This window comes from Oryx dammah, unplaced genomic scaffold (genome assembly GCF_014754425.2).
Source record: "Oryx dammah isolate SB20612 unplaced genomic scaffold, SCBI_Odam_1.1 HiC_scaffold_23, whole genome shotgun sequence".
NCBI lineage: Eukaryota > Metazoa > Chordata > Mammalia > Artiodactyla > Bovidae > Oryx > Oryx dammah.
This window is the reverse complement of record NW_024070207.1, coordinates 66,838,737-66,968,070: the sequence shown is the minus strand read 5'-3', so window position 1 is coordinate 66,968,070 and position 129,334 is coordinate 66,838,737. Positions and strand designations below refer to the sequence as shown.

At 38.7% G+C, this 129,334-nt stretch overlaps 1 protein-coding gene across 1 annotated transcript; it reads right to left on the bottom strand.

The window, feature by feature from the left end:
- Positions 1-29,293: 29,293 nt before the first annotated feature.
- On the bottom strand, positions 29,294-101,438 carry CYSLTR1 (cysteinyl leukotriene receptor 1). The gene is made up of 3 exons (XM_040265654.1): positions 100,997-101,438; positions 36,385-36,467; positions 29,294-31,466 (listed from the first exon to the last, which is right to left on the bottom strand). The coding sequence occupies exon 3, from the start codon at positions 31,437-31,439 to the stop codon at positions 30,417-30,419; it is 1,023 nt and encodes a 340-aa protein (XP_040121588.1). The 5' UTR covers positions 31,440-31,466; positions 36,385-36,467; positions 100,997-101,438; the 3' UTR covers positions 29,294-30,416.
- Between the last annotated feature and the right edge of the window lie 27,896 nt (positions 101,439-129,334).

The window sequence follows — 129,334 nt, the reverse complement described above, 5'->3', positions numbered from 1 at the left end:
ACAGTTTTTTGCGATCCACACAGTCAAAGGCTTTGGCTTAAGCAATAAAGCAGAAATAGATGTTTTTCTGGAACTCTCTTGCTTTTTCAATGATCCAGCGGATGTTGGCAATTTGACCTCTGGTTCCTCTGCCTTTTCTAAAACCAACTTGAACATCTGGAAGTTCATGGTTCACATATTGCTGAAGCCTGGCTTGGAGAATTTTGAGCATTACTTTACTAGTGTGTGAGAGGAGTGCAATTGTGTGGTAGTTTGAGCATTCTTTGGCATTGTCTTTCTTTGGGATTGGAATGAATACTGACCTTTTCCAGTCCTATGGCCACTGCTGAGTTTTCCAAATTTGTTGGCATATTAAGTGCAGCACTTTCACAGCATCATCTTTTAAGATTTGAAATAGCTCAACTGGAATTCCATCACGTTCACTAGCTTTGTTTGCAGTGATACTTTCTAAGGCCCACTTGACTTCACATTCTACTATGGCAAATTGACAAACATAGAGCAGGAGGAAAAGGAAGCTCCTGGTAAATTCCTAGATAAACTGAGAGAAGCCCTTCGCAGATTCCCTGAATTTGATCCCGAAAGTGAAGAGAAAAAAGTGATCTTAAAAGATAGATTTCTCACTTAGTCTGCTCCAGATATCCACTGTAAGCTATTAAAACAGGCGTGTGGACCAAATCAGCCTTTAGATACTCTGTTACAACTGGCTCAGACAGTCTCTTATGGTAGGGGATATGAAAAAAAGAAAAAACGACAAAAAAAAAAAAAAGAAAAAAAAAGAAAAAGAAACAGGTGGAAGCCTTCACAATGGCTGTGAAAACCGTTCTTAAACAGCCTGAAAAAAAATGCCCAGTGGGACCCAGGTAAAAAGAGATGGGCTTGCTATTACTGTAGAAAGCAGGGGACACCTCAAGTGGGATTGTCCTCAGGCATCCAAGCCGCCCCTGGCTTTATGTCTGGTGTACAAGGGACCACACTGAAGGAGAGACTGCCCCCAGACACGTAGGTTTCAGGGGTCAGAATCTCAAGACAATCAGGAATGAAGGTGCCTGGGGGTCCCCACACAAGCTCCCATCCTAATTACACCTGAAGAACCCCGGGTATTAATAACTGTGAGGAGCCAATCCTTCGATTTCTTTTTAGATACTGGGACAACTTACTCTGTGCTTACTGAAGCCCCTGGCCCACTTTCTTCCTGATCTGCTTCTGTAATGAGACTGTCTAGGTGAGCCAAAAGATATTATTTCAGTTATTCTTTAATTTGTAACTGAGATTCTGTGCTATTTTCACACGAGTTTCTGATTGTGCTAGAGTCTCCCTCATCCCTTTTGGGGAGGGATATACTGAACAAGGTCCATGCCTCTGTTTTCATGAATATGGGGCCCTCCCTTTCTCTCCCTTTAATTGAACAAAATGTAAATCCTAGGGTGTGGGCTGATCAAAAATCTGTGGGTCAAACACAAAATGCTATTCCTGTAGTTGTCAAGCTCAAAGACTCACACTTATTTCCACATAAGAAACAATACCCACTAAAACCTGAGATTAAAAAAGAGTTAAAACCCATCATCAAAAATTTAAAGGAACAGAGACTATTAATTTCCTTTAACAGTCCATGCAACACTCCTATTTTAGATATAAAAAAATCAAATGATAAAGAGACTAGTTCAAGATTTACAAATAATAAATGAGGCTGTACTTCCTTTACACCTGGTCTAATCCTTATACTCTATTGTCTAAAATTCCTGAACGAGTCAAATATTTCTCAGTTATTGATTTGAAAGATGTTTTTTATTCAGTGCCTTTGGCTGAAAAAAGTCAATTTCTATTTGCCTTTAAAGACCCTAAACAGCCAGCTTCTCAGTTAACCTGGACAGTTTTGCCCCAGAGATTTCATGACAGTCCTCATTTATTTGGACAAAGTTTGTCATGAGATCTACAAAACTTTAATAATTGTGAAATAGTAGTGTTACAATATGTAGATGATATTCTGCACTCTGCTGAGACAGAAAAAAGCTTGTTCACGAGCCTCAAAAGATTTCTTAAACTTTCTGACGGGCTGCAGTTACAAGACATCAAGAGAAAAGGCTTAGCTTTGTCAACAATCTGTTAGATATTTGGGCCTAATCATATCAAAAGAGACTAGGGCCATAGGCTCTGAGAAAATTAAACCTAAACTAAATCACTCCCTACTTATAACTTTGGCTTCCCTGGTGGCTCAGATGGTAAAAGCGTCTGCCTGCAATGTGGGAGACCTGGGTTCGATTCCTGGGTCGGGAAGATCCCCTGGAGAAGGAAATGGCAATCCACTCCAGCACTCTTGCCTGGAGAATCCCATGGACAGAGGTGCCTGATAGGCTACCGTCCATGGGGTCGCAAAGAGTCGGACACGACTGAGAGACTTCACTTCACTTCACTTATAACATTAAGACAACTGAGAAGATTTTTGGAAATCAGACTGCTGTCACATTTGGATTCCGGGTTATGGGGAACTTGCCCAGCCTTTGTATAAACTTATAGCTGAGACTCTGCAGACCCAAACCAACAAACTGGTTTGGTCTCCAGATACTCAAAAGGCTTTTAAGGTTCTTCAGACTGTTCTCCTATAAGCTCCCACTTTGAGCTTGCCCACAGGGTCAAAATTTAATTTGTCACTGAAAGGAAAGGTATGGCCTTGGGAGTTTTGACACAACCCTGAGGGCCTCACCATCAACCTATTGCTTATCTAAGCAAAAAATTAAATGTAATTTCACATGGGTGGCCCCACTGCCTAAGAGTAATTGGGGCAGTGGCTTTATTAGCACCTGAAGCATTAAAAATAATTAATGGATGAAACCTCACTGTACTGACTTCTCATGATGTGAGTAGAATCTTAAATTCTAAGGTTAATATTTGGATGACAGACAGTAGGCTTCTTATATCAGTCATTGTTGTTAGAAAGACCAATAACTAATCTTAAAGTTTGTGGAAATTTAAATCCTGCCACTTTCCTTCCTGAGAAAGGAAAATGAAACATCCAATCACGATTGTTCCCAATTTCTAACTTTAAACTATGCAGCTTGGGAAGATCTAATGGATACCCCACTAGACAATCCTGACATGGAAATATTTACAGATGGCAGTTCTTTTGTTCGGGATGGAAAGCGTAAAGCAGTTTACACCGTGGTGACTGCTGAACAGGTTTTAGAAGCAAAATCTCTCCCCCAGGGAACCAGTGCTCTCAGTTAGCGGAGCCTGTGGCTCTGACCCGAGCTCTAGAGTTAAGCAAAGGGCAGCGAGTAAATATCTACACTGATTCTAAGTATGATTATTTGACTTCACATGCTCATGCTGCAATATGGAAAGAAAGATAGTTTAAAACAGCAACAGGAGAACCTATTAAGCATTTCAGAGAGATGAGAGACTTTTAACTGCTATATATTGTCCCAAAGAAATAGCTGTTATGCATTGCAAAGGACACAGCAGGGATAGGAGTAGAGTAGCCAAAGGTAATCAGTTGGCTGACTGTCAAGCCAGAAAAGCGGCACTTTATGAAACCCCTTCACTACAGATGCCTTTGATTTGGACAGGTCCTGTGTAACAGGAAAAACCACAATATACTGAGGAAGAATTAGAAAGATATGAGAAAAGAAGAGCAAAGATTACTGATAAAGGATGGTTACAGTCCAAGGATGGACAATTAATAATTCCTGAAAATTCTCAGTGGAAAATTCTTAAGGGTTTACATCAGAGTTTTCATTTGGGTGCAGAGAGTACTTATCAGATGGCTTCTCATTTGTTTGAAGGTAAAAATGTAATAAATACTTTAAAGAACATTATCAAAAGGTGTGAGGTTTGTTAGAAAAATAACCCAAAGACAAAAGCTAGCAAAATCTGGATTACAACGAAGTGGGAAGTATCCTGGAAAGGACTGGGAAATTGATTTTACTCATATGCCAAAAGCTAATGGATATTCTTGCTTACATGTTTGGGTAGATACTTTTACTGGATGGGTTGAGGCTTTTCCTTATCGTAGTCAACAGGCTAAGGAGGTTATAAAGATTTTAATCCATGAAATTATCCCCAGGTTTGGGCTTCCACAGAGCCTTCAGTGTGACAATGGCTCCACCATTAAAGCTGATGTAACTCAGGGTGTGTCTAAAGCTCTAGGAATAGAATACCACTTACACTGTTCTTGGGGACCCCAATCCTCAGGGAAGGTTGAAAAAGCTAGTGACATTTTCAAAAGACATCTGCACCAATTAACTCAAGAGATGCAGGACAATTGGATTAAAGTCTTACCCGAGCTCTGACCCGAGCTTTAATGAGGGCTCGAACTGCACCCCCAAAAGGAGGGACTGTCCCCCTTTGAATGTATTTATGGAAGGCCTTTCTTATGCACAGACATTGTTAGAGACCCTGAAGCCTTGAAATTAATTAGTTATGTAACTCAGCTCTCAGCTTTTCAACAGGCATTAACAGAACTCTGGGAGACGACTCCTGACCCAGCCTGAGTAAAGCAAGCCTCTATTAGAGCCAGGAACCAAGGTCCTCATAAAAACCTTGGGGTCTGGGGGCCCATCCCTCGAGCCCCTCTGGGAAGGCCCTTACCAGGTTATTCTTTCTTCTCCCACAGTTGTCAAAGTGCCAGGAATTGATTTGTGGGTACATCACACTCGAGTTAAGAGGTGGCACCCTGACCAGAACTAAGTGACGTCATTTATGTCTTTACTTTCTCTGCTTTGATTTTGTACTTTTCAGATGGGCCTGATAATCTATGTGAGCCTACTTCTGCTGACTCCAAAATTCTGAATCTACCGTTTGATCCTCAAGACAATGCCTTCCTGTCCTGGGCTCACTCCTACGCTACATTCCACAATCAGTCTAACTGCTGGGTCTGCGGAACACTCCCCTCTTCATCAGTGGAAGGCTTCCCATGGTGGACATCTCCACTTCAAGGAAAAGACTTTCTCCAAGTCTGCGAATACCTTTGACAACAATCATATGTGATGCCTCTTCTTCATCTGATGACATCTAACCACCCTAAAATGGACTGGTGCAACACTTTGTACTTTAACGATGGACATAATGTGACTTTTAATTTTGATAATACATTGTCTTGGTTTAATGACTGTTTTGCTACACATACGGCAAATATGTCTAGGTTTAATGGCTTTTTACCTGACGTTTATCAAATATGGGATGAGGTTATATGGCTAACTCCTGAAAAAGGACGTCTAATATCTACTGCCCCTATATGCTGGGAACAGAGCCATCCCCAAAAGTTAGCCAACAACTTAATTACAATGATTGGAAACAATTGGGATTTTTGCCTCAGGAAATATGCAACATAATCATTCCCCTATTTTCCAACCCCAGTTCAGGTCCTCCTTTTGTCTGGCCAGGCACTAATTGGGACTGGATATCTCAGTCACACTGGCTCGGTCCAAAAGGGACTTATTGGATATGTGGCTCTTACCTATGAACATGGCTTCTCCCTGGTTGGATAGGGAGATGCACCCTGGGTCTAGCCTTTACTCATGGCTTTATATTTTCAGAGCTTCCAGAAAAGCCTGCTAATTTACCCCACCTTAAAATACAGTGGGCAAGGTCGGTATTTCACTGGTATGATTATTTGGCTGCAGTGTTTGTTCCCTCTTTGGGAACTACAGATGTTATGCTATGAGTGGATGCTTTGACTAATTTTACTCAACAGGCATTACATGATTTTCAAAAAGCTATTTCAGCTCTAATGCTGAACAAGCACAAATTAGAAAGGTGGTTTTACAAAACAGATTGGATTTAGATATTCTGACAGCTGCACAAGGAGGAACTTGTGCCATTATTCATACCCGATGCTGTACATATATACCTGATATGAGCACTAATGTTACTCATTTTACTAAAAACATGAACAAAATGATTGGGGCTATGGATACTTTTAAAGCCTCATTTGCCTCACTTTGAGAGACATTAACTAGTTACCCATGGTGGAAAACCATCTTAATAACAATAATTCTGACTGTTTTGTTTTTGCTGTTTGCTCCGTGCATCTGTAACTGTGTAACTGATTTGTTTCTAGTCACACTAAAGCTTTTAAGTTACAAATGGTTGCTCAGACTCCTGCTACTGCTACAGCTTCTTCCAACTACTACTTGGGGCCCCTGGATCAGTAATCCTCGGTATCCTCAGTATGAGGGTTAGGAGAAGATGTTGCCTCACCAATTTAGGGACAATGCCCCTTGTCAGCTCGGAAATAGTTATGGAACGAGAACAATGCCCCTTTTCCCTAGGCAATAATTTCTCCTAAAAGAAAAGGGGGGAATGAGAGGGTAATAGGCAGGAAGGCCAGGGGTCTCCAAACAGAGGAAATAGGCTGCAAGTGTCAGACATTTTTCTCTCTCTTAAATTTAAAAGGAGGTTTCTCTTAAAATACTATGTTGCCATAATGACACCTGATTCTATCTGAAGTTAACTATTCTCAAACCTTGAGTTAACCAATGAATTTTTCTTATGGAAATGTTTGTCTTAAGCTATGTTAATGTACTGTGTATTTACCCCAGACTCTGTCTTCAAGTCAGTTCTGCCTAATGGCTCAGAACCTACTTGAAAAACCATTATGTTATACTCAGACATTGTTCTCCTAATCTATGTAAACGAAACTAGTTGTATGTTAATCTGCCCTTCTACAAGATTCAAGTCAATCATTTTATGGCCCGGGATGACTTGTCTGGTGCCAAGATTATCTTCAAATACATCTTATGGATGAAGGGCCTGGTGCCATTCTGAGTTTTAAGACATTCCTTTCTTTCATTAACAAACTGCTAGTGACTATATAACATCCAGCTGAAGACTAGCAGGGGAGTACTCTTTCTGTCCCCTTCTGATACCTATGTCAGAAGCTTTCTCCATCTCCTTTATACTTTAATAAAACTTTATTACACAAAAGCTCTGAGCGATCAAGCCTCGTCTCTGGCCCCAGATTGAATTCCTCTCCTCCAGAGGCCAAGAATCCCAGCGTCTTTTCATGGTTCAACAACAACCTTTCAATATGAAGGGCCAACTCTTTGGAAAAGACATTAATACTGGGAAAGATTGAAGACAGGAAGAGATGGGGTTGATAGAGGATGCAATGGTTAGATGGCATCACTGACTCAATGGACATGAATTTGAGCAAATTCCAGGAGATAGTGAAGGATAGGGAAGCCTGGCATGCTGCAGTCCATGGGACCACATAGAGTCAGACATGGCTGAGCAACTGAAAAACTACAGCCTTTTAAAAGTTCAATTCCAAAGTCACAAATATTTTTAAAACTGGAAATAAGTTATTAAAAGTCTTCTACAATATACTCTTGCCAAGAGCTGCTTTTTAAAATTAACTTCTACCTTGATAAGGGTATATTCTTTATTCCTTTGAAATAAATATTAATTGGGTAAACCACCAATAAGGCAAACTGAATATTTTAGTTTTCTAAATAATGTAAAATTACATTGTTTCATAGCAATAAGTCTGAGTCTAAGGAACTGAGGTCAAAGTCCTGCTTAACCCCTGATTATGCAAGTCTTCCTGTTTTTGTGTTCTGCATTGGTGAGCATATAGTAGGCACTTTAGAAATGTTAGATGGGGTGATGCCACTAACATGGCAGACTTAGAGTTTTTTTACTATCCTTCCCCTGCCCCTGGTGGTTCAGAAGGTAAAGCATCTGCCTGCAATGTGGGAGACCTGGGTTTGATTCCTGGGTTGGGAAGATCCCCTGGAGAAGGAAATGGCAAAACACTACAGTACTCTGGCCTGGAAAATTCCATGGATGGAGAAGCCTGGTAGGCTATAGTCCATGGGGTTGCAGAGTCAGACACGACTGAGACACTTCACTATTTCACTTCCCCTGACCCAAAGAGCACCCATTTTGACAATCACTCACAGTCAAGTGTGCCATTATGGAAGTCTGTGAGGCATCACTTCACACTTGTTAGCATGGTTATTATTGAAAAGACGAGATTTAAAAAGTTTTGGATGACACTGAAAAAAAAGTTTTGGTGAGGATATGGAGAAAAGGGAACATACACACATACACACAGAATGGAATATTATTTAGCCATAAAAACAAAAGAAATTCTGTCATTCATGGCAACATGGATGGATCTTGAGGTCATTATGCTATGTCAAATAAGCCAGAAAGAGAAAGACAAAAATTTATGATCTCACTTACATGGAATCTAAAAAAAGTCAAATTAATAGAAACAAGGAGTAAATTGGTGGCAAGAAACTGGGGAAATATTGATCAAAGGTTACAACCTTCCAGCTATAAAATGCGTGAATTCTGGGAATCTAATGAACTGCATGGTCACTACAGTTAACAATACTGTATTATATACAGAAAAGTTTCTATGAGATTAACTCTTAAATGTTCTTACCACTAAAAAAAGGTAATTATGTGAGGCGATGAATATGTTAATTAGCCTTATTGTGGTAATCATTTCTCAATATATACATGTATCAATTATGTTGTACACTTTAAACTGGATCTTTCTGAGCCAGGGATCAAACCCAGGTCTCCCGCATTGCAGGCAGACACTTTACCTTCTGAGCCACCAGGGATAGGGAAAAGATAGTAAAAAACTCTAAGTCCACCATGTTGGTGTCACAATGTATGTGACAGTTATATCTCAGTAAACCTGGAAAGAATAAATTTTGAATAAATGACAAACATTTTACCTGAAAACATCACACTCCAGTAGGCAATCATTAAATAATATTCCTACTTACAAACTATTCAAAATCCAATATTCAATTTTCAAGGAAGGGAGAACACTAAAAATAAAAATACCTTACTATCTAAAGGAGTCATTGTTTCTAAAATACCCAATTTATTGGTGTCTAAGATTAATGGATGTGTGTTTTTCTAAGCTAAGAATGAAATATTATAATTTTGGAGCTGAGTAGTTGTATAAAAACCATCCAGTGTATTTAATGTGCATTTTAAAATTGATAAATGGCTTATTTCAGATAAATCTATTTTATTTAAATGAAAACATTAAAAAGTAAAGTTGTCTACTATTGTCTACTAGAGGCACACTCCAGGTAAAATTTTTCATGAGTAAATGATTGGATTGGGGTCATAGAAATGGGTTGTGAGAGATGCAACCATGCAACCAAAGTTTTTCAATCTTCCTTGCTTTTCACTAAATAAGAGGGCACAGAGAGGTCAGTCAACCTTAGACAATGTAGTCTGAACTTACCTCTATGCTTCTTTCAGCCCAATTTCAGTCCCTCTTTCAAAACACCAGTTTAATTCTGAGGTCAAGGCTGGAGTCTACTCCTATTGTACGGTAACTTCTAATGGGATTGGCCAGCCAAATTTCATCATCTTTGTAACTCTCAGGGATGTGTGTAAGAGGTTGAATGAAAGAAAGTTAATAATAGTAGTTACTAATAGTAAAGACAGTAGTAAACACACGTTGTTTTACCATGTGCCAGGCACTCTTCTAAGCATTATACATGCATTAACTCTTTTAATCGCCATAATACGGATATGAAATAATGTTACTGCATGTTTATCATCTGTTATGTATTGGCTGGTATATTCTTTTGTGTGGAACACAAAAGAAAGACACTATATGCTTCCTGACCTCAAGGTAAGTTCTCCTTTTGTGGAAGGGTGTTCAGAAATAAAACAGACAATTCAGTGTAGTCATTTTCTGAGTCCTGTCTGTCTCCTGGACTGCCCACACCCCTTCAACCTAACTCGGGCCTGATCATAATCTGGTAGCCAAAATAGATAACTGACCTAAGATCATTTTCCTTGCACTTTAACACTGACTAATGTCTATAGCCTATAGTTTCCCTACTTAGTTAATTCTACTACAGACAATATTTTCCTCACATGTCTTATTTCCTTGGTCTTTTAACTCTTGCACAATTCCCACAGAAAATTCCTCTGTAATTTGTGAGCCTAAGGAGGAAAAAAAGCTTTTCACAGTCCATCAATAAAGAATAGAGCTGGTAATAAATCTAAAGCAAAGTGTTAAGTTTAAAAGTGAAATTATATATGACCAACAAATACAATCCACTTGCTTGCCCAGAAGTTTCTTAAGAATTCCCATATCTTTACCTATTATGTTTTCACAGTCTTTTAATTTAGTCTCTTTCCTTCCTCAAGTACGAGTATTAAATTTTCAAAGAGAAAGGATTTTTTAAAATTTAAGTTTATTTATTTTAATTGGAGGCTAATTACTTTACAATATTGTATTGGTTTTGCCATACATCAACTTGAATCTGCCACGGGGGTACACATGTTCCCCATCTTGAACACGCCTCCTACCTCCCTCCCGATACCACCCCTCTGTGTCATCCCAGTGCACCAGCCCTGAGCATCCTGTATCATGCATCAAACCTAGACTGGCGATTCATTTCATATATTATATTACACATGTTTCAATGCCATTCTCCCAAATCATCCCACGCTCGCCCTCTCCCACAGAGTCCATAAGACTGTTCTATACATCTGTGTTGCTTTTGCTGTCTTGCATACAGGGTTATCATTACCATCTTTCTAAATTCCATATATATGCCTTAGTATACTGTATTGGAGGAGAAGGCAATGGCACCCCACTCCAGTACTCTTGCCTGGAAAATCCCATGGACGGAGGAGCCTGGTGTGCTGCAGTCCATGGGGTCGCTGAGAGTTGGACACGACTCAGTGACTTCACTTTCACTTTTCGCTTTCATGCATGGAGAAGGAAATGGCAACCCACTCCAGTGTTCTTGCCTGGAGAATCCCAGGGACGGCGGAGCCTGGTGGGCTGCCATCTATCGGGTGACACAGAGTCGGACACGACTGAAGCAACTTAGCAGCAGCATACTGTATTGGTGTATTTCTTTCTGGCTTACTTCACTCTGTAAAACAGGCTCCAGTTTCATCCACCTCATTAGAACTGATTCAAATGTATCCTTTTTAATGGCTGAGTAATACTCCATTGTGTATATGTACCACAGCTTTCTTATCCATTCATCTGCTGATGGACATCCAGGTGGCTTCCATGTCCTGGCTATTATAAACAGTGCTGCGATAAATATTGGGGTACATGTGTCTCTTTCAATTTTGGTTTCCTCAGTGTGTATGCCCAGCAGTGGGATTGCTGGGTCATAAGGCAGTTGCATTTCCAGTTTTTTAAGGAATCTCCACACTGTTCTCCATAGTGGCTATTCAGTTCAGTTCAGTTCAGTTCAGTCGTTCAGTCATGTCCAACTCTTTGCGACCCCATGAATCGCAGCACGCCAGGCCTCTCTGTCCATCACCATCTCCCGGAGTTCACAAAGATTCACGTCCAACGAGTCAGTGATGCCATGCAGCCATCTCATCCTCGGTCGTCCCCTTCGCCTCCTGCCCCCAATCCCTCCCAGCATCAAACCCCTTTCCAGTGAGTCAACTCTTCGCATGAGGTGGCCAAAGTACTGGAGCTTCAGCTTCAGCATCATTCCTTCCAAAGAAATCCCAGGGTTGATCTCCTTCAGAATGGACTGGTTGGATCTCCTTGCAGTCCAAGGGACTCTCAAGAGTCTTCTCCAACACCACAGTTCAAAAGCATCAATTCTTTGGCGCTCAGCCTTCTTCACAGTCCAACCCTCACATCCATAGTGACTACTGGAAAAACCATAGCCTTGACTAGACGGACCTTAGTCAGCAAAGTAATGTCTCTGCTTTTGAATATACTATCTAGGCTGGTCATAACTCTTCTTCCAAGGAGTAAGCGTCTTTTAATTTCATGGCTGCAGTCACCATCTGCAGTGATTTTGGAGCCCCCCAAAATAAAGTCTGACACTGTTTCCACTGTTTCCCCATCTATTTCCCATGAAGTGATGGGATTGGATGCCATGATCTTCGTTTTCTGAATGTTGAGCTTTAAGCCAACTTTTTCACTGTCCTCTTTCACATTCATCAAGAGGCTTTTTAGTTCCTCTTCACTTTCTGCCATAAGGGTGGTGTCATCTGCATATCTGAGGTTACTGATATTTCTCCCGGCAATCTTGATTCCAGCTTGTGTTTCTTCCAGTCCAGCGTTTCTCATGATGTACTCTGCATATAAGTTAAATAAGCAGGGTGACAATATACAGCCTTGACGTACTCCTTTTCCTATTTGGAACCAGTCTGTTGTTCCATGTCCAGTTCTAACTGTTGCTTCCTGACCTGCATACAGATTTCTCAAGAGGCAGGTCAGGTGGTCTGGTATTCCCATCTCTTTCAGAATTTTCCAGTTGATTGTGATCCACACAGTCAAAGGCTTTGGCATAGTCAATAAAGCAGAAATAGATGTTTTTCTGGAACTCTCTTGCTTTTTCCATGATCCAGCGGATGTTGGCAATTTGATCTCTGGTTCTTCTGGCTTTTCTAAAACCAGCTTGAACATCAGGGAGTTCACCGTTCACGTATTGCTGAAGCTTAGCTTGGAGAATTTTGAGCATTACTTTACTAGCATGTGAGATGAGTGCAATTGTGTGGTAGTTTGAGCATTCTTTGGCATTGCCTTTCTTTGGAATTGGAATGAAAACTGACCTTTTCCAGTCCTGTGGCTGAATATAAAATTATATATAGTATGCATCCAACTATGACTAAGCTTATTACATATATACATATATGCATAAAGGGATGAGATGGTTAGATAGTATCAAACTCCGAGAGAGATTGAAGGAAGGGAGCCTAGTGTATTTCAGTCCATGGCTTGCAAAGATTTGGACACGACGTAGTGACTGAAGAAGAAGATTACATATATGCATAAATGATAGACTGGATGGAAATATACTAGGATTTTACCTGTGGCTGTCTCTGATTGGGTGGGATTACAAAGTGACTTGTAGTTTTAAAGGTAACTTTTCTCTATTTTGAAATTTTTTCTGAAATTACTGTATTAATCTTTGAAATAAAGCACATTATTTCATAAAAAGAGGAAATGAGAGGGGAAGTCTAGGACAAATTGGCATCTGTAAAGAAATACTGGAATACCAGAATCAAGATCCTCCTTTTGCCCACATGATGGCCAAATAAATGGTTTAAAGACAAAGAAACCTACAGGAAATATCCACAAGTAGTCCTATTAGTCAAGATAATATATACAATTTGTGATAGAGAATGTGAATATATAGTCTATAAATAGATTTGAGAAGGAACTATAGAAAATTTCAAGATGATCAATTAATACTGGGTTATTAATGAAAGCTAAGGCCTAATATCCATTCTTCTGAGGATGATGTCACTTTATCAAGTGTCTTGGTATCACCACAAATCATGGAATACAAGAATGCATGGTCATCAGCTGAAGTAGTATGGCATTTCTAACCCAAAAGTATATTCATAAAGAAATACTTATGTAAAAAGGTTTTTTTTTTTAAATTAAGGACTCAAGAAAAGTTATTACTACAATTATCATAGTTTAAAAATTACGTTTAGTTCTCAAAAAAGCCTATGGTTTCTCTTTGGATGTTGTGGCTTTTTACTTTTTGTTGAACTCAATAATACATTTTGGGGAAATAGTCTTTTTCTTTTTTTTTTACTTTACAATATTGTATTGGTTTTGCCATACATTGACATGAATCTGCCATGGATGTACATGTGTTCCCCTTCCTGAAACCCCCTCGCACCTCCCTCCCCATCCTATCACTCTGGGACATCCCAGTGCACCAGCCCCAAGTACCCTGTATCATGTATTGAACCTGGACTGGTGATTCACTTCATATGTGGTAATTTACATGTTTCAGTATCATTCTCCCATATCATCCTTCCCTTGCCCTCTTCCACAGTGTCCAAAAGACTGTTCTATACATCGTTTCTCTTTTGCTGTCTTGCATACAGGGTTATCATTACCATCTTTCTAAATTCCATATATATGTGTTAGTATACTGTATTTCTGTTTTTCTTTCTGGCTTACTTCACTCTGTATAATAGGCTCCAGTTTCATCCACTTCATTAGAACTGTTTCAAATGTATTCTTTTGAATGGCTGAGTAATACTCCATTGTGTATATGTACCACAGCTTTCTTATCCATTCGTCTGCTGATGGACATCTAGGTTGCTTCCATGTCCTGGCTATTATAAACAGTGTTGCGCTGAAGATTGGGGTGCATGTGTCTCTTTCAATTCTGGTTTCCTCGGTGTGTATGCCCAGCAGTGGGATTGCTGGGTCCTATGGCAGTTCTATTTCCAGTTTTTAAAGGAATCTCCACACTGTTCTCCATAGTGGCTGTACTAGTTTACATTCCCACCAACAGTGTAAGAGGTTTATTTTTCTGGGCTCCAACATCACTGCAGATGGTGATTGCAGCCATGAAATTAAAAGACGCTTCCTCCTTGGAAGGAAAGTTATGACCAACCTCGATAGCATATTCAAAAGCAGAGACATTACTTTGCCAACAAAGGTCCGTCTAGTCAAGGCTATGGTTTTTCCAGTAGTCATGTATGGATGTGAGAGTTGGACTGTGAAGAAAGCTGAACACCAAAGAACTGATGCTTTTGAACTGTGGTGTTGGAGAAGCCTCTTGAGAGTCCCTTGGACTGCAAGGAGATCCAACCAGTCCATTCTAAAGGAGATCAGCCCTGGGTGTTCTTTGGAAGGAATGATGCTGAAGCTGAAACTCCAGTACTTTGGCCACCTCATGCGAAGAGTTGATTCATTGGAAAAGACTCTGTTGTTGGGAGGAATTGGGGGCAGGAGGAGAAGGGGACGACAGAGGATGAGATGGCTGGATGGCATCACCGACTCGATGGACATGAGTTTGAGTGAACTCCGGGAGCTGGTGATTGACAGGGAGGCCTGGTGTGCTGTGATTCATGGGGTCGCAAACAGTCGGACACGACTGAGCAACTGAACTTAACTGAACTGAACTGATGATCCCATTGTCATTTACTTTATTGTTTTGGGTTTGACTTTGTATACTCTTTTTGTGTTTCCTGTCTAGAGAAGATCCTTTAGCATTTGTTGGAGAGCTGGTTCGGTGGTGCTGAATTGTTTGAGCTTTTTCTTGTCTGTAAATCTTTTGATTTCTTCTTTATATTTGAATGAGATCCTTGTTGGGTACAGTAATCTGGGTTGTAGGTTTTTCTCTTTCATCACTTTAAGTATGCCTTGCCATTCCCTTCTGACTTGAAGAGTTTCTATGGAAAGATCAGCTGTTATCCTTATGGGAATCTTCTTTGTGCTATTTCTCGTTTTTCCCTTGCTGCTTTTAATATTTGTTCTTTGTGTTTGATTTTTGTTAATTTTATTAATATGTGTCTCGGGGTGTTTCACCTTGGGTTTATCCTGTTTGGGACTCTCTGGGTTTCTTGGACTTGGGTGCATATTTCCTCCCCCATATTAGGGAAGTTTTCAACTATTATATCCTCAAGTATTTTCTCATGGCGTTTCACTTTGTCTTCTTCTTCTGGGACTCTTATGATTCGAAAGTTGGGGTGTTTCACATTGTTTGAGAGGTCTCTGAAGTTGTCCTCATTTCTTTTATTTTTTTTTTTCGTTTTTCCTCTCTGCTTCATTTGTTTCCACCATTCTATCTTCCACTTCACTTATCCTATTCTGCCTCAGTTATTCTACTGTTGTTTCCCTGCAGAATGTTTTTGATCTCAGTTATTGCATTATTCATTATTGATTGACTCTTTTTTATTCTTGTAGGTCCTGGTTAAACCTTTCTTGCATCTTCTCAGTCCTTGTCTCCAGACTGTTTATCTGTAACTGCATTTTGTTTTCAAGATTTTGGATCATTTTTACTATCAGTATTCTGAATTGTTTTTCAGATAGACTCCCTATGTCCTCTTTTGTTTGGTTTGGTGGGCATTTATCATGTTCCTTTACCTGCTGAGTATTTCTCTGTCTTTAATATTGTTTAGATTGCTGTGTTTGGGGTAGCCTTTCTGTATGCTGGAAATTTGTGGTTCCTCTTTATTTTGGAGGTTCCTCCTTGTGGATGGTGTTGAATGAGTGGCTTGTCAAGGTTTCCTGGTTAGGGAGGCTTGAGTCGGTGTTCTGGTTAGTGGAGCTGGGTCTCTTCTCTCTGGAGTGCAATGAAGTGTCCAGTAGTGAGTTTTGAGGCATCTGTGGGTTCAGTGTGACTTTGGACAACCTGTATATTAATGCTGAGGGATATGTTCCTGTGTTGTTGGAGAATTAGCGTGGTATGTCTTGCTCTGGAACTTGTTGGCTCTTGGCTGGAGGTTGGTTTCAGTGTAGGTATGGAGGCCTTTGGATGAGCTCTTGTCAATTAATGTTCCCTGGAGTTAGGAGTTCTCTGGTCTTCTCAAGTTTTGGATTTTAGCCTCTTGCCTTTGGCTTTCAGTCTTTTTCTTACAGTAGCCTCAAGACTTCTCCATCCATATAGCACTGATGATAAAACATCTAGGTTGATGGTGTAAAGGTTTTCCACAGTGAGGGACACCCAGAGAGGTTCACAGAGTTACATGGAGAAGAGAAGAGGTAGGAGGGAGATAGAGGTGACCAGGAAGAGAAGAGGGGAAATCAAAAGGGGGGGAGAGCAATCTAGCCAGTAATCAATTACCTATTGGCTCTCCACAGCATGGAACACACATAGAGTTCAGAGTTTCAGAGAACAGAAGAGGGAGGAAGGAGATAGAGGTGACCAAGAAGAGAAGAGGGAAGTCAAAAGGAGAGAGACAGATCTAGCCAATAATCAGTTGCCTAAGTGTTCTTCACAGCCCGGAATACCAAAAGAGATTCACAGAGCTGGGTAGAGAAGAGAAGGGGGATGGAGGAGATAGAGGTGACCTGAGGGAGAAAACGGAGAGCCAAAAAGGGTGGGAGGCAATCAAGCCATTAATCACACTCTTAAGTAAAAATGGGTACTGAAGATTGGATTCTTATAGGTACAAAATTGGTAATGAATATCAAAAGGCTAAGATTGAGAATCTGTAGTAGAGGTTAGACTATCAAAAATACAATATTAAAAAAACTAAACAAAAATCACAAAAATTATAAGAAATATATATGAAATTTGCTTTGAAAATAGGATTTTTTGCAATGTAGGTTATAAAAATGAAAATTAAAGGGGGTAATAAATGACAAAATAAAAAAATTAAAAATTAGAGAAATGATAATAGTAAAATATATCTAGGAATTTCTCTGGAGTTGTTGAGGGCAGTGTGGGGTCAGTTCAATTTCAGATAATTCCTTGATCCAGCTTATAGTTCTTCTCGAGGTCTATAGGCCCCTTCCAATGTAGTCGGTGTTAACTACAGGGTTTATTCTGTTGCACCTGTCACTTCCAAAGTAGTTCCCTCTGTTTATTTTGGCTTCTTCTGTTTACAAGTCTCTTCAGTGTCTAGTTTCTGCCCTGACACAAGGGGGCCAAGGTGGTCACTTATTTACGCTCACTTGTTCAGTTGTGCTGTGGGGAGAGAGAAACATTTCAGACAAATATCACTGGCACATATGGGGAGTGCTCTCAGTGTCTGGGCCACACTGGGTTTGCCCCTGCTCACAGTGTGTGTACTTTCCCGGTCTACTCTGTTTAGGCTCCAGGTTGCTCTGCAGGGAAACTGTCTAAAGTGGGCCCTGGGTTGCGTGCAATTTCCAGGTCTAAACCATTCAAGTTCAGGGTCTTGGGTAGTCCACAAAGGCACATACTCCGTTGGGTCTGCATTTTGTGCCCTTCCCAGGTCCAAGCAACTCAGGTGACCAGGTGCTTGGTAAGTGCACTCACCCCAGGTAGGCCATGCGTCTTATCCCCTCCCCAGTCCCAGCTGCTCGGTTTCCTGGGCGTGCAGTGGGAGCACTGTCTCACGTGTGCCGTGTGCCTCTCTGAGGAGCTGGTCTCTGGCTGTGACCTTCCTGGTGGATGTCAACTGTCTAGGATCCCAGGAAGACTTCATTAGCAACTGGGAGGCTGCTCATGGTGGAGGATGGTTTGGTGGAGGATGCCATCTCTGTTGTTGAGATTGCCCCTCACCTTCCAGTTCTGGCCTTTGCCTGCCTGCCTCTCTGCCTCAGGCAGGGAGTGGGTAGCTGGCTTCCTCTCCTCTGGTATTCGCTCAGTCCTTTGTTCTCTGAGTGGGCTGGCAGTGCCTTAGGTTAGAGCTTTTCACGGGAAAGTTCTCTCTCTCTCTCTCTCTCTTTCCTTCTCTCTCTCTCTCTGGCTATCCCACAGTTTGGGTTGCTATCTCATGTTAGCTCCCTCAGATTGCCCTCAGGGCATTCAGGCCCAGTCCTTACCCTAAGCAATACAGCCCGCACTTCCCTGTTCAGCCCCCACTTGCTGGTGGTGAATGCGAGTGTCTGGGCTACTTCTCTGCTGGGAGTTGCCGTTAGGTGTGTAATCTGTGGGTGTTATTTATTTTTTCCTCCCGGTTATGTTGCCCTCTGAGATTCCAAAACTCCCCAAAGACCCGCGGGTGAGAGGGTTTTCTGGTGTTTAGAAACTTCTCCTGTTTCATGACTCCCTCCCCAGGATGGGTCTCTGCCCCTAACTCTTGTGTCTCCCTTTTTATCTTTTATAATTTGTCCCACCTTTTGAAGACAATGGGCTGCCTTTCGAAGACAATGGGTGTCCTCTGCCAGTATTCAGAAGTTGTTCTGTGGAATTTTTTGAGTTCGAATGATCTTTCAACGAGTTTATGGGGGAGAAAGTGTTCTCCCTGGCGTATTCCTCTCCCATCTTAAGACCTCCCCCTTTTCTTGGCTATTGTAAATAGTTTCGCAGTGAACATTGGGGTGCATGTATCTTTTTGAATTATGGTTTTCTCTGGTTACATGCCCCGGAGAAGGCAATGGCACCCCACTCCAGTACTCTTGCCTGGTAAATCCCATGGATGGAGGAGCCTGGTGGGCTGCAGTCCATGGAGTCGCTAAGAGTCAAACACGACTGAGCGACTTCACTTTCACTTTTCACTTTCATGCATTGGAGAAGGAAATGGCAACCCACTCCAGTGTTCTTGCCTGGAGAATCCCAGGGATGGGGCAGCCTGGTGGGCTGCCATCTATGGGGTCGCACAGAGTCGGACACGACTGAAGCGACTTAGCAGCAGCAGCACCAGCAGCTGGTTATATGCCCAGGAGTGGGATTGTTGGATCATATGGTATTCCTTATTTATTTTTATTTTATTTTTTATTGAAGGATAATTGCTTTACGAAATTTTGTTATTTTTCTGTCAAACCTCAACATGAATCAGCCATAGGTATACATATATTCCCTCCTTTCTGAAACTCCCTCCCATCTCCCACCCCATCCCATCCCTCTAGATTGATACAGAGCTCTTGTTTTAGTTTCCTGAGCCACAGAGCAAATTCCCATTGGCTATTTATTTACATATGGTAATGTGAGTTTCCATGTTACTCTTTTCATATATATCACCCTCTCCTCCCATCTCCCATGTCCATAAGTCTATTCTCTATGTCTGTTTCTCCATTGCTGTCCTGTAAATAAATTCTTCAGTACCATTTTTCTAGATTCTGTATATATGCATTAGAATACAATATTTATCTTTCTCTTTCTGATTTGCTTTACTCTGTATTATAGATTCTAGGTTCATCCACCTCATCAGAACTAACTCAAATGCATTCATTTTTATGTCCGAGTAACATTCCATTCGGAGAAGGCAATGGAAACCCACTCCAGTACTCTTGCCTGGAAAATCCCATGGACCGAGGAGCCTGGTAGGCTGCAGTCCATGGGGTCGCTAAGAGTCGGACACGACTGAGCGACTTCACTTTCACTTTTTACTTTCATGCATTGGAGAAGGAAATGGCAACCCACTCCAGTATTCTTGTCTGGAGAATCCCAGGGAAAGAAGAGCATAGTGAGTTGCCATCTATGGGGTCACACAGAGTCAGACACGACTGAAGTGACTTAGCAGCAGCAGCAGCAGCAGCAGCAGCAGCAGCAGCAGCATTCCACTGTGCACATGTACCACAACTTCTTTATCCATTCATCTGTCGATGGACATTTAGGTTGCTTTCATGTTCTAGCTATTGTAAACAGGGCAGCAATGATCAATGGGATACATGTGTCTCTTTCAATTTTGGCTTCCTCAGGGTATATGCCTAGGAGTGGGATTGCTGGGTCATAAGGTGGTTTTATTCCCAGTTATTTTAAGGAATTTCCATACCATCTTCCATAGTGGCTGTATCAATTTACATCCCCACCAACAGTGCAAGTTCAGTTCAGTTCAGTCGTGTCTGACTCTTTGTGACCCCGTGAACTGCAGCACGCCAGGCCTCCCTGTCCATCACCAACTCTGGAGTCCACCCAAACCCATGTCCATTGAGTTGGTGATGCCATCCAACCATCTCATCCTCTGTCATCCCCTTCTCCTCCTGCCCTCAATCTTTCCCAGTATCAGGGTCTTTTCCAAAGAGTCAGCTCTTCACATCAGGTGGCCAAAGTATTGGAGTTTCGGCTTCAACATCAGTCCTTCCAATGAACACCCATGATGATCTCCTTTAGGATGGACTGGTTGGATTTCCTCGCAGTCCAAGGGATGCTCAAGAGTCTTAGTCTTCTCCAACACCACAGTTCAAAAGCATCAAATCTTTGGCATTCAGCTTCCTTCACAGTCCAACTCTCACATCCATACGTGACTACTGGAAAAACAATAGCCTTGACTAGACGGACCTTTGTTGGCAAAGTAATGTCTCTGCTTTTGAATATACTATCTAGGTTGGTCATAACTTTCCTTCCAAGGAGTAAGCTACTTTTAATTTCATGGCTGCAGTCACCATCTGCAGTGATTTTGGAACCCCCAAAATAAAGTCAGCCACTTCTTCCACTATTTCCCCATCTATTTGCCATGAAATGATGGGACTGGATGCCATGATCTTAGTTTTCTGAATACTAAACTTAAGCGAACTTTTTCACTCTCCTCTTTCACTTTCATCAAGAGGCTCTTCAGTTCTTCTTCACTTTCTGCCATAAGGGTGGTGTCATCCACATATCTTAGGTTATTGATATTTCTCCCCACAATCTTGATTCCAGCTTGTGCTTCCTCCAGCCCAGTATTTCTCATGATGTACTCTGCATATACGTTAAATAAGCAGGGTGACAATATACAGCGTTGATGTACTTCTTTTCCTCTTTGGAACCAGTTTGTTGTCCCATGTCCAGTTCTAACTGTTGCTTCCTGACCTGCATATAGATTTCTCAAGAGGTAGGTAACATGGTCTGGTGTTTCCATCTCTTTCAGAATTTTCCACAGTTTGTTGTGATTCACACAGCCAAAGGGTTTGGCATAGTCAATAAAGCAGAAATAGATGTTTTTCTGGAACTCTCTTGCTTTTTCCATGATCCAGCAGATGCTGGCAATTTGATCTCTGGTTCCTCTGCCTTTTCTAAAACCAGCTTGAACGTCTGGAAGTTCGTGGTTCATGCATTGCTGAAGCCTGGCTTGGAGAATTTTAAGCATTACTAGCATGTGAGATGAATGCAATTGTATGGTAATTTGAGCATTTTTGGCATTGTCTTTCTTTGGGATTAGAATGAAAACTGACCTTTTCCAGTCCTGTGGCCACTGCTGAGTTTTCCAAATTTGTTGGCATATTGAGTGGAGCACTTTCACAGCATCATGTTTCAGGATTTGCAATCGCTCAACTGGAATTTCATCACCTCCACTAGCTTTGTTCGTAGTGATGCTTCCTAAGGCCCACTTGACTTCACATTCCAGGATGTCTGGCTCTAGGTGAGTGATCACCCATTGTGATTATCTAGGTCGTGAAGATCTTTCTTGTACATTTCTTCTGTTTATTCTGGTCACTTCTTAATATCTTCTGCTTCTGTCAGGTCCTTACCATTTCTGTCCTTTATTGAACTCATCTTTGCCTAAAATGTTTCCTTGGTATCTCTCATTTTCTTGAAGAGATTTCTAGTCTTTCCCATTCTATTGTTTTCCTCTATTTCTTTGCATTGATTGCTGAGGAAGGCTTTCTTATCTCTCCTTGCTATTTTTTGGAACACTGAATTCAAATGGGTGTATCTTTCCTTTTCTTCTTTGCTTTTCACTTCCCTTCTTTTCACAGCTATTCGTAAGGCCTCCTCAGACAGCCATTTTGATTTTTTGCATTTCTTTTTCTTGGGGGTTGTCTTGATTCCTGTCTCCTGTACAATGCCATGATCCTTCACCCATAGTTCATCAGGCACTCTGTCTATTAGATCTAGCCGCTTAAATCTATTTCTCACTTCCACTGTATAGTCATAAGGGATTTGATTTAGGTCATACCTGAATGGCCAAGCTGGTTTTAGAAAAGGCAGAGGAACCAGAGATCAAATTGCCAACATCTGCTGGAACATCGAAAACGCAAAAGAGTTCCAGAAAAATATCTATTTCTGCTTCTCATGAGGTGGCCAAAGTACTGGAGTTTCAGCTTTAGCATCACTCCCTCCAAAGAAATCCCATGGCTGATCTTCTTCAGAATGGACTGGTTGGATCTTCTTGCCGTCCAAGGGACTCTCAAGAGTCTTCTCCAACACCACAGTTCAAAAGCATCCATTCTTTGATGCTCAACCTTCTTTATTGTCCAGCTCTCACATCCATATGTGGCTAATGGAAAAACCATAGCTTTGACTATACAGACCTTTGTAGGCAAAGAAATGTCTCTGCTTTTTAATATGCTGTCTAGGTTTGTCACCGCTTTTCTTCCAAGGAGCAAGCATCTTTTAATTTCATGGCTGCAGTCACCATCTGCAGTGATTTTGGAGTCCAAGAAAACAAAGTCTGTTACTGTTTCCATATTTTCTCTCTCTGTTTGTCATGAAGTGATGGGACTGAATGCCATGATCTTCATTTGTTGAATGTTGAGTTTTAAGCCAGCTTTTTCACTCTCTTCTTTCACCTTCATCAAGAGGCTCTTTAGTTCCTCTTTGCTTTCTGCCATACGAGTGGTGTCATCGGCATTTTTGAGGTTATTGATATTCTGCTGCAATCTTGATTCCAGCTTGTGCTTCATCCAGCCCAGTATTTCGCATGATGTAATCTGCATATAATTTAAATAAACAGGGTGAAAATATACAGCCTTGACGTACTGCTTTCCCAATTTGGAAGCAGTCCATTGTTTCATGCCCGGTTCTAATTGTTGCTTCTTGACCTGCATACAGGTTTCACAGGAGGCAGGTAAGGTGGTCTGGTATTCTCATATGTTTAAGAATTTTCCATAGTTTGTTATGATTCACACAATCAAAGAATTTAGCATATGAAGTCAATGGAGCAGAAGCAAATGTTTTTCTGGAATTCTCTTGCTTTTTCTATGATCCAGCAGATATTGGCAATTTGATCTCTGTTTCCTCTGCTTTTACTAAACCCAGCCTGTACATCTGGAAGTTCAAGTTTCATGTACTATTGAAGCTTAGCTTGAAGGATTTTGAGAATTACCTTGCTAGCATGTGAAACGAGTGCAATTGTGTGGTAGTTTGAATATTCTCTACATTGTCCTTCTTTAGGATTGAAATAAAAAGTGACCTTTTCCAGTCCTGTGGCCACTGCTGTGTTTTCCAGATTTCTTGAATATTAATCTATTTGCATGGATTACCTTTTTTCATCCCCTTCACTTTCAGTTTGTATGTGTCCATAGATCTGGAGTTTTTAAAAATCTATTCAGCCAGTCTGTCTTTTGGTTTGAACATTTAATCCATTTACATTTAAGGTAACTATTGATATGTATGTTCTTATTGTCATTTTAAAAATTTGTGTTGAATTTGTTTTCTGGGTCTCTTTTGTTGTTTTCTCTTGTGATTTGATTACTAACTTTAGTGTTGTGTTTGGTTTCCCTTTTTGTGTCTGTATCTATTGTAGATTTTTGGATTGCAGTTACCATGAAGATTTAATATAACAGTTTATACATAAACAAGATTATTTCAAGTTGCTGGTTTTTCATTTTAAATGCATTTCCAATATCCTGCATTTGTACTCTCCTCATAATTGCTGTTTTTGATATTATAAATGTGTGCAGGTGATTTTCTACCTTTACTGTGTGTTTGTCTTTACTGGTGAGCTTTTCCAATAGAAATTTTCTTGTTTCTGGTTTTGGTCTTTTCTTTCCTGTCTAGGAAAGTTCCTTTAGCATTTGTTGCAAAGCTAGTCTATTGGTGGTAATTCTCTCAGCTCTTTTTTTCTGTAAAACTTTTGAATCTGAAAGAGAGTCTTGCTGGGTAGAATAGTCTTGGTTTTAGGTTCTTCTCTTTCATTGCTCTAAATATGTCATGCCACTCTCCTCTGACCTGCAGAGTTTCTGCTGAGAGATCTGATAAACTTATGGGCTTTTGTTTGTTTTTTTGTCTCTTTTCCTTTGATGTTACATATACTGTTTCTTTGTCTTTAACTTATGTCATTTTGATTACTATGTGTCTTGGCATGTTCCTCCTTGGGTTTATCCTGCCTGGGACTCTCTGCACTTTCTGGACTTGGGTGACTGTCTACTTTCCCATGTTAAGGAAGTCTTCATCTAATTATCTATTCCAACATTTTCTCAGGTACTTTCTCTCTCTCTTCTCCTTCCAGACCCCTAGGGTGTTGCTGCATTTGACATTGTCCCTGAAGTCTCTCGTTGTTCAGCCACTGCTGCAGCATGCCAGGCTTTCCTGTACTTCACTGACTCCGAGAGTTTGCTTTTCTGGTGTAACGAACTTGAAAGTTGACAAGCCCATCACCACAATTGAAAAGAAAAAAAAAACTGAACAAACTAAAAATCAACAATGCTTCTTAGATCCCTCAGAGAATAGAGGTCACAGGGCAAGCTGCTATGCCCAAAATTTGAGAGACAAATGAATACAGAGAATCACAGATTTTAAGGCTGTTAGTTCAAATATTGAAAAATTTATTTGTAGACACAGTCAAGGTGATTATAATAGGTTTCTGCTTCCAAAGTGCCACTTGTAGCTTTGAGGAATAGCTTGATAAGCAAGACTTTGTGGTTATAGTTTTTCCCTTTTCCAGAGTTGGGACTTCCAAAACTTTAGATCTAGAAACATCCATCATTGTTCAACTTATTTTGTTCAAAGCTGAGTTGAGGTTGAGAGGAGAGGGTATGGAGATAAGACCCCAGGAAAGCTGGCTCATATTGCCAAAACTCACCAGAAAAGAATTTTTGCTAGAAAGTCAATTGAATACTTTACAGTGTAACTAGAATAGCCAAACAGATGGATATTCTTATTGGCCAGTCAATACCTTTTTATTTGACGAGTAAGCCAGGAAACATATGAGTACCTTAAGATGGATTGATGAAGAATACAGCTGACTAAGGAGGAGACTGCACAAGCTATCCAGAATCTCCTGTCATACATCTGAAGCCTCCCTTTAGTGTTCCTGGGTACATGCTGTCCCAGTATCACCTCCAGGTGCTTTTCTCAAGCATTCCAAGTTGCTTCTTGAGGTGTTCTAATGATATGAATACCCACTTTAAATGTCCCAAATTATTTCACCCCCGAGGAAAGCCCATTTTTTTTCTGTTGATAAGCTAGTTTCTAATTTTGTTGAATCAAAGAGTTTCAGGCTTCTTCCAATATTCTGGCAAAATTTGAATATATATTGTTGATAGGTTCCTTCTAAGCCAGAGGAAGAAAGCTTAGATTGTCAAGATCTTAGTTATGTGAGTACTTATTGTGGCATAGTGGGAATAGAGACAGAAATTAAGTCCCACAGAGCTATAGGATCTGCTTTGGAATGCTCTTATAATTAGATTTAAATATATTATATTTACTAGTTATGCTTTCCTGGGATTTCTTTGGAAGGAATGATGCTAAAGCTGAAACTCCAGTACTTTGGCCACCTCATGTGAAGAGTTGACTCATTGGAAAAGACTCTGATGCTGGGAGGGATTGGGGGCAAGAGGAAAAGGGGACAGCAGAGGATGAGATGGCTGGATGGCATCACTGACTGGATGGACGTGAGTCTGAGTGAACTCTGGGAGTTGGTGATGGACAGGGAGGCCTGGTGTGCTGCGATTCATGGGGTCGCAAAGAGTCGGACACGACTGAGCCACTGAACTAAACTGAACTGAAGTGAAATAAAAATGGTATACACGAAAAGTTGTTATGTTAAGTTTAAGCAATTAATTTTTTTCTTATGGATGGATAAAAGAACCAAATCTTATGGTATTCATCATCTAGTAAAAATGAAAACCATGTGGAAGAGTGAAAGGGAATAAACTTTCTTGGTTTTCTTTGTCAGTTGTTTGATTATTTTTTTTAAAGGAGACTAATAAAAGGTAGTAATTTGAATTACTCTTTGCTAAAGGTATGGAAAGAAGAACCTGATTTTTATAAGCAGGTAGACATTATCTTTAAAATTTTAATTTTCATGTGTCTCTGTGTCTTCAAGTGACCATTAATCTTTTAAGTTAGCAAGGTCATAGAAAACCACCACACCAAAATAAAGTAGTTATGAGTCTTTAGTAAGAACGAAAATGGTCATTTTTGTCTACTTAGACTGCATAAAAACTTTTATTTTTGGTCATAGAAACTTTTGTTTTTCCCTTTGATTAATATAACTTTCTTTGCCAAAAAGGTAATTTCCTATAAGGCTTGCTGCCGCTGCTAAGTCGCTTCAGTCGTGTCCGACTCTGTGCGACCCCATAGACAGCAGCCTACCAGGCTCCGCCGTCCCTGGGATTCTCCAGGCAAGAACACTGGAGTGGGTTGCCATTTCCTTCTCCAATGCATGAAAGTGAAAAGTGAAAGTGAAGTCGCTCAGTCGTGTCCGACTCTTCTTGACCCCATGGACTGCAGCCCACCAGGCTCCTCCATCCATGGAATTTTCCAGGCAAGAGTACTGGAGTGGGTTGCCATTGCCTTCTCCCCTATAAGGCTTATTTGAAGTGAAGTCGCTCAGTCGTGTCTGACTCTTTGTGACCGCATGGACTGTAGCATACCAGGCTCCTCCCTCCATGGGATTCTCCAGGCAAGAATACTGGAGTGGGTTGCCATTTTCTTCTCCAGGGGATCTTCCCAACCCAGGGATCGAACCCAGGTCTCCCACATTCCAGGCAGACGCTTTAACCTCTGAGCCACCAGGGAAGAGTTCTTGTGACATAGAAAATGTTTCCTAAATCAAATGACTAGCTATCAAGACAAACTGTAAAGCTCAGGTGCTTGAGGATAAAAATTTAAATGTCAATTGAGCAGGTGTTCTATAAAAAACTGTTTGATATAATTTAAGCTATGTTTTTGTAATTTAGGATAGAAATATATTCTTGTGATTTTTGTAGAATTATTACAGAGGGAATTATATAAAGGGATTCTATACAGTTCAAAGAAAAATGAAGCAATGAACAAATGAATGAGGAGTTAGAATTTGTCTTGTGTTTTATCTAGGATAACAGAGATCTAGGATGGGTCAAAGAAAATGTTCTGGATTTGGCCTCTCAGAAATATTGTGCTATTTTAGAGTTAAGGAAATACAATCTAACCTAGCTTGTGCACATAAAGTAGAATAGAAAAAGTGAGTTTTTTTTCCCACCTCCAATGTAATGTTGCTACTGGAAAGGGTCTACAAATTTACATTGCTTTGAGATCTAATCTCAACTTTCAAGCTTCTGAGTGGTTGGAATCACTAAAGTGTTAATAGGAGGTAGCTATTGAGAAATATATTTAATTATCTCAGAAGGCCTTTATTTGTTTATTTAATTATTTTGTGAGTCAGGAATTAATTTTTTAAATTGGAGAATAATTGCTTTACAATATTGTGTTGGTTTCTGCTATACAAAAACAGGAATCAACCATATATATACATACCTTCCTTCTTGAGCCTTCCTCCCATCCTCCCATCCCACTAGGTCTAGGGGCACCCCTCTAGGTCATCACAGGGCACCAGGCTAGATTTGAACTCTGATTCTGATGCTTACAAGCTATCTGACGTTAGATAAATTACTTAACCTCTTTGTGCCTCTGTTTTTAAATCAGTAAAACAAGGATAATAATGGTACCCACCTCACAGGGCAGCTGTAAACATTAAATGAACTGATACAGATAAAGTAATTAAAACAGAGCAAATGCTCATTAAATATTAGGCACCATGATTTAAAGGCATAATTTTCAAGGAACTGATAATTACACAAAGCAATTATTTCACTTTGGGAGAAAATACTAATATATTTGGAAAAATTAGCAAAAACATTGAGTGCAAAACAGTGTGGTGCAGGTTATAATACGTACAGCATTAGAGAAGAATAAATCCATGGTGAGTTTGTAGGTGATTGAAGCATGGTATGTTTCTGAGTGGGAGGAAGTGGGACTGTGGCTGGAAATGAGAACACAAGCAAAAACCTGGAGGTAGGAAAAAATAAGATTATTTTATGTGTAATACATTTTAACTATGGCCATATTTTGTTCTAATTCTTTCAGAATTGAGAATCTCTGTATTGGGTTGGCCAAAAAGTTCATTTGGATTTTGCATATGTGGTTGCAGGAAACCTGAATGAACTTTTTGGCTAACCCAATAGTAAATATGATTCAGTATGCTTAAGTAACAAAATCATCTCTAAATACCTTATATTTAGTGTGATAAATTGTACCACACTGTATGTTTTAAGATAAAATTTTAACATATGTGTGTCAAAATATGTTTGTATACTATGATTACATTTGAGTTTCAAATGTGCCTTGTAAGAAAGGCAGGACAAGTATTATTATTCCCACTTTACAAGTGAGGAAGCTAAGAATCAGAGTTTATGTTACTTGCTTCAAGTTTCACTGCTAGTAAGTGATAGAGATCAGATTAGCATCCAGGTCTTCTGGCTTTCAATGTAGTGTTGTTCTACTACAATATACTCATTGAATAACAAAAAGCTTAGTGAATGAGAAATAAGGACTGATTTTATGACACATATTACATTTGATCTTTGTCAAGCAAGAAAAAAAATATGGGGTAAAAGTGCAGGTACTTTTACTTGTACAAACCTCAGGTGTGTTAAAAATAAATGGGCATCAGTTATTACTATATCTTTGAGATCCTATGGGCTTCCCATGTGGTGCTAGTGGTAAAGAGCCTGCCTGCCAATGCAGGAGACATGTGAGATGCAGGTTCGATTCATGGGTCGGGAAGATCCCCTGGAGGAGGGCATTGCAATCCACTCCAGTATTCTTGCCTGGAGAATTCCATGGACAGATATAGTCCATAGGGTTGTAAAGAGTTGGACATGACTGAAGAGAATTATGCATGCATAAATCTTTCAGGTTTTCAAAGGGATTGCAACATTAGAAGTGAAATAGAAATTACATGCATGTGGCAGATTCAGATAGAACTTGTATCCTAGCTTTTCTTTTTTTCAACATTTTCATTTCTTCTGAGATAATGCACTTTTTGAAACACAGAATTAAGGAACAGACTACACTTTGACAAAAACTTGCTCATGAATATTATATTTCAGCCATAATCAAACTGTTGCTATTTTAAGAAGAAAGCTTCCACTATAACATAAAAACCACTGTAAGTATATCTTTGGTATTCCTGTCAACATGCTAATAAAAGTAAAAAGCACAAAATATAACAAAGCTTATAACAAACTTCCACTCATAAATGCATACATCAAAATTTCTTACATATAGTTTATACAATATGCATAACTGTAAGTACTTCTTAAAATTTGCAATATCAACATTCAAATTTTTATTCAGAGACTCATTGCAGTTCATTGTGGTTCCAATAATAAGTGTGTAGAAAAGTAGATTCCCTTTCCTCTTCTTTAGATAAATTTTAAAATATTTCTGTTATTATATGGTAGTGCCAGTCATCTGCTTTATTAAGGAAGGATTGCATCTTGTTTAGGGAGAGAGTACCCTAAAAGAATCTCAATGAGCAACAAAAACCCTACTATTCTCTTTTGGGAGCCTAAGGCAGAAGCAGAAGAAAATTGGAGACAAACTAGCTTTTGATCAGGTTTACCTTCCTCAGTTTCCAGATTGTACATTGAATGGAGACTTTAGGGCCATTTGGCTGAAGACTAGGCTGTTCTAACACATGATCATTTTCTTGAGGGAAAGAAATGGCCATACTTTCCTAGCCAATCAGTGCTACAAAGAAAGAGGGTGATAGTACATTTTATGTGGCTCCTGGCTCACTCCAGTTCTCATCTGTTGGCATGCATGCATGCAAAGAAATATGTTAGGATCACTGAGAACTATTAGCTAAATTTATATCTTAAAAAGCTAGTTCTTACCCTTGGTAAAGCTTTTATTTGAGAGGGAAAACTTTAATCTCAGACCTATTTTTTACAGTGCCAAGATACAAATTTTGTCCATCTTTAAGTGAAAGCTCAGAAAACCATTTATAATTTAGTTCATAGACTTGAACTGAATTTTAACACTAAAAATGTCCTTAGGACCTCTAATAATGTGAATTCATAAATGAGATAGATTTATAGGTACAGATTAAGTCAAATAAGTGCAAATTATTAATGGAAGTTCTTATTTTTATTGTGAATGATTTGAGAAAATAGTGATTTGAGAATCATCAAAAATAGGCTTAAACTATTCATTATATATTTCTTCTCCTTTTTCTGGCAAGGAGGTCTTCTTCTTGGGTACATAAGTCATGCTGGACAAAGAATGCTTTCTAAATGTAGACAGCCTTCTCCTAAAGTTCCCCCCTGAAAAGAAATATAGTAGAGGGTCAAAGCAACAATTTGATGCAGCCAGAGACAAGGTTATGACCACTGACTTTTGCATTCTAAGGACAGAATCACAGGGTTTTGTTTCATTGTGTAAAAAATGAAGGTGAATGGTACGTTGAATATGATATGGCATGAAGCTGATCAAAAAGGCAGCTGTCACAACTATGATCATTCCTATAGCTTTTTTACGACTTGATAGATTTTTCTTCATTGAATTTTTTAGTAAGGTCAAAATGATCATTGTGTAACAGACAATTATAATAATGAAAGGAATGATAAATCCAAAAAATAATGACACATAATGCAAGACCAAGATATAATATTTAGCTTGATTGTCCTGTGGAGGCTCAAAGCACTTGGTATTGTTTTTCTCATCTTTGTAAGATTTGGACATTAAAAATGGAGAACTAGTCAAAATCACAAAAATCCAAATACCAACACACACAAACCTGGCTTTTTTCTGTGTAACCAAATTAATATTTTGGACTGGGAAAACAATTGCAATGCACCGGAAAAAGCTCATGGCTGTCATAAAGAAGATGCTACAATAGAGGTTGACATACAAGGCATAGGTGCTGAGGCGACACAAAAAGTCACCAAAGAGCCAAATGCCTTTGTGAACATAATAGACCACACGGAGAGGTAGTGTGCACACACACAGTAGATCAGCTACTGCTAAATTAATCATGTATACTTGGTAGGCTGACTTCTCATGATATGTTTTTATGAGGATATAGAGCACAAAGCCATTGCCAAAGAAGCCCACAACGGAGATCATAGAGTACAAGGTGGAATACACTTGATTTCGGAAATCATCAATAGTATCATTGCATGCATTACTACTGGAAGAAGATACTGTCAGATTTCCAACTCCATCCATGTTTCTCTAGGAGAGTCTTCTCGGTGCCTGCAATATATATAAAAAATCTTGTCAATTTTTGCTCTTCCATAAATTATAGGGCGTACTAACGTTTCATTTTATAGTGTTGCTATGTATATATTTTTTGAAAACAGCAGGAAGCAAGAGTGGTGGGTGAATAAAAAGATATTCTTCTAGACTTTGCCCCCAGGAGAAGGGTTTGTGTCCTATACGCACCCAGAGAACTCTTTCCCCCCATTTCCTATGCATGTTTGCCTGATGGACTTCTTAATCTTTAAGACCTAGCTAAAAGAGCTATGCCTTATTTTAGGCCTTATTACTCCAGTACTATCCTATAAATCTTCCTTTTAAATGGGTTTGTTTTTAGAGAAAAGTTTTAAAGATAGTAGTTTCATGAGTATCTATCTTCTTTTTTTTCTTTAATTCATTTTTATTATTATTTATTTATTTTTTACTTTACAATATTATATTGGCTTCTATCTATCTATCTATCTATCTATCTATCTATCTATCTATCTATCATCTCTTTCTCTATTAGAAGAGCTCTTTCTGAGAATAAAATCTGGAGGAAAATGCTTAGTTCCCCCACAAAGAAGTCTTCCTAAGTAACAGCTGCTGGGTGATGCTTGTACCTAAGGAAAATAATTAAATTTATTATCAGTGGAACTCACTCCTTGGAGGAGAATCTTAATCTAGAACATGGTGGACTCTATTTAGAACCACAGAACACCAAGGCTGGGGAAACTTTAGAAGCTATCTAGTTATTTTAATGAGGAAAAAGGGTGAAATACATTTCCAAAATCTGCACCTAAGTTAAGGCTCTGAGGAGAACTGCAGCATATACTTCCTTGGTGGCTCAGACGGTAAAGCGTCTGCCTATGATGCAGGAGACCCTGGTTTGATTCCTAGGTGGGGAAGATCTTCTGGAGAAGGAAATGGCAACCTACTCCAGTACTCTTGCCTGGAAAATACCATGGTTGGAGGAGCCTGGTGGGCTACAGTCCATAGGGTTGCAGAGTCGGACACAACTGAGCGACTTCCCTTTCCCTTTCTGGGTGAGGAAATTGTTGTACTTGCTCATCCTTGTTCTATTCCCAGAATCACATTCAAAGTCTTACTGTTCAACAACACATGGTCATGTCTCTTATAGCAAGAGATTGTTGCTTGGTCTGGCCTATCTTTATCAGGGCAGCTTTATCTGCCCAGCTTTATCAGGGCAATAAATAAGCTCTAATCAGAAAGATATAGAGATGAGAGAGTGCAGAAGTAGTGATTTCCTATGTTCCTCCACATTTTTCTCTTTTATTCTTTAAGGAGGTGGAAACAACTCATCAATTTATAATATGGTAGATAATCTTTGGTTGAAATATGATTTGTTGGTCTGTTACACAGCTCTTTCTCCCTGGTAAGAGAGGGGTTAGGGTTTGTAAAGTGGGAAGATTGCTTCAGCATGCAAGAACTGCCGGCAATGAAAGAGACTGAATTAGTCTCTGTGTCAAGGATACATATTCAGGGAGCTATGGTTGTGGTTGTAGATGGGATATAACTTTCCAGGTTTACTACTGCTAACAATTATATTTGCTGTGAGGGTATGTCATCTATTCATTTGTCCATCTATTTTTTCCTTTCATTAAAAATGTCATTTTTGGGAGTTCCCTGGTGGCCTAGTGGTTAGTATTCCAGGCTTTCACTGAGGTGGCCTGGGTCCAATCCCTGGATGGAGAACTGACATCCCACAAGCTTTGCAGTGTGGCCAAAAAAAGTCATTATTTTCCACCAAGCAATGTTGATATACAGTAAAAAATTTGAAGGTGAATCATTCTGAGGGTATATAACTAAGATCACAGAGAAAAATTAGTTCATTATTCTCAACCTATGCATTATTTCTCAGTTTGCTTTCCACTTAACCTGCCTCTTTCACCATCACTTTTCTGAATTCAGGTGCAATTGTGGAAGAAACAGAATCTCTGTAAACGTATTCTAGCTAGCCCTGTATTGGGTTTTCTCCAAATCAGGCAGTGTTAGCCTGTGAGGCACTAGGTGGTGCTGTTGAGATTTTTGATATAGCCTTTTATTTTTTATTAATTTAATTTTATTTTTTTCATTATTTATTTATTTATATTTTACTTTACAGTACTGTATTGGTTTTGCCATACATTGACATGAATCCGCCACGGGTGTACATGAGTTCCCAATCCTGAACCCCCTCGCACCTCTCTCCCCATATCATCTCTCTGGGTCATCCCAGTGCACCAGCCCCCAAGCATCCTGTATCCTATATCGAACCTAGACTGGCGATTCGTTTCTTACATGATAGTATACATGTTTCAATGCCATTCTCCCAAATCATCTCACCCTCTTCCTCTCCCACAGAGTCCAAAAGTCTGTTCTATACATCTGTGTCTCTTTTGCTGTCTCTCATACAGGATTATGATTACCATGTTTCTGAATTCCATATATATGTGTTAGTATACTATATTGGTGTTTTTCTTTCTGGCTTACTTCACTCTGTATAATAGGCTCCAGTTTCATCCACCTCATTAGAACTGATTCAAATGTATACTTTTTAATGGCTGAGTAATACTCCATTGTGTATATGTACCACAGCTTTCTTATCCATTCATCTGCTGATGGACATCTAGGTTGCTTCCATGTCCTGGCTATTATAAACAGTGCTGCAATGAACATTGGGGTACATGTGTCTCTTTCAATTCTGGTTTCCTTGGTATGTATGCCCAGCAGTGGGATTGCTGTGTCATAAGACAGTTCTATTTCCAGTTTTTTAAAGAATCTACACACTGTTCTCCATAGTGGCTGTACTAGTTTGCATTCCCACCAACAGTGTAAGAGGGTTCCCTTTTCTCCACACCCTCTCCAGCATTTATTGCTTGTAGACTTTTGGATCACAGCCATTCTGAAATGTGTGAAATGGTACCTCATTGTGGTTTTGATTTACATTTCTCTGATAATGAGTGATGTTGAGCATCTTTTCATGTGTTTGTTAGCCATCTGTATGTCTTCTTTGGAGAAATGCCTTTTTAAAAAATAACCACATTTGAAAGCTATCAAATAATTACCATCTGTCCTTTCTACCACCACCAACACTCACTATATTCTGCTACAAACTCTTTCCAAAATAATTCTCTATACATTATAGCTTCCAATTATCTCACATTACTTCTCTAAAAATCTTCAGTGGTCCTTTAGTGTCTTCAAAATAAAATCCAGACTTCTTGGCCTGATATTTAAGCCTCTTGGAAGAGCCCTTGGAGGAGGGCATGGCAGTCCACTCCAGTATTCTTGCCTGTAGAATCTGACAGACTGAGGAGCCTGGCAGGCTACAGTCCATAGGGTTGCAGAGTCAGATACGACTGAAGTGACTTAGTGCACACACACACACACACACACACACACACACACAGAGTCTGGTTGCAACTGAACTTTCCTAGCCTCTCTCTCACTTCTCCCTTTTTGTACACCCTATATTTCAATAAACAACTACTTTACTATATCAGGGACATGAGCTATATGTTTTCCCACCTATCTGTCTATTTTCATGGTATTTCTTCTTCATGAAATGACATTTTCTCCATCTATGTGTGTGCAAAAGCTACACATCTTTCAGCTCTTCTTGACACTTTCTTGACAAAGCCTTCCCTTAGCCTCCTTCCAAGGTAATTTCTATCTTTCCCCTTCTAGGGAACTTTAAATCTGTCTTTCAGATCAGTGGTGTGTATGTGTTTGTTATCTTCCCTCATAGTCTTTCTGATTGATATATAAAGGGCTCACACAGGGCCAACACATATGTATTTTGCTCATAAATGCTCATAAATATTAATAGAATGAATGAGTAAATAAACGACAGAGCAAGTTTATCATTTGAAAGTATTGTTTATCATTCTAAACCACTGAAAGTTATCTTTTCACTCCAATATTATTTAAAACTTTCCCAACCTCAGAACCTAAAGTGGATCTGTTAAGTTGCTTCCTAAAGTACTAAGAAAGGCACTAAATCATAAGGTTAATTATAATATTAAAACAGTTATATCTTGACAGAGATTAATTGTTTGTTTTACTTGTCTGTTAAATATTATAAATAACTTTGAAATTCTCAGGTGTTTGAATGAAAGATGCCAAATAAAATGGATAAATTAATTTAAAAAGAAATAGGTTTCTTTAGTACCATTAATAAATTTATTGGTCGTTACTAAAAAAGCTTTCCTTGTACTTTTGATATTTAGATTTGACTGCTTATTTATAACTAAGTCAAGCAATTGACTTATATTAGGTCAAAAAAAAGAAAAATTTAAAACTTTCAAACAAGTAATGAATACTAGAAGTTTAGAGATCATTTAGTTCAAGCTACTCATTTTGCAGATGATATCTTAAACAGCATTTAATTCATTTTTATAGAATTTACTGTGATCTCCTAATAATGATATCTACACTATATGGAAACAGAGATGCTTAAGGACGCATCTCTGCCTTTAAACAGCTCATAGAATGGTGGGGGAGAGGAGTGATAGCTCAGAAGTATGAAGAAGTTATAGTACAGTATGGTAAGAACTATCCTAGTGCAAAATGAATTGGCTATTAGTTGATTCATATATACAAACAATAGGGACTTCCCAAGTGCTCAGTGATAAAGAATCTGCCTGCCAATACCAGAGATGTAGGTTTGATCCCTGGATTGGGATGATCTCCTAGAGGAGAAAATGGTAACCCACTCTAGTATTCTTGCCTGGAAAATCCATGGACAGAGGAGCCTGGTAGGCTACAGTTCATGGGGTTGCAAAGAGTCAGACATGACTGAGCATGTATGCAAACATATACAGGCAATAAACATAAATGAAATTAAGATTTAGTGCAGATGATGAAGGAAGTTACTTTGTTAAGATAACTAGTGAGTTGAAAAACAAGATTTATTTAGAAAATAGAGCCATACCTCTTTCTGGCACTGCAGTACCCGTCACGAATATTCTTGGTTAGTGGTCAGCACTTATGATGTAATATCAGATGAAGCCTAAGCTGAAATCATAAGATTGAAAAGGAAGTTAATGACTTTAGAAGCAGTCCAGAGGGTCATGGGAGTTTAGCAGCCTTAAGCACAGATCCAGGGTGTGTGATGGGACATCATAGCTTTACTGACAGATTTAGAGCTAGTTACTGGATTCCATGTATCCTTGTTTCCACTCCACTCATTTTTACATCCTCAGGGGAAAATTTAAAATAAAGACCATGGCTGATTACACATGTCTGCTGCTCTATTAATAGTTTCTGTATCTAGAGATGAACATAGTATTATAAAAATTCTTTTATGAAGCCATGATATTTTCCCTATTTTCTCTTCTAAATAGCTCTTTATAAAGTTCAAAGGAGAAATAACTTGGAACTTCATATCCAAGGATCTAGTTTGCTAGGAAGAGGAATTAGGACTTGAAAAATATCAAGTATATCTGCCTGTGATGGTTTAGGGACAGTTTTCCTGGGACGAATGATGATTTAGAAGACTTTGGGCTCTTTTCCCTAAAATTTCATAATAATAGTTATGGACTTAATCATCAATTTGGCATATATTGTATACCTTTGGATATCAACTGTTTTATAGTTTGTATAGTTAACTTTTCATGAGTGTATGTATCTTCAACTAAACTATCAGAAAATCTAAGAAAGTATAAAAAATCTCCAAGAAATGAACAAAGAAGGGCTTTCTTAAAACAGTAGCTCTCTGAATACTTGTTTCCTAAATTTGTGTTGCCTTATGGCAACTTTCATCCTTATATGCAAGGACCCCAGAGACCGGCCATTTTTCTTCTATTTGTGGTCTAAGTGTCAACAAAATAAACATGTTTCTCCAATTTATCCTTCAGTTCAGTTCAGTTGCTCAGTCGTGTCTGACTCTCTGCGACCCCATGAACTGCAGCATGCCAGGCCTCCCTGTCCATCACCAACTCCTGGAGCCTACTGAAACTCATGTCCATCATGTTGGTGATGCCATCCAACTATCTCATTCTCTGTCATCTCCTTCTCCTCCCGCCTTCAATCTTTCCCAGCGTCAGGGTCTTTTCCAGTGAGTCAGTTCTTTGCATCAGGTGGCCAAAGTACTGGCTACAGCATCAGTCCTTCCAATGAATATTCAAGACTGATTCCCGTTAGAATTTACTGGTTGGATCTCCTTACAGTCCGAAGGACTCTCAAGAGTCACAGTTCAAAAGTATCAATTCTTTGGCTCTCAGCTTTCTTTATAGTCCAACTCTCCCATTCATACGTGACTACTGGAAACACCACAGCTTTGACTAGATGGACCTTAGCAAGTTTAAAATAGTTTGGAACTTTTCAAAGGAACTCTACTGAAAAAAAGGAAAAATCAAAATGAAAATAAAGAAAATGCGAAAATATGAAACAGCTTAAAAAGTAGGAATCTGAACCCACAGCTATGATATTGATGTTTGAGTCCACCACATATTCAGATAATCATTTTTCAAATATTCTCCAATTTCTTCTCTCTCTATCAGAATTTTCCATTCATTCCCAGGCAAGGAGTTGACATAAGTAAGCTTCTACTAGCAGTCTGGAGGAAGTAAGCATTGCAGGTGGGAAATTACTCAAACAGAGTTGGCTTTTATATTTTGTTACTCAGGCATTAAAACTTCTTTGGGGATTTAGCTTCTCCTGGGGCTCTTTAATCAATAAAGATATATTGACTGAATATTTAATAAAAATAACCTTTCTAAGCCAGGAATTATATGATTCCAGTCATTTTCTCTAGGTGAAAATTAACTTTGGCTCTGTCACAGTTTTATGTTTAGACAAAGTTTATATTTCTCCCCAGTGTGGAAAGAGAAAGTTTATGAATTTCTAAGACCCATCTATGAGAAGTGTAGTTTTACCAGGCGAATGCACTAATTGTCCAAATTTATGGTAGCTGTACAACTACAATTTAGCTTTCTCTCTGTACATGCACAAGTGAGTAAAAGTCACATTGCCTGGGCAACAATGTAATGTTTCCCCAAGTTTGGGATTTTGAAGTGTCTTCCATGGTTCCTTTAGAAATTTCCTTTACAAATTCTGAGTTTGCATATGGTAGGCGTTCAATACTCTTACTTTTTTCCCTTCTTTTCTTTTTTGTTTACTTGAGAACTCTTGTCTCTGACATCAGCTTCTGCCATAATTGGATTCTACCATTCTTGTCTGGGTGGTTGAGTGAGGGAAGATGAGGCAATAAAGTAAATGTGTGGATATATAACTTTTGGGTTTAATTATTTATTTCAGGAGGTACTTAAATTTTTATTTGGCTCATCTAGTCCATGTATATCTATCTATCTATCAGTCTATCTATTATCTATCTATCTTCATTATCATCATCATCTATCTACTCTCTTTGCATCAGCCCTTAGCCTCCATTGATCTGTAGCCTGGTCAAGCTTCAGTGAACAAGTAAGTAGGAGTTCCCAAAGATAACCTGAGAATATAAGGTCCCAATTCATATATGAAACCTTTCATTTTTGCTGCAAAAAAACTATCTATGAATGAGGATGACTTATATACTGTTGTGCCTTCTAAGTGTGGCCCAGGTAGAGCTAGTGATCCATAGCATCTTCAGGTAGTCCCCAGGCTAGTATCTTCTATTAAATGAGCATAGTAACTGTGCCTCTTTTTCGCTTATATTCAAACAAAAAGCCATTCATGATCCAATTTAATATTTCTTTCCTTTGAAGTCCTACATTATTTTGTTTGTACTTTCCTTGTAATTTTCACTGATTGTTTCATGTCATACTCATCTCTGTGGTTATTCAATTTAAACTTCACTGTTCTTCCTATTGGGCAGTCCCACCAGACTTAAAGAGCAAAACCCAAGTATTCTTTATTTTTCATCTTAGAAAAAAAGAGCAAATAAGTTAAGAGATTTACAGTTTCAATAAAGAGGAACCAGACAGAAGTTGTTTGTGAACTTGATTTAAGACTTCTAGATGTTCCTAGAGTTTCTCTTAGGCGAACATCTGAGAGAAAGTATCATTTCATTCCTCTTTGAATGTATCAGCTGTGCTCAGGATACAGGTTTTTTCAGGCCCTCTAAAGGTAGCACAACAGTTTTAACTTTGACAGTGGTTTCTAAACTAGGTGCTAATCTTGCAGTGTAAAGTTACTGGACTTTCTAGGGCTCAAAGGTCTTCCCCTCCCCCCCACGCCTTGGCCTTACCCTCTTTGTTTTACAACAAATAACAACATATCTGATTCTGGCAGTATGGTCACCATTCTTCATAACCTGCAAGGGAGAAACTGCTTAAGTCTTCTTTGTTGGTCCCTTTTATTTTATTTATTTTTTAAAATATAAATTTATTTATTTTAATTGGAGGCTAATTACTTTACAATATTGTATTGCTTTTGCCATACATCAACATGAATCCACCACAGGTGTACATGTGTTCCCCATCCTGAACCTCCCTCCCACCTCCCTCCACATACCATCCCTCTGGGTCATCCCAGTGCACCAGCCCCGAGCATCCTGTATCATGCATCGAACCTGGACTGGCGATTCATTCCACATATGATACTATACATGTTTCAATGCCATTCTCCCAAATAATCTCACCCTCTCCCTGTCCCACAGAGTCCAAAAGACTGTTCTATACATCTGTGTCTCTTTTACTGTCTTGAACAGGGTTATTGTTACCATCTTTCTAAATTCCATATATATGCATTAGTATGCTGTATTGGTGTTTTTCTTTCTGGCTTACTTCACTCTGTATAGTAGGTTCCAGTTTCATCCACTTCATTAGAACAGAATCAAATGTATTCTTTTTAATGGCTGAGTGTATATGTACCATTGTGTATATGTACCACCGCTTTTTTATCTATTCATCTGCTGATGGACATCTAGGTTTCTTCCATGCCCTGGCTATTATAAACAGTGCTGCAATGAACATTGGGGTACACGTGTCTCTCTCTCTCTTTTTTTTTTTTTACTTTACTTTACTTTACAATACTGTATTGATTTTGCCATACATCTACTTGAATCCCCCACAGGTGTACATGAGTTTTCAATCCTGAACCCCCCTCCCACCTCCCTCCCCATACCAGTGCACCAGCATGAAACATCCTGTATCCTGCATTGAACCTAGACTGGTGATTCGTTTCTTACATGATATTATACATGTTTCAATGCCATTCTCCCAAATCATCCCACCCTCGCCCTCTCCCAGAGTCCAAAAGTCTGTTCTATACATCTGTGTCTCTTTTGCTGTCTCGCATACAGGGTTATCATTATCATCTTTCTAAATTCCATATATATGCATTAGTATACTATATTGGTGTTTTTCTTTTGGCTTACTTCACTCTGTATAGTAGGCTCCAGTTTCATCCACCTCATTAGAACTGATTCAAATGTATTCTTTTTAATGGCTGAGTAATACTCCATTGTGTATATGTACCACAGCTTTCTTATCCATTCATCTGCTGATGGACATCTAGGTTGCTTCCATGTCCTGGCTATTATAAACAGTACTGTGATGAACATTGGGGTACATGTGTCTCTTTCAATTCTGGTTTCCTCGGTGTGTATGCCCAGCAGTGGGATTGCTGTGTCATAAGGCAATTCTATTTCCAGTTTTTTTAAGGAATCTCCACACTGTTCTCCATAGTGGCTGTACTAGTTTGCATTCCCACCAACAGTGTAAGAGGGTTCCCTTTTGTCCACACCCTCTCCAGCATTTATTGCTTGGGATTGCTGGGTCATAAGGCAGTTCTCTTTTCAGTTTTTTAAGGAATCTCCACACTGTTCTCCATAGTGGCTGTACGAGTTTGCATTCCCACCAACAGTGTAAGAGGGTTCCCTTTTCTCCACACCCTCTCCAGCATTTACTGCTTGTAGACTTTTGGATCACAGCCATTCTGACTGATGTGAAATGCTATCTCATTGTGGTCTTGATTTGCATTTCTCTGATAATGAGTGATGTTGAGCATCTTTTCATGTGTTTGTTAGCCATCTATAGGTCTTCTTTGGAGAAATGTCTATTTAGTTCTTTGGCCCATTTAATGATTGGGTCGATTATTTTTCTGGAATTGAGCTGCATGAGTTGCTTGTATATTTTTGAGATTAGTTGTTTGTCAGTTGCTTCATTTGCTATTATTTTCTCCCATTCTGAAGGCTGTCTTTTCGCCTTGCTTATAGTTTCCATTGTTGTGCAGAACCTTTTAAGTTTAATTAGATCCAATTTGTTCATTTTTGGTTTTATTTCCAGTATTATGGAAGGTGGGTCTAGAGGATCCTGCTATGATTTATGTCCGAGAGTGTTTTGCCTATGTTCTCCTCTAGGAGTTTTATAGTTTCTGGTCTTTTGTTTAGATCTTTAATCCATTTTGAGTTTATTTTTGTGTATGGTGTTAGAAAGTGTTCTAGTTTTATTTTTTTACAAGTGGTTGACCAGTTTTCCCAGCACCACTTGTTAAAGAGATTGTCTTTCCACCATTGTATATTCTTGCCTCCTTTGTTGAAGATAAGGTGTTCATATGTGTGTGGATTTATCTCTGGGCTTTCTATTTTTTTCCATTGATCTATATTTCTGTCTTTGTGCCAGTACCATACTGTCTTGATGACTGTGGCTTTGTAGTATAGCCTGAGGTCAGGCAGGTTTATTCCGCCAGTTCTATTCTTCTTTCTCGAGACTGCTTTTGCTATTCGAGGTTTTTTGTATTTCCATACAAATTGTGAAATTATTTGTTCTAGCTCTGTGAAAAATACCGCTGATAGCTTGATAGGGATTGCATTGAATCTGTAGTTTTTTGGGTAGTATACTCATTTTCACTATATTGAGTCTTCCGATCCATGAACATGGTATATTTCTCCATCTATTTGTGTCCTCTTTGATTTCTTTCACCAGTGTTTTATAGTTTTCTATCAGTTCAGTTCAGTTCAGTCACTCAATCGTGTCTGACTCTTTGCGACCTCATGAATTGCAGCATGCCAGGCCTCCCTGTCCATCACCATCTCCCGGAGTTCACCCAGACTCACGTCCATTGAGTCTGTGATGCCATCCAGCCATCTCATCCTTGGTTGTCCCCTTCTCCTCCTGCCCCCAATCCCTCCCAGCATCAAAGTCTTTTCCAATGAGTCAATTTTTCACATGAGGTGGCCAAAGTACTGGAGCTTCAGCTTTAGCATCATTCCTTCCAAAGAAATCCCAGGGTTGATCTCCTTCAGAATGGACTGCTTGGATCTCCTTGCAGTCCAAGGGACTCTCGAGTCTTCTCCAACACCACAGTTCAAAAGCATCATTTCTTCGGCGCTCAGCCTTCTTCACAGTCCAACTCTCACATCCATACATGACCACAGGAAAAACCATAGCCTTGACTAGACGGACCTTAGTCGGCAAAGTAATGTCTCAGCTTTTGAATATACTATCTAGATTGGTCATAACTTTTCTTCCAAGGAGTAAGAGTGTTTTAATTTCATGGCTGCAGTCACCATCTGCAGTGATTTTGGAGCCCCCCAAAATAAAGTCTGACACTGTTTCTACTGTTTCCCCATCTACTTCCCAAGAAGTGATGGGACCAGAGGCCATGATCTTCGTTTTCTGAATGTTGAGCTTTAAGCCAACTTTTTCACTCTCCTCTTTCACTTTCATCAAGAGGATTTTTAGCTCCTCTTCACTTTCTGCCAAAAGGGTGGTGTCATCTGCATATCTGAGGTGATTGATATTTCTCCCAGCAATCAAGATTCCAGCTTGTGTTTCTTCCAACCCACATTTCTCATGATGTGCTCTGCATATAAGTTAAATAAGCAAGGTGACAATATACAGCCTTGACGTACTCCTTTTCCTATTTGGAACCAGTCTGTTGTTCCATGTCCAGTTCTAACTGTTGCTTCCTGACCTGCATACAGATTTCTCAAGAGGCAGGTCAGGTGGTCTGGTATTCCCATCTCTTTCAGAATTTTCCAGTTGATTGTGATCCACACAGTCAAAGGCTTTGGCATAGTCAATAAAGCAGAAATAGATGTTTTTCTAGAACTGTCTTGCTTTTTCCATGATCCAGTGGATGTTGGCAATTTGATCTCTGGTTCTTCTGCCTTTTCTGAAACCAGCTTGAACATCAGGGAGTTCTTGGTTCACGTATTGCTGAAGACTGGCTTGGAGAATTTTGAGCATTACTTTACTAGCATGTGAGATGAGTGCAATTGTGCGGTAGTTTGAGCATTCTTTTGCATTGCCTTTCTTTGGGATTGGAATGAAAACTGACCTTTTCCAGTCCTGTGGCCACTGCTGAGTTTTCCAAATTTAAGCACAGGCAGCTGTGAGCCAGCTCACTAAGCGCAGGCGGCTGCAAGCCGGCTCACTAAGCGCGACCGAGAGGAGCTTCCCCACATCCGAGGTCAATGGCAGCCGGGAGGAGACATCCCATGTCCTAGGTCAGGGGCGGCTGGGAGAAGTCACCTCATGCCCGAGGCCAGGGGCGGTGACCTTGAGGAGCCATCCCGAGCCCGAGGCCAGGGCCGGCGGCTGGGAAGAGCAACCCAAGGAGTGGTGGCTGCGCAGGCACAGGAGAGCCTAGAGGAGCTATTCCACCTTGAGGGTCAGGAACGGTGGTGGTAAGGAGATACCCCTCGTCCAAGGTAAGGAGCATCAGCTGTGCTTTGCTGGAGCAGCCGTGAAGAGTTACCTCACGCTCAAGGTAAGAGAAACCCAAGTAAGGTGGTAGGTGTTGCAAGAGGGTATCAGAAGGCAAATACACTGAAACCATACTCACAGAAAACTAGTCAATCTAATCACACTAGGACCACAGCCTTCTCTAACTCAATAAAACTAAGTCATGCCTGCGGGGCAACCCAAGATGGGCGGGTCATGGTGGAGAGGTCTGACAGAATGTGGTCCACTGGAGAAGGGAATGGCAATCCACTTCAGTATTCTTGCCTTGTGAACCCCATGAACAGTATGAAAAGGCAAAATGATAGGATACTGAAAGAGGAACTCCCCAGGTCAGTAGGTGCCAAATATGTTACTGGAGATCAGTGGAGAAATAACTCCAGAAAGAATGAAGGGATGGAGCCAAAGCAAAAACAATACCCAGCTGTGGATGTGACTGGTGAGAGAAGCAGGATCTGATGCTGTAAAGAGCAATATTGCATAGGAACCTGGAATGTCAGGTCCATGAATCAAGGCAAATTGGAAGTGGTCAAACAGGAGATGCCAAGGGTGAACGTTGACATTCTAGGAATCAGTGAACTAAAATGGACTGGAAAGGGTGAATTTAACTCAGATGACCATTATATCTACTACTGCGGGCAGGAATCCCTCAGAAGAAATGGAGTAGCCATCATGGTCAACAAAAGAGTCCGAAAAACGACAGAATGATCTCTGTTCATCTCCAAGGCAAACCGTTCAGTATCACAGTTATCCAAGTCTATGCCCCAACCAGTAACGCTGAAGAAACTGAAGTTGAACGGTTTTATGAAGACCTACATGATCTTTTAGAAGTAACACCCCCAAAAGATATCCTTTTCATTGTAGGGGACTGGAATGCAAAAGTAGGAAGTCAAGAAACACATGGAGTAACAAGCAAATTTGGCCATGGAATGCAGAATGAAGCATGGCAAAGACTAATAGAGTTTTGCCAAGAAAATGCACTGGTCATAGTAAACACCCTCTTCCAACAACACAAGAGAAGACTCTATACATGGACATCACTAGATGGTCAACACCGAAATCAGATTGATTATACTCTTTTCAGCCAAAGATGGAGAAGCTGTATACAGTCAACAAAAACAAGACCAGGAGCTGACTGTGGCTCAGATCATGAACTCCTTATTGCCAAATTCAGACTCAAATTGAAGAAAGTAGGGAAAACCGCTAGACCATTCAGGTATGACCTAAATCAAATCCCTTATGATTATACAGTGGAAGTGAGAAACAGATTTAAGGGCCTAGATCTGATAGATAGAGTGCCTGATGAACTATGGAATGAGGTTCTTGACATTGTACAGGAGACAGCGATCAAGACCATCCCCATGGAAAAGAAATGCAGCAAAATGGCTGTCTGGGGAGGCCGTACAAATAGCTGTGAAAAGAAGAGAAGTGAAAAGCAAAGGAGAAAAGGAAAGATATAAGCATCTGAATGTAGAGTTCCAAAGAATAGCAAGAAGAGATAAGAAAGCCTTCTTCAGCGATCAATGCAAAGAAATAGAGGAAAAGAACAGAATGGGAAAGACTAGATATCTCTTCAAGAAAATGAGACATACCAAGGGAACATTTCATGCAAAGATGGGCTCGATAAAGGACAGAAATGGTATGGACCTAACAGAAGCAGAAGATATTAAGAAGAAGTGGCAAGAATACACAGAAGAATTGTACAAAAAAGATCTTCACGACCAAGATAATCATGATGATGTGATCACTAATCTAGAGCCAGACATTTTGGAATGTGAAGTCAAGTGGGCCTTAGAAAGCATTGCTATGAACAAAGCTAGTGGAGGTGATGGAATTCCAGTTGAGCTGTTTCAAATTTCTCTTTCTAGTTTCTCATTATTAGTGTATAGGAATGCAATGGATTTCTGTGTGTTGATTTTATGTCCTGCCACTTTACTATATTCATTGATTAGCGCTAGTAATTTTCTGGTGGACTCTTCAGGGTTTTCTATGTAGAGGATCATGTCATCTGCAAGCAGTGAGAGTTTTACTTCTTTTCCAATTTGGATTCCTTTTATTTTATTTTATTTTTTCTGCTCTGTTTGCTGTGGCCATAACTTCCAAAACAATGTTGAATAGTAATGGTGAAAGTGGGCACCCTTGTCTTGTTCCTGACTTTAGGGGGAATGCTTTCAATTTTTCACCACTGAGTATCATGTTTGCTGTGGGTTTGTCATATATAGCTTTTATTATGTTGAGCTATGTTCCTTCTATTCCTGATTTCTGGAGAGTTTTCATCATAAATGAATGTTGAATTCTGTCAAAGGCTTTCTCTGCATCTATTGAGATAATCATATGGCTTTTATTTTTCAATTTGTTAATATGGTGAATTACATTGATTGATTTGTGGATATTGAAGAATCCTTGCATCCCTGGGATAAAGCCCACTTGGTCATGGTGTGAGATCTTTTTAATATGTTGTTGAATTCTGCTTCTTAGAATTTTCTTAAGGATTTTTTCATCTATGTACATCAGTGATATTGACCTGTAGTTTTCTTTTTTTGTGGCATCTTTGTCAGGTTTTGTTATTAGGGTGATGGAGGCCTCATAGAATGAGTCTGGAAATTTACCTTCCTCTGAAATTTTCTGGAAGAGTTTGAATAGAATAGGTGTTAGCTCTTCTCTAAATTTTTGGTAGAATTCAGCTGTAAAGCCGTTTGGACCTGGGCTTTTGTTTGCTGGAAGATTTCTGATTACAGTTTCAATTTCTGTGCTTGTGATAGAAAGATTTTCTATTTCTTCCTGGTTCAGTTTTGGAAAATATAACTTTTCAAATAATTTGTCTGCTTCTTCCTCATTGTCCATTTTATTGGCATATAATTGTTGATAGTAGTCTCTTATGATCCTTTGTCTGTTGTCTGTTGTGATCTCTCCATTTTCGTTTATAATTTTATTGATTGATTTTTCTCCCTTTGTTTCTTGATGAGTCTGGCTAATGTTTTCTCAATTTTATTTATCCTTTCAAAGAACCAGCTTTTGGCTTTGTTGATTTTTGCTATGGTGTCTTTTGTTTCTTTTGCATTAATTTCTGCCCTAATTTTTAAGATTTCTTTACTTCTACTAACCCTGGGGTTCTTCATTTCTTCCTTTTCTAGTTGCTTTAGGTGTCGAGTTAGGTTATTTTTTTGACTTTTTTCTTGTTTATTGAGGTATGCCTGTATTGCCATGAAGTTTCCCCTTATCACTGCTTTTACAGTGTCCCACAGGTTTTGGGTTGTTGTGTTTTGATTTTCATTCGTTTCTATGCACATTTTGATTTCATTTTTGATTTCTTCTGTGATTTGTTGGTTATTCAGCAGCGTGTTGTTCAGATTCCATATGTTGGAATTTTAAATAGTTTTTCTCCTGTAATTCAGATCTAATCTTGATGCATTGTGGTCAGAAAAGATGTTTGGAATGATATCAATTGTTCTGAATTTATCAAGGCTAGATTTATGGCCCAGGATGTGATCTATCCTGGAGAAGGTTCTGTGAGAACTTGAGAAAAAGATGATATTCATTGTTTTGGGGTCAAATATCCTGTAGATATCAATTAGGTCTAACTGGTCTATTGTATCATTTAAAGTTTGTGTTTCTTTGTTAATTTTCTGTGTTGTTGATCAATCCATAGGTGTGAGTGAGGTATTAAAGTCTCCCACTATTATTGTGTTATTGTTAATTTCCCCTTTCATACATGTTAGCAGTTTTCTTCCATATTGCAGTGTTCCTATGTAGGGTGCATATATATTTATAATTGTTATATCTTCTTCTTGGATCGATCCTTTGATCATTATGTAGTGTCCATCTTTGTCTCTTTTCACAGCCTTTGTTTTAAAGTCTATTTTATCTGATATGAGTATTGCTACTCCTGCTTTCTTTTGGTCTGTATTTGCGTGGAATATCTTTTTCCAGCCCTTCACTTTCAGTCTGTATGTGTCCCTTGTTTTGAGGTGGGTCTCTTGTAGACAACATATATAGGGATCTTGTTTTTGTATCCATTTAGCCAACCTTTGCCTTTTGGTTGGGGCATTTAACCCATTTACGTTTAAGGTAATTATTGATAAGTATGATCCCCTTGCCATTTACTTTATTGTTTTGGGTTCGAGTTTACACACCCTTTCTGTGTTTCCTGTCTAGAGAAGATTCTTTAGCATTTGTTGGAGAGCTGGTTTGGTGGTGCTGAATTCTCTCAGCTTTTGCTTGTCTGTAAAGCTTTTGATTTTTCCTTCATATTTGAATGAGATCCTTGCTGGGTACAGTAATCTGGGCTGTAGGTTATTTTCTTTCATCACTTTAAGTATGTCCTGCCATTCCCTCCTGGCCTGAAGAGTTTCTATGGAAAGATCAGCTGCTATCCTTAAGGGAATCCCCTTGGGTGTTATTTGTTGTTCTTCCTTTGCTGCTTTTAATATTTGTTCTGTGTGTTTGGTGTTCATTAACTTGATTAATATGTGTCTTTGGGTGTTTTTCCTTGGTTTCATCCTGTTTAGGACTCTCTGGGTTTCTTGGACTTGGGTGATTATTTCCTTCCCCATTTTAGGGAAGTTTTCAACTATTATCTCCTCAAGTATTTTCTCATGGTCTTTCTTTTTGTCTTCTTCTCCTGGGACACCTATGATTTCAATGTTGGGGCATTTAACATTGTCCTGGAGGTATCTGAGATTGTCCTCATTTCTTTTAATTCCTTTCTCTTTTTTCCTCTCTGGTTCATTTATTTCTACCATTCTGTCTTCTACCTCACTAATCCTATCTTCTACCTCCATTATTCCTCTGTTGATTCCCTCCAGAGTGTTTTTGATCTCATTTATTGCATTATTCATTATATATTGACTCTTTTTTTATTTCTTCTAGGTCCTTGTTAAACCTTTCTTCTCAATCCTTGTCTCCAGGCTATTTATCTGTGATTCCATTTTGTTTTCAAGATTTTGGATCATTTTCACGATCTTTATTTGGAATTCTTTATCAAGTAGACTCCCCATCTCTTCCTCTTTTGTTTGGTTTGGCGGGCATTTATCCTGTTCCTTTACCTGCTGGGTATTCCCCTGTCTCTTCATCTTGTTTATATTGGTGTGTTTGGGGTGGCTTTTCTGTATTCTGGCAGTTTGTGGAGTTCTCTTTATTGTGGAGTTTCCTCACTGTGGGTGGGGTTGTACAGGTGGCTTGTCAAGGTTTCTTGGTTAGGGAAGCTTGTGTGGGTGTTCTGGTGAGTGGGGCTGGATTTCTTCTCTGTGGAGTGCAATGAAGTGTCCAGTAATTAGTTATGAGATGTCAATGGGTTTGGAGTAACTTTGGGCAGCTTGTATATTGAAGCTCAGGGCTATGTTCCTGTGTTGCTAGAGAATTTGTGTGGTATGTCTTGCTCTAGAACTTGTTGGCCCTTGGGTGGTGCTTGGTTTTAGTGTAGGTATGGAGGTGTTTGATGACCTCCTGTCGATTAATGTTCCCTGGAGTCCGGAGTTCTGTGATGTTCTCTGGATTTGGACTTAAGCCACCTGACTCTGGTTTTCAGTCTTATTTTTACATTAGCCTCAAGACTTCTCCGTCTTTACAGCACCGATGATAAAACATCTAGGTTAAAGATGAAAAGTTTCTCCACAATGAAGGACACCCAGAGAGGTACACAGAGTTACATGGAGAAGAGAAGAGGGAAGAGGGAGATAGAAGTGACCAGGATGAGGTGAGGTGATATGGGGAGGGAGGAGGGAGGGGGATTCAGGATGGGGAACACGTGTATACCTGTGGCAGATTCATGTTGATGTATGGCAAAACCAATACAATATTGTAAAGTAATTAACCTCCAATTAAAATAAATAAATTTATATTAAAAAAAGAGGAGAGAGCAAGCTAGCCAGTAATCACTTCCCTATGTGCTCTCCACAGTTTGGACTGCTAAGAGATGTTCATGGAGTTATACAGAGAAGAGAAGAGGGAGGAAGGAGACAGGTGGCCAGGAAGATAAAAGTGGGGAATCAAAAGGAGAGAGACAGATACAGTCAGTAATCAGTTCCCTAAGTGTTCTCCACAGTCTGGAACACACAAAGAGATTCACGGAGTTGGGTAGAGAAGAGAAGGGTGAGTAAGGAGATAGAGGTGAGCTGGTGGAGAGAAAGGAGTGTCCAAAGCGGGAGAGAGTAATCAGGCCAATGATCTCGCTCCCAAGTAAAAATGAGTAATGAAGATTGAGTTCTTAAAGGTACAAAATTGATACAAATACGAAAAAGCAAAGGTTAAAAATCTAGAGTAGAGGTTAGATTTTCAAAAATACAATATTAAAGAAAAAAAAGTCATAAGAATTATAAAATATATATATATATATGAAGTTTGCTTTAAAAAATAGGGTCTCTTTTTTTGCAAAGTAATAGTAGGTTATAAAAATGAAAATTAAAGGAGTAATAGAGGACTTAAAATTAAAAAATTAAAGAACGATAGTAAAAATAGCAAAAATATATCTAGGAATTTCTCTGGTGGTGTTGTGGGCAGTGTGGGGTCAGTTCATTTTCAGATAGTTCCTTGATCCAGCTTATATTTCTCAAGATCTATAGGCCCCTTCCTCCGTAGTCGGTACTAACTACAGGGTTTTAATCTATTGCACCTGTCACTTCCAAGTAAGTGCCCTCTGTTTTAGCTTCTTCTGTTTGCTGGTCTCTTCAGTGTCTAATTTCTGCCCTGACACAAGGGGGCGGTGGTGGACACTTTTTTAGGCTCACTTGTTCAGTCTGCTGTGGGGAGGGAGGGACACTGCAAAGGAATAACACTGGTGCATGCTTGCAGTGTTTTGGCCACACAGGGTTTGCCCCCTGCTCAGTGTGTGTGCTTTCCCTGTTTACACTGCTTAGGCTCTAGGTTGCTCTGCCAGGAACTGTCTGAGGCCAGCCCTAGGTTGTATGCACTTCCCAGCTCTAAGCCGCTCAGGTTCAGGTACTCGGGTAGTCCTCAGTGGCACAGACTCAGTTGGGCTTGCGTTTTGTGCCCTTCCCCGGTCCAAGCAGCTCAGGTGACCAGGTGTTTGGCGAGCACAGTTGCTGTGACTTATCACCTCCCCATCCCTGCCACTTGGTTTTCTGGGTGTACAACCGGCGCATCTTCTCAGGCAGATGTTGACCGTCTAGAATCACAAGAAGTCTTGGTTAGCAATGAAGCCTGCTTGCAGTTTGGTAGATAATGCCTCTCTGGGGCTGCGATTGCCCCTTTGCGGCTCTGGCTGCCCTCGCCTGCATGTTACCAGGCAGGGGGATGGGCCGGGCTGGCTCTGCTCAGTTGTTTGTTCTGTGAGCAGTCCTGAAGGTGTCTTAGGTTAGGGCTTTTTGTGTAGCTCTAGTCAGTCCTTTGTTTTGTGAGTGGGCCTGGTGGTGTCTTAGGTTAGGGCTTTTCATGTGGTAGCTCTCCCACAGTCTGGTTTGCTATCCAAGGTAGTTCCCTCAGATTGCCCTTAGGACATTCAGGCCTGGTCCTTACTCTAAGCAATGCACCCCGCGCCTCCCTTCCCAACCCCCACTTGCTAGGGGCGGATGTAGGCATCTGCGCTGCTTCTCTGCTGAGGGATTTACCGTTGGGCATGTAATCTGTGCATTTTAATTATTTATTTTTCCTCCTGGTTTTGTTGCTCTCTGTGGTTCCATGGTTTGCCACAGACTCAGCAGTGAGAGTGTTTCCTGGTGTTTGGAAACTTCTCTCTTTTTAAAAACTCCTTTTCTGGGATGGAGCTCCATCCCTACCTCTGTTGTCTCTCTTTTTATCTTTTATATATTTTCCTACCTCCTTTTGAAGACAATGGGCTGCTTTTCTGGGTGCCTGTGTCCTCTGCTGGCATTCAGAAGTTGTTTTGTGGAATTTACTCAGCATTCAAATGTTCTTTTGATGAATTTGTGGGGGAGAAGGTGGTCTCCCCATCCTATCCCTCCACCATCTTAGGATCTCCTCCTGTTGGTCCCTTTAAAAAAAATCATCTCATATGAGATGCTCACCCAGCTTGATCATATGGCTTTAGAGTTCCAGGACCAACAATTCATCTGTCAATATCTTAGCTGAGGGCCAGAATCTACTCTTCAGAATTCGTCAGATTTCTGTTAAAATGACAAATTTATCAGACCGTGTCATCTAGTTAGATGGTAGGAGTCTGGGAGGGTTTTGCTAAAACTCATGGGGAAAGAGAAAAAGAGAGGAAGGTAATAGAAATCTGAGATCTGATGACACTGAAGTTAAAATTAAATATAGGGAAAACAGCACAGATGTGGGAAGCTGGGGGTGAAGAGAGAAAGGATGTGACTCTTTGCAATTTTGCTCCAGTTCCAGCTAACATTTATACAATCTGACATCACGTCTTGGTCTTTTTCTACTCAATACCTTTTCTTTACTATTGCTGCTTTTTCTATCCTGACTCTCATTAACTCAGATGTAGATGACTTATAATAATCTCCTACCTTTCACATATACCTTGTATTTCAACCATGCTGAACTGTTTGTAATTCCTGGAGATGTCTTTCATGTGTCCTTAATTTCTGGCTCTTTCTTTTCAACATCATCTTATACACCACTGCCAGACCAGTCATTTTTTAAATTGAAATACAGTTGACTTACAATGTTATGCTAATTTCAGATGTATAACACAGTGATTGTTATATATATATACATATATACATATGTATAAAAGTGAATATAATATGTATTTATTTTCAGATTCTTTCCCATTATAGTTATTATAGACAGAGAGTATAATTCCCTGTGCTATACAATAGGTCCTTATTGTTTATCTATTTGTATATAGTAGTGGGTATCTGTTAATCCCAAACTCCTAATTTATTCCTCTCCTCCTTTCCTATTTGATAACCATAAGTTTGTTTTCTACATCTGTGAGTCTATTTCTGTTTTGTAAATAAGTTCACTTGTATCATTTTTTAAAGATCCCACATATAAGTGATAACATATGATATTTGTCTTTCTCTGACTTCACTTAGTATGATAATCTCTATGTCCGTCCATGTTGCTGAAAATGGCATTATTTCAATATTTTTTATGACTGAGTAATATTCCATTGTGTGTCTATGTGTGTGTGTACATGCATACCCCAGATTTTCTTTATCCATCATCTGTTGATGGGCATTTAGGCTGCTTCTGTGCTTCTTGGTTATTGTAAATAGTGCTGCTATGACATTGGGGTGCATATATGTTTTTGAAATTAGTGTTTTTTCTGGATGTATGCTGAGGATTGGGATTTCTAGGTCATACATATGGTAACTCTATTTTTAGTTTTTTAAGGAACCTTCATACTGTTCTCCATAGTGGCTGTATCAATTTAAATTCCCATTAACAGTGTAGGAGTGTTCCCTTTTCTCTACATCCTCTCCAGCATTTATTGTTTATAGATTTTTTGATGATGGCCATTCTGACTGGGGCAAGGTTTTACCTCCTTGTAGTTTTGATTTTCATTTCTGTAATAATGAATGATGTTGAGTATCTTTTCATGTGCCTGTTGGTGATCTGTATTGAACTAGTCATTTTAGACCTTGTTGTTTGATTTCTCAAGAGTCTGTAAGTAACTGTAATCAAAACCCCACCCTAAATTCCAGGCAATCCCATCCACAATCTAGCACTAGCCTCCTATCCAGTGAAACTTCTCTTTCACAGAGAAAGGTAATAATGGCAGAGGCCAAAGAAAGAATCTGGAGAAAGAATAAAGCCACTAGTAAGTACTAAGGAGAGCTTAGGGATCTTAGAAAGAGAGCCTTGAAACAACCTGTGGCATATTTTTGGATATGCAGTTATATCAAACTAAGATATGCTGTAGAATTAAAATGACAGCTTAATTATTGAAAAAGTGACTCTTGGGAAAATTAGGTTCAAAGAAAAGGCTATCTTGATATGCCAGTTTAAAATTCTGATCTTGACAGAAATATCAATTTTGTATATTATAGTGAATCACCAAAATAGGTCAATAACTTGCTAAAATTTAGCTTCTTTTTAGGTTATCCAGTCATCATTTACAAGTATTCATCATTTCCACCAAACCTTTTCCCTGTTGGGCCCACCTCCAGCTGTACTCCACTTGGATAATCTCTTGAGAAATGAAACATTTATTTTGACTTTGTTATTTATCCTATCTGAACAAATCACAAACATTTTTATAAGTAATATCTTGGGGGTAGTCAGGTATACTTAATATTTCTAACAATTTTAATCAAAGGAGATGCCAGGGCCAGCTTTGATCAGCTGGGTGAGAAGTGAGAGTTTGTTTACTTTATGGCATTTGGAACTAAAATCATCTTAGGAGATGAACTTAATTCTGGAATTTGTTTCCCAGAAGAGTGTGAGAACATTTTTGAAGATATACAAAGAAGAGCATCTATGTTAATCTAAATTTGGGGACTTCACATTACTGATAGCATTTTGTTAGAGTAAAGAAATTGCAAATCATTTTAATTGTGAAGAAGAACTCACTTATTTGGGTTGTTAAGGATCCAAGGAATCAAAATAGTCTGCATTAGGGGATAGATATGCTTTCTATAAGGACTAAAGAGATAGGTGGAAATGTATAATGAGTCTATTTTGTTTTCCAAAACATAGGAAGTTAGGACTTGCCAGCAAGATGACAGAGTAGGATGGGAGCTCGCCTTTTCTTATAAAAACACCAAAATGACAACTAACTGCTGAACAACGATTGACAAAAAACTGTTGGTACCTGACAAAAACGATTTCCTATATCCAAGACAAAGAAGAAGCCACAATAAGACAGTAGGAGAGGTGTGATCATGATAAAATAAAATCCCACACCTGCTAGGTGGGTGACTCACAAACTGGAAAATAATAATACCACAGAAGTTCTCCCATAGGAGTGAAAGTCCTGATCTCCATGTCAGGCTTCACAGACTTGGGGCCTGTCAATGGGAGGAGGAGCCCCCAGAGATTCTGATTTTGAAGGCCAGCAGCCACCTCATATGAAGAGTTGACTCATTGGAAAAGACTTTGATGCTGGGAGGGATTGGGGGCAGGAGAAGAAGGGGACGACCGAGGATGAGATGGCTGGATGGCATCACTGACTCGATGAATGTGAGTCTGAGTGAACTCCGGGAGTTGGTGATAGACAGGGAGGCCTGGTGTGCTGTGATTCATGGGGTCGCAAAGAGTCAGACACGACTGAGTTACTGAACTGAACTGAACTGAAGGGTTTGATTGCAGGAATTCCACAGGACTGGAGAAACAAAAACTCCATTCTTGGAGGGCACCCTCAAGGTCTAGTGTGCACCAAGACTCAGGGAAAAAAGCAGTGACCTCATAAGAGACTGGGAAAGACCTACCTGCTAGTACTCGAGGGTCTTCTTTGGAGGTAGGGAGTGGCTGTGACCCACTGCAGGGAAAATGACACTGGCAGCAGCAGCTCTGGTGAGCACTCATTGTCATGAGGCCTCCTGGAGGCCTCCATTCTCCCTCAAGAACTAGCCCTACCCAATAGCCAGTAGGCTTTAGTGCTGGGATGTTTCAGGCCAAACAACCAATAGAACAGGAACACAGCCCCACCCATCAGCAGACAGGCCACTTAAAGTCTTCCTGAGCACAGCTCTGCTCAACAAAGGGACAAGACCCAGCTGCACTCATCATTGGGCAGAAACCAGGTCCTCCCACAGGAAGCCTACACAAGCCTCTTACCAGCTTCATCCAGCAGAGGACAGACAGAAGAAGCAAGAAGAAGTATAACCCTGCATCCTGCAGAAAAGAAACTGCTATCACAGAAAGTTAGATGAGATGGCAGAGAAGTATGTCCTGGAGAGAAGATCAAGGATAAACCTCAGAAGAAAAACTAAATGAAGTGAAGATAAGCAACCTACTGGAAAAGGAATTCAGAGTAATGGTAGTGAAGATGATCCAAGTTCTCAAAAAAATAATAGAGGCACAGACTGAGAAGATACAAGAAATGTTTAACAAAGACTTGCAAGAACTAATGGTTTCCCTGGTGGCTCAGACAATAAAAAAATCAACCTGCAAATGTGGGAGACCCAGGTTCAACCTCTGGATTGGGAACATACCCTGGAGAAGGGAATGTCTACCCACTTCAGTATTCTTCCCTGGGTAATTCAATGGACATAGGAGCCTGGCAGGCTACAGTCTATGGGGTCACAGAGAGTCAGACACGACTGAGCGACTAACACTTTCACTTTTCCAGAAGTGCTAAAGAACAAACAAACAGAAATGAACCGTGTAATAACTGAAATGAAAAATATACTAGAAGGAATCAATAGCAGAATTGCTGAAGCATAAGAATACAGAAGTGAATTGGAAGACAGACTGGTGGAAATCACTGCCATGGAATAGAATAAAGAAAAAAGAAGGAAAAGATATGAGGAAAGAATGAGAGATCTCTGGTACAATGTCAAATGCACCAACATTTACATTATAGAGGTCCCAAAGGAGAATATATAGAGAAAATACCTGAGGAAATAGTGAAAGAATTAATAGTTGAAAACTTCCATAACATGGGAAAGAAAACAATCACCTAAGTCTAGGAAATGCAGAGAGTCCCAGACAGGATAAACCCAAGGAGAAACACTATGAAACACATAGTGATTGAATTGATAAAAATTAAAGACAAAGAAACAATATTGGAAAGAACAAGGGAAAAGCAACAAATAACATACAAAGGAACTACCATAAAATTATCAGCTCATTTCTTATTAGGAGGCAGTGCAAAATATATTTAAAATGATGACAGGAAAGAACCTATAACCAGGAATGCTTCACCCAGTAAAGCTCTCCTTCAGATGTAATGGAGAAACAAAAATGTTATGCACAAGCAAAAGCTAATCACTAGACCAGCTTTGCAATGAATGCTAAAGGAATTTCTCTAAGCAACAAAAAAAGTGAAGTCACTCAGTCGTGTCCGACTCTTTGCGATCCCGTGGACTGTAGCCTACCAGGCTCCTCCATCCATGAGATTCTCCAGGCGAGAATACTGGAGCGGGTTGTCATTTCCTTCTCTAGGGAATCTTCCCAATCCAGGGATTGAACCAGGGTCTCCCGCATTGCAGGCAGACACTTTAACCTCTGAGCCACCAGGGAAGCCCAAGCAACAAAGAAAAGGCCATTATTAGAAACAAGAATATAACAAATTGAAGAGCTCACAGATAAAGGTAAGCATATAGTAAGATTAAGAAATCATCCACACACAAATATGATATGAAAACCAGCAACCATGAGAAGAGGAGAATACAAATGCAGGAAATAAGGATTCCACTTGAAATTAAAACACCAGTAACTTAAAATAGTTTTGCTTATGTATAGACTGCTATATAAAATTATCATGGTAATCATAAACCAAAAATCTACAATTGATACACAAACAAAAGAGAAAAAGGAATGCAAATACTACACTAAAGTTAGTCTTCAGAAGCGGTCCCAAGAGGGTGGAGGAATAGGATGGGGAGACCACTTTCTTCCCCACAAATTCAACAAGAGAGCATTTGAATCCTGAGTAAATTCCACAAAACAACTTCTGAATGCTGGCAGAGGTCATCAGGCACCCAGAAAAGCAGCCCATTGTCTTTGAAAGGAGGTAGGAAAAAATATAAAAGACAAAAAGAGAGACAAAAGAGGCAGGGACAGAGCTCTGTCCCGGGAAGGGAGTATTAAAAAAGAGAGAAGTTTCCAAACACCAGGAAGCAATCTCACTGCCAAGTCTGTGGTGAGCCTTGGAACCACAGAGGGCAACAAAACCGGGAGGAAAAATAAATAAATAATTAAACCCCACAGATTACGTCCCCAACGGTAACTCCCCCAGTGGAGAAGCAGCACAGACACCTGCATCCGCCACTAGCAAGCGGGGGTTGGGCAGGGAGGTGTGGGCTGCATTGCTTAGAGTAAGGACCGAGCCTGAATGCCCCGAGGGCAATCTGAGGGAACTAACTTGGGAGAGCAAACCAGACTGTGGGATAGCTACCACGTGAAAAGCACTAACTTAAGACACCGGCAGGCCCACTCACAGAACAAAGGACTGACTAGAACTATGCGAAAAGCCCTAACCTAAGACACCTTCAGGACCCCTCACAGAACAAAGGACTGAGCAGAGCTAGCTGGGTGCAGACCACCCCACTCCCCCCAATACCCTCCTCCCCCTTGACAGGCAGGCGAGGGCAGCCAGAGCCAGAAGGGGGAAATTGCAGTCCCAGAGAAGCATTATCTATCAAATTGCAAGCAGACTTCATTGCTAACCAAGACTTATTGAAATTCTGGACTGTCAACATCTGCCTGAGAAGGTGCACCAGTTGTACACCCAGAAAACCAAGTGGCAGGGACAGGGGAGGTGATAAGTTGCAGCAACTGTGCTTGCCAAACACCTGGTCACCTGGGCTGCTTGGACCTGGGAAGGGCACAAAACACAGGCCCAACCGAGTCTGCACCACTGAGGACTACCCGAGTACCTGAACCTGAGCGGCTTAGAGCTGGGAAGTGCATACAACCTAGGGCTGGCCTCAGACAGTTCCTGGCAGAGCAACCTAGAGCCTAAGCAGTGTAGACAAGGAAAGCACACACGCCATGTGTGGGGGCAAACCCTGTGTGGCGAGACACTGCAAGCACATGCCAGTGTTATTTGTTTGCAGCATCCCTCCCTCCCCACAGCATGACTGAACAAGTGAGCCTAAAAAAGTGTCCGCCACAACCCCCTTGTGTCAGGGCGGAAATTAGACACTGAAGAGACCAGCAAACAGAAGAAGCTAAACCAGACAGAACCTCCATGGAAATGACGGGAGCAATAGATAAAAACCCTGTCGTTAGTGCCAACTACATAGAAAGGGGCCTATCGATCTTGAGAAATATAAGCCGGATCAAGGAACTATCTGAAAATGAACTGACCCCACACTGCCCACAACACCACCAGAGAAAGTCATAGATATATTTTTACTATATTCACTATCATTCTTTAATTAAAAAAGATTTTTTCCCTTATTTTTAAGTCCTCTATTACTCCTTTAATTTTCATTTTCATAACCAACAATTTTTTTTTGCAAAAAAAAGAGAGACCCTAATTTTTAAAGCAAACTTCATATATATATATAGTATAATTTTTGTGACTTTGTTTTTTTTTAATATTGTATTTTGAAAATCCAACCTCTACTCCAGATATTTAATCTTTGCTTTTTGTTTTGTTTCAGTTCAGTCTCTCACTTGTGTGACTCTTTGTGACCCCATGAATCACAGCATGCCAAGCCTCCCTGTCCATTGCTTTTTTGGTATTTGTTATCAATTTTGTACCTTTAAGAACCCAGTCTTCAGTACCCATTTTTAACTGGGAGCAAGATTACTGGCTTGACTGCTCTCTCCCACTTTGGACTCTCCTTTTTTTCTCCACCAGGTCACCTCTATTGCCTTCCTCCCCCTTCTCTTCTCTACCCAACTCTGTGAATCTCTTTGTGTGTTCCAGATGGTGGAGAACACTTAGGAAACTGATTAGTGGCTGGATCTGTCTCTCTCCTTTTGATTCTCCCCTTTATCCTCCTGGCCACCTCTGTCGCTTTCCTCCCTCTTCTCTTCTCCATGTAACTCCATGAACCTCTTTGGGTGTCCTCACTGTGGAGAAACTTTTCAACTTTAACCTAGATGTTTTGTCAACGGTGCTGTATAGATGGAGAAATCTTGAGTCTGCTGTAAAAATAAGACTGAAAACCAGAAGCAGGAGGCTTAAGTCCAAATCCAGAGAACACCACAGAACTCCTAACTCCAGGGAACATTAATTGACAGGAGGTCATCAATCGCCTCCATACCTACACTAAAACCAAGCACCACCCAAGGGCCAACAAGTTCTAGAGCAAGACATACCACACAAATTCTCTAGCAACACAGGAACATAACCCTGAGCTTCAATATACAAGCTGCCCAAAGTTACTCCAAACCCATTGACATCTCATAATTCATTACTGGACACTTCATTGCACTCCACAGAGAAGAAATCCAGCCCCACTCACCAGAACACCCACACAAGCTTCCCTAACCAAGAACCTTGACAAGCCACCTGTACAACCCCACCCACAGTGAGGAAACTCCACAATAAAGAGAACTCCACAAACTGCCAGAATACAGAAAGGCCACCCCAAACACACCAATATAAACAAGATGAAGAGACAGAGGAATACCCAGCAGGTAAAGGAACAGGATAAATGCCCACCAAACCAAACAAAAGATGAAGAGATAGGGAATCTACTTGATAAAGTATTCCAAATAAAGATCGTGAAAATGATCCAAAATCTTGAAAACAAAATGGAATCACAGATAAATAGCCTGGAGACAAGGATTGAGAAGAAAGGTTTAACAAGGACCTAGAAGAAATAAAAAAAGAGTCAATATATAATGAATAATGCAATAAATGAGATCAAAAACACTCTGGAGGGAACCAACAGTAGAATAATGGAAGTAGAAGATAGGATTAGGGAGGTAGAAGACAGAATGGTAGAAATAAATGAATCAGAGAGGAGAAAAGAAATGAGGACAATTTCAGATACCTCCAGGACAATGTTAAATGCCCCAACATTGAAATCATAGGTGTCCCAGAAGAAGAAGACAAAAAGAAGGCCATGAGAAAATACTTGAGGAGATAATAGTTGATAGCTTCCCTAAAATGGGGAAGGAAATAATCACCCAAGTCCAAGAAACCCAGAGAGTCCCAAACAGGATAAAACCAAGGAAAAACAACCCAAGACACATATTAATCAAGTTATTGAACACCAAATACAAAGAACAAATATTAAAAGCAGCAAGGGAAGAACAACAAATAACACACAGGGGATTCCCATAAGGATAACAGCTGATCTTTCCATAGAAACTCTTCAGGCCGGGAGGGAATGGCAGGACATACTTAAAGTGATGAAAGAAAATAACCTACAGCCCAGATTACTGTACCCAGCAAGGATCTCATTCAAATATGAAGGAGAAATCAAAAGCTTTACAGACAAGCAAAACCTGAGAGAATTCAGCACCATCAAACCAGTTCACCAACAAATGCTAAAGGATCTTCTCTAGTCAAGAAACAACAAAAAAAAGTTGTATAAACTAGAACCCAAAACAATAAAGTAAATGGCAAGGGGATCATACTTATCAATAATTACCTTAAATGTAAATGGATTGAATGCCCCAACCAAAAGGCAAAGACTGGCTGAATGGATAAAAATAAAAAGACCCCTATATATGTTGTCTACAAGAGACCCACCTCAAAACAAGGGACACATACAGACTGAACGTGAAGGGCTGAAAAAAGTTATTCCACACAAATACAGACCAAAAGAAATCAGGAATAGTAATACTCATATCAGATAAAATAGACTTTAAAACAAAGGCTGTGAAAAGAGATGAAGAAGGACACTACATAATGATCAAAGGATCAATCCAAGAAGAAGATATAACAATTATAAATATATATGCACCCAACAGAGGAGCACTGCAATATGTAAGACAAATGTTAACATGTATGAAAGGGGAAATTAACAATAACACAATAATAGTGGGAGACTTTAATTCCCCACTCACACCTATGGATAGATAAACTAAACAGAAAAATAACAAGGAAACACAAACTTTAAATGATACAATAGACCAGTTAGACATAATTGCTATCTATAGGACATTTCACCACATAAGAGTGAATTTCACCTTTTTCTCAAGTGTATACGGAACCATCTCCAGGATAGATCACATCCTGGGCCATAAATCTAACCTTGGTAAATTCAAAAAGATTGAAATCATTCCAAGTATCTTTTCTGACCATAATGCAGTAAGATTACATCTCAATTACTGGAGAAAAACTATTAAAAATTCTGACATATGGAGGCTGAGCAACACGTGGCTGAATAACTAACAAATCATAGAAGAAATAAAAAAGAAATCAAAATATACATAGAAATGAATGAAAATGAAAACACAACAACCCCAAACCTGTGGGACATTGTAAAAGCAGTGCAAAGGGGAAGGTTCGTAGCAATACAGGCATACCTCAAGAAACAAGAAAAAAGTCAAATAAATAACCTAACTCTACACCTAAAGCAACTAGAAAAGGAAGAAATGAAGAACCCCAGGGTTAGTAGAAGGAAAGAAATCTTAAAAATTCGGGCAGAAATAAATGCAAAATAAACAAAAGAGACCATAGCAAAAATCAACGAGGCAAAAATCAACAAAGCCAAAAGCTGGTTCTTTGAAAGGATAAATAAAATTGAGAAAACATTAGCCAGACTCATCAAGAAACAAAGAGAAAAATCATATCAATAAAATTGGAAATGAAAATGGAGAGATCACAACAGACAACACAGAAATACAAAGGATTATAAGAGACTACTATCAGCAATTATATGCCAATAAAATGGACAACATGGAAGAAGCAGACAAATTCTTCGAAAAGTACAACTTTCCAAAACTGAACCAGGAAGAAATAGAAAATCTTAACAGACCCATCACAAGCACAGAAATTTAAACTGTAATCAGAAACCTTCCAGCAAACAAAAGCCCAGGTCCAGACAGCTTCACAGATGAATTCTACCAAAAATTTCGAGAAGAGCTAACACCTATCCTACTCAAACTCTTCCAGAAAATTTCAGAGGAAGGTAAACTTCCAAACTCATTCTATGAGGCCTCTGTCACCCAAATACCAAAACCTGACAAAGATGTCACACACACACACACACAAAACTACAGGCCAATATCACTGATGAACATAGATGTAAAAATCCTTAACAAAATTCTAGGAAACAGAATCCAACAACACATTAAAAAGATCATACATCATGACCAAGTGGGCTTTATCCCAGGAATGCAAGGATTCTTCAATATTGCAAATCAATCAGTGTAATTCACCATATTAACAAATTGAAAAATAAAAGCCATATGATTATCTCAATAGATGCAGAGAAAGCCTTATTACAAAATTTAACATCCATTTATGAAAAACACCCTCCAGAAATCAGGAATATAAGGAACATAGCTCAATATAATAAAAGCTATATATGACAAACCCACAGCAAACATTATCTTCAATGGTGAAAAATTGAAAGCATTTCCCCTAAAGTCAGGAACAAGACAAGGGTCCCCACTTTCACCATTACTATTCAACATAGTTTTGGAAGTTTTGGCCACAGCAATCAGAGCAGAAAAAGAAATAAAACAATCTAAATTGGATTGTAAACAGTAAAACTCTCAGTGTTTGTAGATGACATGATCCTCTACATAGAAAGCCCTAAAGACTCCACCAGAAAATTACTAGAGCTAATCAATGAATATAGTAGAGTGTCAGGATACAAAATCAACACACAGAAATCTCTTGCATTCTTATACACTAATAATGAGAAAGTAGAAACAGAAATTAAGGAAACAATTCCATTCTCCATTGCAAAGAAAAGAATAAAATACTTAGGAATATATCTACCTAAAGAAACAAAAGACCTATATATAAAAAAAAAACTATAAAACACTGGTGAAAGAAATCAAAGAGGACACTAATAGATGGAGAAATATACCATGTTCACGGATTGGAAGAATCAATATAGTGAAAATGAGTATACTACCCAAAGCAATTTATAGACTCAATGCAATCCCTATCAAGGTACCAACGGTACTTTTCAGAGAATTAGAACAAATAATTTCGCAATTTGTATGCAAATACAAAAACCTCAAATAGCCAAAGCATCTTGAAAAAGAAGAATGGAACTGGAGGAATCAATCTGCCTGACTTCAGGCTCTACTACATAGCCACAGTCATCAAGACAGTATGGTACTGGCACAAAGATAGAAATATAAATGAACGGAACAAAATAGAAAGCCCAGAGACAAACTCATGCACCTATGGACACCTTATCTTTGACAAAGGAGGCAAGAATATACAATGGAGAAAAGACAATCTTTTTAACAAGTGGTGCTGTGAAAACTGATCAACTGCTGGGGTCCAGCTTTGGTGGATCCAGGGAATTTGAAGCGGGGATGGAGTCAGCGAGGAGAGACTTATTTATTAGAGATATAAAGAGAGACTAGGAAAGAATAGTGTAGCAGGAAAATTAGTGGAGAAAAGAGGCTGAATAAGTTGGTTTGCGCGGAGAACCAATAAAACTCTGAGACAAGGAGTTTGCACCATCTACGTAGGCCACAGGTGTCTTCCCAGTCTCCCGAAGGAGTGGAGAGACAAAGTGCCCCCCCCGTTCAGATCTTAGAAGCCCAGGCAAAATTAGTAGGCTTGGCAAGCCTCCACGCTCCAGATGGCAATTCAGTCTGAAAAGGGAGAAAAGAACGACATGGGGGAGCCAAGCATCAGTGCAAGACCCACAACTTTATTTTCAAAAGCAACTTATATACCCCAAGTTGTACATAAAGAAATAATGGAATATGCAGAGTTATGCAGGGGCAGCAGTCCTGACCCTTATTGAGACCAGGCTTTCTTTTTGCATACCTTCCCATATACAAAAGGTCTTAGGTGGTTTTACATCATCTTCTGGCCAGGGGGCCTGTTAACATTTTTATGGCTCTTTTCCTAGATAAATGTCTAGCCACCAGAAAACTCTTTTTCCCTTGAAGTGTTTTTTCTTTAATCTGCATCACCCTCAAAGTACTAAATAAAGTTACTTTCCTGTAGAACAAACATGCAGTGGGTTATACCAAAGAAAGTACTTAACTCAAAGATCTAATGTTGCTAATACCAGGGCTACTACCTGTTTTTTCTATATACCAACTATATCTACAAATAAAAGATATGAAAACTTGGCAACAAGTATTGGCTCAACAAATGAAACCCTTAATCAGTCCTATTCTAATGATTTTGACTCCTCGGAAGCTCCTACATTCCTAGGATATTTTAAGCTTCCTGTGCCTCTTGCGGTCGGGACACCACAAAAAATCACATGTGCAGCTGTAAGAGTCTGGCAGGCAGGCTAGAAAGCCATCAGAAGGGTTTTTGGATTGAAACACTTTTATTATGCCCAGGAGACTTATTATCTAAAAGCTCTAAATTAACTTTTTCCAGAAAAAGGTGGTGGGGGGACAGCCCCCTGTTAATGTCAGAAGAGTAGGTGGAAAGCATAACACAGTAAAGCGAGGCAGACTCTGGTTTTGGGGGTAGATGCTCGAGAAAATTCAAGGGGACCCCTGAGGCCTGATCCCACCTTTGTGTTTTGTCAGGCCCCCTTCCACATGACCTTTGCCATGGGCGGGATTCCCCATGATGGCTTCCGGCAGTCAACCACTTGTAAAAGAATGAAACTAGAACACTTTCTAACACCATACACAAAAATAAACTCAAAAAGGATTAAAGATCTAAACTTAAGATCAGAAACTATAAAACTCCTAGGAGAACATAGGCAAAACACTCTTGGACATAAATCACAGCAGGATCCTCTATGACCCACCTCCCAGAATATTGGAAATAAAAGCAAAAATAAGCAAATGGGACATAATTAAAATTAAAAGTTTCTGCACAAGAAAGGAAACTATAAGCAAGGAGAAAAGACAGCCTTCAGAATGAGAGAAAATAATAGCAAATGAAGCAACTGACAAAGAATTAACCCCCAAAATATATAAGCAACTCCTGCAGATCAACTCCAGAAAACTAAATGACCCAATCAAAAAATGGGCCAAAGAACTAAACAGACATTTCTCCAAAGAAGAGATACAGACGACTAACAAACACATGAAAAGATGCTCAACATCACTTATTATCAGGGAAATGTAAATCAAAACCACAATGAGGTACCATTTCACACCAGTCAGAATGGCTGTGATCCAAAAGTCTACAAGCAATAAATGCTAGAGAGGGTGTGGAGAAAAGGGAACCCTCTTACACTGTTGGTGGGAATGCAAACTAGTACAGCCACTATGGAGAACAGTGTGGAGATTCCTTAAAAAACTGAAAAGAGAACTGCCTTATGACCCAGCAATCCCACTGCTGGGCATACACACCAAAGAAACCAGAATTGAAAGAGACACATGTACCCGAATGTTCATTGCAGTACTGTTTATAATAGCCAGGACACGGAAGCAACCTAGATGTCCATCAGCAGACGGATGGATAAGAAACTGTGGTACATATACATTCAGCCATTAAAAATAATACATTTGAATTGGTTCTAATGAGGTGGATGTAACTGGAGCCTATTATACAGAATGAAATAAGCCAGAAAGAGACACCAATACAGAATCAATTCAGTTCAATTCAGCTCAGACGCTCAGTCGTGTCCCCATGAATTGCAGCCCGCCAGGCCTCCCTGTCCATCACCAACTCCCGGAGTTCACTCAAACTCATGTCCATCGAGTCAGTAATGCCATCCAGCCATCTCATTTTCTGTCGTCCCCTTTTCCTCCTGTCCCCAATCCTTCCCAGCATCAGAGTCTTTTCCAATGAGTCAACTCTTCGCATGAGGTGGCCAAAGTATTGGAGTTTCAGTTTTAGCATCATTCCTTCCAAAGAACAGTCTAAAGGACTGATCTCCTTTAGAATGGACTGGTTGGATCTCCTTGCAGTCCAAGGGACTCTCAAAAGTCTTTTCCAACACCACAGTTCAAAAGCATCAATTCTTTGGTGCTCAGCTTTCTTTACAGTCCAACTCTCACATCCATACATGACTACTGGAAAATTCATAACCTTGACTAGATGGACCTTTGTTGGCAAAGTAATGTCTCTGCTTTTGAATATGCTATCTAGGTTGGTCATAACTTTCCTTCCAAGGAGTAAGTGTCTTTTAATTTCATGGCTTCAATCATCATCTGCAGTGATTTTGGAGCCTAAAAATATAAAGTCTGACACTGTTTCTACTGTTTCCCTATCTATTTCCCATGAAGTGATGGGACCAGATACCATGATCATAGTTTTCTGAATGTTGAGCTTTCAGCCAACTTTTTCACTCTCCTCTTTCACTTTCATCAAGAGGCTCTTTAGTTCTTCTTCACTTTCTGCCAAAAGGGTGGTGTCATCTGCATATCTGAGGCTATTGGTATTTCTCCAACCAATCTTGATTCCAGCTTGTGCTTCTTCTAGCCCAGAGTTTCTCATGATGTACTCTGCATATAAGTTAAAGAAGCAGGTGACAATATACAGCCTTGACGTACTCCTTTTCCTATTTGGAACCAGTCTGTTGTTCCATGTCCAGTTCTAACTGTTGCTTCCTTCTAACTGTTGCTTCCTATAAGTGTCTCAAGAGGCAGGTCAGGTGGTCTGGTATTCCCATCTCTTTCAGAATTTTCCACTGTTTACTGTGATCCACACATTCAAAGGCTTTGGCATAGTCAAGAAAGCAGAAATAGATGTTTTTCTGGAACTCTCTTGCTTTTTCCATGATCCAGCAGATGTTGGCCATTTGATCTCTGGTTCCTCTGCCTTTTCTAAGACCAGCTTGAACATCAGGAAGTTCACGGTTCACGTATTGCTGAAGCCTGGCTTGGAGAATTTTAAGCCTTCCTTTACTAGCATGTGAGATAAGTGCAATTGTGCAGTAGTTTGAGCATTCTTTGGCAGTGCCTTTCTTTGGGATTGGAATTAAAACTGACCTTTTCCAGTCCTGTGGCCACTGCTGAGTTTTCCAAATTTGCTGGCATAATGAGTGCAGCCCTTTCACAGCATCGTCTTTCAGGATTTGAAATAGCTCAACTGGAATTCCATCACCTCCTGTAGCTTTGTTCATAGTGATGCTTTCTAAAACAGTATAGTAATGCATATATATGGAATTTAGAAAGATGGTAACAATCACCATGTATGCGAGACAGCAAAAGAGATACAGATCTATAGAACAGTCTTTTGGACTCTGTGGGAGAGGGCTAGGATGGGATGATTTAGGAGAATGGCATTGAAACATGTATAATATCATATGTGAAATCAATCGCCAGTCCAGATTTGATGCATGATACAGGATGCTTGGGGCTGGTGCACTGGGATGACCCAGAGGGATGGTATGGGGAGGAAAGTGGGAGGGGGGTTCAGTATGGGGAACACGTGTACACCCATGGTGGATTCATGTTGATGTATGGCAAAACCAATACAATATTTTAAAGTGGAAAAAAAAGAAACATGTATATTACCTCATGTAAAATGATGCCCAGTACAAGTTCCATGCATGGAGTAGGGCACCCAAAGCCTATAATCTGGGACAACCCAAAGGGATAGGGTGGGGAGGGAGAGGGGAGGTCGGTTCAGGATGGGGGGACACATGTATCCCTATGGCCGATTCATGTTGATGTATGACAAAGACATCACAATATTGCAAAGCAATTATCTTCCAATTAAAATAAATTAATAAAAATGTGGTGACATAAAAAAAAATGTTAGTCTTCAAATCACAAGAGAACAAAAGAAGAAGGGAAGAAAAAAGACCTACAAAAACAAATCCAAAAGAATTAAGAAAATGGCAATAAGAACACACATATTGAGAATTTCCTTAAATGTCAATGGATTAACTGCTCCAACCAAAAGACATATACTGGCTGAATGAATTAAAAAAATAAGACTCACATATATCCTGTCTAATGTAAATCCACTTCAGATCTAGGGGCACATACAGACTGAAAGTGAGGAGATGAAATAGGATGTTTCAATCAAATGGATATCAAAGAGCACTGAAGTAGCAATACTCATATCAGACAAAATAAACTTTAAGATAAAGACTGTTACAAGGGAGAAGGAAGGACACTATATAAAGATTAAAGGGATTGATCCAAGAGGAATATATAACAATTGGAAATATGTATGAACTCAACATAACATCACCCCAATATAAAAGGCAAATATTAACAGCCATGAAAGGAGAAATATACAGTGACTCAATAATACTGGGTGACTGTAATACTCCACTTTTGTCAATGGACATATCATCCAGACAGAAGATCAATAAAAAACAGGCCTTAAATGACACATTAGACCAGATAGACTTAACTGATATTTATAGAGCATTCCTTCCGAAAGCAACAGAATACACAGTCTTCCCTAGTGGACTTGGAACATTCTCCACGATTCACATGCTGGGCCACAAGGTGAGCCTTGGAAAATGCAAGAAAATTGAAATCATATCAAGGATCTTTTCTGACAATAATGCTATGAGATTAGAAATAAACTGTAAACTTAGGAAAAGAACTGTAAAAAACACTTAGACACTAAACAATAGGTTAACAAAACAATGAATAGATCACTGAAGAAATCAAACAGGAGATAAAAAATACAGAAAATGAAAACTAAGACATGGTGTTCCAAAACCTATGGGATGCAGCAAAAGTACTTCTAAGAGGAAAGTTTATAGCAATACATCCTTCCACAGGAAACAAGGAAAATATCTCATAAACAACTCAATCTTACACCTATAAAAAAGAAAGAAGAACAAACAAACTAAAAGTTAATAGAAGGAAAGAAATCATAAAGATCAGAGCAGAAATAAATGAGACCGAAATGAAGTACACAATAGAAAAGATCAATGAAACTAAAAGCTCATTCTTTGAAAAGAAATACAAAATTGATAAACCATTATCCAGCCTCAAAAAGTAAAAAAGGATAAGGCTCAAATCAATAAAATTAGAAATGAAAAAGGATAAGTTACAACATGAAATGCCACAAAAATACAGTAGATCACAAGAGACTACTATAAGCAACTATATGCCAATAAAATGGACAACCTGGAAGAAAGGGATAAATTCTCAGGAAGTGACAATCTCCAAAGAATGAACCAGGAAGAAATAGACATTATAAATAGATCAATCACAAGGCCTAAAATTGAAAATGTGGTTAAAGATCTCCCAACAAATAAACGTCCAGGACCAGATGGCTCCACAGGTGAATTTTACCTAATTTTTAGAGTTAACGCCTATCCTTCTAAAACTCTTTCAAAAAATTGCAGAGAAAAGAATACTCCCAAGCTCATTCTATGAGATGATCATCACCCTGATATCAAAACCAGTAAAGATACCACAAAAAAGAGAAAATTTCAACAAAATACAAGCAAATCAAATGCAAAGATATTTTAAAAGGATCACGCACCATGATCAAAAGGAACTTGAGGATTTGTGAATCAATCAGTGTGATACACCACATCAACAAGTTGAAGAATGAAAATAACATGGCCTTCTGATTCAAGATGGTGAAGCAGAAGAGCATGTGCTTATCTCCTCCTTTAAGAGCATGAAAATCACAACTAGTTGTTGAACAATTATCAACAAGAAGATGCTGCTGCTGCTAAGTCACTTCAGTCATGTCCGACTCTGTGCGACCCCATAGACAGCAGCCCACCAGGCTCCCCCGTCCCTGGGATTCTCCAGGCAAGAACACTGGAGTGGGTTGCCATTTCCTTCTCCAGTGCATGAAAGTGAAAAATGAACGTGAAGTCTCTCAGTCGTGTCTGACTCTTGGCGACCCCATGGTCTGCAGCCTACCAGGCTCCTCCATCCATGGGATTTTCCAGGCAAGAGTACTGGAGTGGGGTGCCATTGCCTTCTCCAAAGAGGATGCTAGAATCCACCCCCCCCCAAAAAAAAGATGCTCCACATCCAAAAACAAAGAGGAAGCCACAGCAAGATAGTAGGAAGGGCACAATCATAAGGAAATCAAATCCTATATCTGCTAGGTAGGTGACACATAAAGTGGAGAACAATAATACCAGTAAGTGCTCTCACTGTTGTGAAGGTTCTGAGTCCTACATCAGGCTTCCCAGCCTGGGAATCTGACAAAAGGACTGGGAATTCCCAGGGAATCTGACGTTGAAGGCCAGCAGGATTTACTTACAGGACTTCCACAAGACTGGGGGAAACAAAGACTCCACTCTTTGAGAGCACAAACAAAATCTTGTGCATACCAAGATCCAGGGGAGAGGAGTAGTGACCCCACAGGAGACTGAGCCAGACCTAACTACTAGTGTTGGAGGGTCACCTGTGGAAGCATGAGTCAGCAGGGGCTCATCACAGGGACAGGGGCACTAGGAGCAGCAGTCCTAGAAGATGCCCCTTAGTGTAAGTTCTCTTGGAGGTTGCCATTAACCCTGCCATATAGCCTGTAGATCCCATGACTGGGCTACCTCAGGCCAAACAACTAACAGGGAGGGAGCACAATCCCACCTATCAACAGCTAATTGGACTAAAGCTTTACTGAACAAGACCCTGCCTACCAGAGAAAGACCCAGTTTTCCCCACCATCAGTCCCTCTCATCAGGAAGCTTATACAAGCCTCTTAGCCTCATTCACTGGAGGGCAGATAGAAGCAAGAAGAACTATAATCCCACAGTCTGGCTAGAACAAAAACCACGTTACAGAAAGTTAATCAGGATGAAAAAGCAGAGAGTTATGTCCCAGATGAAGGGACAAGATAAAACCCAGAAACAACTAAAAGAAGTGGAGATAGACAACCTCCCACCAAAATAATTCAGAATAATGATAGTGAAAATGATCCAGAATCTTGGGAAGCAATGGAGAAGATGAAATAAATGTTTACTAAAGGCCTAGAAGAACTAACGAAAAAATAGAACAAACAAACAATACACTAGAAGGAATCAGTAGCAGAATAACTGAGACAGAATAGACAAGTGACCTGGGGGAAAGAATGGTGGAAAACACTGCTTCAGAACAGAATATAGAAAAAAGGATGAAAAAAGATGAATATAGCCTAAGAGTCCTCTGGGACAATATTAAATGCACCAATATTTGCATTATAGGGGTCTCAGAAGTAAAAGATTGAGAGAAAGGACTTGAGAAAATATTTGAAGAGATAATAGCTGAAAACTTCCCTAACATGGGAAAAGACATAGTCAACCAACCAGACATATATACCACATATAGTGTGTATAATATATGTGATACCTCTTCATAGATCACTGCCTTGTTGTGGTAAAGGGGCTTGCATAACTCAATGAAGCTATGAGCCATGCCATGCAGGGATATCCAAGATGTACAGGTCATAGTGGAGAGTTCTGACAAGATGTGATCCACTGGAGGAGGGAATGGCAAATTGTTACCCCAGTGTATTTGCTGTGAGAACTCCAAAGGCATGGAGTCACAAAGAGTCAGACACAACTTGATGACTGAACAGCAGCAATAATACACATATTTTAGAAACATGAATTTTTGCCTAACTAAATAATTTATGACATTTTGATTTCATGTATTTGACTTAATATAAACAGAATGCTAGTTTTTTCATGAAACATATACATTACCATATGTAAAATAGATGACCATTGTGAGTTTGATGCATGAAGCAGGGCATCCAAAGTCAGTGCTCTGGGACAACATAGAGGGATAGGGTGGGGAACAGAGTAGGAGGGGGATTCAGGATGGGGGCAACACATGTATACCTATGGCAGATTCATGTTGATGTATGGAAAAAACCATGACAATATTGTAATCATCCTCTAGTTAAAATAATTAATTAATTTAAAAATAGATAGGTAATAGCCAACAAACGTTTTCTGTATAGCATAGGGAATTATAGTCGATATCTTGCAATAACCTATGATGGAAAATAATCTGAAAGATAATATATGTATATATGTATAAGTGAATCACCTTGTAGTGCACCTGAAATATTGTAAGCCAACTATACTTTGGGGATCCCCTCATAGCTCAGTTTCTTCAATAAAATATATAAAGGAAAATATGACCTTCTCAATAGATGTAAGAAAATAATTTTTGACAAAATTCATCAATGATTTATGATAAAACTTCAGCAAGTGGGCATAGAGGGAACATACTTCAACATAAGATAGCAAGCGTCATTCTCAATGGTGAAAAACTTAAAGCATTTCCTCTACGATCAGGAACAAGACATGGATGTCCACTCTTGCCACTTTTATTCTACATAGTTTAGGAAGTCCTAGGCATGACAATGAGAGAAGAAAAAGAAAAAAAAAGGAACCCAAATTGGAAAAGAAGTAAACTGTCACTGTTTGCACGTTACATGATATTATACATGCTGCTGCTGCTGCTGCTAAGTCGCTTCAGTCGTGTCTGACTCTGTGCGACCCCATAGATGGCAGCCCACCATGCTCCGCCATCCCTGGGATTTTCCAGGCAAGAACACAGGAGTGGGTTGCCATTTCCTTCTCCAATGCATGAAAGTGGAAAGTGAAGGTGAATTCACTGAGTCGTGTCCAACTCTCAGCAACCCTATGGACTGCAGCCTACCAGGCTCCTCTGTCCATGGGAATTTCCAGGCAAGAGTACTGGAGTGGGGTGCCATTGCCTTCTCCAGATATTATACATAGAAAATACTAAAGAGGCCACCAGTAAACTACTAGAGCTAATCAGCAAATTTGGTAAAGTTCTGGATACAAAATTAATACACCTAAATCCCTTGAATTTCTATATACTAACAACAAAATATCAGAAAGGGAAATTAAGCAAATTCTCCCATTTACCATTGCAACAAAAAGAATAAAATACCTAGGAATCAACCTACTTAAGGAACCAAAATACCTGTACTAGAAAACTATAAGGTACTGATGAAAGAAATAAAAGATGACTTTATAAACAGATGGATAGATATACCACATTCTTAGAATGGAAGAGTCAATATGGTGAAAATTGCTGTAGTACCCAAAGCAATCTACAGAAATGCACTCTCTGTCAAATTACCAATCACACTTTACAGAGAACTAGAACAAAATCTTAAAATTTGTCTGAAGACACAAAGGACCTTGAATAGGAAAGGGATCTTGAGAAAGAGAATAGGCACTGGAGGAGTTGGGCTCCCTGAATTCAGACATACTGAGTGGTTACAGAGAAAATTTAAAAATCACCTTTTATGGAGTAGAAGGACTTGATGATGGATGAAGCCAAATAACTCTGCCTTCCCTGATGGACCCATCACCCCTGTATTTCACTTTGGGATTAATTTTGGTTTTATTCTATGTCATATTTTACTTATAGCAAGTTCTCTGTTTTATCAATAAAGATTTTTTCATTATGCAAAAACATACCTTTTTTAAAAAAGGAGAAAAACTCAGCTTAATTTTCTACTGAGACAAGGTCAATGTGGATATAATGGGGAAAACATAGAAGCTTTTGAGCCAGGATAGATCTGAGCTTGAATCATGGTTTCTCCACTTACTGTTTGGACTTGGGCAAGTTACTTAACCTCACTGATACTCAGTTTTCTCATCTGTAAAGTGAAGATAGTAAAGGAGGGGAGAGAGCCAAAGAATAAAACAAGTCAAAGGGCAATTTTAAGAAATAATATGGTCATTTATTAAAAATATTTCCAGAAGACCAAAGAGAATGAAGTTCATAAAATAGCGATTGCATTTGGTACTTAGGAAGCCTTGCAGACCTTGGAGAAAATATTTTCAATACAGTGTTGAGTTTAGAACCAAAATAAAGGTTTTAATCAGACTTCTTGATCTTCACTTTGGTAGTCATCATCAGTAAAAGGAGAAAAAGAATGAATAAAAGTATATTATTTTTTTCTATTGTTGGTTTAACAAATTATCACAAACTTGAAACAACATCCACTTATTTCCTTATAGTTTCTGTGGATCAGTAGCTCAGATACAAGTTAGCTGGGTCCTCTGCTTACGGTCTCATAGGGCTGCAATCAAGTTGTCGGCCAGAATTGAGATCTCATCTGAGGCTAGGAGTTCTCTTCCAAGATCACTGGTTATTGGCAGAATTTATTCCTTGTTGTTGAGGTCCTGTTTTCTCACTGTCTTTCTTATTGGCCAGGAAACACTCTCAGTTCTTGAAGGGCATTCTTAGGCTCTTGACCCACTTCTCTCACAACATGGATGTTTGTTTTTTTCCAGGCCATAGGAAAAGAAATCTCTTTAAGTTGTTCTGACTTCTTTCTCTAACTTCCCAACTTCTCACTTGATATAAGGCCCACCTAATTAAGTAGTCCAACCCAGGATAATCTCCAGTTTGGTTAACTGAAAACCAATGGATTGTACTCTAACACAGGAATAAAATATCCTATTCACAGGTCCTACATACATTAAAGAGGAGGAGATTATATCAAGTTTGTACATCAATGGGTAAGAATCTTGAGATCTATCTTTGAATTCTGCTTACCAAAGAAAAAATGTCTAGGGGGGATTTTCTAGGGAGAAAAATGTGGTTCAAAGCTAAGCTAGATAAATCTGAAAAGAGTGACAGCTATGGAAATGTAGACTCTTATGTAGAAACATGATGAAGATTGGTTAAAGTTCTTCAGGTGGATGTTCATTTCATGTAAAACATATTTTTTTCTGGTAAGGTGGGAGTGAATCACTGTAGTCTGCATATAAGTGCTCCAACAGAATGGCATTGTCAGAAATCTTTGCTATGAGTCCAGATGAGGTCTCCTGGATAAATTATAGCAAAATCTGGGAGTTCAGATGAAAGTTTTCAGATGAAGTAAGGATTTTATAGTGTTGAAAGAAGCTCTTAAAGGTGCATAATGGCATTAAAAAAAGCATCATTATTTTGTGCAGATGTTTCCAACTAGTAGGTGGGGGTAAAATTGTTAATAACTCCGAAAAATTAAATGAGTTGGGAAATGTAACTAAGGTGAACACTCTGTAAGTTTCTGTAGTTTGTTAAATACCAGTTAGGAAATGTACTGTATTGTTGCAAGTAAAGCTAGAAAGAAGGAAAATAAGGAAGGAGGGGGAGGGAAGAAAGAAATAGAAAAAAAGAAAAGAAAGCAAGATTAAAAAAGAATAAACTAGGCATAAGTGTGGAAAGCAAGTTTCAACTTGTTCATTAATCAGCAGTGAAGAGGTAATTCTGGGTGACCACCACCTTGATCATGCCTTCTTTCTCCTTAGAATCTCCTGGTTGCTTAACAGGAGAAAGCATAAATTTTATCCCACTAGATTGTACTAAATTACTTCTCAGAGTTCTTTCTGTTACTATAAATCTGCTAGCCTAATGTCAAATTTACTTCTTTAAGGTATATTCAATTATTTGAAAAATTCTACCAGTGCACACTTTGGCACTCTACAGCAAGAAATGGCAGAGCAAAGAATAACCTAGTAGTGTCCTGGTGGTCAGGCTTTCATAAAGATTAAAGACTAGACACGATCACAGAGCAAGTTCTATGAGAAGGGATGAAGGATATGTTCCTGTATAACTGTTAGCTGAATCAGGTCACTGTGAACAAGGAAGTATGTGTCAGATAAATAAAAAGGAAGTATGTATCAGAATACTGAAAACAATTCTTAAACAAAACTACTCCTGAAGGAAGCTTCCAGAAGTGGCTATATAGTCTTTATTTGTTGAATGACCTATTTTGATGGAATATTAGATACAGAAGAGCACTTAGAAAACATCTAATCCATCCCACTCCCTTAATGACCCAGAAAGATAAAATGATTATTGAAAGTAACTCACAGAATTAGTGGCAGAGCCAGTATGCCCGGCTCACAGTCCAAGGCTATTTTCATTACACCACATTATTAAGTTTCAAATTCCTCAAGGCCTGTTACTAAACAATGACATAAGATAAACTTGTGTATTGGAATGAAAGTGAGAATGTTAATCGCTAAGTCGTGTCTGACTCTTCATGACCCCATGGACTGTAGCCCACCAGGCTCCTCTGTCCGTGGAATTCTTCAGGCAAGAACACTGGAGTTGGTAGCCATTCCCTTCCCCAGGGGATCTTCCTGACCCAGGGATTGAACCCGGTTCTCCTGCATTCCAGGCAGATTCTTTACCATCTGAGCCACCAGGGAAGCCCCATATACTGGTATAAATCATTACAATTTAACAAACTGTTGTGGAGGGGACTGTACAAAAGCCCAGGATTGATCCATTACTTTGCTCTCTCTTTGGTTATAATATGGGAGAACTGTTTATTGAATGCTAGAAATTACAACTTTCCTTTAATTTTCTTATTTCTCTTCTGTTTAGTCAGTCTTTGTCAGTTATAACAAATTATTCATCTTAAAACACAATTATAATCATTTCACATCCCTTTCAGAGTTCTCTGATGACTTATTAAGCTTGAAGCACCATTCAAGACTACAATAATATTCTATCTTAACTTTATAGCGTAATTTTACATGGTTTACTATATATATAATATAACTGTGGTCTTATGAATAGCTCCATCCTTTATTTAGTCTTTTTGCTCAGGTCATTTTGCCATCTGAAATGTTCTTTTCCTTCATTGTCATTTGATATAATTCTGACCACTTTTAAGACCATCTCTTACATCACTCCCTCTATAGAAATTTTCCTAATCTTCTGTACTACTTGATATGTTTATTATATTAAAAAGAATGTATTAGCTACTTACTATGTGTCAATTCTGTGTTAGATCATTTGGAAAATAAGACACAGACCCTGCCTGCCCATGAAGGCTTACACTCTACTAGAATAAGACATAGATATGTTAACAAATTCATTTACTGCACAATTACAATTGCTGCAATAGAAGTATATAAAGAACACAAAGGGCTTGCATGTTAGTAAAGGCTTTACAAAAGACAGAAGGGTATGATAGGTGGAGAAGAGCATTCTAGGCAGGGGTAGAAGGTAGAATGGGCTTCCCTGGTAGCTCAGCTGGTAAAGATCTGCCTGCAATTCAGGAGGCTCTGGTTCGATTCCTGGGTCAGGAAGATCCCCCAGAGAAGGGAAAGGCTACCCATTCCAGTATTCTTGGGCTTCGTTGGTGGCTCAGATGGTAAAAAATTTACCTGCAGTGAGGGAGACCTGGGTTTGATCCATAAGTTGGGAAGATCCCCTGGAGGAGGGTATGGCAACCCAGACCAGTATTTTTACCTGGAGAATCCCCATGGACAGAGGACCCTGGAGGGCTATAGTCCATGGGGTCACAAAAAGTTGGACACAATTGAGTGACTAAGCACAGTACAGCACAGAAGGTAGAATGAGCAAAGATTTGGAGATGTGAAATAGCATGGCATGTTTAGGGAATAGCTAGCAGTATGATAGGGATGAAATATAAGATGAAGGCTGTATATGTGTGCAGGTGTGCCTATTTAGGTGTATGTATCTGTGTATGTTTGCACTATTGAGTTTAAACATAAGAAAATAGGTTGGCAAAAAATGCAGAAACTAGATCACAATGGTCTAGTATACTGTTTTAGAGAATTAAAGTTTATCCTTTAGGGAATGGAAAATTACTAGAATGTGCAGAGGAAGAAAAAAGTACTAACAGGTAATGGAAAGTGGAGGGAGTCTCAGGTGGCTCAGTGGTAAAGAATCCATTTGCCAAGCAGGAGATGCGGGTTCAACCCCTGGGTTGGAAGATCCCCTGGAGGTGGACCCACTCCAGTGCTCTTGCCTGGAGAATTCCATGGACAGAGGAGCCTGGTGGGTTACAGTCTATGGGGTTACAAAGAGTTGAACACAGCCTAGCAACTAAAACAGCAACAGCAAGGGAAAGTGGAAGTGGAAAAACAAAGATAGAGATTGCTTATCCCAGAGAGGCTTAACTTTCTTGGTGAAATAAGAAACAATGTTGTCTGTTGAGAAAAAGAGGGCTAAACTTGGGTTCAGGTCTTCTGAAAATTGGTGAAGGTTTGAATGGTGACTCTGAGGATTGGGAGGGAAATATGACTAAGAAGAAATTGAAGGCCCAGTTGAAGTTGGAGAGTATGAATTTTTAGTGGACCCGGCTGCAAAATTGTGCCATTTGTTTTAGGAGTGTTGAAAAACCTGGGTGTAAGAGAAAAAAAATGCAAATGCTTGAATTGATATAAAGTTGGTATCATAGAGCAAGTGCTGTGGAAGGACAATGGGATAAGAAAGTTGAAAATGCTACAAAAAGAGTAGTTAAAAGTCAAACAATGAAGAAGTTTAACAGATTAGGAAAAAACGGAGGAACCAAGGGGTGCAAAGATTTAACTGAGATTTAAGGACTGGTATAGGGCTTCCTCGGAAAGGCAATGGCAACCCACTCCAATACCCTTGCCTGGAAAACCCCATGGATGGAGGAGCCTGGTAGGCTGCAGTCCATGGGGTCGCTAAGAGTTGGACACGACTGAGCGAGTTCACTTTCACTTTTCACTTTCATGCATTGGAGGAGGAAATGGCAACCCACTCCAGTGTTCTTGCCTGGAGAATCCCAGGGACGGTGGGGCTTGGTGGGCTGCTGTCTATGGGGTCGCACAGAGTCAGACACGACTGAAGTGACTTAGCAGCAGCGGTAGCAGCAGCAGCAGCAGCAGCATAGGGCTTCCTTGGTGACTCAGTGGTAAAGAATCCACCTGCCAATGCAGGAGATGTGGGTTCGAGATGCGGGTTTGACCCCTGGGTGGGGAAGATCCCCTACAGTAGGAAATAGCAACCCACTCCAGTATTCTTGCCTGGAAAATTCTATGGACAGAGGAACCTGGTGGGTTACAGTCCACAGGGTCACGAAGAGTCAGACTCTAGTGACTAAACAACAACAAGGAGAACTGGTATAGTAACAATGAGATATCCTGTTTCAGTGGACTGATGACTTGCTCAACAGTACATAGCTAGGGACAAGGCTGGGAGTAGAACCCAGGCATTGCAACCACCAGCCTAGTTTTGCTACCACAGCGCTGCCCCAATAGCCACTCTTTCTTTTTGTCTCACTTCATCAGTGACAGAGTTTTCAGATAGCCAATTGTGGCTATCGGTGTAGCCAAGATCTGTGAAACACAAATTTTGGTGCTTTGTTCTGTGCTTCTCTCTTTCCCTTGGAGAATCTACCAATTTACATGGCTCAAAAAGATCACTTATATATTAATAGATGATTTAAATGTCTGTCTCAGCCACAAACCTGAACTTTAGTCTCTCATTTTAGTCTACCTCTTATGTTATTCTTCTTAGACTTCATACGTTTCCCTCAGTTTTGACATGTTTAAAGACAAATATCATCTTCCTTCCCAAGTCAAATTCTCCAACTAACTTTTCTGTTTTTGTCCCGTTGACCTAATAGTCTTTCAGTCACTCAAGCACAGAATCTGGTAGTCATATTTGACCCCAACCAGCCCTCATATGTAAATTCTGAGTTCTGTTAATTCTTACTCTGCAGTATCCTCTGACCCTCTTTCTTCCACCAATGTAGTTCAGAATCCTGATAGCATTATGTCTGGGCTACTTGAAGATACTTGAACTATGCGGCTTTTACCCTTTACGTAGTCAAAGAGCTGAACTTGACAAATTTCTACTTATAGTTCAAGAGTAAAATAAGTGGTCATTCTCTACAAATGCTCCTTTGCTCATGGCTTTATTATTTCATTTATTACAGTGATTTAATTACTCTTTTTGCTTACATGTCTGTCATACCCACTTAGACAGTAAGCCCCTTAATGGCCATGAGTCTGTTTTATCCATTTTTTCTCTCTTCCTCTCCTAGTTGAGCAACTTTTGAAGAGTAACTGTGTGGTTCAGGAGATTTTTAGTAATTTGACTCTCCAGGGTGAGTGTCCTGGGGGGAGCATGTTTTTAGTGTGGTGCTATTGTGCAGGGATCTAGATAATGCTGTAAAGTGGAAGTAAAATTTGTACTCTTTTAGAATGATAGAGTTTTTAAAAAAGAAACTTGGAAAATCAGAGTGTAGGGTATCACGACTCATCCACCCTCCCTCTCCCCATCCCACATCCATGCACACGTGTATGAATCAGTAGAGGAGAAAGGAAAAGTGGTAGCACAGTTGTATCCACACATTTGGGAAGAAATAGAAGGCAGTGTTTTTGTTTGTTTGTTTGTTTGTTTGTTTTTTTAAACACAGCTAAAGTGGTGTGGTGGGGCTGTAGGAGAGTTCAAAGTGGCTGAGGACAGAGATTGTTGAGAATCAAAAGATCCAAAGCTGTGTCTGACCATAAGTTCTGGGTAACACATAATTCAGTCAACAAGAGAGACTGAAAGATTAAATCAGCATTTGGATGTAGTCTTATGATTCTATTTAGTCGACTGCCTCCTCAAGACTTTCTTTACCTTTCTAGTAAGTTAGCATGCACCGGATTGTCTGCATAAGTTGGAAGACTGCCAGCAGCAGTGGGTTGATGAGGTGAAAGCAGAAGGGGAAGTGGGGGTACTCAGGGCTCAGCTTCTAAGACAGATACTTCCTCGACTTCTGCTGAGTAGTGAAAAAATGCAGGAAACTTAGTTTGCATGAAGGTACAGCTCAATGGTCCATGCTTTTATTTGGCCAGCTACCCAATACTATTTTCCCTATTCTCCATGTATCCTATTATTGACAAATGAAAAAATTTAGTTGTGCTATTCATCATTTTAAAGCTGAACTCAGGAAGGTGAAAGACAATGCTTCCCCTTCAACTTTATTGAGGTATATTTGACAAATAAAATTACATATTTAAAGTGTACAATGTGATGATCTGATATATATTTACATTGTGAAGGGATTCCCTCCAACAAGTTAATTATCAGGACAATGTTTTATTCATCTTTTGATATAGAAGGTGTTTGTTGAAATAATACATGAATGAATAATAGGATCAACAAATTTGAGTGTTTTGTAAACTGTAAAACACTATACGAATGTAAATTTTGATGATTTTCTTTCCTACTCACATCAGACTTAGTTCAGGTTTCACTTCCTGACACCTACTTTGACTGTTGCATCCTACACTCATGTTTCTCCTTTTTAAACTTGTATTGTGTTTATTGTCTGTATCAATAGTATGACAACCATTATTCTATTGCTTTGTATTGTATCTTTTGTGTGTAGGAAACTTGTCTCCCTAGAGCAGGAGAAAGTCCAGCCTTTTTTTCCCCTAAGCTCTGTGAACCCAAAGCCTAACCTGCTACAACATTTTGCACATAGAAAAATGTTTATTAAATGATTGGTTACTGCTTAACTGGACCAAAGATACACATTCCCCATGGAGTTTTAATCTATAAATGACCAGGATTGTACTAATGATCCCAGTGGCTTTCCTCCATGATAGTAAAAGATCTTGAGGAGAAAAGTAGAAAGACCCCTCCCCCATCATTTCTGTCACCTTATTATTACAATAAGTAGTATTTTCCTTGACATTTCCAGGGATATGCTTAGTAGCATTCTCACTAGTATTAAAAATTACAGGAGGAATTGATACTACATTGCTGACAGTTCTATGACCTCTCTTCTCCAGTAATTAATTCATTCTTAAGAAGAGATCATCACACTTATCAAATCAGGTCACTCTATTGTCAAACAGTTGGGTTCCAAACACAGGACACTGTCAAGTCCAAATGGAAGTCACACTATGGCATTCAAAGTTAATGTCACTATGTGTCCTCTTGCATAGTGAAGGCACTCAGTCATGTCCAACTCTTTGCAACCCCATGGACTTCAGCCTATCAGGCTCCTCTGTCCGTGAAAATTTCCAGGCAAGAATACTGGAGCGGGTTGCCATTTCTTTCTCCAGGGGATCTTCCCAACCCAGAGATTGAACCCAGGTCTCCTGCATTGCAGGCAGATGCTTTACCAACTGAGCCACCAGGGAAGCATAGTACCATGATACAAATATTTTATCTTGTATAATCAGAATGAAGCAATGCTTAAGAGCAGACCTCAGGGGAAATATGAGTCACAAAATGGCAATAGAAATCTTGAGGAGTGCATGAGTGTGTGTGAGAGAGGACAGTGGGAGGATAGTTCTACTCTTAATCTAGATGGTCAAAATATGTTACAGACAGCTTACATACTTTTGAACTTTTTGTAAAGCACTAACTAGAGGGCTGAGCTTTCAGGGATACCTTTATGAGTCCCTACCTAATCACTAGCAATTTGAAATCCTCCTAAGTTCTGAGGTCATTCCTCAGACCTGGCTCCAAGGCCTGCCTTTAACTTCTTGGTATTTTAGATGCCTGGATTTTGGAAGCAAGATAATTGTTCTTTAAGAGATTGTTTTTTATGGAAGGACTTTGTCACAAACAAGAATTCAATATCATAAACCAAATGTTTACCTGAACTGGGTAAACTGATTCAGAATGAAAAGAAGCTTTTAATATCTTGTAAGGTCTGAACTTCTTAGAAACTTTGGAATAAGTAAACAAGATGTGTCAGAGGTGTTTGAGTATTGTTACTGCTAGCTTAATTCCACTTATCATGTAGAACCCATGACAACACAGACAGCCCTATGTAAAAATAAAGGCTATTAATCTGAAATAGATGAGAAATCTTAACAACTCTTATATGTCAGTCATCTCAAAATGTGATTCCAAACTGGATTTTCCATTCCTTTTTAGAGGAAAGAGATTGATGAAAAGTAAATGAAAGCCTGATGTGCCAGAGGACTCTAAGTCTAGATCTCAGTCCCTTTTCCTCTTTCATTAATGACACTTAAGTAGGAGCTCAAATGTCTGGGATATGATTCCACAAACACTCTAAATAAGATAATGGCATTTTATTCTTCAAAAGGAAAACCAACTCTGTATTTAAGTGCTAAAGGGTTTATGTTTACTCTTCTATTTTGCCTCATTTCCCCTATTTCTACCAGGGCCCCTCCTTAACCCATATTTTCCAAACATGTAAAGATTTTTATTTCTCTTTTCTCTCAAATGTGTGCATGTGCGTGCTAAGTTGCTTCAGTCGTGTCTGACTCTGTGCAACCCCATGGACTGCAGCCTGCCAGACTCCTCTGTCTATGGGATACTCCAGGCAAGAATATTGGAATGGGTAGCCGTTCCTCCCTCCAGGGGGTCTTCCCTATCCAGGGATCAAACCTGCATCTGTTACATCTAATCTGCATTGACAGGTGGGTTCTTTACCACCTATGAAGCTCCTGTCTCATACGTACTACCCCCTAAATAAAGAAGAAAAGCTTGCAGGGCACAAAGAAAAGATGGGCTGGAAAGAAGAAGCAGGATAGAAGAGTTTTGTAGTGCACAACTTATGTTTAAATGGTGGTCTTCCCTACCAACCCATGAAGAATTCTCAGTCAAAGGCAAAAGTAATTGTCAGTTGACTGTGTTTTAGCACCAGTATTGTAACATGAATTAATTGACCTAAGATGTCTGGATTTATCTAATCAGGTTAATTGGCTTCCTTTGTTGCTTTTTCTATAAGAATGAAGATGTGCCATTACCAGCTATGAGTATACCAGACTTATTGACAGTTGTATTTCTTAATACAAATAAACAAATTGACAATCTGATCCAAGAATCTCTTTTATAGGATTGATTAATAAGAATTTAACTTCCAGGAATTTTCTCACACTTGTTTGAACAGGGGAAGCTGTTTCTCATTGGCTCTCAAATCATACCATGCTTGGTAACCATGTAGCCTGAAACATAAATATCATTGGTATGAGGGATAAAAATGACATTAGGTCTTTGTATTTTAGGGAGAGATACATGCACTATACCTACTTATATTTTCTGGAACATCATTTGTATTATAACTAAGTCTGTGTTTGGACAAATGGCTTGATAACAGAGTAGTAGAATATTGTGTTACATTCAGAAATCAGTGTAAAAAATTATTTTGATTCTCAGCATTTGATCCTAGGAATCAATGGACTTAATGGAAGTGATATGTAGGGAAAAGGTAAATAGCATTTTCACAGAAATACTTCTTAAATACTACTCTTAAATATTTCAATCCTTTCAACAGAAAATTAATAAGGAAACACTGGCCTTAAATGACACTTCAGATGACTTGGACTTAACTGATATTTATAGAGCATTCCATCCAAAAGCAGCAGACTACACACTCCTTTCAAGTGCCCACAAAACATTATCTAGGATTGACTACATGCTGGGCCACAAAACTAGCCTTGATAAATTTAATGAAATTGAAATCATATCAAGCATCTTCTCTGATCACAATGCAATGAGTTTAGAAATAAACTACAAGGAAAAAAACCCCATAAAAACACAAACGTGGTGGCTAAACACTAAGCTACTAAACAACCAATGGATCACTGAAGAAGTCAAAGAGGAAGTACAAAAAAACAAACAAAAAAAACAACCTACTGACAAATGAAAATGAAAGCACAAGTCCAAAACCTATGGGATGCAGCAAAAGCAGTTCTGAGAGGGAAGTTTATAGCACTACACTCTTTCCTCAAGTAACAAAAAAGAAAAACTCAAACAACCTAACCTTATACCTAAAAGACTAGAGTAAAAAGAACAAAACCTAAAGTTAACAGGAGAGAAGTCATAAAGATCCGAGGAGAAACAACTGAAATAGAGGCAAAGAAAAAACTGCAAAGATCAATGAAACTAAAAGCTGGTTCTTTGAAAAGATAAACAAAATACATAAACCTTTAGCTAGACTCATCAAGAGAAAAAGGGAGAGGACTCAAATCAATAAAATCAGAAATGAAAAAGAAGTTGCAACTGACACTACAGAAATACCAAGATCATAGTACCAATACTATGAGCAACTGTAGACCAAAAAAAGGACAACCTGGAAGAAGTGGACGAATTCTTAGAAAGGTACAAGACTGAACCAAGAAGAAATAGAAAATATTAACAGATAAACCATAAGAACTGAAATTGAAAGTGTGATTGAAAACCTCTCACCAAATGAAAGTCTGGGACCTGACAGTGTCACAGGCAAATTTTATGAAACATTTAGAGAAGAGTTAACATCTATCCTGTTGAATCTGTTCCAAAAATTGCAGAGAAAAAAAAACTTCCTAACTTATTTTATGAGGCTACCATCACCCTGATACAAAAACCAGACAAAGATATCACAAATGAAGAAAATTACAGTCCAATATCACTGATGAACATAGAGATGCAAAAATCCTCAACAAAATACTTAGCAATCCATATCCAACAATACATTAAAAAGATCATACACAATGATCAAGAGGGATTCATCCTAGGGACGGAAGGATTTTTCAATATGCATACATCAATCAATGTGATACACTACATCAACAAACTGAAGAATAAAAGCCATATAATGATTTTTATGCAGATTTTTATGCAGATGCAGAAAAAGCTTTTGACAAAATTCAGCACCTGTTTATGATAAAAAAAAAAAAAACTCTCCAGAAAGTGGGCATATAGGGAAAACACCTCAAAATAATAAAGGCCATATAAGATAAACTTGCAGCTAGCATCATACTCAATGATGAAAATCTGAAAACATTTCCTCTAAGATCAGGAACAAGACAAGGATGTCCACTCTTGCCACTTTTGTTTAACATAGTTTTGGAAGTCATAGGTTATAGCAATCAGAGAAGAAAAAAGTAAAAGGAATCCATATTGGAAAAGAAGAAATAAAACTGTCACTGTTTGCAGATAACATGATACTTTAGATGAAAGATCCTAAAGATGCTACCAGAAAATTACTAGAACTCATCAATGAACTTGATTAAGCTGCAGGTTACAAAATTAATACACAGAAATCTATTGCATCTCTATGCACTAACAAAGAAAGATCAGAAAGAGAAATTCAAGAAACAATTCCATTTACCATCACATTAAAAACAATAAGGTATCTAGGAATAAACATAACTAAAGATACAAAAGACCTGTACTCTTAAAACTGTAAGATGCTAATGAAAGAAATTGAAGAAGACATAAACCAATGGGAAGATATACGATGTTTGTGGACTGGAAGAATCAATACTGTCGAAATGACTACACTACCCAAGGCAATCTACAGATTCAATGCAATCCCTATCAAAATACCAATGGAATTTATCACAGAACTAAAACAAAAATCTAAAATTGCATGGAGACACAAAAGATCATCAATAGCTGGAGCAATTTTGAGAAAGAAACACAGAGCTGGAGAAATCAGGCTCCTTGACTTTAGACTACACTATATAGGTTGGTGAAAAGTAATTGCGGTTTTTGTATTGTTGAAGTTTGCTGTTTGATATTGGAATACATTCTTAAATAAATGTGGCTATGTTATACATCATTTTAATGTGCACTTCTAAATTTACTTTTTTTTTTTTTTTGCTAATGACATTACCTGCTGCTTATTGTATCTTTATTTTAGACTATGGAAATGAAGTTAGACAATAATAAAATTTGAGTGATTCTCTTATTCCAGTTCAAAATGGGTCATAAGCAGTGGAAACAACTTGGAACATCAACAACACATTTGGCCCAGGAACTGCTAATGAGCATATAGTGCAGTGGTTGTTAAAGAAGCTTTGCAAAGAAGATGAGATCCTTGAAGATGAGAGACTTAGTGGCTGGCTATTAGAAGTTGACAATGACCAACTGAAAGCAGTCACCGAAGCTGATCTTCTTACAACTATACACTATGTTGCTGAAGAACTCAACATTGACCATTCTACGGTTACTCAGCATTTGAAGCAAATTGGAAAGGTGAAAAAGCTCAATAAGTGGATGCCTCATGAACTGACTGAAAAAAACACACAAAAAACCCTTCATTATTAAGTTTTGTCTTCTCTTATGCAACAAGGAGCCATTTCTTGATCAGATTGTGACATGTGATGAAAAGTGGATTTTATACAACTGGCGAAAACCAGCTCAGTGGTTGGATCGATAAGAAGCTCCAAAGCACTTCCCAAAGCTAAGTGAAAAGTAGTGAAAGTGTTAGTTGCTAGGCTCCTCTATCCATGGAATTCCCCAGGGAAGAATACTGGAGTAGGTAGCCATTTCCTTCTCCAGGGGATCTTCCCAACCCAGGGATAGAATCCAGGTATCCTGCATTGCAGGCATATTCTTTATCATCTGAGCCACCAGGGAAGCCCCTTCCAAAGTCAAACTTGCACCAAAAAAGGTCATGGTCACTGTTTGGTGGTATGCTGCCAGTCTGACCCACTACAGCTTTCTGAATCCCAGAAAAACCATTACACCTGAGAAGTATGCTCAGCAAATTGATGAGATACAGAAAAAACTGCAGTGTCTTCAGTTGGCATTGGTTAACAGAAAGGACCCAATTCTTCTCCATGACAATGCTCAACCACACGTTGCACAACCAACACTTCAAAAGTTGAATGAATTGGGCTACAAAGTTTTGCCTCATCCACCATATTCACCTGACCTCTTGCTAAACCACTACCACTTATTCAACCGTTTTGACAACTTGTTTCATGGAATACACCTTCAGAACTAGCAGGAGACAGAAAATGCTTTCCAAGAGTTGGTCAAATCCTGAAGCACAGATTTTTATACTACAGGGATAAACAAACATTTCTTGTTGTCAAAAATGTGTTGATTGTAATTGATTACTAAAGATGTGTTTGAGCCTAGTTATAATGATTTAAAATTCACTATCCAAGATCACAATTACTTCTGCATCAGAACAGTATGGTACTGGTGCAAAAATAGAAATATAGATCAATGAATCAGGACAGAAAACCCATAAATAAGCCCACACACTTATGGCCAATTAATCTATGACAGAGAAGTCAAGACTACAAAATTTTGGAAAGATAGTTTCTTTAACAAATAGTGCTGGGAAAACTGGACAGCTATATATATATATATATATATAGAAGTTGGATAGTTCTTTGACTCAATACACAAAAATAAGCTCAAAATGGACTAAAGACCGAAATGTGAGATGTGAGACAAGGCACTAAAAAATTCTTAGAGGAAAACATAGGCAGAACACTCTCTGACATAAATTGTAGTGGTATCTTTTTCAATCCACCTCCTAGAATAATGGATGTAAAAACAGAAATAAACAGATGATATCTACTTAAATGTCAAAGCTTTAGCACAGTATGGGAACAATAAATAAATTGAAAAGACAGCCCACAGATGGGAGTAAATATTTGCAAATGATGTGGCTGATAAGGGATTAGTCTCCAAAATCTACAAATAGCTCGTGATGCCTATAAGCTGCAAAACAAACAATCCAATAAAAAATTGGGCTGCTGCTGCTGCTGCTAAGTTGCTTCAGTCGTGTCCAACTCTGTGTGACCCCATAGATGGCAGTCCACCAGGCTCCCCTGTCCCTGGGATTCTCCAGGCAAGAACATTGGAGTGGGTTGCCATTTCCTTCTCCAATGCATGAAAGTGAAAATGAAAGTGAAGTTGCTCAGTCGTTTCCGACTCTTCGTGACCCCATGGACTGCAGCCTACCAGGCTCCTCCGTCTATGGGATTTCCCAGGCAAGAGTACTGGAGTGGGGCAGAAGATCTAAATAGACATTTCCCCAAAGAATACATACAGGTGACCAATAAACACAAGAAAAGATGTTTGGCATTGCTAGTTTTTAGAGAAATGCAATTCAGAACTACAGTGAATGTTGGTTGACACCAACCAGAATGGCTATCATCAAAAAATCCACAAAAAATAAAAGCTGCAGAGGGTGTGGAGAGAAAGGAACCCTCCTACACTGTTGGTGGGAATGTAAGTTGGTACAGCCGTTATGGAAAACAGTATGGAAAATCCTTAAAAAGCTAAAAATAGATCTGCCATCAGTTCAGTTCAGTCGCTCAGTCCTGTCCGACTCTTTGCGACCCCATAGATTGTAGCCCTGCCAGGCTTCCCTGGCCATGACTAACTCAGAGAGCTTGCTCAAACTCATCTCCATTGAGTTGGTGATGCCATCCAACCATCTCATCCTCTGTCATCTTATCCCCCTGCCTTCAATCTTTCCCAGCAGCAGGGTCTTTTCCAAGGAGTCAGTTCTTCACATCAGGTGGCCAAAGTATTGGAGCTTCAGCTTCAACATCAGTCCTTTCATCAGGACTGATTTACTTCAGGATTGACTGGTTTGATCTTTCAGTCCAAGGGACTCTCAAAAGTCTTCCCCAACACTACAGTTCAAAAGCATCAATTATTTGGTGCTCAGCTTACTTTATGGTCAAACTCACATCCATACATGAGTAGTGGAAAAACCAATATTTTGACTAGACGGAACTTGTCGGCAAATAATGTCTCTGCTTTTTAATATGCTGTCTAGGTTGGTCATAGCTTTTTTTCCAAGGAGCAAGTGTCTTTTAATTTCATGGCTGCAGTCACCAACTGCAGTGATTTTGGAGACCATGAAAATAAAGTCTGTCATTGTTTCATTGCTTCCCCATCTAGTTGCCATGAAGTGGTGGGACTGCTGCCATGATCTTAGTTTTTTGAATGTTGAATTTTAAGCCAGCTTCTTTACTCTTCTCTTTCACTTTCATCAAGAGGCTCTTTAGTTCCTTTTTGCTTTCTGCCATAAGGGTGGTGTCATCTGCATATTGAAGGTTATTGATATTTCTCCTGGCAATTTTGATTCCAGCTTGTGCTTCTTCCAGCCCAGCATTTCTCATGATGTACTCTGCATATAAGTTAAATAAGCAGGGTGACAATATGCAGCCTTGACGTACTCCTTTCCCAATTTGGAACCAGTCTGTTGTTCCATGTCCAGTTATAACTGTTGCTTCTTGACCTGCATACAGATTTTTTGGGAGGCAGGTAAGGTGGTCTGATATTCTCATCTCTTTAAGAATTTTCCACAGTTTGTTTTGATCCACACAGTCAACGGTTTGGTGTAGTCAATAAAATAGAATTAGATTTTTTTTCTGAAGCTCTCTTGCTTTTTTGATAAACCAGTGGATGCTGGCAATTTGATCTCTGGTTCCTCTGGCTTTCCTAAATCCAGCCTGAACATCTGGAAGTTCTTGGTTCATGTACTGTTGAAGCCTCACTTGGAGAATTTTGAGGATTACTTTACTAGTGTGTGAGATGAGTGCAACTGTGCAGTAGTTTGAACATTCTTTGGTATTGCCCTTCTTTGGGATTGGAATGAAAACTGACCTTTTCCAGTCCTGTGGCCACTGCTGAGTTTTCCAAACTTGCAGGCATATTGAGTGCAACACTTTCACAGCATCATCTTTTAGGATTTGAAATAGCTCAACTGTAATTCCATCACCTCCACTAGATTTGTTTGTAGTGATGCTTCCTAAGGGTCACTTGACTTTGCATTCCAGGATGTCTAGCTCTAGTCTAACCACACCATCATGGTTATCTGGGTCATGATGATCTTTTATGAATAGTTCTTCTGTGTATTCTTGCCACCTCTTCTAATATCTTCTGTTAGGTTCATCCTGTTTCTGTCCTTTATTTTGCCCATCTTTGCATGAAATGTTCCCTTGGTATCTCTAGTTTTCTTGAAAAGATCTCTAGTCTTTCCCATTTTATTGTTTTCTCCTATATCTTTGCATTAATCACTTAGGAAAGCTTTCTTGTCTCTCCTTGCTGTTCTTTGGAACTCTGCATTCAGATGGGTGTATCTTTCCTTTTCTCCTTGCCTTTTGCTTCTCTTCTTTTCTCAGCTATTTGTAAGGACTCCTCAGACAACCATTTTGCCTATTTGCATTTATTTTTCTTGGGTATGGTATTGGTCACCACTTCCTGTACAATGTCACAAACCTCCATCCATAGTTCTTCAAGCACTGCCTATCAGATCTAATCCCTTGAATCTGTCTCTTCCACTGTATAATCGTAAGGGATTTGATTTAGGCCATACCTGAATGGTCCAGTGGTTTTCTCTACTTTCTTCAATTTAAGTCTGAATTTGGCAATAACGGTTCATGATCTGAACCATAGTCAGCTCCCAGTCTTGTTTTCTCTGACTGTTTATAGCTTCTCCATCTTTGACTGCAAATAATATCATCAATCTGATTTTGGTATTGACTATCTGGTGATGTCCATGTGTATAATTGTCTTGTGTTGTTGGAAGAGCGTGTTTGCTATGACCAGTGTGTTCTCTTGACAAAACTCTGTTCGCCTTTGCTCTGCTTCACTTTGTACTACAAAGTCAATCTTGCATGTTACTCCAGGTATCTCTTGATTTCCTACTTTTGCATTCCATTCCCCTATGATGAAAATGATATCTTTTTTGTTGTTAGTTCTACAAGACCTTGTAGGTCATCACAGAACTGTTCAATTTCAACTTGTCGGCATTAGTAGGGGGGGCATAGACTTGGATTACTGTGATATTGAATGGTTTGCCTTGCAAATGAACAGGGATCATTCTGTCATTTTTGAGATTGCACCCAAGTACTGCATTTCAGACTCTCATGTTGACTGTGATGGCTACTCCATCTCTTCTAAGGGATTCTTGCCCACAGTAGTAGATATAATGGTCATCTGAATTAAATTCGCCCATTCTGGTCTATTTTGGTTCACTGGTTTCTAAAATGTTCACTTGATGCTCACTCTTGCTGTCTCCTGTTTGACCACTTCCAATTTACCTTGATTCATGGACCTAACATTCCAGGTTCCTATGCAATATTGTTCTTTACAGCATTGGACTTTACTTCTGTCACCAGTCATATCCACAACTGGGCATTGTCTTCACTTTGGCTCTGCCTTGTCATTCTTTCTGGAGTTATTTCTCCACTCTTCTCCTGTAGCATATTGAGCATCTACTGACCTGGGGAGTTCATCTTTCAGTGCCCTATCTTTTTCATACTGTTTATGGGGTTGTCAAGGCAACAATACTGAAGTGGTTTGCCATTCCCTTCTCCAGTGGATCACATTTTGTCCAAATTTTCCACCATGACCCACCCATCTTGGGTAGCCCTGGCATAGCTCATAGTTTTATTGAGATACAAGGCTGTGATCCATGTGGTCAGTTTGTTTAGTTTTCTGTTTTCATTCTGTCTGCCCTCTGATGGATAAGAATAGATGCTTATGGAAGTTTCCTGATGAGAGAGAATGGCTGTGGGGGAATCTGGGTCTTGTTCTGATGGGCAAGAGCATGCTCAGTAAATCTTTAATCCAACTTTCTGTTGATGGGCAGGGCTGTGTTCCCTCACTGTTGTTTGGCCTGAGGTCAAACTATGGTAGGGATAATGGCAGTAAAGGAGACCTCCTTTAAAAGGACTTATGCCCACACTGTTGTATTCAGTGCCCCTGACTCTACAGAAGGCCACTGTCAACCCATGCTTCCACTGGAGAGTCCTGGACACTCACAGCAAGTCTGACTCAGTCTCTTGTGGGGACATTGCTCCTTTCTCCTGGGTCCTGGTGCACACAAGATTTTGTTTGTGCCTTCGAAGTGTCTGTTTCCCCATTTCTGTGGAAGTTCTATAATCAAATCCTACTGGCCTGCAAAGTCAAATTCCCTGGGGGTTCTCAGTCCTTTTTCTGGATCCCCAGGTTGGGAAATCTGTTGTGGGTCCTAGAAATTTCTTAACAGTGTGGTGTGATAATTTCTCTGGTATAATTATTCTGCAGTTTGTGGATTGTCTGCTCGGTGGCTCTATGGTGGAGCTAATCGTGACCTCCTCTAAGAGGGCTTATGTTACATGCAGCATGTTCTGGGTCTGCTGCAGCCAGAGCCTCTGTCTCCGTGGCAGGCCACTGTTGACCCATGCCCTGACAGGAGACACTCAAACAGTCAAAGGCAGACTTGGTTCCATCTCTGTGGGGCCTCTGGGTCCTGGTGTGCACAAGGTTTTGTTTGACCCTCCAAGTGTCTCTGGCGGGTTTGCAATTTGATTGTAAACGTGATTTCACCCCTCTTACAGTCTTGTTGGGGCTTCTCCTTTGCCTTTGGACATGGGGTATCTTGTTTTTGGTGGGATCCAACATTCTCCTTTCGATGATTGTTCAGCAGCAAGTTGCAATTTTGGAGTTCTCACAGGAGAAGATGAACACACACCCTTCTACACTGCCATCTTGTCTCATATGAGATCTACCATATGACCCTGCAATCTCACTCATGGGCATATATCCAGAGAAAAACATGGTCTGAAAGGGTACATGAATTTCAATGTTCATTGTAGCTCTAAACAAGACATGGAAACAACCTAAAATTACATTGACAGAGATAAAGAAGATGTGGTTCATATATACAATGGAATATTACTCAGTCATTGAAAATAATGAAATAATGCCATTTGCAGCAACATGAATGGACCTAGAGTGTGTTATACTGAGTGAAGTAAGTCAGAGAGAGAAGGAGAAATATTATATGATATCCCTTATATGTGGAATCTCCACAATGAGGTACCACTTCACACCAGTCAGAATGTCTGCGATCCAAAAATCTGCAAGCAATAAATGCTGGAGAGGGTGTGGAGAGAAGGGAACCCTCCTACACTGTTGGTGGGAATGCAAACTAGTACAGCCATTATGGAGAACAGTGTGGAGATTCCTTAAAAAATTGCAAATAGAACTGCCTTATGACCCAGCAATCCCACTGCTGGGCATACACACTGAGGAAACCAGAATTGAAAGAGACACATGTACCCCAGTGTTCATCGCAGCACTGTTTATAATAGCCAGGACATGGAAACAACCTAGATGTCCATCAGCAGATGAACGGATAAGAAAACTGTGGTACATATACACAATGGAGTATTACTCAGCCGTTAAAAAGAATACATTTGAATCAGTTCTGATGAGATGGATGAAACTGGAGCCAATTATACAGAGTGAAGTAAGCCAGAAAGAAAAACACCAATACAGTATACTAACACATGTATATGGAATTTAGAAAGATGGCAATGATGACCCTGTATGCAGGACAGCAAAAAAGACACAGATGTGTATAACGGACTTTTGGACTCAGAGGGAGAGGGAGAGGGTGAGATGATTTGGGAGAATGGCATTGAAACATGTATAATATCATGTAAGAATCGAATCGCCAGTCTATGTCCGATGCAGGATATGGCACGCTTGGGGCTGGTACGCAGGGATGACCCAGAGAGATGTTGTGGGGAGGGGAGTGGGAGGGGGATTCATGTTTGGGAACGCATGTACACCCGTGGTGGATTCATGTCAATGTACGGCAAAACCAATACAGAATTGTAAAGTAAAATAAAAAATAGAAAGAAGGGAAAAAAATAAAAAAAATAAAAATAAATGATACACATGAACTTATTTACAAAACCAAAACAGACTCACAAACTTTAAGTAAAAGCTTATGTTTGCTGAGGTAAAAGATGGAGGGAAGGGATAATTAGGAAGTTTGGGATGGGCATGTACACACTGCTATATTTAAAATGGATAACCAACAGGGACCTACTGTATACAGCACATGGAACTTTGCAGAATGTTATGTGACAACCTGGATGGGAGGGGAGTTTGGGGGAGAATGGATACATGTATATGTATGGCTGATTCCCTTCACTGTTCACCTGAAACTATCACAACATTGTTAATCAGCTATACCACAATACATAATAAAAAGTTAAAAGCTTTTAATCTTTTCAGAATTCACATTGAGGCTTGTACAAGTATTATAGAGTTAGTGGTAATGAAAGGATTGGATCCTATTGACAGGTCCTTAGAGTTGGTGAGATTGCTGATGCATAGAATGATGCCCTTGTCTACAATGTAATTTTGGGAGCAGAAAGTAACTGGGCTTGCTGCCTCAACATGCATTCAATTTTGTTATGTATTTTATTCTCCTGGAGTAGACTTAAAACTCTTTTGGAAAGTGGTTTGTGTTTTCAAGTTGCTTTCATATTTACCATTTTATTTTTTTTTTTTATTTTTATTTTTTTTATTTTATTTTTTTTTTAATTTATTAATTTATTTATTTTTAATTTTTACTTTACAATTCTGTATTGGTTTTGGCATAGATCCATGAAGATATTAAGAAATACTGATGTTCAGGAACTTGCTAGAGAATAGACAACTTATTAGAAGCCAAGGCTAGGATGAATTCTCAGTTATCCTGGCTCAATTTCATTCCCATTGAAATTCATTTAGCAAGGTAGTTTAGAGCAGCCACTGTTAGGTTGCACCATTTATGACAGAGTTCAAACTGGAATACAGTTTGAAGAAAAGAATCATGCTAGCCTATGTTAAAATAACTTTGTATTTATTAAGTACTCACAGTGTATATGAGGTACTGTGCTAGTTACTGGTGGTCAGGGGACATTTAAAAGAATAAATTATCTGATACCTTTCCTCAAGACTTTTTAAAAATCCTTTGAAGTGAAGTGAAAGTTGCTCAGTTGTGTCTGACTCTCTGCAACCCCATGAATTATACAGTCCATGAGATTTGCTAGGCCAGAATACTGGAGTGGATAACCTTTCCCTTCTCCAGGGGATCTTCTTAAGCCAGGTATCAAACCCAGGTCTCCCTCATTGTAGGCAGATACTTGACCGCTGAGCCACAAGGGAAGCCCTTTGAGAGGAATTATATTTCTGTGGCTCTTATTTTTCAAGACTGTCTTCTTCCTCTTGACTGAAAGTGTAGGTATTGCATGAATTTCAGTCTTTGGTCATGTCTTATATTTGACTTTTCTAAGCTGAGTAATTTTTATGATTTTGGTTGTTACACTCCCCAGACTTAATTTTGGCCTCCACCTCTTACCCTACATTCATGTTCGGGGCCATTATCTCCAACTATTTATTGGACATTGCTTTGAATTTTTGCCATCTTGTCAAACCCAGTTGGTCAAAACACTTCACCCTCAAATTATGTATTTATATAAAGAGTGGTAACATCAGTGCCCAGATCCCATAGTTTCAAAATTTCAGAGACAGCTCTGACATTTCTTTCCTATGCTGCCTATATCTAGTCACTCACCAACTTTCATCGATTACTCTTAAGTTACTCTTCATTCCATTTCCACTACCACCAAATGGCAGTGGAAGAGCCTCGTTAACTGCTATTCTTTTCTCTCTTAAAAAAATAATTTATTTATTTTAATTGGAGGCTAATTACTTTACAATATTGTGGTGGTTTTGCCATACATCGACATGAATCAGCCATAGGTGCACATGTGTCCCACCATCCTGAATGCCCCCTCGCATATCCCTCCCCAATCCATCCTTTTGGGTTGTCCCAGAGCACAGCTTTGAGTGCCCTGCTTCATGAATTGAACTTGCACCAGTCATCTGCTTTACTTATGGTAATATGCATGTTTCAATGCTATTCTCTCAAATCATCCCACCCTCACCTTCTCCCACAGAATCCAAAAAGTTTGTTTTTTACATCTGTGTCTCTTTTTCTGTCTTGCATATAAAGTCATCGTTATTGTCTTTCTAAACTCCATATATATGCATTAATATACAGCATTGGTGTTTCTCTTTCTGACTTACTTCACTCTGTATAATAGGCTCCAGTTTCATCCACCTCTTTAGAACTGACTCAAATGCATTTTTTTTATAGCTGAGTAATATTCCATTGTGTATATGTACTACAACTTCCTTATCCATTCATCTGCTGATGGACATCTAGGTTGCTTCCATGTCCTGGCTATTGTAAACAGTGCTGCTATGAACATTGGGGTACATGTGTCTCTTTCAGTTCTGGTTTCCTCAGTGCATATGCACAGCAGTGGAATTTCTGGGTCATATGGCAGTTCTATTTCCAGGTTTTTTAAGGAGTCTCTATGAAGGAAACTATAAGCAAGGTGAAAAGGCAGTCCTCAGAATGGGAGAAAATAATAGCAAATGATACAACTGACAAAGAACTAATCTCCAAAATATATAAGCAATTTATGCAACTCAATACCAAAAAAATAAACCACCCAATCAAAAAGTGGGCCAAAGAACTAAACAGACATTTCTCCAAAGAAGACATACAGATGGCTAACAAACACATGAAAAGATGCTTAACATCACTCATTATCAGAGAAGAGGAAATCAAAACCACAATGAGGTACCATCTCACACCAGTCAGAATGGCTGCCATCAAAAAGTCTACAAACAATAAATGCTGGAGAGGGTGTGGAGAAAAGGGAACCTTATTCTCACTCTTGGTGAGAACTGCTACTCTTTTTAAGTGGTCTCTTCATCTCCAGTTTTCTATAAATGTACTCAGGCATGTGAAAATCTACTAAAAAATATTTTTATCATATCTTCACTTATTCAAAGTTTGCTAATATGATTTCACATTAAAAAGTGCCTGGAATTCAATGTCTAATAATTTGGCCTTAAATTTCTATCCTGATTTATTTTGTGTTACCTCAACACAATCCCAAATCAGGCTCCTCTGTGTACCCTGTAGGTATCAAACTCAGTCATGACACAGTATGCTTCTCACATTATTTCTGTGACTAGAATTGAATTTAAACAATGTATATTTACCACTTACTATGTGCAGAGAAAGTTTATTTAGCATGGTTCAATATTCTAGATATTTTTTTAGACCTATTTCATTTTATCTTTGCTGTGACACCTTCTCCATTCATCCCAGCCCACTGTTTTTTTTTTTTTTCTAAATGCCTTTGCCATTAAAAACATAACACTGGTTTACCATCTCATATTTTTATGTTTTGTCATTCTTTTTAAAAATATTAATTAATTTATTTTAATTGGAGGATAACTACTTTATAACGTTGTGATGATTTTTGCCATACATCAACATGAATCAGCCACAGGTATACATGTGTCCCCCATATCCTGAACCCTTCTCCCACCTCCTTCCCCACCCTATCCCTCTGGGTTGTCCCAGAGCACCGGCTTTGGGTGCCCTGCTTCATGCATCGAATTTGCACTGGTCATCTATTTTACATGTGGCAATGTACATGTTTCAGTGCTATTCTCTCAAACCATCCCACCTTCACCTTCTGCCACTGAGTCCAAAAGTCTCTTCTTTACATCTGTGTCTCCTTTGCTGCCCTGCATGTAGGATCGTTGGTGCCATCTTCCTAAATTTCATATATCTCCCCACCAACATGGTAATTCCCTGAAAGGCAGGAACTACATCTAACTCTACTTTGTGGTACATGTTATATTGAGCTCAATTGAAGATTGTTTAACTGAATTACGAGAGATTTGAGCTATTTTAATAAGAACATAAAAGTAACAAAATAGATCAGAATAGCAGTCCATGCAGAGCTATCTGTGTTACTTGGGAGATTATGATAGATACGCTTCATGGCATCAAATCCACAAGGTTTGATACATATCTTAAGGATCAGTGCTGTTCCTTTAATCTCTTATTATTAATAAGTAGTACTGCAAAGGAAAATTTATAATTTTCAGCACTATGGGAGAATTTTGCTTTTATCCCAGATAAATATTTCCTAAAAAATAAAAAGCTTGACTAAAGATAGGAAAGAAAAGATAGTAGAAAATGAAACTGATAATTCTGGGCTAGGAAGACACCTAAATGCTGAATTCGCACTGGACTCAACCTGCAAACTTTCTTTAACCTATCGTTCTATTAAATAGCTCTGCATGGACTGCTATTCTAATCTATTTTGTTACTTTTATGTTCTTATTAAAATAGCTCAAATCTCTTGTAATTCAGTTAAACAGTCTTCAATTGAGCTCAATATAACATGTACCACAAAGTAAAGTTAGACGTCGTTCCTGCCTTTTGGGGAATTACCATGTTGGTGGGGAGATATATGGAATTTAGGAAGATGGCACCAACGATCTTACATGCAGGGCAACAAAGGAGACACAGATGTAAAGAAGAGACTTTTGGACTCAGTGGCAGAAGGTGAAGGTGGGATGGTTTGAGAGAATAGCACTGAAACATGTACATTGCCACATGTAAAATAGATGACCAGTGCAAATTCGATGCATGAAGCAGGGCACCCAAAGCCGGTGCTCTGGGACAACCCAGAGGGATAGGGTGGGGAAGGAGGTGGGAGAAGGGTTCAGGATATGGGGGACACATGTATACCTGTGGCTGATTCATGTTGATGTATGGCAAATTCACCTAAATGCTGACTTCGCACTGGTCTCAACCTGCAAACTTCCTTTAACCTACCATTCTATTGCTTCCCTTGTGGCTCAGCTGGTAAAGAATCTGCCTGGGTTTCTTTACCAATGTGCGAGACCTGGGTTTGATTCCTGGTTTGGAAAGATCCCCTGGAGAAGGGAAAGGCTACCCACTCTTGTATTCTGGCCTAGAGAACTCCATGAACTGTATAGTCCATGGGGTCGCAAAAAGTTGGACATGACTCACTTCTCTTCACGTCACCATTCTATTTAGGTTCATGGGCTGATTTATTTCATTTGCAGGAAGGGACTCACTAGTATAATCATTTAAATATCATGGGGACCTGGGGAACAGTTTTTATTAAGGGGATAGATGTAAATATAGTACTTTAGGTTGTTTACTTACAGTGTAAACACAGACTGCTTTTAGTTCTGATTGAACAATTAATAATAAAACAGCAACAGAAAGTTTTGTAAAGTAAAATTAAAAGAAATAAATAAATTAATTAAAAAATAAAGTTTTCTGAATAATTTAAATAAATACCATAAACTTGATCTTGTTGTAGTAGAGATTATAAATTTAAAATTATCTGGAAACAAATTTCACCAACATATTTGAAATGCAATGCAATCTCAACTCTAAGTTTAGTTACATTTTTTAAAAATAATAGCCTGAAAAATCCTTTTTCTAGATTTCAAAATAACCAGAGGATTGGAAGGCAGAACCACTGAATTCAAGTTATTTTTTGTTTTTTGTTTTTTAGCTATAGATGGAATCCACCAACCCATTTGTTTACTGTTGAAAACAACTTTTTGCTTCTAAGTAGAAGGATGCTCCTGGCCAAAGATTTTGATTTAAATATATGAAGTGGTAGGCCTGTTTAAACCTGGTATAAGTCAAATATGTCCAAGGTACTAAATCATCTAATTTCCTTATATTCATTTATAATTTTAAGAGCTTTCTATTTTCAGTTTCTAGTCAGAACTTGCCAATTCTAGTTGTGTGGCAAGTTTCCAGAAAATTTCTTAACCCCTTTGAATTTATTTTTTTGCAAAACAGAAATAATAACACTTATCTGTTTAAATAGCAGAATATTGACAGATTCAAGTAGGATAATGAATATGAAACTACCTTGTGAAGATACCAAATCAGTCTTCACTAGTGAGTTTACCTTCAGCCGTCACTGTATATTTTGTTTGTATGTCAAACGAAACTGCTACTACAGTTTAGAGAAACTCCACTGAACCCTTCATAAAGGATTAAAAAATATCCCTTACTTTTTTCACTTGATTGCAAAGGTGCTGGAGGCTTAGGGAGTGTTCGCTCTGTATTTTGCCGCATTGAACCCCTAACAGAAGCACTAAGCAATACTTGTTGATTGACCAATTAGATTATTGAATCTCTATCCAATAAATAAAGCAGAAAGAATCATACTAGCAGCCCAATTTAAAGCAGACAAGGCAAATTATTTATCCTCAAACTTCTGGGAATTTGCTAAAATCTACCATCCACAGAATGCCTGGTTCTAGCACTGAAAAAACATTGAAACTGCTTACCTGTTAACTTCAAGGTTGACAGTTTAGGGTCTTTTGCATTCACTCTCAGAAGCAAGCTCCAGGTCTTCAGTAAATCCAATCTATCCGTCCCTTGGAAAGCTAATCATTGTTGGTCAGCCTTACAGTAAATTTGAATACCCTGGAAGTCCTGAAAGTAAACACCATTCACAGTGTGCCTACTTTTTTAGGCAAACTTCTTTGAAAAGATGAGTTGTTGCTATTTTCAAGAGGAGAGGAGGGCAGGGCACATATGCTAGCCAGTGTATACAGATTCTTCTTCCTCTTTCAAATCAGTCCTCAAGTTGTTTAAAGCACGCCTCGATTTGGCCACTCTGGTTCAAAGTGGGGTAAGGGGAAGGCAGAAGGAGAGAAGAACAGAAACTGGACTTGCAGGTTGTTGTGTGTATAAATGAACTTTTATCCCTAGCTCCAGCAACGGAATCCTCAGGAAATCAATCACACAACTGTTCTGAGATCTGTCCAGTTTAGTTCTCTCTGATTTATGATTTGGGGGAGTGGTTAGACTATTTGTAGGTGGAGAAATATATACCAGTATATGCTAATATAACTGTCAACATGTGAAACCTGATCTTAGGCAAGATAAATTTCACATCTCTCTCTCACTGACAATTATGGCTCTATCTATATTCTAAGAATCCTTCTCCTTTCTGGTGACTTATCCCCTGAAAAATAAATGTCTTAGGTTGAATTTGGTTTCTCAAAATCCCCACAGCAATACATTACCTCTGTTGAATTAAAAATGATTTTTTTTCTCTTTCTCTTACACTAAGAGTGGTCTGGAATGACTGGGTTTTCTGTCTGCGGGCCTGTTTTAGGAATTTAGAAGGAATTTGTCTTTGGCTAGGCTCTGGGATATTGGGAGCTTTGGGATACTCTTGTCTGTTTCTGGATAAAGGGATATAGCAGTCTGTTATGTGTTGACTGGAACTTGGGGCAGCACCTTGATGTTATGAACCAAATGGATAATAATACCCTAATGTGAGTTGGTTACTTCAATTGTATTGAGTTATATTAAGATATTTCATCTGGGGATGGCATAAATATGTTCATATTAATGCTTTGAAAACATAGCCCTTAACTAATAATGAATTTGTGTACTCAGTAAATCAGGAAACTAGCAACAGCCCTCTGGCCTGCTACCTGCTGCAGGAACAAAGGCCTGAACTTTGCATCTGTAGGTACCAGAATTATCTCATAGCCAACCTGGGGTCAGGGCTCTAAGGTTTCTTAAATATTCATCTCCTTTCATAGTATTCTTGGTTGTGGTATTAGTTGGGGTGAAAAGTCATTCAACCAAATTAAAGAAGGAGATAACATTTGGATTCAAGATAAGACTAATCCTTTCCTGGAAAGTTTTACTAACTGAAGTGATATTAGAAATAGAATTTCTTCAACTGAGTTTGGATCCCCAGAGATCTAGGGGAAAGTTCGTAAGAGAGACAGAGGATAAGTTATCACTTTGCCTCTGATATGGACTGTTATAGCCATTTTCAACTATGATGGAAGTGTAGTACATACCAGGTAAGGAAGAAGAAAGAGGCAAAATCTTTCAAGAGGACATCATAATAACTGTGGCAGAGATGAGATGCCCTGTTGTGCCTCTGTGTACTCCCCCAGTTGTCCGTCCTTAGCTGTTTCTCTGCCTCTGGGATGGAAAAAGCAGTGCTCCATTCATCCCCAATTGTATTTTTGCCTTGTTTAGCTATATCAATTTATGCCATGTTTGTTATAATTGACAGCAGATTCCTAATCTCCTTTCCTCATCTCTCTATCCTTTCTTTTCCATCCTCTCTGTCTTCATTACATACTTGTCCTTACATTTTCTATTATTTTAGGAAATGATGAAGTATCACACTGATATCTCTTTGCTGTCATCTCTCTATTCTTTCTCATTTTCCCCAGACTCTTCCAGTTCTTAATTTTTTATTGAGGTGGAGAGGATCAAGAAGGGAATGGTGAGGAAGAAGGTGAATAATGTGTAGTTGGATGGGGACTGTGTCTTAATGGAGTAAAACTTGGGGAGAAGGTTATAAGATTTTCAGTAAGACAGCATTCATATATTAACTCTGTGCTGCAGGATTCATAGCTTACTCATAGAGCTGAAAAGGCCTTGAAAAATCATTTTGTTTAGACTTTTTCAAAAATTGAGTTCCTGAGGGTATGACACATCTGGTTAATGATTGTGTTCCTAGATGTTAGCTGATTGCCTTGTTTGGTTTGTTAAATAAATCTAGTTCAACTCTCTCATATTATAGATAAGGTAACTGAGGCCATAAGAGAAAGAGATTTTCTAAAGATGTTTATTTTACCACAAAATCAAGAAATATCACTTATTTTCTTTCAGAACTGAAACTGTTCCACAATTAATACTCACAACACTTTGAAAAGGTAGATAAAGAGCGTTACTATACTTACAGCCCAGTTCTTTTTTTTTTTTTTGTTGTTGTTGTTGTTTTTAATGTTTTTATTTTTATTTTTATTTATTTATTTTTAATTTTTACTTTACAATTCTGTATTGGATTTGGCATAGATTGACATGAATCCACCACAGGTGTACTATACACACATATACATTCACTCAAAGAGCCTTGGATACAATGATTCATGCTTTAGTTCCAGCTTAGAGAAAATCAGAGACAATGAAAAGTATCAATCTAGTTGTGGAAATATGACTCTCATAACTCTCCCTATTTCTGCCCCAGGGCTTACCTCATGATATAAATCAATTTTGAGTTGTCATTTCTGGTGAGGCCACAACATAATAAATGAAAATTTTGGATAAGTTTGAATAAGCCCTGTAGGACAGAATGGTATAGACCACTTAAGGAGAGCTGGTACAGATTATTTAAGCCCCAAATCCCTACATTATTCTGTGCTGCCCAATGTCATAGTCACTAGTACTATGTGCTTGTGAAAGTGAAAGTGAAAGTGAAGTCGCTCAGTCGTGTCTGACTCTTTGCGACCCCATGGATGGTAACCTACCAGGCTCTGTGGTCCATGGGATTTTCCAGGCAAGAATACTGGAGTGGGCTGCCATTTCCTTCTCCAGGGGATCTTCCCAACCCGGGGATCGAACCTGGGTCTCCTGCATTGCAGACAGACGCTTTACCATGTGAGCCACTAGGGAAGCCCCTATGTGCTTATTTAAACTTAACTGTAAATACATTAAATTATATTAAATTAAATAGAAATTTCTGTCCTTCAATTACACTAGCCACATTTCAGATGCTCAATAGCCAACATATAGACAGTGGCTACTGCTTTGAACTGCACAGATTTAGAATAGATTTTAAAATTAATACTTAGTTTGGAGTAAAGCATATTATCAGTACAAGGTCATATAATTAAGTGCCAAAGTTGGGAAAGAAGCCAAGTTTCTAGATGCCTAATCAAGAGTAAGTAGAAAAAAAAAAAAAAGAGTAAGTAGATTTATTTCCACTTCCTTTGTATTTATTTATATCTCAGTGTGGGTCTATGGGCATAGTTGAGGCACACTAGTGTATGTAACTTCATGTATGGGCTTTCAAGTTTGAGGAGGATGTCATCTGGTTAGCATGGATGAGAAAGTTCATTTGCATGGATTTGTAGAGTTCCTGGCTTTCTCCCTGACAGGACCAAAAAAGAGAATATATAGAAAGGTGCTATGAAAAGGAAAACAAAAGTTATACAAATGGAAGTTGTAGTAATGATGATAAACTCCAAGTTTATTTTTTCCTACTTAGTATTTGCCCCTGAGTCCAGCTGTAGACGGGTGTGAGTAGGAAAATGGGCTGTATTGATGAGCCATTTTGGCAACTGATGTGAGAGACAGTCTGCTGTGTGCATGTGATCAGGGAACCTGGTATATAGCCTGCAAACCTAGGAACTGGGGCTGGTTGGATTTGCCCCTACCTCAGACTTTACTTCTAAAGAAGATCAGTAATGGAAGAATTAGACAAAGACTTTCAGTGAGAACTAGGCCTTCTGTTAATTGAAGGTATTGTGCAACTACTGAAAAGTGTGTCAAATTTAGTTTTTTCTAAGAAAATGAAAGAAAACTTTCTGAGTAATCATTGTACTGTAAATTCCTGGTGAAAGCATTGCTGTAACGAGAGACTAGTGTTGTTGTTGTTCAGTTGCCCAGTGGCGTCCAACTCTTTGTGACCCCATGAAGTGTAGCAAGCCAGGCCTCCCTGTCCCTCATCTTCTCCTGAAGTTTGCTCAATTTCATGTCCATTGCTTTGGTGATGCCATCCAACCATGTCATTCTCTGATGCCCTCTTCTCCTTCTGCCCTCAATCTGTCCCAGCATCAGGGACTTTTCTAATGAGTCAGCTGTTCACATCAGATGACCAAAATACCTGAGTTTCAACTTCAGCATCAGTGTAGAGACTGGTGTACTAAGAATTATTTTAGGAGTGTCTAAGAAGTCCGCTGGAGAAGGCAATGGCACCCCACTCCAGTACTCTTGCCTGCAAAATCCCATGGACAGAGGAGCCTGGTAGGCTGCAGTCCATGGGGTCGCCAAGAGTCGGACACGACTGAGCAACTTCACTTTCACTTTTCACTTTCATGCATTGGAGAAGGAAATGGCAACCTACTCCAGTGTTCTTGCCTGGAGAATCCCAGGGATGGGGGAGCCTGGTGGGCTGCCATCTATGGGGTCGGACACGACTGACGCGACTTAGCAGCAGCATCAGCAAGAAGTCCGTAGATCCTCAAAGCTCCTGCTACACCAAACTTGCTAGCCTAGCCTGAAACACCTTTAAGTATATTTGAGTGAATATCGTCTATTTGATGTCTCTAAATTAAGAAGTTGCTCAAGAACTGGCTTTTATATGAGAGGTCACCCACTATAAATAGGGAGTCTAAGTGTTCTTATTAGAAAAGTGATGATAATATCAGCTCTGCTTATTTCACAGCATTTAAAAGTCACAGAAAAGGAGAGCCATGAAAGGGCAAAGGCTTATTTTTATATCTGGAGCTGCTGCTGCTAAATTGCTTCATTTCTCAGGAGTATTTGTATGTGTTTACTGTGTGTATGGGCTAATAAAGTTCTATTTGTAAAACTACCTTAGCCACTGAAGGGAAAATATTAGTTTAACTTGAAAATGGAATTCCATGGCCTGGGTTTATTGGGGCTTCATCACTTTTGGTGTGACCTGAGAGGGAGCAAGTCACTTGAATTTTCTGAGCTTCAGTTTTTCCCATTTGTAATTAATAATGGTAAAGGGTTAATAACCACCACTCTGTCACTTTACTGGGAATCAGAGTGAGCTAACACATGAGAAAATACTTGTGAACTGTAAATAGCTATATAAACAACCTCTTAATTATTTCCTAGTATTGGGGAAAATCCCCCGGGGACGTACTCAGAAGCTGTGTTTGGCATGTTTCCTTTATCTCACCAGGGACCAAACAACTGTCTAAGCCAAGAAGGGAAATTGACTCAAATATTTGATTTTGGGGTCTAGCTCTTAACTAGCTTCACCTCTCTTACCAAGATAACTTCCCTTTGAAAAAATATAAGCAAGACTAGACTTGGACAAACATTTTGAAACAAATAAAGCACGTTTTCAACTACTTTCTTTTTTCATTTTTCCTCTCAGTACCCCCTCCCTGAGGGAGTAGAAGGTAGTGGAAGAAACTACATTCTGAGAGGTTGTATGCACTAGGGTTTAATAATATAAACTCTGGAGGTGGACAGATCTGGGCTGAATTTTGGTTCCACCATTTACTAATTGTGATCTTAGGCAAGTTATCCAAACTCTTGGATCTTTAGACTCCCGGTCTGTAATATGGGGCCAATAATTACACTACCTTATGCAGTTATTATGGGATAGTGCCTGGCACAAATTATGTTTCTAATATATATAGATTTATTTTTATTAACATTATGGTTTTACTCACTCAGAGTTATTTAAAAAGTTACCAGCCAGGAATGTAACACTGTTTCAAAGAATGGTTTCTGGTTTGGAGCATTAAAAACTTTTCCATATCTTAGCTTTGCTGGTTTGGTGGTTTGTATATGTGAATTCTCAGGCAATTTTGGGCACAAATCAGAATTTAAAATAGAATCTTGTTTTTTTTTTAAATAACATTTTCACAGACTTTCCAATTTGCATTTTAGATGATTTTTCTTTTTACTTTTGCTTTCAAATGATCAGAAGTTCTTTACTTGACATTGATTTGTCTTCTGTTAAATATATTCTTTCCTGTTCTATCCAGAGGCCTCTCACCACTGGATAGTTGGTGCTTAGATTAGCTTGTTGAGGTTTTGACCTTGGCTAAAAAATAACAAAATAGAAGATTTTTTCCTGTGTCACAGGGCTAAGTTGAATCCTTAAAGTGGAATATATATGGCTATGGAACAAAGTGCTTAGTTTAATTTCATGATTTTTAATTTGGAACATACTTTTATGGATCAACCTCAATTTTACTTGTCAGTTTATAGATTGCCCTTGGCATTTTAGAGTTGCATTTAATTTATTTCTCACACATAGAGAAAAATAGTGGACAAAGTTGTGGGAAGGGGACATATGTGAGGTTACTGGTTGGTTGAACACTTTCCTTATAGCAGGAAAATACACTTTTAGGATGAAGAGTAAAGGTTTATCTGGTGTTCAGGCATTCACACCAAAGGTTTATCTGGTGTTCAGGCACTCAAACCAATAGCTTTTGTCACATCTCTTAAGATTGAGCCAGAACTATAGTTTTTCAGTTTCTCACTGTTGAGAAAATGAAGTCTGTTAAAGCACTTTGAAAATTGGAATGCATTATAAAATTCTGAGATTATTTTTTGTTATTAACTTAGTGTTGTTTGTGAAATGCATTTGTTAGGTAATGTTGAACTTTCTTTTTTGCATTAAAATATTATTGGTACCCTCCCTCCACTGAAATAGTTATAATGTCCATTTGATTTCTAAATGAGACATATTCTTGAATCTCATGACTATTCCATATCCAGGCTGTCTTGAGTCCAATATCATTTAAACAAATGAACAAACAAGCAATGATCAGGAGCACTCAAAATGGTAAGTGTAATGGTCTATCTTTTTGTTCCTGAGATAAAGAGGCCTCATTTCACTAATTTTGGGTTTACAACTGTCAGTCCTTCTTTTCCTTCCTGTTTTAAGGAGGAAGTGCTGATAGTATTATATATAAATAAGCACCCCACGTTGCACAACTGTTGCCTCCTTTAAGACTTTAAGAGTTTCAGAAAGTCATGTTGTACTTAATATATAGTCAAGAGAACCAGTCAGATGAACATTTTAAACAAAGAAGAAAAGAAGCTAGAAATCTTGAAATCTCTCTTACATGCTGTGTAAGTGTCTTCTTGGGGGCATGGCTTATCTACCATGTGAAACACATGAAATTAACTCTAAACTTCTCAGTCTAGCCGGGTCAGCCCTGAGAAAAATTAGGGAATAAATAAATTAGGGAATAAATTAGGAGTCAGCCCTTCCTGGAGCTCTCTTTTCTCTTTTTTTATCTCTTGTGTGGTCCAGATATCTTCTTATGCTGACTGAGTTCCAACTGCTTGAAGGAAAGCAGATCTGTGAAATCTCTAACATTTCAGTGTAAATAAATTTAAATTGTTCTTTTTTCTGAAATGACTTCATTTTATTTTAGTTATATAAAGTATAAAATATCACTAAGCAGAAATAAAATCAATTAAAAAATCATACATGATCCCATCATGTTAAAGTAACTCACTCTTAATATTTATGTGTATAGCTTTTTTGCTTTTTATTTATTTATATATATATAGATATATTCATCAAAATAGGATTACACTATACATACTGCTGCTGCTAAGTTGCGTCAGTCGTGTCCAACCCTGTGTGACCCCATAGACGGCAGCCCACCAGGCTCTGCCGTCCCTGGGATTCTCCAGGCAAGAACACTGGAGTGGGTTGCTATTTCCTTCTCCAATGCATGAAAGTGAAAAGTGAAAGTGAAGTAGCTCAGTCGTGTCCAACTCAGCGACCCCATGGACTGCAGCCTACCAGGCTTCTCTATCCATGGGATTTTGCAGGCAAGAGTACTGGAGTGGGTTGCCATTGCCTTCTCCAGAGAAACACCTACTCCTGCTTTATTGATTACGCCAAAGCCTTTGACTGTGCAGATCACAATAAACTGTGGAAAATTCTTCAGGAGATGGGAATACCAGACCACCTTACCTGCCTCCTGAGAAATCTGTATGCAGGTCAAGAAGCAACAGTTAAAACCAGACATGGAACAACAGACTGGTTCCAAATTACCTGGGACTCAAACTCAGCCAAAACTCTGCTTGGGACTTGAACCCACATGGCTGGGACTCAAACCCAGCTAAAACCCATGTTATCTGATTTCAGGACCTAATGAAGTTCAGGTTCTAGATGTCTCATCACAGAAGGAATTCAGTGAGAGACAAAGTGATAGGTAAGAAGTTAATTTATTCAGATTCAGAGAGAAGCACACTCCACAGACAGAGTGTGGGCCATCACAGAGGGCGAGTGCAGCCTACACTCTACACATTGCTTATCAACTTGTGATTTTTACTTAGCAATATATTATGAATTTATTTCTATAATATTAAACATATTCTCTCTCTTCACAGGCAATCTGCTTATAGATCATTTACAGAGCAGTTTCTTTGTTGTGATTTTAAAAAGTCAGCCCTCAACAGGGTTTGTAAAAAAAGATGAGGTAGAAACACACACTCACAAAAGAAATTAAAAAAAAAAACTTAAAAATTGGTGTATGTTAATTGGCTGAGGAGCCAATGGGGGTGAAGCTACTATTTGTGGAATTATAGTTAAATGCTTCTGAGTCAGAATCCTACTCAGGAGGAATGACATGGCAGTGCTACAGAGCTTAGATTGGCATCAGATAGTCTATCCTCCTGCCCCTCATATCACTCAACATGCTCCCACTGTGTACCAAGACAGGGTCTGGCACCCAGACCTGTCACAAATGGTGATGGCCTGGAAAGAAAGCCTATTCACTTGCCAGTCATGCAGCACAAGTTGGTGGGGAACCTGGTGCTAAATTTTTTAAATTAAAATATTACGCTGTGATAACTGGATATTCACATGCAGTTCTAAGAAATAACAGAGAGATGTTGTGCACTTTTTGCCCCATTTCCCCCAATGGTAGCTTCTTAAAAAAAAACCTATAGCACAATATCACAATCAGGAGACTGACACTGATATACTCAAATACAGAACAATTTCATCACAGCAAAGATTCATGTTACCCTTTTATATAGGATTGCCTTTTTAGCACTCAGCATAGTTCTCTGGAACTTTAAGTTTTTCGGTGTATCAATAGGTTGATCATTTTTTATTGCTGTGTAGTATTCCATGATATGCATATGCCACAGTTTGTTTAATTGTATGCTTATTGGAGGACGTTTTGGTTGTGTCCAGTTATTTGTTCTTATGAACAAAGCTTCTATGAATACTTCTGCATGGCTTCTGTGTGTACAAAAACTTTTACTTCTGGGGAAAATGCCTAAGAGTCCAATTGTTTGACTGAATGGCAGTTGCATGTTTAGCTTAGTAAGAAAGTGACAAATTGCTTTCCAGAGTGGCTGAACAATTTTATTTTCCAAAACCAATGCATGAATGATGTTTCTTGCAACCTCACAGCATTGATGTCACTTTAAAAAAATCCATTCTAATAGTGCATAAAGGTATTTCATTATTTAAATCTGCATTTCTCTAAGAACTAATAAATTGAATATCTTAAAATATATTTACCATTTGTCCATATTCTTCAGTGAAGTGTCTGTTCATGTCTTTTGCTCATTTTCTAATTATGTTTAATTTTTTTTTTTTTTGCTTTTGGAGAATCCTTAATATATTCTTTACACTATTCCATTGTCAGATATGTTTTCTGAAAGAATTTTGTCTGAATCTATAGCTTGCATTTTCAACCTCTTAATAGGTTTTTTTCTTTTTGTAAAGCAAAAGTTCTTAATTTAATGAGGTCGAATTTGTCTGTTTTTCTCTTTATGGATCATGCTTTTGATGCTAAAACTCTTTGCTTTGCCCAAGATTCTGAAGATAATTTCCCATTAGTTTTTCTGAAAATTTTACAGTTTAAAAAAAATTATTTATTTTTAATTGAAGGATAATTGCTTTATAGTATTGTATTGGTTTCAGCCAAGCATCAACATGAATCAGCCATAGGTATGTTTTACATTTAAGTCTGTAATCCATGTAATCCATTCAGAGTTAAGTTTTGTACAAAGTGTGAGACTTTGGTGGAGATTAATTTTTTAATATATTGATGTCCAATTGTTCTAGCACCATTTGTTGAAGAGGCCTTCCTCCATTGAATTGCTTTTGCATCTTTGTCAAATATAGTTGGGAATATTTATATCAGTCTATTTCTAGGTTATCTATTCTGTTCCATTAATTTATGTTTCTATCCTTATGCCAATTCCATAGTTATTATTTCTAAAGAAATTCTTTTTTTAAAATAAAAAATTCAAAACAACTTTATTGAAGTATAGTGGATTTACAATTTTATGTTAGTTGCTAGTGTACAGCAGAGTGATACAATTATACACCCACACCCACACATATTCTTCTCCATTATGATTTATTACAAAATATTGAGTATAGTTCCCTGTGCTATACAGTAGATTCTTGTTGGTTATCTATTTTATACATAGTAATCTGTATCAGTTAATCCTAAATTCCCAATCTATCCCTCACTCTTTTTTCTCCTTTGGTAACCATAAGTTTGTTTTATTTTTTTTTTAATTTATTTATTTGTTTTACAAGAAAAAGTCAGGTAAATAATCTGACTCTACACCTAAAGCAACTAGAAAAGGAAGAAATGAAGAACCCCAGCCTTAGTTGAAGGAAAGAAATCTTAAAATTTAAGGCAGAAATAAATGCAAAATAAACAAAAGAGACCATAGCAAAAATCAACAAAGCCAAAAACTGGTTCTTTGAAAGGATAAATAAAATTGACAAACCATTAGCCAGACCTGTCAGACCATTAAAAAAAAAGAAAGGGAGAAAAATCAAATCAATAAAATTAGAAATGAAATTGGAGAGATCACAACAGACTACACAGAAATACAAAGGATCATAAAAGACTACTATCAGCAATTATATGCCAATAAAATGGACAACGTGGAAGAAATGGGAAAATTCTTAGAAAAGTACAACTTTCCAAAACTGACCCAGGAAGAAATAAAAAATCTTAACAGACCTATCACAAGCACAGAAATTGAAACTGTAATCAGAAACCTTCCAGCAAACAAAAGCCCAGGTTCAGATGGCTTCACAGCTGAATTCTATGAAAAATTTCGAGAAGAGCTAACACTTATCCTACTCAAACTCTTCCAGAAAATTGCAGAGGAAGGTAAACTTCCAAACTCATTTTATGAGGCCACCATCACCCTAATACCAAAACCTGACAAAGATGCCACAAAAAAGGAAAACTACAGGCCAATATCACTGATGAGCATAGATGAAAAAATCATTAACAAAATTCTAGCAATCAAAATCCAACAACACATTAAAAAGATCATACACCATGACTGAGTGGGATTTATCCCAGGGATGCAAGGATTCTTCAATATCCACAAATCAATCAATGTAATACACCACATTAACAAATTGAAAAATAAAATCCATATGATCATCTCAATAGATGCAGAGAAAGCCTTTGACAAAGTTCAACATCCATTTATGATAAAAACTCTCCAGAAAGCAGGAATAGAAGGAATATACCTCAACATAATAAAAGCTAAATATGACAAACCCACAACAAACATTATCCTCAATGGTGAAAAATTGAAAGTATTTCCCCTAAAGTCAGGAACAAGACAAGGGTGCCCACTTTCACCACTACAATTCAACATAATTTTGGAAGTTTTGGCCACAGCAATCAGAACAGAAAAAGAAATAAAAGGAATCCAAATTGAAAAAGAAGTAAAACTCTCACTGTTTGCAGATGACATGATCCTCTACATAGAAAACCCTAAAGACTCCACCAGAAAATTACTAGAGCTAATCAATGAATATAATAAAGTGGCAGGATATAAAAAACAACACACAGAAATCCCTTGCAATTCTATACACTAATAATGAGAAAATAGAAAGAGAAATTAAGGAAACAATTCCATTCTCCATTGCAACAAAAAGAATAAAATACTTAGGAATATATCTACCTAAAGAACCTAAAGACCTATATATAGAAAACTATAAAACTGGTGAAAGAAAGCAAAGAGGACACTAATAGATGGAGAAATATACCATGTTCATGGATCAGAAGAATCAATATAGTGAAAACGAGTATACTATTCAAAGCAATCTATAGATTCAATACAATCCCTATCAAACTACCAACGGTATTTTTCACAGAGCTAGAACAAATAATTTCACAGTTTGTATGGAAATCCAAAAACCTCGAATAGCCAAAGCAATCTTGAGAAAGAAGAATAGAACTGGAGGAATCAACCTGCCTGACTTCAGCATCTACTACAAAGCCACAGTCATCAAGACAGTATGGTACTGGCACAAAAACAGAAATATAGATCAATGGAACAAAATAGAAAGCCCAGAGATAAATCCACACACCTATGGACACCTTATCTTTGACAAAGGAGGCAAGAAAATACAATGGATTAAAGAAAATCTCTTTAATAAGTGGTGCTGGGAAAACTGGTCAACCACTTGTAAAAGAATGAAACTAGATCACTTTCTAACACCACACACAAAAATAAACTCAAAATGGATTAAAGATCTAAACATAAGACCAGAAAATATAAAACTCCTATAGGAGAACATAGGCAAAACACTTTTGGACATAAATCACAGCAGGATCCTCTATGACCACCTCCCAGAATATTGGAAATAAAAGGAAAACTAAACAAATGCGACCTAATTAAAATTAAAAGCTTTTGCACAACAAAGGAAACTATAAGCGAGGTGAAAAGACAGCCTTCAGAATGGGAGAAAATAATAGCAACTGAAGCAACTGACAAAGAACTAATTTCAAAAATATACAAGCAGGCCGTGCAGCTCAATTCCAGAAAAATAAATGATGCAATGAAAAAATGGGCCAAAGAACTAAATAGACATTTCTCCAAAGAAGAGATACAGATGGCATACATCTGTTTGAGTTGAAGCTTTCTCCAAATATATACCAAGAAGTGGGATTGCAGTGTTTTATGATAATTTTATCTTTAGTTTTCCAAGGAACCTCCACACTGTTCTCCATAGTGGCTTTATCAATTTACATTCCTGCCAACAGTGTAATAAGGTTCCTTTTTCTCTACATCTTCTCCAGCATTTATTATTTAATGGACTTTTTGATGATGGTCATTCTGACTGGGGTGAAATGATACCACATTGTAGTATTGATTTGCATTTCATTAATAATTAGCAATGTTGAACATCTTTTCAAGTGTCTGTTGGTTATCTGTATGTCTTATTTAGATCTTATGCCCATTCTTCAGTTGGATTGTTTTATATATATATATATATATATATATATATATATATATATATATATGTATATATGTATATATATATGTATGTATGTACTTGAACTGTTTGTATATTTTGGATTTTAATCCCTTGTTGGTGGCTTGATCCACAAATATTTTCTCTCATCTGAAGGCTGTCTTTTTATTTTGCTTATGGTTTCCTTTGCTGTGCAAAATATTTTAAGTCTAATTAGGTTCCATTTGTTTATTTTTGTTTTATTTCCATTGTTTTAGGAGACAGATCCAAAAAGATATTGCTGCCATTGCATGTACAAAAAAAAAAAAAGAAGTAAATTACAGTAATGAAAATAACTTAAAAAAATAAATAAAGGTTTATATTGGGTCAGCACTCAAAAAAAAAAAAAGTGTCCTGCTTATGTTTTCCTTTAGAAGTTTTAGAGTATTCAGTTTTACATTTAGGTCCTTAAAATACATTTTGAGTTTATTTTGGTGCATGGTGTTAGAGAATGTTCTAATTACATTCTTTTACATGTAGCTGTCCAATTTTCCCAGCACCACTTATTGAAGTAACTGTCTTTTTTTCCATTGTATAATATATTCTTGGCTTATTTGTCATATATTAATTGACCATAGGTGCATGGGTTTATCTCTAGGCTTTTTGTCCTATTCAATTAATCTATATTTCTGTTTGTTGTGCCAGTAACATATTGTTTTGATTACTGTAGCTTTGTAATATAGTTTAAAGTCAGGGAGTCTGATTCCTCCAGCTTCATTTTTCTCTCTCAGGATTGCTTTGGTTACTTGGGGTTTTTTGTGTTTCCATACAAATTGAAAAATGTTATTGGTGATTTGATAGGGACTGCATTGAATCTGTAAATCATTTTTTCAGATAGTATAGTATATTCATTTTGACAATATTAAGTCTTCCAACTCAGCTACATGGTATATCTTTTCATCTGTTTGTGTCATCTTTGATTACTTTCATAAGCATCTTATAGTTTTTGAATATAGGTCTTTTGTTTCTTAGGTAGATTTTTTTGACTTATTAGGATTTATTTTGTTAATAACAGAAAATGCTTTTTTAAAAGTACAGAATTTCAAACCAAGAAATATATAAACCTTGCTAACTCCAGTCCCAACTAATTAAGGATATGTTTTGTTATGTACTCAATGAACATTTGATAAACATTAGTACCTTGCTGAAATTGTCATATTACTTACTAACAATGTCTTCTGTGCTCATTAGAGTAATTTTTCTTTCTTTTCATTTTTTGATAACAAACAGATATGGATTATAATTATCCCTACATGGAAATGTTTATCAAATGAAATTTCCTGCCTGTTATAGGAATGCAAACATTACAATAGTTGAATAATATACCTGGGACATATTTTCACTAGGAACAGACAAAATAAAGTTCAATAAGATCTGGAAATACTGAAGAAATTGTTTGTATACATTTGTTGATTTGTTGCCAACATGCTTCTTTTTAAGTTCTGAATTCTTAATTTTTAATGGACCAAATAGTAAGATGATTATTCTTTATTTTAAAATATTTATCCTTAGGTAAATGCTAAAATAGCAAAAACTCATAGAGGACTAAAATACCTCTGTGCATGAGTTAGTCGCATCCCACTCTTTGCAATCTTATGAACTGTAAATGTCCAGGCTCCTCTGTCCTTGGGATTCTTCAAGCAAGAATACTGGAGTGAATTGCCACAGCCTCCTCCAGGGTATATTCTGAACCCAGGGCTCGAACTCGCCTATCTCCTGCATTGCAGGTGGATTCTTTACACACTGAGCCACCTAGGAAGCTCAAAATAGCTCTGTAATAAAGGTTTATATCCCAGGCTTCAGTGTGACTTAAAGTGGGTAACTGTGCCATTTTTTCTCTCCATGGGGAGAGAAATGCATCCAAGAAATCAGGTTGTCTTTTCTGAGTGACATTGTCATTACTTTGGTATTCCAGAAATCCAGGTAGCAGTTGTTGTTCAGTCGCTAAGTTGTGTCCAACTCTTTGTGACCCCATTGACTATAGCATACCAGGCTTCCCTGTCCTTCACCATCTCCCAGAATTTGCCCAAACTCATGTCCATTGACTTGGTGATGCCATCCAACAATGTCATTCTCCATTGTCCCCTTCTCCTCCTGCCCTCAATCTTTCTCAGCATCAGGGTCTTTTCCAATGAGTCAGCTCTTCGCATCAGGTGGCCAAATAATTGGAACTTCAGCTTTGCATCAGTCCTTCTGATGAACATTCAGGGTTGATTTCCTTTAGGATTGACTGGTTTGATCTCCTGGCTGTCCAAGGGATTCTCAAGAGTTTTCTCCAACATCACATTTTGAAAGCATCAATTCTTCAGTGTTCAGCCTTCTTTATGGTCCAACTCACATCTATACATGATTTTTAACGTTTATTTTTTAATTGAAAGATAATTCATTATAATGTTGTATTGGTTTCTGCTGTACAAAAAGGTGAATCAGTTATATATATATATATTCTCTCCCTCTTGAGCCTCCTTCCACCTTTCCACTCCACCCTTCTAGGTCTTCACAGAGCCCCAGGCTGAGATTCCTATGTTATATAACAGCTTTCCACTAGCTATCTATTTTATAATAGTGTATATATGTCAATGGTACTTCCTCAATTGTCCTACCCTCTCCTTCCTCTGCTGCATCCACGTTTGTTCTCTACATCTCCATTACTTTCCTTCAAATATGTTCATCAGTACTGTTTATCTAGATTCCATATTTATGTGTTAATATACAACATTTGCAGAGAAGGCAATGGCACCCCACTCTAGTACTCTTGCCTAAAGAATGCCATGGATGGAGGAGCCTGGTAGGCTACAGTCCATGGGGTCACTAAGAGTCGGACACAACTGAGCAACTTCACTTTCACTTTTCACTTTCATGCATTGGAGAAAGAAATGGCAACCCACTCCAGTGTTCTTGCCTGGAGAATCCCAGGGACAGGGGAGCCTGGTGAGCTGCCGTCTATGGCATCGCACAGAGTTGGACATGACTGATGTGAGCTAGCAGCAGCAGCAGCAGCATACAATATTTGTTTTTCTCTTTCTGACCTACTTTGCTCTATATAACAGGCTCTAGGTTCATCCACCTCACTACAACTGACTCCAATTTGATCCTTTTTATGGCTGAATAGTATTGAATTGTGTATATGCATCACATCTTCATTGTCCATTCATCTGTCGATGGACATCTAGGTTGCTTCCTTGTCCTGGCTATTGTAAATAACACTGCAATGAATATTGGAGTACATGTGTCTTTTTGAATTGTGGTTTTTCTCAGGGGATATGCTCAGTAGTGGGATTGCTGGGTCATATTGTAGTTTTATTCCTAGTTTTTCAAGGAATCGCCATTCTGTTCTCCATGGTGGCTGTATCAATTTACATTCCTACCAACAGTGCAGGAGGGTTCCTTTTTCTCCACATCCTCTCCAGCATTTATTGTTTGTAGATTTTTTGATGATGGCCATTCTGATTTGTGAGAGGTAATACCTCATTGTAGTTTTTTTATTTATTTATTTTTTAATTGGTGGAAAATTGCTTTACAATGTTTTGTTGGCTTCTGCAGTACAACAATGTAAATCAGCCATAATTTTATATATATCCCTCTTCCTCTTGAGCCTCTATCCCAGCCTCCAGTGTAGTTTTGATTTGAATTTCTCTAATAATGAGTGATGTTGAGTATCTTTTCATGTGTTTGTCAGTCATCTTCTTAGGTAGACTTATTCCTGGGCATTTTATTCATTTTGTTGATATGGTAAATGGGATGGTTTCCTGAATTACTGTTTCTGATCTAAAATGAAAATGGATTAAATGCACCAACCACAAGACATAGAATGGCTGTGTGGATGAAAAGATGTGCATGTATCTACTTTCACTTACCACATCATTCTACTTAACCTCCCAAATTGTATGTAATTATTTTATACTGTTAAGTTAATCTCATTTCCATTATGACTTGCAACTGTAATTTTCTTTTCTTTTTCTTTTGGTTTGGCTATTAATTGCAAAAAAATGATGAACATATTTTACTGTTGTGATTATGCAACTAGTATTCATTTTAATACCCTTGTATCATGATAGGTCAACAGAAAACAATAGAGCTCTATATCACTAAAACTACCATTTAATACAAAAACCTGTCATCATTTTTAAGATTTATTTATTTTTAAGTGAGGATAATTGCTTTACTGTGTTGTGTTGGTTTCTACCAAACATCAACATGAACATACGTTTACCTATGTTTACCACTTGAACATCCATCCCACCTCTCACCCCATTCCACCCCACTAGGATGTTAATGAGCCCCAATTTGAATTCTCTGAATCATACAGTAAATTCCCATTGGCTATCTATTTTACATATAGTAATGTATGTTTCCATGTTACTCTCTCCATACATCACCCTTTACTTCCTCCCCCAACCCCAGCTGTGTCCATAAGTCTGTTCTCAATGTCTGTGCCTCCACTGTTGCTCTGCAAACAGGTTAGTCAGTACCATCTTTCTAGTTTCTATATATATGCATTAGTATATAATTGTTTTTCTCTTTATGACTTACTTCACTCTATATAATAGGCTCTATGTTCATCCAATTCATTAGGCTAGACTCAACTGCCTTCCTTTTTATGACTGAGTAATATTCCACTGTATATACATACCACAGCTTCTTTATCCATTCATCTGTCGATGGACACTTAGGTGGCTTCCATGACCTACATATTGTAAACAGAGCTGCAATGAACATTGGGCTACATATGTCTTTTTCAATTTTGGTTTCCTCAAGGTATATATCTTTGAGTGTAATTGTTGTGTCATATGGTGGTTTTATTCCGAGCTTTTTAAGGAACCTCCATACTGTTCTCCACAGTGACTGTGTCAAATTGCATTCCCACCACCAGTGCAAGAAGGTTCCCTCTTCTCATACAGTGTCCAGCATTTATTGTTTGTAGACTTTTAAATGATGGTCAGTCTTATCTGTGTAGTTTTAATTTGCAATCAGAACCATTGTAGTTTTAATTTGCATTTCTCTAATAATGAGTGATGTTGAGCATCTTTTTATGTGTTTGTTAGCCATCTGTATATCTTCTTTGGACAAATTTTCTGGTATTGACTTGGGTAAGCTGCTTCTATATTTTTGAAATTCATCGTTTGTCAGTTGTTTCATTTGCTGTTATTTTTTCCCATTCTGAGGGTTGTCTTTTCATCTTGAATATAGTTTCCTTTGCTGTGCAAAAGCTTTTAAGTTTAATTAGGTCCCACTTGTTTATTTTTGTTTTTATTTCCATTACTCTCAGTTCGGCACCAGGCCTCCCTGTCCATCACCAACTCCCAGAGGTCACACAAACTCATGTCCATTGAGTTGGTGATGCCATCTAACCATCTCATCCTCTGTCATCCCCTTCTCCTCCTGCTTTCAATCTTTCCCAACATCAGGGTCTTTTCAAATGAGTCAGCTCTTTGCATGAGGTGGCCAAAATACTGGAGTTTCAGCTTCAACATCAGTCCTTCCAATGAACACCCAGGAATGATTTCCCTTAGGATGGACTAGTTGGATCTCCTTGCAGTCCAAAGGACTCTCAAGAGTCTTCTCCAGCACCACAGTTCAAAAGCGTCAATTCTTCTGAGCTCAGCTTTCTTTATAGTCCAACTCTCACATCCATACATGACCACTGGAAAAACCATAGCCTTGACTAGACGGACCTTTGTTGGCAAAGTAATGTCTCTGCTTTTGAATATGCTGTCTAGGTTGGTCATAACTTTCCTTCCAAGGAGTAAGCTTTTAATTTCTTGGCTGCAATCACCATCTGCTGTGATTTTGGAGCCCCCCAAAATAAAGTCAGCGACTGTTTCCACTGTTTCTCCATCTATTTGCCATGAAGTGTAGGAGGTGGATATTAGAGGATCTTGCTGTGATTTAAGTCATAGAGTCTTCTACCTGTGTTTTCCTTTAAGCATTTTATAGTTTCGGATCTTACATTAGATTTTTAATCCATTTTGAATTTATCTTTGTGTATGGTGTTAGGAAATATTCTAATTTCATTCTTTTACATATAGCTGTCCCTTTTCCTCAGGACCACTTATAGAAGAGGTTATGTTTTCCCCATTGTGTATTCTTGCCTCCTTTATCAATAATAAGGTATCTACAGGAGTGTGGGTTTATCTCTGGGCTTTCTATCTTGTTCCTTTGACCTATATTTCTGTTTTTGTGCCAGTACCACACTGTCTTGATGATTATAGCTCTGTAGCATAGTCTGAAGTCAGAAAGGTTGATTCCTCCAGCTCCATTCTTTCTCAAAATTGCTTTGGTTATTCAGGATCTTTACTGTTTCCATATGAATCGTGATTTTTTTTTTTGTTCTAGTTCTGTGAAAAATGCCATTGGTAATTTGATAGTGATTGTGTTGAATCTGTAGATTACTTTTGGTAGGACAGTCATTTTTCATAGTATTGATTCTTCCAACCCAGGAACATGGAATATCTCTCCATGTGTTTATGTCATTTTTATTTCTTTCATTAGTGTCTTACAGCTTTCTGTATACAGCTCTTTTGTCTCCTTAGGTAGGTTTATTCCTAGGTATTTTAATCTTTTTGTTGCAATGGTAAATGGGATTGATTCCTCAATTTATATTTCTGATATTTCAATATTAGGTATAGGGATCCAAGTGATTTCTGTGGATTGATTTTGTATCCTGTCACTTTGCTAAATTTATTGATTAGCTCTAATAATTTTTGATGGTATCTTTAGATTTTCTATGTATAGTATCATGTTGTCTGCACACAATGAGAGTATTACTTCTTTACCAGTTTTGATTCCTTTTATTTCTTTTTCTTCTCTGATTGCTATAGCTAAGACTTCCAAAACTATGTTGAATAATAGTGGTGGCAGTGGGCACCCTTGCCTTTTTCCTGATCTTAGAGGGAATGCTTTCAATATTTCACCATTGAGAATAATGTTTGCTGTGGGTTTATCCTATATGGCTTTTATTATGTTAAGTTAGCTTTCTTCTATGCCCATTTTTTGAAGAGGTTTCATCATAAATGCATGCTACATTTTTTCAAAAGCTTTTTCTGAATCTATTGAGATTACCTTATGTTTTTTATCTTTCATTTTGTAATATGGTATATCACATTAATTGATTTGCATATATTGAAGAATCCTTGCATCCCTGGGATAAACCTGACTTGGTCATGGTGTGTAACTATTAAAATGTGTTGTATTCTGTTTGCTAGAATTTTATTGAGGATTTTTGCATCTATGTTAATCAGTTATATTGGCCTGTAATTTTCTTTTTTTGTTTGTTGTCTTTGGTTTTGATATTAGGGTGATGTTATCCTTGTAGAAATGAGTTTGGAATTGTTCCTTCCTCTGCAACTTTTTGGAAGAACTTTAGAAGGATTGGAAATAGCTCTTTTCTAAATGTTTGATAGAACTCACCTATGAAGCCACCTGGCCTGGGCTTTTGATTTTAGGGAGATTTTTCATCACAGTTTTGATTTAGGTGCTTTTAATCAACTTGTTCATAATTTCTATTTTTTCCTGGTTCAGTCATGGAAGAATGAAATTTTATGCAAGTCTGTCCTTTTCTTCCAGGTTCTCTGTTTTATTGGCATATAGTTGCTCACAATAATTTTTAATTATTCTTTGTATTTCTGCATTGTTTTCTGTAACCTCTCCTTTTTCATTTCTAATTTTGTTGATTTTTTATCCCATTTTTTTCATGAGTATGGCTAATGTTTTGTCAATTTTGTTTATCTTTTCAAAAACCAGTTTATAGTTTTGTTAATTTTTAGTATTGTTTCCTTTGTTTCTTTTTCATTTATTTCTGCTTCAATCTTTATGATTTCTTCCCTTTTACAAACTTTGTTTTTTTTTTCCAGTTGGTTTAGGTGTAAAGTTAAATTGTCTATTTGATGTTTTTCTTGTTTCTTGAGGTAGGATTGTATTGCTATAAACTTCCCTCTTAGAACTATCTTTGCTGCATCCCAGAGGTTTTTGTTGTCATGCTTTCATTGTCACTTGTTTCTATAAATTTTTAGATTTCTATTTTGATTTTTCAGTAACCTGTTTGTTATTTTAAAATGCATTGTTTAATCTCCATGTGTTTGTGTTTCTTACAGTTTTTTCCCCTCTGTAATTGATATCTAGTCTCTTAACATTGTGGTTAGAAAAGATGCTTGATATGATTTTTTTTTTTAATTTACTGAGGTTTTATTTGTGACCCAAGATGTGGCCTGTCCTGGAGAATGTTCCATGTGCACTTGAGAAGAAAGTGTATTCTGCATTTGGGTGGAAAGTTCTATAGATATCAATTAGATCTATTTGGTCTAATGTTTTATTTAAGGTTTGTGTTTCCTTATTTATTTTCTGTTTTGATGTACTGTCCATTAGTTTGAGTGGGGTGTTAAAGTCTCCTACTATTATGTTGCTGTCAATTTCTCCTATGTCTGTTAGTCTTTGCCTTGTATACTGAGGTGCTCTCATACAGGGTGCATAAATATTAAAATTGTTATGTCTTCTTCTTTGACTGATCCCTTGTTCATTATGTAGTGTCTTTCTTTATCTCTTGTTATAGACTTTATTTTAAAGTATTTTTTTCTGAAATGAGAATTGCCACTCCAGCTTTCTTTTGGTTTCCATTTGCATGGAATATCTTTTCCCCATCTTTTTACTTTCTGTCTGTATGTGTTTCTAGGTCTGAAGTAGACATCATATCTATGGGTCTTGTTTTTGTATGTATTCAGCCAGTCTGTGTCTTTTGGTTGAATCATCTAACCCATTTACATTTAAAGTAATTATTGATATGTATGTTCCTATTGGCATTTTCTCAATTATTTTGGGTTTGTTTCTGTAGGTCTTTCCTTTCTCTTGTGTTTATTGCCTATATAAGTCCCTTTAATATTTTCTGTAAAGCTGGTTTGGTGGTGCTAAATTCTCTTAACTTTTGCTTGTCTGTAAAGCTTTTGATTTTTTTGAATGAGATACTTGCCAGATAGAGTAATCTTGGTTGTAGATATTTTTCTTTCAGTACTTAAATATACCCTTACATTCCTTTCTGAACTGCAGAGTTTCTGCTGAAATATCAGCTGTTAATTGTATGGGTTTTCTCTTGTACGTTACTTGTTGCTTTTCCCTTTCTGCTTTTAATGTTCTTTCTTTGTATTTAATCTCTGTTAGCTTGATTATTATGTGTCTTGATGTGCTTCTCCTTGGGTTTATCCTGTATGGGACTCTTTGTGCTTCTTGGACTTGATCGACTATTTCATTTACCATGCTGAAGGAGTTTTCAACTATAATCTCTTCAAAAATTTTCTCAGTGACTTTCTTTTTCTCTTCTTCCCCTGTGGCCCCTATAACTCAAATGTTGTTGCATTTATATTGTCCAAGTGTCTCAGACTATCCTCAATTTTTTCATTCTTTTTCCTTTATTCTGCTGCCTAACAGCTATTTCCACCATTCTATCTTCCAGCTCACTTATCTATTCTTCTGCTTCAGTTAATCTATTATTGCTTCCTTCTATAGTATTTTAAATCCATAATTGTGTTATTCATCTCTGTTTATTCATTTCTTTTAGGTATTTCATAATTATGTTCATTGTGTTGATGGCTTCTTGCATTTTCTTTATTCTATTTTTGAGGTTTTGGAACATCTTTACTAGCATTATTTTGAATTCTTTTTCCAGGTAGTTTTCCCATCTCTTCTTTGTTTGGTCTTGTGTGTTCCTAGTTTGTTCCTTCATTTGTACAATATTTCTCTGCCTTTTCATTAAAAAAAATTATTGTGTTTGAGATCTCCTTTTCTCAGACTTTGAGGTTGAATTCCTTCTTCCTTTTGGTTACTGCCCTTGGTGAGTAAGGTTGGTCTAGTAGTTTGTATAGGCTTCTGTAGGGTGTGAATTGTTCTCTGATGACCAGGGCTATATGAGGCATCACCTGCTTGCTGATGATTAGGTTTGTGTTTTTGTCTTCTTTGTTGTTTGAGTGAGGCGTCCTGCACTGGGTCCTGCCAGCAGTTGGGTGATGCTGGGTCTTGTACACAGGTGGAGGCCTTTGTGAGAGTTCTCACTAATTAATACTCCCTGGGGTTAGGAGTTTTCTGGCAATCTAGATTCTTGTCAGTGCTCCCACTCCATAGGCTCTGGGCCCTATCTCTGGCCAAGGAACTGAGATTCCACAGCTGGTTTGTTATGGCATTAAAGGGGATTAAAACAAACACACTAAAGCTAGAAACAAAAGGAAAACATAGACAAATGGCAAATACAAAACCAGGCAAATACTAACAAAAATCACACACACACATAAACAAAACAAAACCAGTCCAAAAGAAAAGAAAATAGAAGAGATTGACCTGGAAAGCATAGGAAAGCAAAAATGATATCAACCAGTTAAAAATGAAACTAACTAAAGTATACACAGGAAAACAAAACCAAAGCAATGTGCCAACTTGGCAATAAAGCAATGAAAGAAAAACAGACCTATAAACACTGTGAAAGAAAGAGAGAAAAAGAAGAAAAGAAATAATAGAAAAGCAAAGTTGAATAGGGGTAGATAAAGAAGATTTATATATATTTAATAATAACTACAACAGGAAAAGAATAAGAAAAGCAAACAAAAGAATATATGTATAAAATAATAATAATTATTTTTTTTGCCCTGTATGCAAGACAGCAAAAGAGACACAGATGTATAGAACAGTCTTTTGGACTCTGTGGGAGAGGGCGAGGGTGAGATGATTTGGGAGAATGGCATTGAAACATGTATAATATCATATATGAAATGAATCACCAGTCCAGGTTTGAGGCATGATACAGGATGCTCAGGGCTGGTGTACTGTGATGACCCAGAAGGATGGTATGGGGAGGGAGGTAGGAGGAGGGTTCAGGACGTGTACACCTGTGGCAGATTCATGTTGATGTATGGCAAAACCAATACAGTATTGTAAAGTAATTAGCCTCCAATTAAAATAAATAAATTTATATTAATTTTTTAAAATTAAAAAACAGAAAAAAGGGAAAATTTCCTCAAAATTGCAAAAGGCCAACATAGGGGCAGAAGTATTTAAAGGAAATAAAAAGTGTAATTAAAAAAATTCTCAACATGTAAACAAACTTAACAGTACTAGTAAAATCAACAACTACAGCAACAGAGGGGGAAAAAAGAAAAATCCGTAAGTAACTACTGAATAAGATAAAATATCAGAATAATAATAAATATCTTTCTTGGATCTCATCTGTTAGCATCCTTTCCTTCATTGTGAGTTACAGTTCACCTTGCCTTCCTAGGATGCCCTCCAATACTGGGCTGGTCTCTGGACCTTTGTGGGAGCAGCTCAGAGTCTAATCTGGTCCTACTCCTGTGTGTTCTTGCCTCCAGTGTCCACATCTGCCAGCATGTTATTTATTTATTTATTTTTTTGCGGGAACTCTCATTGTCTTTCTGTATATTCCATAGACACAAAGTCTGCCTAGTTGATCATGTGGATTTAATCTTCAGCTTTTACCACTGGTGGGAAGGTTTTGGGTTCTATTCTTTAGCCACACTGCCCCTGGTTTCCAATTGTGGTTTTATCTTCACCTCTGTGTGTGAGTCTTCCACAGGAGTTTGCTCCTGAGGCTGCCCTGGAAGACTTGAATCTGCCCCAGGGAGGACTGGGTGTGGAGGTGTTGCAGTGGCTTGTATTGCTGGGGCCCCGGCAGTACTAGGTACTCAGGGGAGCGGTGGCTAGCGACGGCAGGAAATATGGTGCTCTTAGGTTTTTTTCTAGCCACTGGCTGCTCTGTCCCAGTGGGGATCAAGTGTGGGGGTGGCACAGGAGCTTGGATCACAGGGATCCTGGTAATGCCAGATTTGCAAGGGTGCCAGCGGCTATTGTGACAGGAAGTATGGCACTATTAGGGTTTTTTCTAGCTTCTGGCAGCTCTGCCCCAGTGAGGACTGAGCATGGAGATGGCATAGTTCCTTGAATTGTGGGAACCCTCAGGGTGTCAAGTATGCAGGGACACCAACTGCTTCAGCCTCAGGAGTTATGGTCCTATTAGAGTCTTTTCCTAGCCTCTGGTAGCTGGTGATCAGAGGACCTCTTTGGTTGGTCCTTCTGTGTTGCTTGTCCCATTCAGGCACTTACAGGGCCCCCGGGTTGGGATCCTTTTCTGTTACTGAGTGCTTCAGGGGCTTAAAGGGCCACCCTCTCTGGGGTATTTCAGCTGTTCCATGCTGATATGTGGGGAGAGAGAGGCTATAGAGATGGCTCCACCCCCTATGTCTGACTCAGCAGTATCATCCTGTTTCTATGTATGCCTACCTTTCCTTCACAAGCATTTCCCACTGTGCTCACCTCCCTCATGTCCCCTCAGGCTGTCTTCTGGCAGTCAGCAGCAGACCTCACCCTGGGATTGCTCTTCAATCCCTACTCTCCAGCTTCCAACCGCTGTCCTTTCTAGGGGACTTGCGTCCCTGTCCAGGGTAGATATGGCTGTGGCAAGGATTGTTTGTGTCATTTTCATTCCATTCAGACTGTCACAGACCAGCTGCTTCACTCTCCAACAGCCTCAAATGCTTCACCTCTGTCCCAAACAGTTGCCCTGATGTGGGGATTTGACCGCTGCTTCAGTTCTCTCACCCCTAGGTGCAGATCCAATCCTATTTATTCTCTTCTTTTTTCCCTCCTTTCTTTGCCCTAGCGAGTTTTTCATGGTTCTATATATATATTTTTTCCAGTGATCAGGTATCCCTGCTTGCTCTCAGATGGTGTTTTGCAAGATCTTCTGTGTCTTGAGGTGTATTCCTGATGTATCTGTGAAGAGAGATGTACTCCATGTCTATCTACTCCTTCGCCATCTTGGATATCCTGTAATCACTTTTAAAAATCCAGATGCACATTAGAGTTAGCTTGGAATTTTTTTTGTAAAAATACAAATGTCCAAGATTGTTTTTTTTCTCCAGAGTTCCAGGTGTTATTGTAATAACAGCAGCCACGTTTAAAAAGCAGCCACTTCATTAGAACTGATTCAAATGTTTTCTTTTTAATGGCTGAGTAATACTCCATTATGTATATGTACCACAGCTTTCTTATCCATTCATCTGCTGATGGACATCTAGGTTGCTTCCATGTCCTGGCTATTACAAACAGTGCTGCGATGAACATTGGGGTACATGTGTCTCTTTCAATTCTGGTTTCCTTGATGTGTATGCCCAGCAGTGGGATTGCTGGGTCATAAGGCAGTTCTATCAGTTCTAATGAGGTGGATGAAACTGAAGCCGATTATACAGAGTGAAGTAAGCCAGAAAGAAAAACACCAATACAGCATACTAATGCATATATATGGAATTTAGAAAGATGGTAACAATAACCCTGTATGCGAGACAGCAAAAGAGACACAGATGTATAGAACAGTCTTTTGGACTCTGTGGGAGAGGGAGAGGGAGAGGGTGGGATGATTTGGGAGAATGGCATTGAAACATGTATAATATCATACAAGAAATGAATCGCCAGTCTAGGTTCGATGCAGGATACAGGATGCTTGGGGCTGGTGCACTGATGACCCAGAGGGATGGTATGGGGAGGGAGGTGGGAGGGGGGTTCAGGATGGGGAACACATGTACACCCGTGGTGGATTTATGTTGATGTATGGCAAAACCAATACAATTTTGTAAAGTAAAAAAAAAAAAAAAAGCAGCCTCTTTTAAAAAGAACTGGACTATATGATGATCTTTACTTTTATATAGTTTGTTTCACTTTTTCTGTTTCATATTCAGTGCTCCTATTTCATGTATTTTGTTTTCCATTTTTGTTGTTCTCTCTCAACCCTTTATCAAGTGTAGTGTAAACATATATATATGTCAGTTCAGTTCAGCCACTCAGTCGTGTCCAGCTCTTTGTAACCTCATGGACTGCAGCACACCAGGCTTCTCTGTCCATCACCAACTCCCAGATCTTGCTCAAACTCATGTTCTTCGAGTCAGTGATGCCGTGCAACCATCTCATCCTTTGTCGTTCCCTTCTCCTCCTGCCTTCAATTTTTCCCAGCATCAGGGTCTTTTCCAATGAGTCAGTTCTTCACATCAGGTAACCAAGGTTTCAGCTTCAACATCAGTCCTTCCAATGAATATTTAGGACTAATTTCCTTTAGGATGAACTGGTTGGATCTCCTTGCAAGTCCAAGGGACTCTCAAGAGTCTTCTCCAACACCACAGTTCAAAAGCATCTATTCTTCAGCGCTCAGCTTTCTTTATGGTCCAACACTCACATCCATACATGACCACTGGAAAAACCATAGCTTTGACTAGATGGACCTTTGTCAGCAAATAAATGTCTCTGCTTTTTAATATGCTGTCTGCTTATTCAAGGGCTTCCCTGGTAGCTCAGAGGGTAAAGCGTCTGCCTGCAATGCGGGAGACCTGGGTTCGATTTCTGAGTTGGGAAGATCACCTGGAGAAGGAAATGGCAACCCACTCTGGTACTCTTGCCTGGAAAATCCTGTGGATGGAGAAGCCCGTAGGCTACAGTCTATGGGGTTAAAAACAGTCAGACATGATCAAGCAACTTCACTTTCACTACTTATTCAAACAAATGGAATCAAAATGTCACTAATATTTTAGCTAAGCAAAAATTCATGTTTTCTTTTATATATATATAGTGTATATATATATATTTCCTTGTATATATATATATACACTATTGCCGGGAGAAATATCAATAACCTCAGATATGCAGATGACACCACCCTTATGGCAGAAAGTGAAGAGGAACTAAAAAGCCTCTTGATGAAAGTGAAAGAGGAGAGTGAAAAAGTTGGCTTAAAGCTCAACATTCAGAAAACGAAGATCATGGCAACTGGGCCCATCACTTAATG

Excerpts from the sequence above, each read along its gene's own strand:
- CYSLTR1 (XM_040265654.1), bottom strand. The coding sequence starts at position 31,439 with ATGGATGGAGTTGGAAATCTGACAGTATCTTCTTCCAGTAGTAATGCA.